Source organism: Homarus americanus, unplaced genomic scaffold (assembly GCF_018991925.1).
Source record: "Homarus americanus isolate GMGI-L3 unplaced genomic scaffold, GMGI_Hamer_2.0 scaffold4896, whole genome shotgun sequence".
In the NCBI taxonomy this organism is placed as follows: Eukaryota; Metazoa; Arthropoda; class Malacostraca; order Decapoda; family Nephropidae; genus Homarus; species Homarus americanus.
The window spans coordinates 5466819-5610997 of NW_024749657.1; the positions used below are offsets into that span (position 1 = coordinate 5466819).

Consider the following 144179-nt stretch of genomic DNA (forward strand, 5'->3'; position numbering starts at 1 on the left):
GTACAAACACAGGCTGAGCGTAATCGAACCAAGGTACAAACAGTTCTGGTACACTTTTTAGTACACAGGCCATACAATACGACACAACCCCGGTCTTAATGGTACAAAGCGCACGCCTTCACGGTACAACGCGCACGACACCTGGAGGAACACAGCTCATGGAACAATCTGGTTACGAACGGTGGCACTTGGTACAAAATTAATAAGGTACAGGAAAGGAGATAATGTATGGTGCAAAATTAAGAATGCGGGAACAAACCATGGTACACTTTAAAAGTCTTGGTACACATTATGGTACAAACCAGATTATGGAACAAGTCATGATGCAAATTATGGTACGAGCATGATAAAGGAACAAATCATGGTACAAAAATGAACAATAAACTTAAGCTACAAGTCATGGTACAATCAAGGTAATAAACTATGGAACACATTATGGTACAAAAGCAAGATACACTTAAGAAAACTCTGCTATAAGTGAGGGTGCAATTTAGGTACACTTTAAGAGAAACTATGGAACAAATTAGGGTACAAAACATGGTATACGTATGAAAAACTATGGTACAACTCAGGGTACAAAACATGGTACACGGAGATAAGGGTAAACTGAATTATTTCAAACTCATACATACAAGTTCATAACATGTTACGGAATACACACACACACACACACTACCAAGCTTTTCACAGTAAGTAATTTAACATTCTTAACATTAACATATAATAAATAAATTAAGATATTTAACCCGTTAATATAATTCAAATCTCTTATCTTATCTGTTAACAGCGTATCTAGTTAAGATAAGAGTCTCAGTGTTAAATTTGTTTCCTAACTAACACTGAGATCTTAACTAACCAAAACCACTTAACTCTTTCCACATTAACCTGACAATCCAATATGGAGTCTAGACAGATCTGAGACTTTACCAGCTCAAGAGGAAGACTACAAGACAGACCTGCCGAGAATGTGACCCATCGCCTTGTTATTCTGGTCAGGCTGAGGAAGTTTATCTCTTGAGCAAAACACTTACTGTAGAGGTCAACACTGGTACACTTGTGAGGTCAACACTGGTACACTTGTGAGGTCAACACTGGTACACTTGTGAGGTCAACACTGGTACACTTGTGAGGTCAACACTGGTACACTTGTGAGGTCAACACTGGTACACTTGTGAGGTCAACACTGGTACACTTGTGAGGTCAACACTGGTACACTTGTGAGGTCAACACTGGTACACTTGTGAGGTCAACACTGGTACACTTGTGAGGTCAACACTGGTACACTTGTGAGGTCAACACTGGTGCACTAGGAGGTCAACACTGGTGATACACTTGTGAGGTCAACACTGGTACACTTGTGAGGTCAACACTGGTACACTTGTGAGGTCAACACTGGTACACTTGTGAGGTCAACACTGGTACACTTGAGGTCAACACTGGTACACTTGTGAGGTTATTTTTCTTCATTATAAACTGTTTTGGGGTCTCAACTAATCTCTCGCTCTTTCCATATACCTTTTTCTATATATATATATATATATATATATATATATATATATATATATATATATATATATATATATCAGAGAGAGAGAGAGAGAGAGAGAGAGAGAGAGAGACTTAAAATTCAAGAGTGGTGGCGTGTTCTACCCCCGTTGGGAGGACCACGAGCCACTGTTTACATGGGAGAATATGACACTAAAACATTTCTCACGACCAAACAAATCTCAGCCAACAACAATAACAATACTATTCCATAACACCACACCAAGTACAATTCATCTTAAGTTAATTGATATATATATTTAGGCATATTTAAAATCAGAAGTTCGATTTTGTTAATTATTGAAGCTGATGTTTTGCGCAGAACCGTCAAATTTCACCCCAAAATGACAATATCGTCTGCTATACCGTCGTTGCGATTCTCAAAGGATTTAATTCTGTAAATATTAGTCGTAACTAGTGATTTAAGAATGCACATACCTGTCTGACTTAAGTTAAAACACAAAAATAACATAACAAATAACTACCATCACAATTATCTAATCTACGCTCACATAATTGAACACCACTTTTTCAAAACAACAAATTTGATGCCATTTTCATATGCTGTTTTCGAGGAATTAACTTAAGACAATCAGCTAATGCATTCTTTTATTATCAGTTGGGTGTAATAGTGATCGTAGGAATCTCCAGGAATGTGGACTGCGACTCGTGGGAAAAGTTTTAGGTGGGTAATCTCTCCTTGCTATGGGAGCACAACACGCTAGCTACGGACCAAATGGGAGGGTTTTTTGTTAACACCTGCATTGACTGGTGGCCTGAGTGTTCAAAGGTGGTTCTTCCTTATACTCTCTTTTATTCTATTTTTGCCTTCATATTATTATTATTATTACAAGGAACTTCATAATAAGAAAACTAAATCCACTATAGGAGCACAGTGGCTTAGTGGATATATCGCTCGTCTCCTTCCCTAAGAGTCGCTAGTTCGATCCCGTGGCAACCCCCAAACCACCCAGCTACAGATGATTACCTAACTTTACAGATGGGGTAGCGAAGGTGGTCGAGTACAGTGCCAATCATACCATGTGTTACCGAAAGCTTAGTATATGCAGTGTGCTGTATCCGCACTGCCCCGAACAATAATCAGTGGCTATGGGACTCACACACGTATAGAACACCTTCCCCCTTCATAACCCTCCTCCTCTATTTGTCCCTCCCTTGTTCCACCCCCTCTTCCTGCCCCTCCCCCCCTTCCCTTCCTGCCCCTCCCCTTCCTGCCCCGCCTCGCCTCCCTTCCCTCTCCGTCCTTGCCCAACCCCACCCTCTTTCCTATCCTTCCACTTTTCCTACTCCTCTCCTCACCCCTTCCTCCTCCCCATCCCTCCCATCCTCCATCCCTCTCCCTTCCAAGTCCCATCCTCCCCCTCCTCACCCCGGTACATAATATTATCCCCTCCTGTAACACAAGACACTGTAACTGTATCCTGTCTTGTAACCAAAGCTCTTCCACCTGCCAACCCCTGAATACAAAAAACAAAAAAAACTTGATAGTGTCTGAAATAATGCAACCACAACAACCACAACAATTAACAACCACAATTATCATCCGCCACAATTTATGACAACAATTAACCACAATTATCATCCACCACAATTTATGCCACAACAATTAACAACCACAACTATCATCCACCACAATTCCGCCACAACCCAACAACTACGTCTACCACATCCACCACAATTAACAACCATTTCCAGTAAAGTTCACAGGGCCATCTTGACAGTAAGGTTCACAGGGCCATCTTGACAGTAAGGTTCACAGGGCCATCTTGACAGTAAGGTTCACAGGGCCATCTTGACAGTAAGGTTCACAGGGCCATCTTGACAGTAAGGTTCACAGGGCCATCTTGACAGTAAGGTTCACAGGGCCATCTTGACAGTAAGGTTCACAGGGCCATCTTGACAGTAAGGTTCACAGGGCCATCTTGACAGTAAGGTTCACAGGGCCATCTTGACAGCTGAGTATTTGAATGGTGGTCAAGTGGTGCGAGTCCGGAGGACCGGTACAGTAGTATTAAAGCTGAGGTGTTGTTTGATGTTTCTCACTTGCTTAGTTGCCCTCCCTCCTTCCCCTCCCCTCCTTCTTCTTTCCCTCCCTCCTCTCCTTCTCCCTTCCCTCTCTCAGTCGGATCTTCCCCTCCTTCTCTTCTTTTATAATTATTTTTCTTCCCTACCTGTATACAGTTCCATCGCCTTCCTTACCTTCTCCTTCCTTCCTTCCCTTCTCCTTCCTTCCTTCCCTTGGATCTTCCCCTCTTTCTCTTACAACACCAACGACCCGCACACTCCACATCAATGACCTCAAACACAGCAGTTGATGACCTTTCTATGACCCTTGACCCCCAACACATGAAACTATAACTAAGGACCTATCAATCACAGGTCAAAAGCTGCGTTAGTGAGGATATCGGTCAATCATAGTTTGCATTCAAAGAGGAGCTAACGGATGCAGCTCATTATATGTAGACTAAACAAGCCGACCAGCCAACACATCAAGGCATGGCTGTGTCCCGGTAACGATGACGAACACCATGACAAAAAGAAGTGGCTCCTCGCCCCAGTAACCGGTGGTCTGTTACCATGTATATCCGTCCTACCAGTCATGTAAGCTCTTATTAGGTTGGGTTAGAGGAGGTTAGGTGATTAGGGTGGGTTTGCTTGGATTGGGTACGATTAGGTTAGGTTAGATTACGAAACAAATGGACCCCAACTTAATCATTAAAACTTGGGCCCAATCCTAAGAGGCAGTACCAAACACAACGGGCTCCATTTATAATTAATTTTGGGGCCTTGTAGACATATTAGGAAGGTGCCTCACGTGATCTGGACAACAGCATCTTTGTTTACATTCATAACTCTTTATCTCACCATTAACTCTCGTATATCATAGAGCACGGGAAGGGGGTACTAATGTATTTCATAATCCCCTGTATAACTGTCGCAGCTACACCTTCCCGCTGACTACACCTCCTCCTCTCGCCCGTGAAATAACTACAGCCAAAACCTATTCCTCCCCCCAAAATGCATTAATTAGGCCTACGTTTATCTCTCCCTAGGCCTAGTATTATTAATTAAATTTTTTGTTATGTTTATTTCAGGATTAGATGTTCCCCTTTGCCCACAAGAAGGTCTTTACTTCATGCAGATAAGAATATTAAAGTGGTTATCATTATTAAATACCTAACCTAACCTATCTATCTATCCACCCACCTACCTACCTACCTACCCACCACCTACCAACCCACCCACCTACCTATCTATCCACCCACCTACCTACCAACCCACCTACCTACCAACCCACCTACCACCTACCAACCCACCCACCACCTACCACCCACCCATACCTACCAACCCACCTACCTACCAACCCACCTACCACCTACCAACCCACCCACCACCTACCAACCCACCTACCCACCCACCCATTTCAAAAAATACACAGAGCCCAAATGTCAGTAAACGTCATTAAAAAAGAAACATTTATTTAACCCCGCCATCAAGGACCCGAGTGTTAATTGTAGCGAGTGAGTGTGTCCAGTGATTCTATGGGACCGATGGAATGTTGTTATTGTTTATTTATTTATTTGTAATGGTTTGAAATGTGGGGAGGGAGGGAGAGGTATTGTTATTTGTGGTGATTTAAATACGATGTTGGTGTTGTTATTATTATTTACTGATGTTGTTATTGTTATTATTATTATTATTATACGTTTTGTAATGATCAATCAGGGTACAGAATCAAGGTACAATATGACTGTGTGTGTTTGTGTGGGTGTGTGTGTACCGTCTCAGAAACGCACATACACAAAATATTCTTATAAATCACGTATAAAAACTCATCTTCTTTATCAATAACTGAGTATTCATTTAATTACAGTATAGTTTCAGTGTAATTCCGACGCCATATTGGTTATTTCATCTGTATTGTAATTTTAATGAGTACAGTAAAACCTCGATTTAAAGGAGTATATGGAGAGAAAAATCCGTTATATCGAGGGTCCGTTATATATGAAACCCCCATCTAACGGATTGTATAGAGGCGTCCGTTATATCGAGGGTCCGTTAGATATGAAACCCCCATCTAACGGATTGTATAGAGGCGTCCGTTATATCGAGGGTCCGTTAGATATGAAACCCCCATCTAACGGATTGTATAGAGGCGTCCGTTATATCGAGGGTCCGTTATATATGAAACCCCCATCTAACAGATTGTATAGAGGCGTCCGTTATATCGAGGGTCCGTTAGATATGAAACCCCCACCTAACGGATTGTATAGAGGCGTCCGTTATAGATAAGTTATTGTTTATTTACCTGATCTTTATAGTAATTAAGGGTCACAGGTAGCGTTTTCTTTAGTACACAGAGAGAGAGAGGATTAAAATATTCAGTTTAAATTTGAGGTCTCTTTTACAATACCACTAGTGAAAGGCTTAGAGTACACACACACACACACACACACACACACACACACACACACACACACACACACCCACACCCCACCCCACACACACACACACCCACACACACACACACACACCCACCCACACACACACACCCACCCACACACACCCCACCCACACACACACACACACACACACACACACAGTGCCAACAATTTTCTCACATCAATAGGCTCCAATTCTACTCTCTCTCTCTCTCTCTCTCTCTCTCTCTCTCTCAGTACCTCCAACCTCCCACACCCCTCTCCTTCCTCCACCTCCCACCTTCCTCCCTCTCCCTCCTCTGCCCATCCCCTACTTTTCTCCCCTTCCTCCACCTCCTACTTTCTCTCCCTCCTTCCTTATCCACCTCTATCTCTCCTATCTTTCCTCCACCCCTCCCTTCCCCTCCCTATCTTCCCCACCCCTGCAGCCCACCTCCCCCCTCACCACTCTCCCCCCTCATTCCTCATCCCACGGTAACACATTCCATTCATTCGGCTATCGTATCTTCTACCTATCTATTTACCTATCAATCTACTGTACTTACCTATATATCTATCTACCTATTATCTTGCTATACATGTACCTTTATATATAGGGGCTGAGAGGGGAGAGAGGGCTGCCACGGGAAATGGGGACTGACAGGGGGAAGGGGGACTGACAGGGGAAGGGGACTGATAGGTGGGGGGGAGGGGCTGGTAGGGAGAGGGGCTGTCGTGATGGGGTAGACAATTACTGCTCCACTTCTCCTCCTCCTCCCCCCCGCCCCCCCCTCTCTAGATGTAGGCCACCCCCCAGTCTCCTCCCCGCCTTCCTCACCCCTCCCCGTCTTCCACCCAGACCTCACTCACATCCACCATTCCGACCCCCTCCACCACCCCACCATCATCCACCTCCCCACCCTCTCTCCACCACACCTCTCCTCCACCACCCCACACCATCATCCACCTCCCCCTCTCCTCCACCCACCCCACACCATCATCCACCTCCCCTCTCTCCTCCACCACCCACCATCATGCCTCCCCACCCTCTCTCCCACTACCCCACACCCTCCTCCCACCACCCAACACCCTCTCTCCCACCTCCCCACACTCTCCTCCACCACCCCACACCCTCCCTCCCACCCACCCACCCCCTCCTCCCACCACCCCCACCCCTCCTCCACCACCCCACCATCATCCCTCCCCACTCTCCTCCACCACCCCACACCATGTCCCACACTCCCACCCTCTCTCCACCACCCCACCCTCTTTCCAATCACCCCCACACACGCCCCTCTTGTCTCCCCCATATCTCCGTTCCCCACTCCCCCCCCCACCCCGCCCCTCCCCACCCACCCCTCCCCCACCCCGCCTCCCCCACCCCCTTACTCCCCACCCCACCCCTCCCCACCCACCCTCCCCCACACTCCCCACCGCCCCACTCCCCACCCGCCTCCCCCACCCTCCCCCACCACCCCTCCCCCCACTCTGAGGCCACTCACCTCGACCAGGAAGTAACAGCTTTAGATGTACTTCTTAATAATATAATATAAATAAATAGAGAGACAGACAGACAGACAGACAGACATACAGACATATAGATAGATAGATAGATAGATAGATTGATAGAAACATAGATAGTTTATAAAGAGATAGTTAAATAATGTGAACCAAAGTAATTTTATATGACGATTTCATTGATTCTATCTATCAATCTATCTATTTATCTATCTATCTATCCATCCATCTATCTCTCTATCTAGGGTAAAGTTAAGTCATAAGCAACTACAATGAAACCTCTTTTTAACGGACTAAATGAAAAGAAAATCCGTTACATCGAGGGTTCCGTTAACTGTGACACCTCCATCTAACGGATAATATGGAAAGATAAGTCCGTTATATGGAGAGGTAAGTGCGTTATATAGAGGCTTCACTGCACAAGTCTTCCAAGATACACTGAAGGCTTCCACGTACTGGTCGAAGCTCGTGGCCAGATACAAAAGGGCCTCTTTCTGGACCTAAATGGCTTCATGTAGTTAATGAAGGGTTCCGGGGCCATAAGGGAGGCTTCCGGGAATCAAGACGAGGTGAAGGTTCTAGGAAGTAACTGACTTTGAGGAATAAGAGAGGTTTCCCGGAGACTGTGATGGTTTCCGGGAGCTTTACCAGACTTGGCCTAACCTAACCTAACCTAACCTAACCTAACCTAACCTAACCTAACCTAAACCCAACCAAACGTAACCTAAATTAACCTAATTTCCTCCTCTCCTGACCTAACCCAACCCACCCTATACCTAACCCAACTCAACCTATACCTAACCCAACCCACCCTTTACCTAACCCAACTTAACCTATCCCTCCCTAACCTAACCTACCCTCCTCTCCTAACCTAAACTAACCCAACCAGATCTCTCCTCCCAACATCCTCACAGCACCTACCTCAAGAACGCCGTCACCGATCCTGTGAGAGAAAGAAAGGATATGTTAGATGGATAGTCACACACACACACACACACACACACACACACACACACACACACGCACACACACGCACACACACACACACACACACACACACACACACACACACACACACACACACACACACACACACACACACACACACACACACACACACACACACACACACACACACACACACACACACACACACACAAGAATAGTTTTATAAAAATTAATCTGTGTGAAACTTCTCAGTTAAGTTCCAGGTAGATCTACATAATTTAGCTCCTTTTCAGGTGAGAGAGAGAGAGAGAGAGAGAGAGAGAGAGAGAGAGAGAGAGAGAGAGAGAGAGAGAGAGAGAGAGAGAGTCTAGTCTGATCTGCATAACTTGTCATATGAGAAATAGACAGACAGACAGATACAAAGAGAAAGACAGTAATAATAATAATAACAAATATACGACTAATAATAAAAACAATAATACCAGCAACAACAATAACAATAATAACAATAATAACAATAACAATAATACCAGCAATAACAATAATAACAATAACAATAATAACAATAACAATAATAACAATAACAATAATAACAATAACAATAATAACAATAACAATAATAACAATAACCTCGCCTCTAAAACGTATCTATACACTTTTTAAACAACCTCCACAAAGACTTAACAACAACAACAACAACACGCAAATAAACAAAACCAAAACACAACCATTTTTACCAACCAGCTGAAGTTACAACAACATAATTAATTTCTTTCACAACTACAGCCAAAATCCCGGTTTTTATAGTCACTCCTTAATTAATTTACTTATTAAAATCCCGTTTTCTTTACTGACATTTAATTAATTTAGTTATTAAAATCAACACACATTTATTTATTATTTTTTGTTGGTAAAACTGTGGAAATATTTACCTAAGTGACAGTTAACAGTCGCCACAGCTATAGACTGGAACTGCACTCGACTGCCTTCAATTCCCAAACTGTAACGTCAGTCAGTCAGGTAATGATAAACCAGAGAGAGAGAGAGTATGGTAGTACTGGGTGTAGTATTATATTGAGAATTCATCATCATCATCATCTTCATTATCATCATCAGATCCGGGTACAACAGTGACCTTGTACCTGTAATCTATCAGGTCCAGGTCTCTCTCTCTCTCTCTAATATCTATACCCTCACGCACACTGTACTATCTCTCTTTCTCTCTACTCTCTTTATACTCACACTCTCTCAGTACCCTCCTCCTCTCTCTACTTTCTCTTTATACTCTCCTCTCTCTCTCTCTCTCTTTATACCCTTTCTCTCTTTCATCCTAGTCTGTCTCTCTCTCTCTCTCTCTCTTTCTCTTTAATATTCCCGTTAATACAATATTTACAACAGTTTTAAATAATTCAAGGCTGGAAACTGCAAAAGAATTATCACTGTTCCACACAATTATTCATTCTTCTTCACTATTCACATTGTTTTATCAATTATTTCTTGGTTATCCATTTGGTATTGTCGCCGTCGGTGTGTTTGTTGTGGTGGACGGACACACAGACAGACAAGTAGACAGGTGACTAGATAAACAGACAGACAGACAAGTAGACAGGTGACTAGATAAACAGACAGAAAGATATATATAGAGATAGACATAGATACAAAAACAGATACTGATAGAGAAATAAAGACAGAAATACAGACAGACAGACAGACAGAGCTGGAGGTATTGACAGTATAAGTCCTAACTTCTCCCCCCCCTCACTCACCCCCAGTTCCTTCCAACCTCACCCCTCTCTCTCTCCCCTTCCCCCTTTCCTGTACAGCTATTCCTCCTCACCCTCCTCCTACTCCCTTCCCCTCCCTCCTACTCCTTTCCGTCCTCCCCCTTCCCTTCCTTCCCTTCCTTCCCCCTCCCCCCCTCCGTCTGCCATGGTCGATGACGAGTGGTGTGTAGTGGGAGCTGCTGCATAACCCCATTCCTCCTCCACCACGCCGTCATCACCACCAACACCACCACGCCGTCACCACCACTATACCACCACGCCGTCACCACCACCAACACCACCACGCCGTCATCACCACTATACCACCATCAACACACGTACAGTATATATACACTCACACACGCACACAAAGTATAAACATGCACACACACACACACACACAAAACGGTAGGGGAGTGATGGGGGGTAGATGGTGATGGGGGGTAGATGGGTAGTGGGGGAGGGGTGACTATGTAAACATTTCATCAGGTGATCAGTTCAGGTCATCTGTGACGAGTGTGTTTGCCGTGTGTTGTTATAAAGCATGATAGTGATCTCTCTCTCTCTCACCGTCTTCGTAAATCTCGTCATATTTCCAGCTCACCTCATTGTGTCGTGTCATGTTATCTATATTTGTCTATTGAAATGGATTATTGATTTTGTTGTGTGTGTGTGTGTGTGTGTGTGTGTGTGTGTGTAGCCAGAGATCGATTTATGACACACACACACACACACACACTTCGTCCCTATAACATAACCCTGGTTTAAGGTTTAGACAGGTAAATGATATATCACCTGACAGGAGTTATCTGAGAGCAACAAGGGCGGGTTTTACTTATGAATTTGATCAGTTTCTCTGGGGGGTCAGTCGCCACACGCTATGACAACCTGACTTGACCTGGCCTAACCTGACCTCAAACTAAACGGCAAGACGGCAATTTGACCTCCTGTTATATGGCAAGACGCCTATTTTGAGCCCCACTTAAACGGTACCATGTATATTTGACCTCCACTTATCCAACAGATGGAGTCACGAACGAACGAATGAACGAATGATTCTCTCTTCTAGACGGATGAATGAAAAAAATGAGTCACGGATGAATGTAATGAATGACTTCTCTTGACGCAGTGAATGAATGAGAGTCGTAGTGAATGAAGAACATTGAGTCATGAATGAATGAAAGAATGACTCATCTTGACGCAGTGAATGAATGAATGAATGAATGAGAGTCGTAGTGAATGAAGAACATTGAGTCATGAACGAATGAAAGAATGACTAATCTTGACGCAGTAAATGAATGAATGAATGAGAATCGTAGTGAATGAAGAAGTGAGTCGTGCATGAAAAAATTAATGAATGGTTGTCGGTGGTCGTACTCAACAGTATAAACTCACCCTTGTTTGTTTACGTCTGGCTACATTCAGTCCCCTGTGGTGGTGGTGGTAATGGTAGTAGTGGTGGTGGTGGATGATAGAACGAATACACACACACACACACAAGCGGGTATATGTGACGCTGTAAATAAGCGGGTTACGGAGCAACGACCTGTGTGACGTAGTGTGTGTGTGAGAGATGACCTTGGGAAGCAGCAAGGTGACGGGCGGGCTGTATCGAGCGTATTAAGTGACCCTGTAAAAAGTTTGGCCACACTGTAACGGGGTCATTAATGTAAAGAATAGCTGAATGACACTGTAACGGGGTCTGTAAAAAAATATATGTAACGCATGATACAGGTACGTGTGTGTGTGTGTGTGTGTGTGCGTGTGATGCATTACAAGTGTGTGTGACGTAATACAGGTGTGTGGTACAAGATAGAGGTACAGGTGTGTTAGTGCCTGGAATACAGTAAAACCTGCCTTCTTAGGGAGAGTCACACTGGCTAACATGTATTACCCTTCTCCAGTGTGTCTCGGGCCAGGACACAACAGTGAGAGATGTTTGTGTACCTTCACTGTCTCTAGGTTAATATTGTACCAATGTGAACTTGTATAACGATTTTACCGAGTACCAGCCGAGTAAAAGCTCAGTCCCCCCTGTGAAATATTAAGAACCTTGACGTTTTCTGTAACCCTCCGAGATGTGTTGAAGGATGGACTATTATCAAAGCCTCGGTGACTATTTCAATCATATATCAACATTCTTTACCACCACACGTCAATAAATCTTGACTACCTATTCATAAAAATATTAAAGATTTTTTTTTCTTCATAATCTCAAATTGTAATAACGAAACGTAAGCTGCCATAGGTTAATAGCATTGAACCTGATTACAACATTGATATTAGCAAACTGAATCTAATTACATAGTGCAGGTATACAAACAATGTACACAGACATAATCTCAAATTGTAATAACGAAACGTAAGCTGCCATAGGTTAATAGCATTGAACCTGATTACAACATTGATATTAGCAAACTGAATCTAATTACATAGTGCAGGTATACAAACAATGTACACAGACAGTGCAGGTAAGGGGAGGTGAGACTTACAACAGTGGGTATGGATGGATCATTAGCTACCCCACAACATGTCACTATTAGTGCACTGTCTATACGTATGTATTCACCGCTCAGGTGTGTGTGTGTGTGTGTGTGTGTGTGTGTGTGTGTGTGTGTGTGCGTGTGTGTGTTGTTTATACCACTGTTTTTTCTTCCCCTTGGTTTATGACTTAAGATAAACACACAGTAAGTGACAGTATCTCATAAGTCTGACGGGGACGGCACTGCACATGATTGTCCTCATTTCACCAACTGTAAATTTTGGTATCAATTCACTGTTTGGTATCCTATAGGTATATCTTGGGTACGAAATAAGCTGGGGTGCCTAATTTTAAAGTGAAATAAGCTGGAGTAGCTAATTTTTAGGTGAAAGAAGCTGAGGTAGCTAATCTTGTGGTGAAATACGCTAGGGTAGCTAATCTTCAGGTGAAATAAGCTGGGGTGGCTAATCTCGGGTGAAACAAGCTGGGGTGGCTAGACTCCCAATAGAACGAAGACACTGCATTAACAGAGACCAAATATGAAAAGGACCTGGGTGTGTATGTTGACAATTTAACTGAAGCTCTCGGGCCATTGTGAGAAGGTGACTCAAACAAGGGGTCACAGCTCAAGATTGAAGAATCCGCAAGTCCAGAAAACTGTGAGGGCAAACTTTTTCGGAGTGAGGGTTGTAAACTCTTGGAACAATCTATCAGAAAGTGTTATGACGGCACCGAGTGTGAGCTCTTTCAAGACCAGACTTGACCAATCCTGGAACAGGTTCAGGTACATTCAGGAGCCGGTGCATGCCCAGTACTTGCCAACAGTGAGTAACAGAGACGTGACCGACCGCCCAAGCGGCTAACGAGCCGATCAGTGGTGAAGAGGATAAAAGAAAAAAGAAAAAAAAAAGGTTTTAATAAGGTACTTCCCTGCCTGGAGTACTGTCACCCTGTCTGGCCCCCCGAGATATGCTCGATACTGTCAGTTGACTGAAAATGTCCAAAGTTTATTTCACCTGAAGATTAGGAACCCCAGTTTATTTCACATGAAAAATATACAACTTTCTACAAACGTTGCAATTAAGTTATGTGTTAGCTGGGTATATACTGTCTTTGTATTTTTATGTATACAAGCTGACTCTGTGTAAAGTTGTACGGTGATTTTATTGAATAATCTAGTATAATAAATAGCTATAAATATAATAAATAGCTATATATCTAATATAATAAACAGCTATATAATATAATGAATTGCTATATACAATAAATAGCTATACATATAATATAATAAATAGCTACACATCTAATATAATAAACAACCATATCTTATCTAATTACCAAAAATAAATATCCTTATATGAGCAACCCGCCCGCCTGTTGTACCTGGATAAAGAGCGTGTACACAATAGACCTACACTACACTACGTTATCACTACTCTTCTAGAAGTGTATCTCAGTGGCCGTGATCGTATAGTGGTTAGTACATTGCGTTGTGGCCGCAATAACCCAGGTTCGAATCCTGGTCACGGCAAAGAGATAAGATACTTTTACTGTCGCAGGTAAGATAATAGTTATTGATATAAACTTGTACTATAAAGGCAGTACCGTAACGTGCTGGGTTTATAAAATAATTCAGTAGTGGTTAAATCCGTGTGATGTTGTGTTTGTGTGAGCAACAAAATCCTAAAAAAAAATATTTATTTATTTACCAACAACCACATTCCAGTCTCACAATAACGGAACGTCAGCCTCCAGAATTCCCCTATAATGCTAAAAAATCGATTTACTGTTTACAAAAAAAACTAATTTCTATTTAATAGCCCCATTCCGTAATTCAGTATATAAGGCAATTATTCTTTTTTAAGATGACTCAACGTCTTCACCAGCCAATCAAATGTTGTGTTGTAATGTATGGTTAATGTTGACTGTTACAGCATAGTAAAAATACTAATATATCGAAATAACTACCTTTACAACACAGATAACAAGGTATTACGCATTATTCAGTTTATTATAAGTACTTAAATACGATACAACTTAAAAATCCTTACCTCTTGTTTACAAGGAATTAAGTTTTTGAACGGTAAACACAAAAATACTATTAAAAAGCAGAAAAAAACACACTTTCATGAAATAGTTTAGTTCATCCTTCGTTCTCTCACAGAAAACTTGCAGTTCCGGCTGAAGTACGTCCTGATGACGTCACGCGCGGGAAGATCGATCAGATACCGAGCGTCAGAATTCACACGGATTTATACCTTAATTTTCTTCCCCTCCAAATACGAACCAATAAATAAATAAATAATTAAATAATTAAAAAAATAAATAAACAACATTCTAAATACAATATAGCCTCAGTGCAATATCGACGTCATTAGAGAAGGTTATTTGATGCGTCCTAAAAATCTTCAAAACTGACGGGAGGAAAATTTTGTTGTGGGCCAATTGCAAGAACGGTTATGGGGTGTACGACGCCATTTACGATGACCTTCTTGCCCTGGTCTTTTTCAGCAATATCACCTTTAACACATGGAATCCTGCACTTTTCGAAGCATTGGAGGAGACTCGAAACAAGTTTCCTGGTGGGAATTATTAGCTAGTGCTGTACTCAAAATATCGAAACTTCGAGATCTCTCCAGAGCTTCAAAAGGGTGGTATTCCTGAAACAAGTTTAGGGCAAGAAGGTCATCGTAAACGGCGTCGTACACCCCACGACTGTTCTTGCAATGGGCCCGAATCCTGCGACCTTTGAACATCCGGGTTACCACGTACGAATAATGTTGACACGCGGCGCCCCCCTTCTTTAATAATTCATAATACTAAATAACATTAAACAAATAGTGGAATGTTTAATGTTACAATACAACACCGTCACCATCCATCCAACCAACTAACCAGCCAACCAACCAACTTATCAACCAACCAGTTAACCAATCCGGTGTGGATGGGGGTGAGGTGTAGTAGTGGTGTGCGTGTGGTAAATTGGTGGTAGTGGTAATGAATAGGTGTGGTGGATGGAGTACTGAGGTATGGTGGTGTGGCGGCGGTGGGTGTGGCGAGGTGAGGTGTGGCGGCGGTGGGTGTGGCGAGGTGAGGTGTGGCGGCGGTGAGTGTGGCGAGGTGTGGTGGCGCGGTGGGTGTGGCAGGTGTGGTGTGGCGGCGGTGGGTGTGGCGAGTGTGTGGTGGCTGGGGTAATGTTACCAGGCACACTTGAACCGTAAACACGAAAGGGGTGGGGTTGGGGGAATTGACAGCCTTGTATGACACCCCCCCCCTCTCTCCCCTACACACACACACTGAAGGGGGGTGAGTGACGGGTGGGAGGAGTGGGCGAGTGGGAGGGGAGGGGGAGGAAGAGGGACAGCCCGCCCACCACCACACCTGTACACTGATTCATCACGGAAGTTTGGATGAGTTCTACCTGGTGTGTGTGTGTGTGTGTGTGTGTGTGTGAATCTAAGAAGTCACAAACACCTTCATTATCCCACTACTATTACTACTATTACTACTTTTTTAATAACACTAATAAATAATAATAATGATAATAATGAAAGGAAAATGCAATGGTGAGAGAAAAGAGGGAAGGGGAAAGCGAAGAGGAGGGAAGGAAGAGAAGAGGGAAATAGAAGAATGAAAGAAAGAAGAAAAGGGGAAGAGAAGGAGAGGGGAGTGAAGAAGTGAGGGAGGAGGAGGAGGACCAGGTGTTGTGGAGGGGGAGGAAAGTCATGTGAGATCAACAGTTTACTGCGGGGGTGAGGGATGATGTGTGTGTGTGTGTGTGTGTGTGTGTGTGTGTGTGTGTGTGTGTGAGAATACCTGAGGCACACGTGTACATGGAGGAAGGAGGGGAGCGAAAAGGGTGAGGAGGGAGAGGTAAGGTGAGGGTGATGAGGGAGAGGTAAGGTGAGGGTGATGAGGGAGGGATATACAAAAAAATGTGGAAATCCCAGAAAAGTTTACTTAGCACCAGTTAGGCGAGGATAATTGAGGTTAGGTTAGGTTAGCATTCGGCTAGGTTAGGTTAGCGTTAAGGTGGTTAATCTTCAAGTGATTAAAAAAAGTTCCTCTACAAAATCTAAATCAAAATACTAACAAAATATTAAAAAAAAACTGACTTGTGAAGAATTTAACACAGCATCAATAAAACTCGGAAGTCAACATATGCTGTAAACACCATTAGCACGCGGGGAAAAAAATTAACATACACCTTGAAGAACCCAGACTTGACCAACTAAAAGCTCTTGTATCTATACCGTGGCGTCAGAGTGTCGTGAGTCACTATAAAAAAATAGTTACCCAGTGGTTGTCGGGGGGAAAACATGTCTTTGTTATGCACGTCACCTTCTGGTAAAATAATGAGATTACGTAAGTGTTCAGTCACAAGAATCACACGGGAATACTGTGTGCGTTTGTGTATACTAATAATAATAATAATAATAATTGTTTATTTCAGAAATGTTCGGTATACGCATCGTTCAGTCTCAGATTACAATGTTTAAAACTAATATCTAAAATTACGAACATCAAATAATGTGTGTGTGTGTGTGTATGTATGTGTATCAGATTTGTGAGTAATGTGTCAGATTTGTGAGTATACGTGTGTATGTACATGAGCGTTTACGTGATTGAGTGTACGTAAGATAGTGTGTACCTGAGTTAGTGTGTACGTGAGTTAGTGTGTGCGTGAGTCAGTATTTACATGAGTGATTGAGTGTCTACCGTGAGTGAGTGAGTGAGTGAGTGAGTGAGTGAGTGTACGTGAGGATGTATGGTGGCGAGTCAGACGAGTAACACAGCCAGCAGTGACGGTGTGGTGGAGTGAGGGGGACGGTCAGCCCTTGTTATCAACCTAAACTTCCTCTGACTTGAAACATTTCCTCTCTCTTTCGTCGTAGTAATAAGAACAAAATTACTACACTTAAACCACATTGGTGTGTTAAAAAATACTAAGAATTCTACTTGGTGTTTTGTCTGGTAGGGCTAAGACATAATTACTTAAACTAACTTTTCATCGTTAAGTAGAAAGAAGATGTACTTAACGCTTACTCGTGGGAAGGATTACACACTTTATTCCAACACCGCACTGTAGACGTTCCACATTCTGGGAAAAGTGCACAACACGTTCTTCTTCGTTGGAATGTCGCAAGAGAGATTTTTCACTGGTTGTTTATTTCACTGGCAGGTTTAAATGAAGTAGAAAAAGAATGACACTGATCACTATTTTCATGGATTCCTGTCGGTTTTAAGGAACAGCATTACTTTCGTCTATTAACGTACAAAGAATAAGCAAAAAAGTGTATGTTCGCGTCAGAGTTTGGAGTAGCTTACAGTAGCAGAGAGTGACCGATGGACTGATGATAATGATTTCTTCACATTAACTTAAAAAAACGAATATTCGTTGATTTAGTAAAAATTTGAAGTATAATTATACAAATAAAACATTATTAAGAGTCGGGTAGTTACAGCAAATTTCCCTACTCTCAAACATAAACTTCAACGAATCAATCACAGGAGAAGGGGGGAGGGGGGGTTGGTTTCCATGCGCCGACGAGGAAAGTAATTTTATTTTTCATGTGGGATACAGTGCGGCAGTGATCACCAGCTGAGGACAGGGCAGCAAGAGGACGGACATCACCTGGTACAAGTAAGCAAACATATCCAAGCGGGCGACAGACAAACACCACCAGATGAGAGGGTGTGCGTCCAGTCCAGTATAACACGTCGACCGGAGTTAAAACGCCAAGTTAAACGATCTCATTCACACAAAGAATGTAAACCGGACGTCAAGTGCTTCATAGCGGATGTGGCCGTTCACACCCTCAAGTGACCGACGCTCCTCCGTTACAACATGTCATCAACCAAGGTCTATCTGCTCTCACAATACCCTCACGCAGTTATCGAAGAAGGCGACGACGGAGATAAAACCCCTCCACAAGACACGATGAAATTATGAAAAAGAAGAAGGATAAACAGTATCGCAAAGGGCGTCACGGAAAGCCAATTGTCAGACTACTATGGCAACACGGAAGAAGGACAAAGAGATAAGATATACGGACAGATATGGTAACACAGGAGAAGGACAAAGAGATAAGATATACCAACAGATATGGTAACACGGGAGAAGGACAAAGAGATAAGATATACCGACAGATATGGCAACACAGGAGAAGGACAAAGAGATAAGATATACCAACAGATATGGTAACACGGGAGAAGGACAAAGAGATAAGATATACCGACAGATATGGTAACACGGGAGAAGGACAAAGAGATAAGATATACCGACAGATATGGCAACACAGGAGAAGGACAAAGAGATAAGATATACCGACAGATATGGCAACACGGGAGGAGGACAAAGAGATAAGATATACCAACAGCAAAAAACATACTGATATACTGTACTAAAATTGCCTGCAGCGACAAGAGAAACGGTGGAAATTAATTGAGATAGCGATATACTTTGAGCATGACAGAAACTTAGTGGAGATATGAGTGGGTAAAACTGAAGGTATAGACTATAGACGAAAGCCATAAGACTGTTTGCCTAGCTTATACTATAAACGGGAAAGATTTGACTTTGGGCTCACTCAAGACCAGACTTTACCAACACTGGCGTATATAAGCACGGATACATTCTTGAGTTAATACTCGTCAACAGGCTTTCAGGTGAAATCGCTCCGATACAAACTCGCCTAAGCTTAACAAATTACCACCAGACTGACGAACAAATATTGCCTTACTGAATCTTTGGATGAAGTGAGTGATATTAACATTACGGACATTATGTAAGTTTAGAGTTGAGAAACGGAAAATTCATGTCTACATCCACGTTCATCCGGGGGCCATGTATAAGGTCTTCTGGTGGATGAGACACGACAGGATTAAGATAAAGTAACCTTCAGCCAGACTCCATCCCACACACACCTCCAACTTATTCACCAACAGTAATCATGGTTATATAGATCTCAACTAATACACCAATACGTTAATTCTTAGTCTTTTCACACAGCTCAACATCAGCTCTGGAGAATTTATCGATACTTCAGTTCTAGGGCAATTCGTCACCGATTACGTTTAAACCTAACCATGGCCTCATCACCTCCAAAATAAAGACATTATCTAAATTTAGTCAACATAATGCGGAGACCAAATGTCCGCTAACCCCATAATTCGAGTCAATATTGTAAATTTCAGCCAATGGACCAATATTACCTGAGACAGACTTAATTATCTAATGACAAGTTCTTGAAGTCTCCACAACATTCTTATCTCGACCATTCACCTCACACGATATGATAGATAAGCGCTTGAGCGACAGGGTCGTTAAGCCACACAGCATGCACCAACACTGAATTCCCATGTAAATACCTGGACAAGAGGCTGGAGGTCATTTTGACGTGAAATTAACAAAAAGATTTCAAAAGCTTCCATGCGTCTTCAAAATGCAATATCAAATTACCCAGGAGCCCATAAACTTAGGTAAGAATAATGAAATCTTAACTGAAGAAGTCGCCGGAGAGAGACGGACTTTCCCTTTTTATTTGTTTACCACTTAAAACTATCCAAAATAAATGGCGCCTCTGTGTCATATGTTCCGAGGCAACACTCATGATGCAGCACACATACAACACAGCACTGTTGACTGTTAATTATGCGGCCACAAGCAAAAATATACAAACACGTACATGCCTGGGGTAGCCAACCATGTGTTGACTTTGACGTCATATTCATCAGCTAACAAGATGAGGCGTGTCCAAAAGTAATCAAAATTATGATTTATAAACACTATATGAGTTTGCTGAATTATTTATTATTTGTTTGGACATACGGAAAGGAAACTTAATACTACGAATTCCTTATTTAATACATGGATAATACGTTATATCATTGCAAAAGACTTAAACTGATTATCGTGTTTCACATTACTCTTTTGACCGAATGACTCGTATCCTATTCTTTCCTACCTCAACTCCCACCTCTTCTTATATAAAAGTTAACCATGGTTGTAATTTAGATAGTAATTATCAATACTGGATGGTTGGGTTTTTGCCCATTGAGTACATTCCCCTATGTGTGATTTTCCCCGTGCACCAGACCGGCCAGAAGACCATCGACTTAACACACCTCGTCAACATTGCGCTAAATCGAGTGACATAAACCACTATTTAAACCAAGTCTGTGATGCATGCGTGTGAGGGAAGGCTTTTCGCTCTCTGGAGACCTTCATGTTAGGTGTAGTTGTCAAGGACGTCTAAAGGATTTCTTGGAAAAGACGCTCTGAATTTTTATCCGCGAATATTACGTATATCTCCTCAGTTCCTGTCTTTAAAGAACCCATAAAAGAGGAAATGCTACATATTGTTATTCTTAGATAACAAAGAAGATAAAAATTATAAATAAAGGATAAATACGGATAAAAATAGATGATCCTGAAGTTTTGAAAGAAAATATATAATCTTATTGTACTCGAACACTCCCAAAATAAGGATAAATTTCAATATAACTAATTCCACAGTAAATTATTTCGTTAAGTGTTAGTACAGTGGTACTCTACTATACATGAAATGGTACAGATAACACGATAATTTGATAACTGATAACTAATTCCGTGTATTATATTATACAAACAACGATTATTTTAGTTTACAAGATTATCTTTTTGGTATGATTATTCCTGTGGAGTGTTGGGCGATATGGGATTGTCTTACTAGGAATTGCTTTGAAGTTGACGGCTAAAGGTGATTTCTGTCATATTGTTTCGTATAAGTTTATATTTGTCGTATCTTAAGATTATGCTATATAGTCTTGTGTTACTTGTACAGTATTATGTGATTGTGGCATACTGGAATTGTTTTTATTTAACGATATTGATATTATGTGACTGTCTCTTGTTTTTGTTTTTAAGGATTATGGTATAATGTATCGTTGTACTTGGTTGTGGTGAGGCGTTGTGGTTGTGGTGAGGCGTTGTGGTTGTGGTGAGGCGTTGTGGTTGTGGTGAGGCGTTGTGGTTGTAAGTTGAAGTTTGGCGTGGTGGTTGTAGTGAGGCGTTGTGGTTGTAGTGAGGCGTTGTGGTTGTAGTGAGGCGTTGTGGTTGTAGTGAGGCGTTGTGGTTGTAGTGAGGCGTTGTGGTTGTAATGAGGGTTGGTGATTTTAGTGATGCGTTGTGGTTGTGCCTCCTCCTCCACGTAACATCCTGACTGACCCCTTCGCTTCAGCTCCTCTCTGGTTCACGAAATATAACCGGGTACCTGGAAAGATGATGACTGAAAAAAAGTATTGCTCAATGACGTACTCCCACCTGGCACTTGCTTGAAACGGTCTAAGGAATAGGTGGTTTTCTGCATCCGGTGTGACGTAGTGGGGGCGGCGCACGTCACCTACACGTGGCGACCACCGTTTCTTGGGATAGGTCAAGGTCTTCCACTCTTCCAGCATACGGGAGTTGGGAGCAAGAGCAACATATACGTATCTCCCTTGCAAATGCCAATCAGTTGATAGAATCCTCTGCATCACGACATACTCGGTCTGTTCCACTCCATCTCTCAACACGACTTGGTCAGAATGCGTAGAAACGTCTTGGTACATTAAATAACGATCCCAGAGAATGTGTGACTCCTGCAAGTGAGCGTTGGGACCTCTTGACGATGCAGGTGTTCACAGGGAGGATGATGAGGCCGGCAGAGGGTTGTGCCTTCAGGAAACAGCGAAAACACATTATTCTACCTTCAAATTCTTAAGGGTTCGTGATGATGCTGCAAATACCGTCTCAAATGTGACTTCTCTCTCACCTCCAGTAAGGTGGGAAACTAAAATGGAGGGAAATATTAACTTTTTTTGAAGATGATAATTTACTTCTTTGAGGATTTAACCCTTAGGGGGCAATGTTTTAACTCCCTGAGGACGTGGATTAAAAACAGGGATCCTATTCATTCGATGTGTCAAGCGGATATAGAATAGCTTAGACGATACACATTACAACAGGGCGACGTCGAATGTTAATACGAATAATGACATAATTCTTTTATTACAATCTGAGAAGACCAATATTTTTATCCGCACTGATAAGTTTACCGTTCACTAGTGTGTTTTATCCTTTACTGTACCTAAATGCTGTTGATTATAAGTATCCAGAGATAACGATAGGGATAATAATTGCATTTTTTTTTCTCGGGAGAAGAGAGAGTATTATTATTATTATTAAAAAAAAGTTTAAGGAACTGGCCTGTCTGCTGGACCTAACAAGAGGAAGAAAAGATTGAAGTAATAAGATGACTGAAGGTTGGCGGCGACTGTGTAGAGCAGAGTGTACTGTAGAGTTCAGTACTGTATATAGGGACTGGACTCTAGGTACTGTATATAGGGACTGGACTCTAGGTACTGTATATAGGGACTGGACTCTAGGTGTGTGGTGCTCGTCACTTGTCTGGCTCTAGCAGTAATTACAGCGGCATGATAACAAGGATGGTAATACTGCTGCCCCATTTACTCCCAGTGTGGAGTTTTGTTTACTATTGTTGATCATTTGAGTCCTGGGGGTGAAGCCATCGTCCTTAAAGGGTTAAACCATCGTCCTCAAAGGGTTAAACCATCGTCCTTAAAGGGTTAAACCACCGTCCTCAAAGGGTTAAACCATCCTCCTCAAAGGGTTAAACCACCGTCCTCAAAGGATTAAACCATCCTCCTCAAAGGGTTAAACCATCGTCCTTAAAGGGTTAAACCACCGTCCTCAAAGGGTTAAACCATCCTCTTCAAAGGGTTAAACCATCGTCCTCAAAGGGTTAAACCATCCTCCTCAAAGGGTTAAACCATCGTCCTCAGAGGGTTAAACCATCCTCCTTAAAAGGTTAAATCATCGTCCTCAAAGATTTAAGCCATCGTCCTCAGAGGGTTAAACCATCGTCCTCAAAGGGTTAAACCATCGTCCTCAGAGGGTTAAACCATCGTCCTCAGAGGGTTAAACCATCGTCCTCAAAGGGTTAAACCATCCTCCTTCAAAGGTTAAACCATCGTCCTCAAAGGGTTAAACCATCGTCCTCAAAGGGTTAAACCATCGTCCTCAGAGGGTTAAACCATCCTCCTTAAAAGGTTAAATCATCGTCCTCAAAGATTTAAGCCATCGTCCTCAGAGGGTTAAACCATCGTCCTCAAAGGGTTAAACCATCGTCCTCAGAGGGTTAAACCATCGTCCTCAGAGGGTTAAACCATCGTCCTCAGAGGTTAAACCATCCTCCTTAAAAGGTTAATTCATCGTCCTCAAAGGGTTAAACCATCGTCCTCAGAGGGTTAAACCATCGTCCTCAGAGGGTTAAACCATCCTCCTTAAAAGGTTAAATCATCGTCCTCAAAGATTTAAGCCATCGTCCTCAGAGGGTTAAACCATCGTCCTCAAAGGGTTAAACCATCGTCCTCAGAGGGTTAAACCATCCTCCTTAAAAGGTTAATTCATCGTCCTCAAAGGGTTAAACCATCGTCCTCAGAGGGTTAAACCATCGTCCTCAGAGGGTTAAACCATCCTCCTTAAAAGGTTAAATCATCGTCCTCAAAGATTTAAGCCATCGTCCTCAGAGGGTTAAACCATCGTCCTCAAAGGGTTAAACCATCCTCCTCAAAGGGTTAAACCATCGTCCTTAAAGGGTTAAACCATCCTCCTCAAAGGGTTAAACCATCGTCCTCAAAGGGTTGAACCATCCTCCTCAAGGGTTAAGCCATCGTCCTCAGAGGGTTAAGTAAACACCATCACCTTCCACTGCCGACTCTACTAGGTTAATGATGCTGCACCTGAAGCCTTTAATCATTCCTATTTTGCTATCTGCTGTTGCTAGTGTCGCTAATTCTGATATCACTGCTATTTCTATTACTACTTGTGTTGCTATTACTATTGCAACTATAGCTATTAATGCTACTGTCGCTACTATTGTTGCTACTCCTGCTGTTGCTATTACTATTGCAACTATAGCTATTAATGCTACTGTCGCTACTATTGTTGCTACTCCTGCCACTCCACTGCTGCTGTTGCTATTACTAGGCTACTGCTGCTGCTATTACTACTATTGCTGCTGCTGCTGCTGTCCCTCTTCTACCGCCGAAACTAACACTGGACATGTGGCGCCTTACATTCACTGGTGATCAGTACCCAGCTTATGACATTATGCTTCGAGCTCGTGTGGGGAAAATCCTGAGAGGAGAATGTTGTAATCAGTACCGAGGTGTAGATAACAGGGAGGCGCAGGGGATATGACGGTTAATGTGACGCGAGTAAGGGGCCTCCGGTCTACTGTAGTTTGGGGATGACGCTGGCAACACATATCCTAAAAACCTTCATCACAGTATAAGATATTCCAAATCCCAGTTTACGTATTAGTTTTCCTTAAAATATATAAGTTATGTCAGAAGAACGCCCGAACGCTGTATAAAGACCACACAATATGTCGTGTCCAGATCTACACTAGGCCATGGGAACACAAAATGGCTACACAAACATTCAGTAGTGTGTGTGTGCGGGCTTAGCTTATATTATGTGAAATGATGATATATATATATATATATATATATATATATATATATATAAGGTTAAAATTGCAAGTCTCTGGAGTATGAAAAGGTTTCTAAATCATAACTACTCTTGAAAATCTCGTAGACCAGACAGTACCAGGATTGGACTGGGAGACAGTGTATTGACACAGAGAGACAGAAGAATACAATGACAGGGGCTTCTTTCTTTACCACTGTCCTCTACAACACCAACCGTCTCTGAGGACCTCTAACCACATCCCCGCGCCTGCTGACACTCACCCTGTGCTCACGCTGCCTGCCCTTAAGTAATCCTTGACAACTTCTACGACTCACGCATCACACCGTTCATCTTGTTTTATTGACGGATCTACCTACATGCCTCACCAACATACATGGCTGTCAAAACTATCCAATTAACGTGCTTGTTAACTCTTACGACCTGTAGAAAAATTTTCTGTCAAGTTTACGATTTTGTCAAACTTTTTAATGCCCATCAATTATATAATTAACGTCTGTAGCTAGGCCCTCCCGCTTGACTACATCTAAGGGCATATTCTTTACTGACGTCAACAATGTTAAGTTAAGAAAAAAATAACACTTATCACTACAAACGACAAACAGCTACTGTGAGAACCCAAGACGTGATACTTATCCTAGTCAACGGGACCAAACATTCTCCTGGGTAATTTGTGTGTACTTCTTTTGACTCGACGATAATACAAAATCCGGTGAGAAGATAAAATACCTTTGTTTGGTCTTATCTCTCCAGCTGCTAGGAGTGTCACTAGTTCCCAGGCACGTAATAATACTCAGTCTTAACGGATCATCTTACAGAACGACAATGGAATAAAAGTTACTACATCTATGAAATAACCAAACAAAACAACAATGACAAGTGTTGCCTTTCTGACAAATTGTGCTGGTCATCGCGATAGCCCTGTACCGTGAGTCACATTAATTATTAGTTTTCTGCCATATAATAATGTACAACACAGAGATAGCTTAGGTATATACACTCGCTCCAAAAAAGTATCTTTACGATTTTATGTGAGACAATTATGACACAATGGACGAAGGATTTTGACAACCACACTGAAATATTCACTGTAGACACCCGGAAAATCCCTTTTATAGAAAGCTATTTTCATTGCCTTTGTCGCGAGATCGTGTTGAAGCATCCGTTGTAGTTTAAAGCAGGAAAGTAAACTTAACGTTGAGAATAAATACACAGGGTGACGTATTGGGGTTGTGTGTCTCCCGGTCTACCATACTCACGTTGCTACCGTTAAACAGCCTGCCTCAACCAGAAAATTACACAGGGCCGACCTGATCATCATCAAGCTACTGGGGCCTCAACTAACGCCACTACTGTTGCTGGAGGATCGGCTTTTTTCACACTTCATTTTTCCAACATTCGCGGACTGAGATCCAATTTTTCTTCTGTGGAGCACCATCTATTAACCTCTTCCTCCGATCTCTTACTACTCTCCGAACTTCAACTGACCAAAGCAGCTTCACCCAAACCTTTTCAAGTCTCTAACTGCAACCTTTATACCTACTTCCGTTCTAAGGGAGGTGTATGCGCCTACTGCAACACACGTACACCTATAGCCCGACTCACGGATCTTGAATCTCCCCTTTATGATGTCATCTGGCTCAAAATATCTCTACCAACTGTGACTATTTTTCTTTGTTTCCTATACTGTTCTCCCAACTCTACCAACTATTTCGAACTCTTTGACTATCTCTCTTCTTGCCATGAGTCGTTGCCATCCACACACCCCAACACCGAGATCCTCTACCTAGGGGATTTCAATGTACATCACAGAGAGTGGCTTGGCTCTGCAAGGGATGACCCAGGTGGGGCTGAGGCACTCTCTTTTTCCTTACTTAATGATTTGGAACAAATAATCAAACACCCTACATGCGTTCCTGATCGACACGATCAACTTGCTAACATTCTTGATCTTTGTTTTACCTCTAACCCCTCACACTATTCATACTCAATTTCTGCCCCCTCAGGGTCTTCTGATCACAACCTTATTTCTATTAAATCAATCTGGGCACGACCACCTCCCCCACCCTCCTCTAAACGTCAACTATGGCACTATCGGAGGGCAAGCTGGCAATCCTTGCGAGAATTCTTCACCGACTTTCCTTGGGATGAATGTTGCTTTTCCACTCGGGATGCCTCAGTATGTGCTGACAGCATTGCTGGGGTTATACAGGGCGGTATGAGTGCATTTATCCCATCTTCTACCAAAACTTTCACATTACAATAATGGTTTGATCGCTCCTGCTCTCTTGCTTGCAGGGTGAGAGATAGGGCATATCGAGCTATGAAACTATCTCCTTCTCCTTTTACCCACACCTCTTTCATTACTTCTAGGAATCGTTGTAAGGCTATTCTTCGTAGGGCCAAGCGGAATTTTATTAAAAGAAAGACTGCTGTCCTGACTAATTCTTCCTCTAGTAAATCCTTCTGGTCCTTAGCTAAAAACATCTGTAACAACTTCTGCACGCCTTCTTTTCCTCCCCTCTTCCGTCCCAATAACTCTATAGCCAACTCTCCCCCTGAGAAAGCCAACCTCTTTGGCACCTTATTCTCCTCTAATTCCACCTTAGACGATTCCCATTCTACCCCTCCTACCCCTGCACCTCCTACTGAACCTATGCACTTTCCTATAATCTCCACTCGCAGGGTTGCCGGTGTGTTATCCAGGTTGGATGTGAGTAAGGCGCATGGACCGGACGGAATACCCCCTCGTGTTCTGAGGGAGTGTGCTGAAGCCCTGGCCCCTGTGCTTGCTCGCCTCTTTCGCCTTTGCTTCAAAACCCAAACTTTTCCTTCTTCTTGGAAGCATGCCTTGGTTCAGCCCATCCCGAAGAAGGGTGACCATTCTAATCCCTCTAACTATCGCCCCATTGCCCTAACTTCATCCCTCTCTAAGATTTTCGAAACTATCTTGAACTCCCATTTTCTCCGTCACCTTGAACGCCTTTCTCTTTTGTCGGATCACCAGTATGGCTTTCGCCAGGCGAGATCTACTGGTGATCTGTTCTCCTATTGCACCCATCTTTGGTCATCCTCTCTTAGGGATTATGGGGAAACTTTTGTCGTGGCCCTCAACATCTCCAAAGCATTTGACAGGGTATGGCACAAGTCTTTGCTATCTAAACTTCCCTCTTTTGGTTTCTCTCCCCCACTTTGTTCTCTCATCTCTAGCTTCCTTGAGAATCGATCCATGGCAGTTGTTGTCGAGGGGTCGATTTCTCGCTCTTTCTCCACCAATAGTGGCGTCCCACAGGGTTCTGTTCTTTCACCAACTCTCTTTCTTCTTTTTATCAATGATTTACTTCACACTACAACTAATTCTAGCCATTCTTACGCCGATGATTCTACTCTTCACTCTTCCTCACATTTTCCCCTTCCTCCTAACTCTCAAACTAGATCTGTTTCTAGAACTGATATCATTACTTCTATCAACGCGGATCTGTGCAGCATCTCTGAATGGGGAGATACAAACTTGGTTAAGTTTAATAGTAACAAAACTCAATATTTACCAATTACACTTTGTAAAGTAGACGATCTCCCACCAATTACATTTCAGGACGCTATCATCCTCCCAAATTCTGAAATAAATATGTTAGGCCTCACCATTTCCTCCAATATGTCCTGGAAATCACACATCCTTAGTATAACTAAAGCTGCCTCCCGAAAGTTGGGAATGCTGTACAGATGCCGCAGCTTCTTCACTCCTGAGCAGTTGCTCCAAGTATATAAGGGATTCATTCGTCCCAACTTGGAGTACTGCTCTCATATCTGGGGTGGCTCTTCTTGTCCAACTATTAGATAGGGTGGAATCAAAGGCATTTCGTCTTATTAACTCTCCTCCTTTAGTCGACAATCTCTCTCCCCTTTCTCTTCGCCGCAATGTTGCTTCACTCTCTCTCGTTTACAGGTACTTTAACGGGCAATGTTCAGTGGATCTGGCATCCTGTGTACCGCCGGCAAGGCCGTGGGTTCGTGATACACGTCTTGCCCGCGGTGCCCACCGTTTCTCCGTGGATGTCGGTCACACGAGAATAACCCGTTATAGTACCTCCTTCTTTCCTCACACAGCCAAACTGTGGCATGCTCTGCCTTCTTCTGTGTTTCCATCCTCTTACAATCTGTCTCACTTTAAAAAGCTGGTTTTCCGGCATCTTCCTGGTGTAGATTAATAAAGTATAACTTTTTTCTATATTTTCAATTTCTTTACGTTCTTTTTTTTTTCGCCCCCAGGCTCCGTTGTGGGTCGTTTGACCTGTGCCCGGGTGGGCTAATTCCCGTAAAAAAAAAAAAAGTACATAATACATACATACATGCATAGAGTAGTGCCAGCCGAGAGTAGTAGGTAGTAGGCAGCTACCAAACAGGGAGGTACTACCGCCTGGGAAGATATTGGAAGCATAATGTGTTGTCTAATGGTAGACCCTGCTGCCATATGGCACCAAGAAAATTGTGACCAAGTCCCAGGTTGCTGATCTGACTTTCTGCCTCATTTACACACAAATGCAAGGTCTCAATTGTTTCTCTTGCTTTGACAACACAACATACATATATTGTTTCGCGCGATTGATTTTTTTTCATTTTTGGATTTCTTTATGGTTCTGTATTATTATTATTATTACTACTATTACTATTATTATCAGTTATTATTATTATTATTATTACTATATTATTATTTTTTTTATCAATTTTATTTACTATAAACTAATTATTATTATTATTATTGCTATTAATATTACATTTTCGACCCCCAGGCCCCGATGGGCTAATCTCTGTAAAAAAAAAAAAAAAAATCACGACAGTTGCTAGAGTGCGTGAGGCCAGCGACAGGAACACGGGAAGTGACTCTTGATAGTGATGACAAGGTGACAATCTCTCTCCTACACACTCCTCTACACAAATAAAGCGATGGGAAACAGTAAACATAATTATATATACTTAGTGAGCACCCTGATATATTAAGAGAATAAGGGGCTTAAGTTATACCCCCAGGGCGAGTTATTCGAGTTATTTTCAGGAGACAATGACCATCGCTCGGGGGGAAAAGTGTTCCACCACGTAAATTCCTCAACTAATGGTGACTACCCTACTGAGTTGTCCGCGTTACAGCATGTATCAGGGGTCTCTCTCTCTCTCTCAATAACCCTCTTCTCTTTGTCTCAGTAACTCTCCTCTCTTTGTCTCAGTAACACTCTTCCCTTTGTCTCAGTAACCCTCTTCTCTTTGTCTCAGTAACCCTCTTCTCTTTGTCTCAGTAACTCTCCTTCTCTTTGTCTCAGTAACTCTCCCCCCTCTCAGCAACAATCCTGTTTCTCAGTAACTCCTCTTCGCTCTCTCAATAACTCTTCTCTTGCCTCAGTAACTCCTCTCTCTCCAATTTTTGCATTACTTGAAGAGCGTTACTATCACCACCATCTGATAAACCACTAATAATAATAACAACTTCCAGTCAATCAAGGTGTGAGGATTGAAGACCAGACTGGACCACCACATCAAAGTAACTCAAACACCAAACCTGTCTCACCTTTTTTTTGTTCATCTTTGTCTTGTTTTTAGTGATGGTGCACAGTGGAGGCCCTTCCCTAACCTTACCCTGGAGTGTTGGGAGTGGCAGGGTGAGACAACTTACCCAGAAGTCTAAACTGTATACTTTGATGTCGTTGTTGGTGTGATGACGTGTTTTTAATGTTAGCTGAGATTGACACTCACGTTCTATCCTGTCGCTGACAACTGTACTTCATATTGTTGTACGTGTACTTTGTTATTGTTTTATAAATAGATTCCAAGACAATTTTTTTTATTATAAGTAGTGTTACTGTTATTACGGTCACTTTTATTATTATTATTATTATTATTATTAGTAGTAGTAGTAGTAGTAGTAGTAGTAGTAGTAGTAGTGGTGGTATTGTTATTATTGTTTTGATATCATTGTTAATATTATCATCATCATCATCAGTAGTAGTCCTAACTCTTATATAAATATGTTACATTAGTATAAAAAAGACAATAGGAAGATTTAAGCAGCGTAAAACCCGACAGACGTAAACCTTACTTTTTTCCCTGAATTGTGGGAAAAACTGAAGCAGCTTTTAATTATTATATTACGTGTCTCGGTGTTGACATTTCCGTGAGGCGAAAAACCTAAGCATTTATTTCCGGCACCCATGATTAATAAATGTTATAAAAAATTGCCTCACTAACGAAGATATTAAGGAAATCTATTTAAAAAGTTGACATTCAAGTTTGACTGTGTGTGTGTGTACCGTTCATAGATTCTTAACGGTTCTTACGTGTTTATTTTTCTCTTAGTAACTGGAGATGTGAGAACTTATTTTAATGCAATATATAAGAGGAATTTCTCAAATGTTCGTGAGTAAATTTTTCTCCTGACGCAAAAATAAATTCTCAAAAGTTTTTTATACGCCACGATAGGGAGTCAAATTAGCGTTTATTTTATATAGGGATTCTACCCATAACTAAATTCACCTTCTAAAATCCCAATTCAAGGAACAAATTATCATACATTTTTCTCAGTAACCACACCCTTCTATACACACATGAACGAGATACCTTTTTTTATGTAGTTTAATAAATGTGAGAATGTTGCTGTCTTGGTCGCTTACAGTCCGGGGGTGAAGGGGTGGGGGGTTGGCTGTGTTATCTGTAACTTAGTATTTCCTGACAATTTACAGAATGAGTTTGATCCTTAATTTATGGAATTTATAACAGAGAAAATGCCAGTAATAGTTGTGTGACTGTTTCAAGGTCTGGGCCGGGGTGATGGGTGGGTGAGGTAGGGAGGGAGGGATGTGGGTGGGGGGAGGCAAATAGTGGAACGTGGCTAGAATTTGTGATAAAGGTCGCTAGTGCTTGTGTATATGTGTGTGTGTTAACCTGTGAGCCAACTGAAACACCCCCCCTCGCCCGTCATACCAACCTTATGTGTTACTGTACCGTACAATGTGCCATCTAGTGTACCGTGGGTGTAAGTGTAGCGCAGTGGTGGTGTTGCCTTACGCCCGCCCTTAAGTTCTTATTAAATGTGGTAACGTGTGTGTGTACAGTGTATGTGTGTGTGGAGGGGAGAGTGGAAGGGAGACATGACGGTAGACACAGACAGTGTGGGCGTGGAGACATGACGGGCGGGAGAGAGGGGGGTGACACGGTGTGTGGGTGTGGAGGGGGGGTGGGCGACATGGCGGTGTGTGGGCGTAGAGGCAGATGTAAGTATGTGTGGAGGAGGAATGAAGGATGGCGTGAGTGTGGGAGGGAACACGGCTGTGAGGAAGTGAGTGAAAGAGGAAGGAAGAATGACGTGGGTGTACGAGGAGGAAAGAGGCTGTAAGTGAAGGAGGAAGGAAGGAAGAATTACGTATGTGCGTGGAGACTGGGGGTGTCAGAGGGAGGAAAACCTACAGCCAGTACAAACACGCTATGGTACAGGGGCGGAGGAAACAAGACCCTACTGTCACTTACATTCACTCACCCATACCTGTATCCCACACCTACACCTACACCCGCAGCATCACTAAGCACCTGCCACCCTGTACTGAAGGGGGTCGTCCACCTCCCGTGACACACCACCTCTAACTTCTACTTTACTGCTGCGTGAGAATGAAATTGGTAAATGGTAATAAATGTAAATATCTTATTTTTTTTCTTACTCAATTCTTTCCCTGTTTTTCTTTGGGAGTTTATGGTTGTTTTGTGTCTTTTTAATACGTCTATGTGCTTCTTTCTTTTTACTCTCGCTTTCTCTCAAGTTATCTAATATATCTCTCGCATCGACAAGCCACCGCCTCCACCCGCCCTGGTAACTTTCATCTACTGAGAATACACTAACGCAAAAACTTCCCCCCGTACGCTTATAGTCCTCCTCGCCTCAGACGCTGTTGTCATTTTCCCCAACCCTCACGGACACGATTTAAAATTAGCCAGACTAGTAACACACGGATATACTAAATTAGGCTGGTGCAACCGACGCGGGTCCAGCTCTAATTTATTTTTCTTAGAGAGCAGAGTATGCGTAGCCTGTCGTGTACAAAAATAACTACGACAGGGGACACGGGTCATTTAAATCCAGCTTAATCTAGCCCAACAGTGTTAGATCTAGTTTATGTTGTCATACGCTGCGGCTCACCACACACGCGTATTACCAAATTAAACTGGCGTGTATGAAGGCCATTTGCTTTGAACACAGGTAATATATACCCAGCTCTAGCAAATATTAATTGAGCGCCGGGCCCGATCTGTGTATAACCCATAGATTCACCAAAACATAGGAGACAGATAGTGGCAAAGCCGCTAAACTTGCTGTGTTTGCAATGGACAAAAAACTGATACGTGGATGTAGACAAACACGCCAGCTTAGTGACAGCAACAACGCAAAGAATCCCCAGCTGTGTGTGTGTGTGTCGTTACTTTCACTAAGCGACAGTTTCACTCTGAGAATGTTTGGCTCTCGGGCGCGTCACTACCACACCCCAGGGTATTTTAAGTACCTCCATCCTGACAGAAGCAAAAATCTTTGTCTACACCTCTTCCCGTGCAATAATTATTTGATACTTTCTCAGTACCTGTACATTCTCAATCCGCCGCGGTAGAAGAAACATCCAAGGGAATGTTTTCGTTAGCAACATCATGTAACATTAAAAATATCCATGAAATTTGTAGTCTAGCGGATCCTCAAACTTTGATCTTCAGTGCATGATGTAACTTAGAGCATGCGGTTAAAGAGTTTACTTGTTGAAACAGACATGTTACATTACCACCACCAGTATCGCTTACAGCTGGTTTAAACAACGAGGATCTCCTCTTTAATATGTACAGTATGTTTATTGGTTCTGCTACATAGTGTAATGGAGTCAACTTCATAAATATTTCATCTATACTTCGTTGGAAGAGGCAACTTGCTGTGCCGTAAACTTACAAACATTGACTGATTTCATGATTTAATGAATATGTTCTAAAAGATTCTTACACACCTTGTACATTGCCTCTCCCTGCCCCTCTGATTCTGAGCAAGGGCGTCAGTGCTTAGGGGTCCTTCTGAAATATTTTCCCCGGTAATGAAGGAAGATTTAACAGTAAACCTTCCCTGGCAGTCATGGTATAGGTATTCTGCTGGCCCATATGAGACTCCACAAGCAACCTCGATGCATTACTTATGAAGTTACACTAATATCGAGCGAGTGTGAACGACATTACCTCTATCAAGGGTGTGCCAGTCCCGGTTAATAACTGAACTGAACAAGTCTTTTATTATGAGGGTGAATCTCAAGATCTTGAACACTTCCGGGGCGAGAGGAATACAACCATTGCTTGATACGCCTTTTTGATAACCGAGGTATAGTAGATCCTGTTCATATATTTTAGTATTTATCAAAGTCGTGATTTCACATAAAAATTACCGTTAGAGGAGATAGTTATTGTGAGAAAAGTTTTAAACAAAAATCTTATGTAGTTCGTGATCTGGACACACACCATAGCATTTCCACTGACGTAATGTGACTCACGCACGTCTCGGCTCGGGAAGAAAGCAGTGACTGATATCACATGTCACACATTTGCTCATTATTTTCATATTATTTCACCATCATCAAGATGGCCATAACGATGGTCTTATACAATAATAAGATGTTTGTAGTTGAGCAACAGGTATGATTACTCGAGGAATAATTTACTCTATCAATGAAGTCGTGTATGGTGTGTAGTTGTATGATGAATCACACATAGTGTTATTAACGCTCCATCAGCCACTTGGGTCAAAAGTTATCAAAGATTAGTGATCACAGACAAGGTCTGGACAGTTCAACCCTTCTGAGAATTCGTACTACAGAATGAGACTTTCGAAATACGCAAGTAGGATTGTAATTTATTAAATGTATAGGACAAACTAAAGTGAAACATGTATATTGTATATGTACGTAAGTTTCGACAAGAATAAAGCGTTAATGATTTAATGAAAAATATAGGCTACAATAAGCGTACCGGCAACTAAACAGTGACGTCATGAGGGTGCGTCAATCCTGTAGACTTTATTTCACATTAAATTACCTATTTTAGACAGTTTTTTAAAGGATTATACACATCATGAGATATATAATCGCTATAAATATATCGCACCCAAGTAATTCATGAATATAATAACGATATTTTGAATCAAATTAATAAAATAAAAATGTGAGGGCCAGTGTAGTCAACATCGCAGTAGTAGTGACCGAGAGCAAGGGAAGGGAAGTGGACTCCCGCAAAGTCTGAAAATATGCCAGTGTAGCTGTGTGAGTGCCTAGTGGAGACATCATGGGTGACAGAAACTCCCGCAGGATCTGTGAATTGGTGAAACAGTCAGGGAACAGCGATTGTGCGGATTGTGGATTCCAAAGTAAGATGGACAGACGGGTTTTTAGGTAACATTTGATGTGTACTTTCATAGAGGCACTGGGAGTGGCTCTCGCCCCTTACCTCATGCTGTCAAACGTTGATAATGTCTCCCTCCTCACGTATGATTATCTTAACACGACTTACTGTTGCTACAGCCTTAATAATAATACACACATTTTTACCGGTATTAAAACTTCACAGGTCCAGTCTGTATTAAATTACTGCAATAAAGGTCAATTAAATTTGGGTGACATTTAGAGATGGTGAGCTGTCACTAGTTATCTGTAGGGTAGAATAATGGCTACACACACACACACACACAGGACAGAAATAGCCGAGGAACAAAGCATAATACAGTGCAGATACATACATACCTTTGTTGGTTGTGTTATATCCCCTGCACAAGTGACTGGAGTCTTTACGAGTGCCACTTTATAACCATCACCCAAAACATTTATTTTCAGGGTAACGTAGTTGTCAGTATGTCCGTCTGTGCTGGATTTACTGTGTACTTCATATCATCTGAAACAGTCGTGGAATTTCAATGTTGTATAAATTCAGAGTGATGTATGTGAGGTCTCGCCCACACATCCACTTAGTTGCTCCTAACAACACAAATTAGGACTCTATGTAGTCTTGGATGCCTTACCAGTGTACATAATATAATTCATACTTAAACCAAACAACCAGAAAATAAGCTAACATCATGAGGTTTAGATGATTTGAGTTTTTTATATAAATTGCCAATATCATGTGTAACAAGGCCTTTGAGAGCATCAGCTGTTTCCACTAACCCGAAGTACATAGGGATGTTAAGATCACCTGAAGATTAGACACCCCAGCTTATTGCCAAAGGGGTTTAATCATATGAAATAAGCTGGGTTGTCTAATTGTAAGGTCATATGAGATTTTGGTTCAAAATTTCACTTATGGGCTTTAGAGTATTCAATGAGGGAGGTAAATATAACATTTTAGCTATAGATTTGTACATTTGATTTAAACACCGCAGTATAAACATTCTCAAAAATATTAAAATCTAGGATTGTCTGCCCACTATACCCAAGGCAGGCTCCCTGGACCCCCTAATCAAGTCTGTTGATTTCTATAACCTTGGGTAGATAGATAGAAAGACACTATGGACTGTACACTTGATGTGTGTTTCCACGTTAGTGGTTCAGGAAGGGCATAATTAACTTAGGGTTTTATGGATTTTGATTATAGAACATTTAATACTGAAATATTAATGTGCTAATAATGGATCTGGTGTTAGAATTTTAAAATATGGATATTGTATTCATCTTCAGTGAAAATCTTTTGAAATGGGCAAAACTGAACCAGGAAATCTTTACACAACCTTTCTAACAATTAGAGAGTCCTTTATGGTCATTTTCGATAAGCCTAGGTGGGTCTGGTTGGCTTGTTTTACCAGTTTGAGAATAAATGTGTTACTCTACTGTGACCTCCATAATGTACAGTACATATAGCCTTTGTTCAAGGCTGATAGATGAACCTTTTTATTTGACAGTTCCAACACAGAATACATTAACTATAAACACAGTTCTGTACATTCAACTGATTCAAGTAACGTGTTTTATGAAGATTTAAAACCATTTGTTTAGCTGTGCCCGTTAACAATTACGGATTCCATTTCTGGTAAAAATTTTAGTTTGTCATCCCTGTGTATTTAGATATCCAAACTAAACTAATGTAACCTAACTGATTTCCCCGTATGACTGAAACTAAAATAATACCCCATTTCTGTGGTGCTGCTTGGAGGTTTCACCATATATTATTGGGTGTAGGTTGTGTGTACTGCACAGAAGTGTTGTGGTGTCTCTCAGTGCACAATACAGATGACCATACATTTAGGATTTCTTTGTGGTACTCGTACAGGAATGAGTCTCTGAACTTACCTTGACTGTCGATTAGTGTGGTTGTGCTGTTTTATCTCACCTGGGGTCAATCCTGCTTCAGTTTAGGAGGGAACAAACCTTTGACCCCTGGTGTACATCATTAGGGGCCTTATTACTGAGCACTACCAGTCGTTGCTGTAATCACTCTGAAAAAAATTGTCCCAGTTTAGAGAGATGTAAGGCCTCTTCACTAATGTATTTACTGTACCAGGTAATGTACAGTATTTTTAATGGCTGTACAGTACAGTATATGATTTGTCACAGTTAGAATTAAATATGAATTAATGTTAAGTTCCTGTAATCAATAAAAAGGCAGTGGTGCATAGCTTGTAACATGAATGTAAAATTTAGCTGTAAGAAAGGTTAGCTTTTATTATAACATTAGACTTTAATCCTGTTGGTCTAACTAAGAAAATAATTTTGCTTCTTTAATTACCTTTCAAGCTGGAGCACTATATTATATTCTTACAATTTATTGTGTAATACATTTCTCAGTAAAGTACTTGTGTAGTATGTAGATGTGGATGGGATTGAATTCTAATCAGATGTAGTAACAAGCTAAATGCCACTATGATTACCTGTACAGTATTAGTTTCATTTCATGTATTTCTAAGTTGGTGTTTTTAGCTATTTCTTAAGAACCAGCAAATTATTGTGATTGTGACCAGCACTAATCTCTTGAGTATTATGTGAATATAATTATAGTATTCTCTACTATGTTGATAAGGGTTTAATATTCACTACATAATAAAATCATATCAAGTGCAACATGTCACTGTCACTTGAGGTCAGGTGGAAGATATAATGAGTGACAGACCAAGCGAAACATACAGTACGGTACCTTATGTTAATTTGGAACAGAATAACATACGCACCATACCATGATACAATGCTTTAGTTGGTTATTTTTGTGTGCTACGTCATGATCCATAATGACTTAGTATATTATAGACATTTAATTTAACATATTCACCACATGTCAGTGTACTAGCCATTCAGGCAGTAGGTCGGTTCTTTGTGACGACCTTCATTGTCTAATAATAGTACACGAGGAAACCAGAGTGCAGTACATACCCAGTAAGAGCCTGTGATGTATGGTAGGGTCACGCTGGATACTGGTAACACCCTTTTCACATCTGTCCCGGGATTGAACCTGGGACGTATTGATGAGAGGCAAACATGCTACTGATGGAACAATAGTGAGTCTTTACTGCATCTGTAAAAAAAATATAAATAAAAAACATTTACCATCAATGAGCCTCAAAATGAGTTAGGGTTTCGTATATAAAGGTTCAGTTCTGTGTAGAGAACTGGGAGCCAGGGGTAAATACAGTAGTACTACTATGGCAGACAAAGCATTTATGAAACCCCTAAAACCAAGGATTTACCAATGTTAGAGCTCTCTTTAATACCAGCACAAGTTTTCATGAACTTTGGGCAACATCAGTAGAGCTGTAATCAATACCAACGGAACACCTATAGCGGGAGTAATAATAAGAGTGTGGATGTGATTTATGAATTGCCCTGGAGTCATCTCCATTGTTTACAGATGGTGAACAGTTGTACAGTAATGTAGAACAATAACACATGTGTCCATAGATGTGGAGGAAGGATGAATAAAATAAAAATAAATAAAATTGCTCTGTGATAAGAATGACAAGAGGAGCGAAATTGGGTTCACTTGACACAATTTCTTGAAATATAGTATTATATTATCCTCTGTTGTCAGTTTGTGGTCTTTCATGGTCCTATAAAAGGTAAATTAGACACATGTGTATTTAACTACCATAGGAATACTTTAGGTTCCTGGGAGAATTTTAATTTTCACTAAAATATGTAGCTACAGGTATTGTATTTCTTATATTCACTACCGAGTCTGTTTTGCATAAGTGACATAGCTACAGTATATTTAGTGTGGGTTATTGGTATAAAAGAATATGTATAGTTAAATGTTTGGAGCTATTGACAATGTTGAGAAAACTGTGAGAGCAAGTAAGGTACGTATCTGTTTACCACTGGCTTAGGGTAATATTTCTTCTAATATTATTTGGGTATAAATAGAAAAGCTACACTAATTTGATAATGTTCCTCATACAGTATTTTTCTTACAGATCCAGAATGGTCATCATTCAACATAGGTGTATTTTTGTGCACAACATGTGCAACCTGGCACAGAAGACTAGGCACTCATGTATCCAAAGTGAAGTCTCTCAAATTAGATAAGTAAGTAGTGTCCAAGTTGTACTGTACTGTGTAAGTGAAAGAGAACTGTTGGCTCATATACTGTACTGTGAGTGAGTGTCAGTTTAGGGTTTTCATTTATACTGTCAGCATCTCGCCATCCATTTTATCATTACAGTACAGTATTACTTTTAGGAAATTACTGGACTTCTTTATATATGTGTGAACTCGGCTTTCTCGGTACACCTAAATTAGACATTTTAATTACTGTATAAAAGACTAGGAATAGTATAGTGATCTCCAACATGTTTATGTTTTTAAATCTTTTTAACAACTCATTAGCTACAGTATTCCCTGTTGTATCATCATAGTTAAGTTTAAAAATATTACATATCAGTGGATTTTCTTTATTACTCTGCATCATTAGTATTTCCCAGGAAGTCCATTTCATTAGTTACTGTGCTTGATATTTCATTAACTGATAGAATATTATCTTGTATATAAAAATTCTCCACTGTATACCGGGTAGCCAGCAAAGGCAACATGAACCTCAAAGATGTTTATGTATTTACAGTACAGTAGTTTAATTGTTGTCATTCTTGTGTGAAATTTTAGTTAGGAACAAAATACTCAACATATTATAACAAAGAAAACTACCTCAGTGTACAGCAGTACAGTACATGCAAAATTATGTAGTCACATTTGCATCAGGTTTTGCTATTTATTTTTTCAGAACAATTTTGCTCTTTTTAGTACAATTTCCAACCACTAGATAAATTTAATTTCTTATGTCAGTACATTAGTTTGGTGTATTGCATATTTTGGCCTCAGGTTATGAGACTACAAGTACACTACTGTACTGTACACATATCCCTTTTTAACATGATTATCGATATGAATTTTACATGCAGTAAAATCTGTGTACAGTACTGTACTATATTCTCAATTATTACTAAAGAGTATCAGAGTAATCGAATAGTTGTGTGTAATACTGTATCCTTTTACTGTACGTATTATCTACATACACAGTACGGTATTAGAAAAATAACATCACAAGTAGCTTTATTTGTATTATCATTTAAGCTAAAATAAGAATGGATTAATCATATTTAATGAACTTTACCATAACTGCACAATTATTTATATGTTATCGTTTAACTTTTATTTTATAACGAACACAAATTAAGTACCTAGCTCAAGAAGAGGTTTGAAGCGAGCCAAAAGTTCCAGTGTGTGAAGTTATATTGCATGTGAGGCCTGAGTTTACAGTATTAGTAACTAGAATGTTCACATGGTTTAGGGAAATCCATGAATATCAACAGACTTTTTTTAGATACTATACCCACTGACCACATATCATATATACTCTGTCAATATATTTGCATTGTTTAGCAAGCTTTCAAAGATGGACATACAAGGTTAATTGATGCGAGGTGAGTCTTTCTTGATTCCAACAATTATAAAGTACTGTTGTATACCATTTTGTTCCCAGTACTGTAGTAAAGGTGTATCATTGGGCTCGATTATCCAGTGTTATTATCCACCCACGTACAGTTTTGTGTCCCCCCCTCACCCATTTACAGAACCAATATTACTGTACCATCTGCAACATTTGTACCCTTAAAGACATCCCCAAGTCGTCAGTGTTGCTGTTTGCTGGTGTATGAATGTGTGTGTGTGTGTGTGTGTGTGTGTGTGTGTGTGTGTGTGTGTGTGAACCCCTGTCATTAGTAATAGTTTCCTTCAGTGATACAATGTCCCATGTAAGTGAGATTAGGATGTGTAATGAATATCCTACAGTATTTAAACTTGTCTCAAAAAAATTGGTATCACGAGTTTTAAAGTTATGATAAACAGGTTTAATTTAAAAGTACCTAATCTGGCTTATTTGATTTTCACATCCTCAAAATTTTATGCTAAACAAATTAGTTACAGAAAATTGAAACATTAATATATTTTACATTTCCTGATGTCCAATAGGAAATTATTCTTTGTGTTAATTGTCTTGGTGTCCAACAAGAAGTCCTACATAGTGTTAAATATTCTTGATGTCCAATGGAAAGTCAGGCACTATACTGTATGTAAATATTTTTTGGTGTCCGATGAGAAGCTCTGCACTGTAATTTAACTAAAAAATTATGTAAATGTTATATGTCAGTTACCCCTACACTCTTTTTCGTCTTTTTTAATGTCCAAGAAGCCACCCTATTCATTGTTCCATATTTCTTGGTGTCCAGCAGTAATTTTACTCCCAAGTTTATTGATGTCCAACAAGAAGTTATGCACCATATTTCATCTTAATGTTTCGGTGCACTTTCCTGGTGCTTTTTTTTTCCCTGAATGATTGGAAGTGGAAGTCTGTAAAACCTGAGTAGGTACAGCAGTGTGTGTGTGTGAGTTCAATTCCGAGTGACAGCAAAGTAGTAGTAGTAGTGGTGTGTGTGTGTGTGTGTGTGTGTGTGTGAAAAATTTACAGTAATTTTAGAGTACAGTACAGTATTTTAATCTCCCATAGGCTCCAAGGAGTATGGCATATACAAGGTATTTATATTACTGGTACTATATATCTGTATTTATTACCTTCACATGACTGGTGTTATTGTGTGGCATACAGTCTTTGTCCCTCTCTCCATCAGACAGAAGTGGCAGGCATATGTGTGTATGTATGTATGTGTGTGTTTGTCCTTTCAGAATATAGGTGCCGTATGATGATATGCTTGAAAGATTAAATGGTTCTCAATTTTTATGGAATATATAAATAGCTTTCATTTTGCAGTGTATTAGTATTTAATAAAGGAAACACCTTCAGCCTCGTGTTACAAGTGACGGTAACTTGTTTTGCCGCCCCTAAATAACTGTCAGCTGATCTGTGATGTTACGTGTGACCCTTTTATATTTTGTGACTTACAAAACCTGTATCATTGTGGGAATATCGGCTAAATGCATCAACAGTGACGTGAAAGTACTGAGTGAAGAGGGACACTTTGTTAAAAAGTTACTGTTCAATATGATATTGTTTTTATTTATCACAAAAACTAGGAATGTGAAGTAATTTTCTTTAAATAGTGTAATTTCAGGAAGATACTTTTTTATATCATGACAGATAACTTGCACATTACTGTACCGTACACTATTCAAGTTGTAATTTGAACCTAACTGAAATTTTTTTTAATCATTTTATAAAAAAAAATTTGTAGATGGGACGATGAGCAGGTGGAACAGATGGAAGCAGTAGGCAACTTACAAGCCAAACAACATTATGAACAACATATTCCAGCGTGTTACAGAATACCTCATGCCGGAGATCCCCCGTAAGTACCCGTTGTTGTTGTTATTATCCTGATGCTTTATTATATCATTCATTTCTCAGCCTGTGTTGGGTAGTATATATGTAATCTTCTGGAGAATGGTTGTCATTTAAGGGTTAAAGACAAGAGTGAAATAAGAGAAGAGAGATGTGCAGTCATGTCGTTAACAACTACGGTACAGGTATTATGAATCTCCATTACAGTGTGTTGCTGGAACAGTGGATACGAGCCAAGTACGAACGGCAGGAGTTTATACAGGTTGATAAGCAGACGTACATCAGGAATTCATTGGAGGGAACACTAATGAAGAAAGCTAAAGATGAAAACAAATATTTTCCTCGTAAATTTGTTATTTCTGACAATTCCTTAAAATATTATAGTAAAGAGGTTAGTTAGAATTATTTTGCTTTCACAGAGTGTACAGTAGCTACACTCTTATGCTTCCCTCGTGTCTTATTCAGTTTGTTTTGTTGTACTATACATCATTGGTGAAATTCATGAATAACGTGTTGGCAAATTAATTAAACTACAGCATGTATTTTATTAAGTTGTGAAGTTCAGTGCAGTTAATTAGTATTATTTGTGTAAGTAGTGTTTGATGTTACTGTAATTTTTTACTGGTCTGGGAAGTTTTACACAATGCTTCATTTGATAATTTCAGAACTCAAAGGAACCAAAAACAACAATACAATTATCTGAACTGAATGTGTGCTTAGCCCCGGCCAAAATGAATCAAGACAATGGAATGCAGTTGTCATATATGTGTGACGGCTCTACACGACACATTTACGTATACCACGAGTCGGGGGAAATAATTATTCAGTGGTATATGGCCATTAGGAGCATTAAATTAAACTGGCTTATGGTTGCATATCCTAGTGTTGCTGCAGAGGAAGTAAGTGCAATGTTACTTTGAGTTCTTTTACAATACATAAGTGATTACAAAAGGTACTAAGATCTTTTAGTGAGTGGTGTAGTAACGTTTTGTATACAGTACTGTAAATACCTTTTGTTTCACATACACATGAAGAAGCCTTAAATAAGAACCTTTAATAATTTAATAGCAAATGTTATCAGTAAGTGCATCACACATGACTAAGTTTAAACACTTTTAAGATTAATTGGTAATTGACACAATCTGTTTTATTATTTACTTCATGTTAATTATTGTATCTTTTTCTTTGTGTGCATTGTAATATACATTTATGTAAATATATATACTGTATATATTTTTTCTCTTTCTAACTGAAATTTTAACTTTACAGCTCGTGCCATACCTAACCAACGACTTTGTTATTGAGGGTTGGCTCTCCAAGACAGGTCCTAATGAGAGAGATGCTTACAGAAAACGATGGTTTATTCTGGATGACCGTAAGCTCATGTATCACGAAGGTCCACTGGTACGTCCTGTTTTTAATCTTTGACCAAAATATTCAAACATTTTGTGTCATTATGTTTGTTGATTTATTACAGTATTCGAGTCATTTCTCTGCGTAGTAGGTCTATAAACATCAACTGTGAGTAAGGGAGTAAATCCTTCTCACAGTGGATGTGGTTGTTGATGTCTTTAGTCTCTCTCTCTCTAGTGTTTAATTTTCCACCAGTAATTTCTGTCAGATAACTCATAAGGTTAAAAGAAATTATATAGATAATATTATTTTAGATTTATGAGCAGACATTTGAATCATTCTCGTTGAGTATTATTTGTATGATGTTAATTGTTCACAAATAGTTTTTAAATGAAAGTTTGTACTAGTTTATTCAGATGGTAATTTTGTGATAGTTGAAAATCAATGCTAAACTAAGAAAGGAAGAAAAGAGATAAGGTGGAGGTGGTGTAGGGGGCGAGGGGAAATAGGAGTCAAACAACAATAACAATCTAAATTATTTCAGGATTCCTACCCTAGAGGGGAAATATTTCTTGGGTATAAGGATGACAACTACAGCATCAAGGAAGGAGTTCCAAGAGGCTGTAAGGACCACGACTTCTCCTTTTCCCTTATCACCCCCGAGCGGACTTACGTAATGTCCGCTCCAACGTCAGACGAGAGATCACGGTGGATGAATGCCATTAGTACAGTGATGGAGCGAAGCCTGAGGCCCCAGGACAACCAGAGTAAGCTGGCTCTCTCGGTCAATAAGAAGTCTGCACGCAACTCACGGCACTCGTGGTTTAGCTTTCCTTCTTTGTAGTGTTCTTGGCCACATGCTGTTAACCACAACCTATACTGTGTTTCCCCTCTCTTGTCTCCTACCGTTGTCATTTGGGCAGATGTTCTCGCACAGTTAGCTCGCTCTCGATGACTCATTTATTCTATATTACTGTACATTCACCAAAGTCTTAAACCCCTTGTCATACCAAAGCAGTTTTGCAATATTTTTTCCCTCGATGCTTTAAAAAGTACAAGTTCAAAATAGTGTGTGAGCATGAAGCATGTTGACTTATATAAATGTATGTGTGTGTGTATGCGTGTCAACATTTTTTCACAAGGTAATTCCTATTTAATGCAGTTTAGCCAGAAGTAAAAGTAAATATATGCACTTATTCTATCATTATTTCGTTCTTATTTTTGTGTTAGATTATTTTGTGTTATGGTAGTAACCTCTTCATACAACATGGTCCTAATATGATTTACCGGTACCCATCACTTCACTCAAGGAGGTGTCACTTTTTTCCCTCTCGTACACTTAACTCAAGATGAGCAGATAACTACATGTGTTTAATTTGAAATAGTTGTATTTGTCCCGTCCTTGGTGACCAAATACTACAATGGGAGTTTTTTCTTTGTTAGTTTTGATCCAATCTGAACTTGGTTGAATGTCACATAACCATTTCCTATTCCTAAACTTAATGAGATAGATATGGAAGAAATCTACGATGTTTTCTTTTGGTTAGTGAGTACAAGTCATCCCTCACACAGTGATCTGCTGTACATCGGTAGGGGACATAAATTGCAAAGTAAATATTATTAGTGTTGTTGGGGAAAGTGAGTTAAAAGCTTATAGTCTTCATGCAAAGTAAACACTGTTACATATATTTTGCTCTTGCATTATAAAATGCACTATGAATAAATCTTATAATGCTTTAACCCAGTCCTGCTCTTTTCTTTTTCCACATTGCATACTAACAATATAACACCTAATAATGCATGCCATATTAATCTGACCTGGATGCTTGTACAGTATTTACTCTCTCTAGTTGATCCCACCTTTATCATACTGTACCTGGTGTGAGTGTAGCAGAGCTTCCAATACTTGTGATGCTGTAGAAGATCAGAAGGTAAATTATACTTTATATTAATGCATTATTTCTAAGTTGCAGTTTATGAAATCCAGTCAGATTAATATAGTAATAACATTAACAATGCCTGCCGTAATATAATTAGTGCATGCTTACTAAGTATATCAGAAAGAGAAATTCTAAACCTTGACTACACATGTTTTGTTGGATATTGTTAAGTTTTATAAATGGAACTTGGCATCATTGTGTCTCAGGAAACCAGGACATATGTTGTCAGTAGAAATCAAAACAGGATTTTAGAGATGTGGACAATTAATATATTGAGTCTGTTATAAAGTACAGGACGTTGTGAAACATGGGAAAGTGTTGCAAGTGTTTAGTATTATAACCTGAGGCATTAAGTTAACTCCATATACTGAGGACCGCATCAAATGTTACAGAAACAGAACTTATTTTTTCAGTTATTGGAAGATTTTGAGAATTCCACTGAAAGCTGATCAGGGCTACAAAATCTGTAAGGATTATTATAATTCTTTGTACATGTGATATACTTTAGTGCCTCTCTAGTGTGAACCTCCATCACCTCAGAATCCCTGTTTGCCAGTGCTGAGGAAATCTAACTACAAAATTTTAAAGGTGTAATCACCTTGCACACACACACTTACTAGTTGTAGTCGGTGATGTAGGACTGACCAACACCTCAGCTACACTTGAGTGGAGATCTATTTGGTAAAGCAGTTTCCCTGTCAGCTCTAGTCACACCGCAAGATGAGACCTGTCTTGTCAACGTGTGTAAGGGATATCTGAATCTGTTCACAATGATAAATAAACAGAAGTCATTATGGGGTTACTTTAATGTTTTCTATGGTAATGTGCAGTATTAAACAGACAAAATGTTGGAAATTCATTATTTTTATCATTGTTTGTATTGGCACACATTTACAGTACAATTTATAAAAATGCCTGAGTAGGTTAGATGGGATCCAACTTTTGCAGTCCCGCAAAGCAATTAGACATGAATTATCAACATACTACTCTACAGTTTATACAATATTCAGAAATATAACTACAAGTACAGATTTATGAGTATAAAACACAAACAAGTGTTATACTGTAGATTCTTAAAAACGGTTTATCAATTTTTTTTTATTAGGAGTAAGATATTGACCACCTGACAACTATGATGTAAAATGTTTAGGATAGGAAGGTATGGGTGATCACCAAACTGAGATTGTGTGTGTAAGGACTGATTTGATTAGTATAGCATAAGATTTGAAAGAAAAAGGGAAATAATTATTTAACTTGAAAATTATTTAGGCTTAGTAGTGTCCTCAACCATCCCAACCAATGACCGATCGGATTTCACTTTCAAACCCAAATTCAAATCAAAATCCATTTTCTAAGAAACTACTGTAGATTTACTGTGGCCTGACGAACAGGCAGGACAGCTGAATGGATCGACAAACAACATAATAAACTTTGCTATACAGTCAAGGGAATACAAAAATAGTAGAAAGAATTAATTAGACAATTGTTTTAGTTTTGTTAAGGATAATAATTGTTGATATAGTTGATATGTTCAGTAATGCCATTAAATTATTGAATGAAATGAAGATAAGTGAGAGTATTGACCAAGTATCACAGTGGCGAGTCTTTGATTTATTGTTAGGTACAGTACCTACTGTATATATATATTCAGGTGCTACAAGTACATTCATCATCTGTAACTGTTACTGTTTTAGTGAATGTTGAATAATTCTTATATATTTAAAACATTTGTACAGTATATATATATATATATATATATATATATATATATATATATATATATATATATATATATATATATATATATATATATATATATATATATATATATATATATATATATATATATATATACACAATATATATATACTTAATGAACAATAAATTCCCCCAGGTATATTTAAATATATTTCACATATATTTCTTATCACCTGAGAATGTTAGATATGAATTATGTTTGACAAAATACCTGTAATTGGAAAAAGATGAGGATATTTCCTTGGTATAATAAATTAAAAAAAATTTCTGTTTTAAAGAACATACAGTATTATTAATTACTTGGTTATTAGTATTAGATATAGAGATTAAATGTTTTAAACTGCTAAAAGTAGTCATTAGATTTATGTTTATATTAAACACTACTAAGGGGTAAGTCATATACTGTAGGAGATAAGGGTACTATTATAGGCACACTCATATACTGTTACTGCTGACTGCTTGACGCTCTTGCTTGTCTTTTGATATCGTGCAGGTCTTCCCTATATGTATTATAGTTTAATACTTAAATAAACATGACACTTTACCTAAATTTACTATACAGTGAAACCTCCATATAACAGACTCTTCTCTCTGTGTATCTATGTTAGATGAGGTGTTTCACATCTAACGTACCCTCGATATAACGGATTTTCGTATCTATATACAGTACAGTAGTTCATTAGATGGAGATTTCACATCTAAAAGCATCTTCAATATAATGGACTTTCACATCTGTATACAGTAGTTCATTAGATGGAGGTTTCACATCTAACGGAACCTTGATATAAAGTACATGCATCTCCATATAGTCCATTTAATAGAGATTTCACTGTAATAAAGCTACAAAATAATTCCAGTTTTAGTTGGGACATATTGTTCATGTAAATGTTTGTCATAATTTGATTTCTATACTCAGCTTGCCCTTTCACATCAAGCTATATGAAGAACTAAAACTACAAGATTCATTTCATATATAAGATTACATATGTAGGCATTTTAAATTAAGTTTATAGTTTTTTGTTTGCTTTTTTTTGGTCCTAACTGATTAAAATTTCAGTTATCCATTCGGGCGGTCACAGGAGAAATCCCTTAAGTGAATGGCTGAGGAACAGGAAGCATCACTAAATTTCTCTCCCCTCAGCACCACCGTCACATGACCTAATGTATTATGACGCCACATGTCTTATAAACAAACCAAACAGTCAGTCAGTCCCCTCACCACTAACTCCATCCCTCTACAAAGGCACTTGATATCATAGTCAGTTCAGGAGCTCAGTATTAGGACCTGATCACTGCTTGACTTTATGGCCAGTCAGTCATTTTGTACAAATACATTTACAGTGACATACCTTTAAGAGTGGAAAGGTTTCTGCTACACAGTTTTTAATACACATTTTGTTTTATTTAATGTGTCCAATTATTCAGATATATTCAGCTAAATTATGTTGATATGTATGTGTGTGTGTGTGTGTGTGTATATGTATAAAAAGAGCATTTTTTCCTGTGCTCTGAAATACAAAATTATTTACAATATAATGGGAATATCTGCTGAAGTATCTGCAGTAAGTCATAGAATAATAATTTTAAGTGTCATTTTACATTTATTCATGTGCAGTATTAGGTGTCTTAAGAGAATGTATACACACTACAACAGATCTTCACATAGATCATATGAATGCTTATATTACAACAACAATCTTACTGTATGTGAGAGTCCTTGCAGAGCAACTAGTGAGGACACTGCTGCTGTTGTAATACAGTGGGGTATGCTATAACGAATCTAATTGGTTCTAGAACCTCGTTCGTTATAGCATTCATTCGTTATAGGATTAATCCGCTCCAGGCCCCCAAATACAACCACTTAACACTGAAAAATTTCTGTGGAAATTGTAAAAAATACGGTACTTTATCTTACCTTAGTGTTGTTAGCATGCAGGACAGGAGGCAGAGGAGGAGGGGGGGAGGAGAGAATTATGGAGAAGAGGTGGAAGGAGAGGAGTCACCCTTCCTAGCCCTCTTTGGTGACTGTCTTACAGGCACTTTGTCTGTTTATTTATAATTTCTTTCTTAAGTTCAAGGGTTATTAGCTTTCTCACTCGCTTTTGACGATTCATTGTCACAATTGTACACTTGTATAACAAAATAGTTATAAAAATAACAAGAATTTCCACATCAAAAGACGAAATTTCAACAAGTTCAGTGGTGCACTGACTACACAATGAACCAATATGGCACCTGACGCTCTTGCTGTGAGCAGCGGTACAACAATATTCATGCGCCAGATGAAATAGTCCAGTATTCATCCGCGTTCGTTGTAGGAGTTGCGTTCGTTTTAGCATTCTCAATTTTATAGGTAAAACCGTTCGTTATAGGAATATTCGTAGTAGAATCCGTTCGTTATAGCATACCCCACTGTACTGTGCAATCATTAATAGGATCTACATAAAAATCTAAAGCAGTGTGTAAGCATTCTTCTAAGACACTTCACTTGCCATTATTATGTTCAGATATCACTTTGAACGTATTTTTTCTTTATTATGAGTGAGTGTGTGGTTGGATGAAGTACCCCGTGGCAGCAAACCCTCACCATGTCAGTCACTTTCTTACATCAAGTGTATGCCTCTGGATCAATAAACAGCCATGCATGACATGTAACAAGAGACTGAGCATTTGATAATTTTTCTAGTTGCTAATAGCATTGCCTAAGCTAGAGTCATGATTTCTATAATTTTTTGTATTAAATCAAAAGTAGATCACATAAATAATGAAAGCATAGCTTGAAGCTTTTTATAATTTACCCATCCATGCTAGCATGAGTACAGTACATGAGTTTGTGAGGTTCACTGATTCCTCCCTGCAGAATGCATTTGCTTATGAGGCATTGAGCCGTTATATGACTTCAATTAAGACCTTTACTGTTTGCTTCTAGGCCACATGGTCAGGAAATGTTACAAAATTTATTAGACTAAATTTATGATTTGTGTTTTCTGTCCACCAAGAAAAGCATTTAGATGTACAGTACAGTACGTGAAAAGTAAGTTATTAAGACTCCTGCACCTGTGAGGTTAAAAAATCACCAAAGATTAAAGTTGAGGTGCTTGAATATATTCTTACTGTCAATGATGTTATAGTAACTTTTCATATGTTCATGTGTTGTCTTTAATGTATGCTATTTTTATACAGTACATACAAACAACAGATACTGTTTTGATGTAAATACAGTATACAGTATTGATTTTTAGGTTTTTCCATAATTATCGTACTTATGTATACAACATACCGTTCACAATTTTTTTTCCAACTGTGGTATTCAAATTAAATTTATAATACGTAGTACAATACTATATCCTCCTCTTCCATGCTACAGTACATCTCGTCTGTGTACGCATCTCACACTTTCTGAATAGCCTCATAATAATCCACTGATACAGTACTTAATGCTAACCTCGCCCAGCCATTTATTATACCATGAAATACTTATCTGGGAACAATCTTCTATATATTTGTGATTGCACTTTACGTCTTCCTGTGTGTCTTTCCTCACAAAATAACCTTTTCAAGTCAAAGAAAAGTTATGTGATATTATTTTTCATTTTCCAAGTCAAATAAATCCCTTAAAGAACACTCAAGTAACACTGTACTATCTTAAGTAACACCATCTTCACTTTTCACAACAAAGAGCTCCCTTGAAGCATCCTAAAGTAGCACCTTACTACAGTTACTTATTGATACAGTATACACATTGCAGCCAGAGTTTGTAGCTTCACTTCCTGTATTAGGTACAGTGTTCATGTATGGATGAATTGTCATGACTATGTTCCAGCTTTACCACCAATACTTATTAGAAATTTAGACACATAGTTTAATCTCCCGTTATGGATTTTTTTTTTTAGGACATTAGGATCAACAAACTAAGTACATGTACTGTATACCGGTAATACAGTCTACACATAAAGTTCCTATACTACATATGTACTGTAGTTCTGTATTTATATATGCACTCATTGTATTTTGAATAGATTTCATGAAACCCTCTGTACCATTACTGCATTACATAAAACCCTTCATTTAAAGTACTGTAGCTAAATTTGCAACAAATACTGTAATAACAAAGCTTATTTATTTTCAAAGGAATATGTAACTCAAAAATTACTGAAATGTTAATGAAATATATCCATGTAATAACTGAAAGGAAATCATTGAATAATTTTTTCCTTCTATAGCTCATCCTCATGTTTATTATCTGTTCCATTTATACAGTAAAATTGAATCTGATTAATAAATGTTACTCATAGTTGATGTATTGAATAAATATTTAGTGTGTACATGTATCATATGGTTTTAAAGGGTGTGAACTGTGAAGATTTTATAGTGCAGGAGTAACGGTGCTCAACCTTTGTGGATTTTACAGTCATCATTGTATGAATTATGTCATTATTATATTATATCAGTAGGATGTAATGTGTTGGTGTACAAGAATGTATGGTTTTGTCTATTGTATAAGTTTTAGTCTTCTAAATAAAAGTCTTATATGCCCAATATAATCTTGATTTTTTAGCTCAGCATCAAGACCTTTACACATGCCCCATTCCCACCCCAGAACACACACAGTGTCAGACAGTTAACCAGAGTGATGTGAACCTTTTTGTTGATGTGCCGTGTGTTAGTCTGTGTAACCACTATACTGTATAGTGTTTAAAACATGAAACAAACACAGTGAGGGATAAGACCCCAAAACAGTCAGATTTTATACTTTAACACAAAATAATAGGTACCACAATATGGCATAACATTGTACAGTATGTAAATTTAATATGAAACTAAAATTTTACTGAAAATATTGATTAACCCATAAATGGCGACTAAGGATTCCCTACCCCACTCCCATATGTGCAAAAAATGGAATGGAAGGCACATGAAATATCCATGATCATGGCCGCCGTCCCTACTGCTTACATCTACAGGTGATGGCCACCGTCCGTACATATAACATCTACAGATGATGGCTGCCATCTCTACAACTAATATCCACATCCACAGATGATGGCTGCCATCTCTACAACTAACATCCACATCCACAGATGATAGCTGCCATTTGAGGGTTAAGCATACAGTGTAGAGCCTAGATCTTACTGACATTAGTTCAACACATTTTTAATCACACAAGACTGATTGTAATGAATCGTCTTTCCTGTATCCTGACAAAGACATCCTCCAATTATTTCACTTTGTTAGTGTTCTAACACAGACTAAATAAAGTGCAGGTGAAGGTGAAATTAGAAATATCCTTAACTTGTAACTTTTCAGGTGACACATATAAGTGCTATCTCAAATGTTTTATTACAAAGAACTTCTACCAGAATTCATGTATATAAAACTCTCTTAAAGTTATGGCTTTCATGATTGTCCTGTAACTGTGGATGGCTGCATCTCTAGTTTAAGGGTTTGTGTGTGTATGTCCAAATATACCTGGTAATACCAGACATTACTAATAACCTGGTTGCCTCTATTATTATTACCTGTATTATTGTTATTATTATTACATCAGACTGACTGACATCCATGCTCCCAGTTTCTCACTGAATGTTATTAACCATACACTTGTATTTATAAATCCTTTAGTGTGATAATATTAAAAGAATGTGATTATATTTTTTTTCTCTTCGTTACTAAAAGGTCACAATTTCACTGGTAAATTACTGTTATTATCTGAGAGAAGAAGGTTATAACCAGTTGTAATGAGTTAAAATATACAAAACAAATATTTAACCCATAATGGAAAATGTATACAGTATATACTGTATATATACTGTATCGTACTTGAAGGTGTCATGTTGAAATTAAAGGCAAAAATGAGTTAGGTAATGTTTATCGCGGCTGTTGAAACGTGAGGGCAGTACAATGCTCGATGTTTAACTTAGCATATGAGTAGTGTTTACTGATACGAATTTCTCTTAACACGGTTTAATATTATAAGACTGCTGCTTCCACTTATTGTTCCCATCTGTGTGTTATGGAGTTGTCAACTTAATATATCTCAAGTGTAATTCAAACACAACAGTGCATCATGTGGGCCTCTTGGATAAGAGCTATTTTCCCTCTTCTCTGGTCACTGGCTATGGTGGTGGGGAACCTTGATTTACTGAATAGAAGTATGTTTATATTTAGATATATTTTGACTGTTCATTAAGGCAGTTTTTTCTTAGCATCGTGCACTGAAACTTTTAAAATACAGAGTGTACGAGTGTATAGTACAGTTCTTCATATTGTCCTCGGAGTAAGTCTTAGAAATTAGATCACAACATTTATATTTTGTAACATTAACTGCAACACAATATTAACATTTTTCCCTAACACTGGAGTACCTTATATTTTAAGTAAATGGGGTTATGACAAGGCTAATGCTTTTTATGTAGAGATGTATTTGGTAATAAAACCTTTGTACTTTTGGTAGACAAGAAAACTTCACTGCATGACTTGTACAGTATATCTTAGCTACATGCATGCACTCACTCAAAGGTAAGCAACTTTACTTCTTTTGGAATGTAGAGTAATTCACCTGTCCCTCATTATGTTAAATTAACTTCATCAGTTCTTGTAATATCATTTTTAGAAAGAATACTAACAATCCAACTGCATCTAGTTTATATAAATACCTAAGGGTGCATCCACACGAGTGTACATTTTGTAGCCATGTGATTGACGAGGGTATGACCGCGTGCACTAGACTGGAGTTTCTTCTTGTTGATCGCGTGTTGGCAACGAAATGTACACATATGTGGACGCACCCAAATATTATTTTTCGTTTTGTTTGATTTATCCAGAAAAAAAAAAAAAAAAAAAGAGTTAATAACCTCCTACAGTACTAATGCTGTTATTGTTGTTTATGTTACAGTGGCAGTCAACTTGGTTCGCAAGAGACCCGGCAAGTTTAGCTTAGACATCTTTAGTCTTGGCTGAAGCAGAGACCCATCTAAGGCAGCTTAAATATACCAAAATTTACTGTTATCATACAGTGTATCTACAAGGTGAGAGAGAACTGTGAATAGTCAAACTGTGCAATCCCAGGCAATAACTGTAGGCAAGATATTTTTGGGTCACTAAAGTTCGGTGATTCCTTAATGTTAAGATCTTCTGAAATTGATGGAGAAAAACCTTGTTATCTTATAGCTAGGAGATATATTATACAGTATTATAAATGTGATGTTCTTGACTCTGTCCATCACTAAATATATACTGCCCTCACTAGTTACCTTGAATGATACTGTGAACACAATAGTCATTTTTGTTTACAGTATTCGAAAACCTTAAATGATTACTGTACTCTACTGTATTTTAGGAGTTATACAGTTAACAGGAACCTAAAATTCAGTGAGTCTGCTCAATGATATGATTGGAGTTTATTCCTATTGATTTTTAAGTTCCTGTTATTGCATGTTCTAAAATGTGGTAATAATTTATGGTTCTCGAGTAAAATGATCCTGTATAAGGTGGCTGTTGGTTACGCTGGTGTAGGGTCCAAGGCGTACCCTAACTCCTGCAGTCTTTATTATGATCACTTATCTTTCAAGGGCACATTATATCCTGTTAACATCCTTGAGAGAGAAACTATATGTTGCCTTATTAAATTTTTTTCATTAATTAGAGACAGATGAGTTTGGAAATGTATTTTATGAACAGCAGAGAGAACAAGACACTGAGTACATTTGGAGATTGATGACCAACTACAGTACAGTACTGTATTTTCTGGGAGTACCAACAATAGTCCCGATAGATATACCTTGCATACAGTACTGTACTCAAAATATGAAAGAGACTCCATTGTACTGTATTGAATGTTGCTATTCATAGACGGTGTGTGTGTGACATTTCCAAACACAAGTGATCATAGCAGTGTACTATCTTGTTGCATTTGCAAATATTTAATATTATACGTACTACTAGACTGCTCAAAGAAATGTTTAATGGTAGTTCTATCTGTTAATACTTGTGTGGAGGATTTTATTTCATTTTTTATTTGAGCCTTGATAGCAATACATTCTTCACAAATAGTTGAAAGGAAATGACATGATCTCTAAGGTTTCTGTATCCATTATGTCATTTGTCACATTACAGTTGATGCGTGTGAAACCTCATTCTGGGACGTGAAAATTGTGTGAGATTATTTCCTGTACAACATAACCCACTTACATTAACCATGCTAAATTGTGTTAAGTGACTACTGTACACAGACATTACTCAGATGGTTATAAAAATAAATATTTACACAAACATAACACAATATAATAAATAGTTTCAAGCACATGAACACAGGATACGAGTGAAATATATTTATTTGGTCTTAAAGGCAGCATCCCTCCATACTGCACATGTTCACTGAGCATGAAAAATATATATTAGAAATTAAGATGTTCAAGGAATTATTCTCTGATAAAGTATAGGTATTTTTTATTGACATTTTGAGTCTATAAATCAGGAGAATGTATATAAATGTTTGGAGCTGCTAATATAGTACCCGGTAGTTACTTTGATTCTTCCAAAATTCTGAAAATGTTGAGTTATTATGCAGATTTCTTCTGTGTTGTGTTCTATGGTCAGTGGTTGTCACAAGGTACAGTTGTGTCACAGAAAAGGTTATTATATATCAGGTACAGAGTCAATAATAGTTATTTTACATGAAATATTGATTGGCAGTACTGTACTTGTCCTTATTTTATATGAAAAATTAAATCTGCCATAGTTGTACCAATTGTTATTTTACATCTTATATGACAACAGTTGATATTTTACACTACATTAGTCAGTGATAGTTATATTACATTAGATATAGAACTAGCAATAAAGAAATGACATCAGATACAAAGTCAATAATAGTTATGGTACTTTTCATCAGATGTGAGTCATTGATACAGTACTGGTAGTTAATTTACTTTTGTTATGGAGTGAAATCAAATACTGTATGATTTTCACATCAGATACTCAAATGAGAAGCTGTGGATGAGTAGCAGGCTGAAGAAGGAAGTGGTACAAGTGTTGTCATGTAGTGTAAGTGTGTGTGTTTGTCTGTGTGTTTATGTCTGTAATGTATGTGTCAGGCGGGAGCACAATGATCAGAGGACCTAAACAGTAAAGTATAATTGGCTATTATTAATTTTAAACCCATAAGACTAAGAGTACTTTAGTGAGAGTCAACATTAAGGTTTGTAGTGCAGTGAGAAATAGAGTGATAATCTTTAAATTTAAAAAAAGGTGACAAGTGGTAAAGTGAAAGTAGAAAGTAGAAAGACAGTGGTGCATGGATCAGGCATATAAAGGTGAATGATTGTTCCGGTAGATGAAACTTGAGTTACCAGGCGAAGCAGTGCAAGGAGGAATGTGATTTTAAATGGATTACTTTTTACATGAGGAAAGTTTATAGGGAAGACTAGCATAAAGATAGTGATGGTGTAGGTAGATAGATGTCAGTAGTGTGGTGGATGGATAATACAAGGAGGTACATTATGTAAGTTGCCACTGCACTCAATAAGAAGTACCGGGGTAATCGTAGTAAGCTGTTATCTTACCTTAAGAAACGCAAACAGAATTAGAATTGAGGACATTAAGAAGATATAAGTAGAGATTCGAAGTGATTAAGAAGTTAAGTACTGAGTGTTGAGATGGTCTGAACATGTGGAGAAGATATACTGTGTTAAGTAAGAGTAACAAAGAGGTAAGGAGTAGGGGAAGCTATTTAGTGGGTCAGAGAGTGTGTTAGTATGGGGTTATAGAACAGAGTTGCTTGGGTGTGAATAGTGCGAGGAAACGACCTATCATACGTACAGTATATTCTTATGTAGATTATTATTAGTCAAAAGGAACTTAGGATAAAAGCTTTATAGGTAAAAAGAAAAAGAAAATATAGAAGCATTTATGTAAGGCATCACAGAATCTAGTCTCCTACACATTATGGATGAGTGAATAGACATTGACTTAAGGAACAATACAGATAATTGATAGGCTGTGTGACAACCTACAGACAGCTGTGTGTGTGTGTGTGTGTTAGAAAATTAACAAACATTACATTATAGTCACTTGAATGAATACTTATCATTGCTGTCTGTAGGATTGCGTGTTTGTATGGCCATCCGTCCTTGGCATCCATATTAGGTTCAGTGTTAGTTTCTGCAGATGGGCTCAAGTGTGCTGGCTGTTATCAGAATTTTCTATGGGTAAAATGTACTTAAATATACAGTGTGTAAAGCTGTAAACATAAGACTTAGATGTAAACAGTCTGACCATGAACCCTTGGTTAACCTGTATTGGTGTGGATACAATAAAATAATACTGTACTGTGTAGTCATGGAGTCATTCTTTGATTATATTATTGTATTATTAATAATATTATTATTTTTTTTAAGGGGTGAGTAATACGTAACACAATTGACCATGTGATTCAGAAAGTGTTTTTTTCCCCAAGTTGATCATCTGGAGTAATGATAACTTGGTTGGTGAAGAAAGTATTGTGTTCTCTATATATTGAAGGATTGTGGCTTTGGCACAAACAAAACAATCTCTAATTCACATAATTTTTTTTGAAGCTTATGTGTTGTACCCATTTTTGCCAGCTTTATACTGATTTACCATATGCTAATGGTTGAAAGTTTTGAACCAACATTATACAGTGATCCCTTGATTAATGAACGGCTCAATTAACGAAATTTCGGTTAACGAATTAGCTCCCATAAGGATTTTTAGTTCCATTAACGAACAAAACTTCGATTAACGACAGCCTTACGAGAAACACGCTTTGTTGTGCGCATCAGCTGATCAGCTAGTCCACCAATACAGTAATTGGTTCTATGTTTACGTTCGTTTCCAGGGGAGTACATATCAAGAAAGTTGTGCTCTTGAATATTTTTGCATTTTTACATCAAAATTATTGGTCATTCTGAAATTTAGTTAACGTATTGATAATATACAGTGCAGAAATTATTATGAAACAGGAAGAAGGCATTAGAACCAATGCACTCTGTTAAGAATATGGCATGTCATCACTGACAGCCTCTACAATCAGCTGTTTGATATGTAAACAAAGCTGCCGGGAATACGACATACATACCTCAAAGTAAGTTAAAATACAGTATTCTATTGTTTTTATTAATTATTGTACAATATTGTATTTAGTTTATATTTAATGTTTTGTTAATTCTATTACAGGTATACAGTACTTTGTATGTACTTTTTCTGTGAGTTGGAACCAATTACCCAATATCCCATTGAAATAATAGATTCAGTTAACGAAATTTTCGGTTAACAACCGACTCTGTGGAACCAATTGTGTTCGTTAATCGAGGGACCACTGTATACAGGTACAGTAGTGTATAAAATGTAATGGTAATAACTGGTCTTGAGGATGTGCTTTGTGGTGACCCTTTGAGCACGATGTTTTAGTACGTTAAACCATCGTCCTCGAAGGGCTATGGCTTAAACCATTATCCTCGAAGGGCTATAACTTTAAACCATCATTCCCTAAGAGTTAAGCAAACTTCCTCAAAGGGTTAAACACCAACACGTGAGTTTGGATATGTAAGGAACATGAATGTATGAGTTGGACCAATATGTAATGAAACAGGAGTTTGAATCAATGCTTTCTTCTGAATTTTATGCAAAACTTTACTTAAATCTGACATTTTCTGACGAATTGTAAATTACAAAGAAAAAATAAAACACCATTTAAAAGACATTACTGCATATGTGTATGTCTATCTATCTGAATATCTTTGTTGTTCTTTATATGTCTATCATTAAATAAATAAATATATCTTTGGGAAAGACATGGAAGAACAATGAGTTAAATATTACTGCAGGATACATTTAAACACAATATGGGAAGTGACTACTGTACATACTTTACTGGACATCCCTCTCTATACCTTCACTCGCCACATGTGGAAATAATTACAGTGAATTACAAGAATCATCAAATATATAAACAGGAAGTGATTTCGTCCAGTATGCAAAACACCTTGATTACTTAGACAGCAGGACACCATGCAGCTATAAACCTCCACCTCACTCATAATCTCACTGGGAGAATAATTACCCCCCACCCCACCCCATCCTCCTACCCCTATATCTGGGCTTACACCTACGGGACCACAGAGAGAAGCGGTGGAATGTAACTACGGTAAATTTATTGGGGAACAGTTTTCTTCGGAGTGATGACTTTGACGTAAATGGTAGACTATAGAGCTTGGGGGTTTGTTTACTGATTTGTGAACAAGTACGAGTTCCTTATTTTTTTCTGAGATATATTTTAGGGTGTTGATCTTGTACCCATAAATGAAGGGAAAAAATAGAAAATGGGACATATCTTGTGTGAATTATTTCTGCCTTATTGAATTGGATGGTTTTATGGAAGTAACCAAACTTTCATTAATAATGTGATATGTAACAGGTTTAGTAATATTTAAAAGCACGTTAAAATATTTATACAATACGTTATACAATATACATGTTGTCATTTACATTTGCTAATAAAAGCTAATTGCTGATATGTAAATGATCCTAACTCTGTTTTTGTGTTTGTTGTTTTGTTATATAAATACTGTATGGTGATATTAGTAGGACAGGTAGTTGCCAGCACTTATACCTGTTACAGTGACTGGCACATTTTGTGAGATGTGGCAACTGTGGAAGACTTATCTAGTATCCTTAGTCTGGCTACTATTGTGATGTCCCTTAGGGCCATTCAAGGAGTTTTAATATGATGTAAACAAACACAGATCTGCCACATCTCACAAAATGTGCCAGATACTGAATCAGGTACACGTGTAGGTGACTGCATGTGTATTTGTGTAAGTAACATCAAGGATCTGTATGTAAGATTCCTATAGAGGCAGGAAGGTCAGCTATTATTCTCACATATATACTTGATCTAATCATTAATGTGATATCTTATTTGCTGGTAAGTCTAGACTTTATAGCCCTTAATACAAAGGAATGTTTTCAGCCCAAAACATCAACATTCTTTATCTACATACTGGAGTTGTTGCTCTATGATCATTGATTTTTAGTGATAGCTGCCTGGTCTTAAAACGTGTATGACATTGTACAGTGTCAAGTAATGTACTGAGAGGAATATTAAGGAAGTAAACTTATGCATTTTAGTTTAAAGGAGGATGTTTAACTGTGACAGCTGCAGACGTCTGGCATCACTTTCCTTACCACAGTTATTCTTCCCATATATTTTGTCAGAGCAAAAACCTGAAAATTTCTCTACTAGTTGATGAATTTACTTACTGACAGTTTCCAATATGTTTTTCATGGTTTATGGAGTACTGCTGATTAATGCATATCACATGTATAATAGGTCAATGAATTTGTGGGAGAAACATACAGACTTTATCATCAAGAACAGGAATAAACAGCTTCCAACCCTGCAGGTAGCTACAACACTTTCAGGAGCTGAGTGTCACTGGTCAATAGACAAACACTCCTACCCAATTTGTTTTATATTTGGAGTGTAACTGTAAGATAATTGTGCATTCCAAGTGAGCGATGTTGTAACACTTGTTCTACTACTACAGTGTACTGCAGTGTACCACAAAAACAAATGAATTAATCTCTGATGCCATTTTCAGCTACATACTGATGTGTTATTTCATGTATAAATCCATAATTATAGCATTGAAACGTTATGTAATATATGAAGAACGCTTATCACACTTTCCTTACAACCAAGGTCATCTAAGTTCCCATTGCATGAACCAGATCACATAGGCAGCTTGCAGGTAGTATTATCAGGCTCTTCAGACGCTCAATGTGTGGCAGACGCTATACTGGTTTGTTCTAAAATTGTTAAACAAGTCTTCAAATATTTATACAAGTGTCAATAGTCTATTTTTGGCTCATTTCTGTCTTAGTACAGGAATGACAGACAGTGCTTTCAACAGAGCTCATTATCATAACCAATAATTGTTACGCTAACTAATATAGTAGTGTGTTACTGTTACAGCGTTATTATTTTAGGAATTACTGTACTACTGTGTGGAAAATATACTCTCCACATATCTTTCACTGCCACCATTAATTGTATCATTAAAAATATCCTAATCCTCAGAGAAGTTACTCAAATATACAGTGTCATTTTCTTTACATCATTTGATTGTTATAAGGATTGTTTTCCTTGCAATAATGAGACTATTAATGCTTTGAATATGGAAATGAATTAAATTGTACTGTCATACTTTGGATGATTATAATTTAGAACTACGTATTGCACTACCGGGTAGTCATAATTATGAAAGTAAAGTATTCATCATAGATTATTCCATTAGCAATTCTTTTAGTAGTGTCAAAAATTTTTATACATTTATTTAAGTTATTGTGTGAGACTAAATCCCTATGCCACATAAAAAAGAAGAATGGTAATGGGTGTTATTATTCACACCAACGCCATTAAAAATTGTAACTTACACTCTTTACATTACATATACTGTACTGTAACACAACCATATTTAACACGTATCCTGTCTTCCCTCTGTCCATCCTGTTACAACAACAACCCCCTCACTACATGTAACATCAAATATACAACTATCCACAGATTAAATACTGAAGTAGTGTAGAGAAATAACATCCCACTGAGTTAGTGTGTACAGAAATATTGATAATAATGTTGGAGTGAGAAATAAAAAGTTCCTTTTCCAATAATGTAGAGAGAGTGTGTCCAGCTATTTACAATGAATATAGCAAGTTAAAGGTGTGTGTGAGTGCCAGTGTTTTACGTACAGTGCAGTATGTTCTGCTTTATGCACAAGTAAATACAGTAATATTCTTCTAGTCTTACCAACACACAAACATAGATGCACTACATTCACGACCTGTACTGTATTTCTGTACCTATGTGAGGGACCTATTCTGTGTGAACAAATAACTGATAAGTTTATTATTAGCAGCTTTTGCAGCTTTACACAAGCAGTTGGCTGCAGGCAGCCACTGGCTCCAGTCTGTTGGGCGAGTGAGCTGTGGATGTTTTGTTAAGCACAAGCACAGACAATTCCTTTGAAAAAATATATACCGTAATGGCTTAGGGCTCCCTGGAGACCATAACTAATATTTGTACATTATGCTATAAACAGGAAAAACTGCTGAGGTTAACAAACATAAAAATAAACAAATGTTACACACCATGCAGTAGAGAATATTTCCTTCATAAGTGTGCTCTTTTGTTGTTACAATATACTGTACTGTACACATTATAATTTAGGAGCTAACTTCATTCTTTAGGAATCTTTCAGTATCCCGGTATCTGTTAGATCTTTTATGACACTAATTTTTGTTTTAAATCAATGATAACACAAGATAGCTGGTGATTAAATACAATGACCAAATTCTTGTACAGTACTGTATTGCTAAGAACTACTGTACTGCAACGCTGTAATATAAGGAAGTAAGTTGCTAGATTACTGCAGACATCTGCATCTAGACACCTCTCCATTGACCGCAGGAAATAAATAAGAAATTAAATGAGACGAGAACAAAACACACTAAAGCACTAAGACAATGAGAATTATCCATATAAACTTGCAAACACAACACAGCAAAATAGTACACAAAATGAATCCTGAACTGCCACAGTGACTCATAACATTTCACATCACTTCACTGATTTCTGAGCTGAATTCTCAAAACACTCCTATTGTCAGTTGACTGGAGGTCTCATATCAGCCATCATGAGCAGAAATAGAAGCCTTGTAACATCTGTCTGAGCCCAGTCATAAGATGTGTCATGATACTAGCTGGTGTGATAGTGAAGGAAGATTCTGTTGTGTGCAAAATGGTTTTGATGGTCAAGTGTTTGCAGAAATTTTGCACACTGGGAATCCCTCATTACAGGTTTTTACAAATGATATTAAGTCATCATAGAAGACTGTTCACCAAATCAGGTTATATTATATACTATACTAATAATTTTACAGTATTTTCACATACCTTAGTACTGTATTCAGCAACTTCATTACAATTAAAGGTTTACATGACCACCTGTACAATACCTGTACTGTACTTTACTGTATTTACCAACATATCAATATTTATATCTGTTGCCTTTTTTAAGAGAAACAGTGGAAGACAATGTTAGTACTGGTAAATGGGATTTTGTTTATTACTTTATTATATTATAGGTTACACTCATCCCCATTCTGTCAGTGTTCGAGTTACTGTTAATGCTATACCCTGTACTGTGCTATGAATGACAGTTGGAAGAGAAGTTATCTTTCTTCATATTGTTTAACACCAACCATGAGAATTTCTAAAGTGAATTAATATAAATGGATAAGTTGTTAAGCCATTTAAATTGTCTTTGGTGGTCACTGAATGAACATGAAGTCAAACAATCAATTTAGCTTATATCAGTCCACTTAATTGTCAAAACTACTATACATACAATACCTGTATATGCATTTACTGATATCAATCTATATTCTCACAAGCAAGTCACTCCTGCAGTTGTTACCTTAAAGCATAAATGTGATGGTTGATTAAGTATAAAACTTTGATATTTTTAATGTGTGTTCAGCTGTGAGGTTTTATTAGTTGTTTATGAAAGTGAAGTTTACCACAGCTGGTCAATAACTTAGTGACTGTCTTCAGGCACCTGTACCTACCTGCTGTACTGTAAGGTGGTGTTAATAAAAGATTCTCAGGATAAATTACATTTTTCTGAGGTTTTGTTTATAAAGGTAAGTTTTGTGTATCTAACTGTGGAAAATAATCTGATTATTCTTATGAAATTGGTTTGAATTTGTGTAAAGTATTTGTTCTGTGAACATAAATATAAATATTAATACTAGTCACATAAGAATGCCATACACTAAATATTGGTAGCACTGTACACTTTTTTCCCTAGATGAACCTTTACTCTTCCTGATGCTCAAGTTTGAATGCCAGAAATAAGTTCAGTACACCACAAACCTGTTGACATATGTACTACAATATGAATGTTTGATCACATTGTTGTTGTACCAATACCCGAAGCCTTTCTTCCTGATGAATATTAAAATACATCATAAAATTTATTCTGGACGTTTCATTGTGTTAATTGTATACTTTTTCCCATAGTAATGTCAACAAGCTGTGAATATGCTTATGTACTTTGAGCTCATCTTACTGCATGACTTTACCAGTACATTGTCTCCATCAGGTTTGTGACAGTGGACCCATATTTGTGCTTTCATTATACTCATTAATTATTATATAAAATGTATAGCTGAGTTAATAAATTATATTAGATCTATTGTGTGTCATTATAATTGTTTTCTTACCAAAACAGAATCCGTAACCATATTTAACCTATAACGCCAAACAAGATGTATTTATTTAACCTCAGTACAGGTTTACACACTTTAGCTATCATTAAAATTACATACATATCACCGTAAATATAATAATGTATCAATCAACAGTGAACATAATTTAATAGACATATTGAAACAGTTTATTTAGCCAGAGAAATACAGATACAGAGTGGACAATAATCAATAGCATGTGAGTGTTAAGACATTTGAGTTTAATAAATTTTACTCAAATGACTTACACAATCTCAGATCCGTATGTGACGTCAAACCATTCTTAGTAATTATAAAAGATAGCACAAGGGTAAAACACACACACAATCCTCACTTAAAGACTAAATGAAATCACGGTGACAATGTTTCATAGCCTTTACAGTTGAGTTCAAGTTTCTAATGAAAAAAAAAGAAAAATCGCGTGGAGGATGAGTCGGTGTGGATGGGACAAATTAATATTGATCAGCCATTGTTCCATTGCTAAACTTCACACAGCTCCAAATATAGGCAGTAGGCAGCTATCAAACACGGAGGTACTACCGCCTGGGAAGATATTGGAAGCATAATGTGTTGTCTAATGGTAGACCCTGCTGCCATATGTGACCAAGTCCCAGTTTGCAGACTGACTTTCTGCCTCATTTACACACAATTGCAGAGTCTCAATTGTCTCTTACTTTGACAACACATACATACAGTATATCATTTCTCACTCACAGGAAAGACATTGTGACTTTATTTCCAGTTTCGAAGCTAAAATTATAACTTTTCCCAGATATGTGTGGACTCATAGTGAATATCATGAACTACAGTAGTGTGTGTGCCGGCGGTAAAGTTACATCCTGTGCCAATGTTCGTTCTCAAAATGTAGTGCACTTCTTTTGAATTGGTCTGCCCCGGAAACTGCTAACGGATGTGTGTTTAGTTGAAGTGTGTGGTTGAAGTATTTCTCGAGTGTGTATTTAAGTGATATTTATTAAGTGTGTCAGAGGTCAGGGGATATTGTATATACTGTACGAGTTTGTATGTCTAATCTTCCGATCATGTTTTCGACTCGCATCTATTTTCCACCGAATCATTTTTTTAACATCAGTTGTAAAAATAAAAATTATCGGCTGAGAATTAACTAAAAATCACAATTATGTTACTTACCACTTGACGACTACAGTAGATATACACTCTTGATAGCAGCCGCGGTATTATAGTGGTCCCACAGGTCAGTAACAAAGATACCCTCAGGAAGTAAGGGTCAACGGCACTCATCTTCCCGCCATAAGACTGTACCCAACATTGGTTCCTTCAAATGACATCTTAAGTTATTGATTTTTCCTACTTATCACATAAAATTAAGTGTTAGCATAAAACTTTAAATGATGAATAGAAAATTTTTCAATAACTATAGAATTTCTAAACTGCATTAATTGTATATATAAATATATATATATATAAATCTACGTACAGGTCCCGCCTAAACTAATGTATTTGAATTGATAACTATACTTTCTCATATTTCTTAAAAAAAAAAGAAAAAAAGACCAAGGGCGTAAGCAAGTGCCATAAACAGTGCCAAAATGTCCAAACGGCTTGTAAGCTGATAAGTGGCGAATGATTAAAAAAAAAGTTGGCGCGCAACAGTTGTGAGTATTGATCTAAAGAAGGAATATTTGAGAATGTAAGCAACTGTCAATAACTCAAGCTGGACATTGTTTCAACCATCACTAGAGAGATAAAGGAAACAGGCATCAATCAGGGCATTAAGGTATAAATTGACCGAGTCGGAGGTACTCTTGAGGATTTGTTTACTTATAAATGAAAATATTTCCTAAACTTAATGGTTCATCTGCGCCTGATACGAGTAGCAACGACGTCAACCAATCACAGCCTGTAAAGAGTGGGGGCTTGTGTGCGTGACGTCACGGCAACAGCCACTCTTGGAAATGCCAGTTTATTTACTTCTACGTATTTATCGATAATATAAAATCATATTGTATTATAATAAAATAAGCTATGAAAAATATACTATCGTTTATTATTACCGAAACTAGTTTGTAAGAGATACTTATGGGATTTAAATGAACAATACTTGAGCGGGAGTTGTGGAGACATGCAGCATCAAGCGGGAGGTAAATAGTGTTGCTCGTCTGCTCCAGCCTTAGTACTATCTTGCCGCCAAATATCTCCATCGGAGCCACCTGCAAATAAACCGCGTGACACCTGTCTGCTTGAATCCTCTCAGAACTCATAGTAGTTCATCATGGAAGTTACATATCTGCCACAAATCGCCACCTTGAATGATCTGGTTGAGGAACTGCACAAGGTGTTTGAGAGTGACAGCGTAAACGTTGAATATGTTCATAGTGTTATGGCCAGCTACAAATCCAACCCAATTGAGTGGAAGAACTTTGCAAAATTTGATCGTTATCGGTAAGTACCTCGTTGATTATTGTATTATTCCGTGTCTGGTTAATCTGTGGTGATGTTTATGATGAAGAGAGCTTGATTTCTAGTCAAAATTATCTTTGAATACCTTTAAATCCTCATAAATATTACTTACTCTTGAACACACCATATATTAATGTTCTATCCAAAAATAAGGCAAGACTGGCTCCTTAACTGCCAACAATGTAAATATACTGTACCATGCACATCCTTCTAACCAATTCTAGCCAAATGTAACCCAATATAGTGAAATTAGGTAAGGCTAGACAACATAATCCTAACCTAATAACATTTTACCTTCGTATTTTCAACCGTGTCGTTAGCTAGGAACCACTGCCACGGTAATACTTTAAAATATCATCGAAATCCTGTACTGTAATCAAGACTCCGCCATGAGAGGAAATAATTGACGTGGCTGCATCTTCCCCCTTGACAATAGCCTTTTAGAGATAAGTACATACAGTGGATTAAGTAACCACATTAACCTTGGCATCAGAGTAGAGGAACAAGTTCATGAGTGGAAGGTGTTTTTTCCCATTCATTTACGAGATTAATTCTGATAGAAGCCATCCATTTTGTCAGTCAAGAAGGGCAAGGAAGAACTTAATGAGCTTTTTTTTTAATGTTGGTCTTATGGAGAAACATGATTATGTGAAATTTTGTTTAGTGTAACGCATTATTTTGATGGTAGGAATTAGTTTAAAGGTAAATAGACGTGATTTTGATCAATGGAATTTTGCCCCTATGGAGTGAGCTAAGTGTTGCCGCGGTGGTTGGGAGAGGAGGAAAGTTTGGGTGTCTTTCTATCCATGACGTAGTATTAACTTGTACCTGCCCGTACCACCAGACTTTGACCTGCCTCACACTGTACCGTTACTCACTGACTTACCTCACACTGTACCGTAGTAAGTATATCAGTATTGTTAAGGTGACGTGCAGTGAACGAGAGAAAGTTAAACTTGACAGGATTCAAAAGGTGATGTAAGCGTGTTGGAGGCGGCAGGCCCTCGACATAAATATACTGTATACATTACATAACCCTGACACGAGTACAGGGGTGGGGGGCGAGAAAAAGAATATAGTGACAAAGAGAGAGTAAAGGAAGAGGTGGAGGAAATGGACAAAACTGGAAAGACATTAATATCTGTGTTTCTATTTCGCACGTCCACATGATTAAAGGCTTTAGCGAGTTTACATATTATAAACTATTGATGTGCCTTACGTATTTACCTACAAAGCTGTGGCCATAATTCCCAGAACAGTTGGTGATAATAATCTCCTTTATCTACTTCTTGATCATAAATGTAACCGGTTTATACCTGATGAACTTTGCTGTTAAAAAACTCGATAAAACAAAGATAACTTGAGTAAATATTTTATACGGATGTTGATATTAACGAAAGCTCAGTCATGGTCGGTAATGGCAGATGACAGCTAGGTTTTGCAATGGTTTATAGCCTAGTTTAGTATGTAAAATAAATAAATAAATAAATATTGACTTCATTCTGTGTACAGTATGTAATGTATGTACGGTTGCTGGGTTCCTCTCAGTAACTAGAGAACGCTTATGCGATTTTGAAGGGATTTTACATTGAATTTAATAATTGTAAAAAAAACTAATTCAGGTTTGATTGTAGCAAACTTTGAGGGATTATCTGAAGATTAGACACCCCAGTTTATTTCACGTAAAGATCAGACTCACCAGCTTATTTCATAATTAAGCTCCCTAACCTCACCCCTCCAGGTAACAGATTCAGATTTGCCCCCGAGGGGGCTAGTTTATTGGGCACCCCCTTACATCCTGTGCAAGGTGAAGCCCAGAAGTGTTTACAGCGCCCATCTGGGAAGTATGCAAAGTTCATACTTGCCTTTATGACTCGTTCATTAAGGGCGTGAAAGCCTGAAGGGTCATAGGTTTTGTCAAGTTACATAAAGTGAGAGAATGATGAGTGTGTGGGGGTAAATTTCCCGGTACATTTCATCTGTTTATAGCAAAGCGTGGCAGGTCCTTAATAATGTCAAGTGCCAGGCCTGTGACTAGGAGGAGGGATAACTCCTCCAGGTAACGTTAGGATGTTTAATCATCAGGTAAAATAAGCGGGGGTGCCTAAATCAGGTGAAGTAAACTGGGATTCCTAACTTTTATAACCCGTTATTTTTTAAATGCGTCCTGGCTCCTTATCTACACAAATATCCAAGCGGATTTCCCAATTTGTCGTTTCCGCTCAGTGACTGCAATACGCTCTATCACAAATGCCACCTGAATATTTATCTTGAATAAATTCAGTATTGTGTAGGTGTTTATTCTATCTGTGTTATGTTGTTCAAGTAAACAAGGGACTATTGTAACCACTGTGGCGTCATCTTTATGTTGTTCATGAAGCTCTGCTTAGGATTTCTTTCTGTGTTTGTTGAAGTTATGGTTCGTTGTTAACTTGTAGAAGAAATTGTATACAAGATCAATTCATGGAGATTTAACCCCTTGAGTACGATATACTGAAGGGGTTAAGGCTTAGACTGAAGGGGTTAAGACCTATATTAAAGGGGTTAAGGCCGATACTGAAGAGGTTAAGGCCTATACTGAAGGGGTTAATGCCGTTACTGAAGGGGTTAATGCCGTTACTGAATGGGTTGAGACCTAAATTGAAGGGGTTAAGGCCTATACTGAAGAGGTTAAGGCCTATACTGAAGGGGTTAAGACCTATATTAAAGGGGTTAAGGCCGATACTGAAGAGGTTAAGGCCTATACTGAAGGGGTTAAGACCTATACTGAAGGGGTTAATGCCGTTACTGAATGGGTTGAGACCTAAATTGAAGGGGTTAAGGCCTATACTGAAGAGGTTAAGGCCTATACTGAAGAGGTTAAGGCCTATACTGAAGAGGTTAAGACCTATACTGAAGGGGTTAAGACCTATACTGAAGGGGTTAAGACCTATACTGAGGGGGCTAAGACCTACATCAGTCCTGTTTTAGTGTTTCGTTAATCTTCTGTTTTACAAGAGGCCATTATGTCGGGCACTACACTCGACCATCTTCACTTCTCATCGGAAACATTAAGCACGCGTAGACACACTGACAGACGAAGGTACAGTCCTATATACCTGTTCCTTCTATAATTTTGATGAAACGTAGCATATCTTGACACGCCCTTCCTGTGCTGCCCCCCCCACCCCCCCACCTCACCTCTCTGTGCGCGCGAGCTGTTGCCAAGGCGACATGGTAGGGGAGAGGAGAAGAGAGAGTTAGAGAGGAGGAGGAGGAGAGAGAGAAAGAGGGGGAGCAGCCTGCAGCATATATTGTACACGTCACTACTCGTCCTAACGTGATTCAACCCGCAAGACTGTCTATATACCTGTACTGTCGAGTTACCTGTTTACCTGTACATTCTAGTTATATGGTATACCTGCATTGTATACCTATACTCTCTTGGTACATTGTATACGTGTATTGTTTGTACAGTATATACATAGTGAATCGGTATGATAACAGTGGAGAGAGAGAGAGGTATAATGACAGTGGAAGACGATAGATGGAGAGATAGATAGGAAGGTCAGCTAGGGAGTGTCAAGACCTGTGACTGTGATAAGACCAGGTAGATGGAGGACCCAACCTTTACCTGAGGAGGGAGGGAGGGAAAGGTGAGGGAGTGAGGAGAGGAAGGAAGGGTGTGGGAAGGAGAGAAGCGTGGAAGAGTAAAGGAGGAAGTTAAAGGAGTGGAAGGAAGGAAAGAGGGAGTGAGGAAAGGAAGGGAGGAAGAAGGTAGGGGGTAAGAGAAGGACGGAGGGACGTAGAGAGGGGAGGAGAGCAAGGTCATGGTTCTATCTTCTGCAGTATTATGGTATTGGGGTCAAGATTGTTAATGGATGAATTCTCTTGCAACCTGAAGATGAGACACGGCATCTACCTGGCTGACGGACCCCCAAGCGTGACCTGACCTGACCTGCCTAACCTCACCTCATGAGAGAAGACAGACTGTGATGTTACCGCGTGAAAACTCTTGGCGGTGATAATACAGTGAAAGTGTTAGGGGGAGGTGGGTCGAGGGGGAGGTGGGTGAATATCTGGAGAGTTATCAGCTGGTGACAACATGTAAACAACGTGTAAGATGTTTTGATATTCTGATAAATCTGAAGTAATGATGATCGTCGGGATCTCCAGGATGTCGAGGGTGTTGCTGAGACACACACACACACACACACACACACACACACACACACACACACACACACAGATAGACAGACACACAAACAAACATACAGATAAAGAGATATAAACAGTCAGATGAGTGAACGGGCCGGGGGTGCAGTGAGGAGTCAGGGGAGTGATAAGGCCGGGGGTGCGTTAAAAAAGTACCGATCAATCTCTCCAGCAGAGCAGGTATAAATCACATCTTGCCTCGAGGGATGACTGTGGATTCAAAACACTTGTGGATTCAAAACACTTGGAGCCGACATAACACACATTACTCCTCCCCGCTTGAGTGTGACGAGCAACATTACACACGCGAGGCCTGATTGATGTATGTAAGAACAGTATACACACACACACACACACTCCACACACACACACACACTCCACACACTCAACATAAGAACATAAGAGTGGAGGAAACTGCAGCGGGCCTATTGGCCCACACTGGGCAGTCCCATTTACACCCAACCCCTATCGGTCATATATCCACCCAACCTATGTTTGAAGCTATCCAGCGTATTCGAGTTAATGATGATGTTTGGTAACTTGTTCCACTCATCCACTACTCTATTTCCAAACTAATGTTTACCTATATGAGCAATAGGAGTTGGGTGTAAATGGGACTGCCCAGTGTGGGCCAATAGGCCCGCTGCAGTTTCTTCCATTCTTATGTTCTTATGTTTTATGTTCTTGAGACGTGTTATTCACTAGGTTAGGCGAATCTTAAGGTAGACCAAGTGTTGTTTATAAATAATTCTTGTGTTAATCTACACCGTGAGGATACTAACGAGTTGTTTTGCCTTGAGTGGGCATAAAGTGAAGTACTGGAAGATAAGACACTGATAAGGTAGAATGTCGATAACAATAAAAGGTGTATTAGTGTATAATTGAGAGCGCCGACAAGGACGGTGCTAATATCTCTCTCTCTCTCTCTCTCTCTCTCTCTCTCTCTCTCTCTCTCTCTCTCTCTCTCTCTCTCTCTCTCTCTTTCCATGTTATGTGTATTAGGTCAAATAATACCCAGGGGCTGAGTCTATCAGAGGCTCCCATATTCGGTTCGGTCACCTTGTCTCCTGCATTTACGAAGTGTCAGTTGAGTGCCACGAGGGACACTTGGCACAGTGCCTCAGTTGTTACCTGCAGCTGTGGGTGTATGTGTGAGAGAGGAGGAAAAGGTGATAAGGGTGAGGGAGGGAGGGATGAGGACAGAAGCAGGAGGAGGAAGAACAACAGCAGGAGAAAAGAGGTGTGTCGGGGGTGTGTCAAGTACGTCACAGGGCAGGGAGTAGATAGACCCTCGTGATTGGCTATTCTTGGTGAGGGAGTGCGAGGCCGCCCTCCCCCCCAGCCAGTCCCCCCTCCCCCTCAGCCAGTCCCTCTCCTACCCCCAGCCAGTCCCCCTCCTCCTCCCCCCAGCCAGTCCCCTCCTCCTCCTCCCCAGCCAGTCCCCTCCTCCTACCCCCAGCCAGTCCCCCTCCTCCCCCAGCCCCCAATCAACCCCACCTCGCGCTGCATTCTCAACCCACGCTCTCACACACACACACACACACACACTACTTGCACCTCCCCTTATATCCCTACCCCGTGCTCCTCATTCATGCCTCTTATCTATGCCCTTCATCCATGCCCCTCACCTATCCCCTCATCCATCTGTCATATCATAGTGTTAATGATAATACCTGCAATGTTACTATCATCCACGTGTGTATGTGTGCGTCAGGGTCAAGTTGCAAGACACTGGTTAGGTCATTGTGTATGCTGGGACGTACTGTGTGTGTTTCCTATGTGCATGTACAGTATGGGTCCTAACGTAACCTAATCTTACCTATCCCCCACCTCCTTCTCCCCACCCCCACACAAGGTAGCTTTCGAGTAATTAATTCCCCAGGTAAAATAAACTTACAGCCAGAAACTAACTCATCACTTGGCCATCTAACGCCAGTGTGTCTAGTCATCGTTGAGAAAACATAGTGACAATACATAACACTCAAGGTTCATCCTGTACATGTAGACAAAATGACTCGTGTAAACAGAATGACACTGGAATCTTCTTAGTGTGGTTGGTGCGTAGTTACCTGTATTTACGTGGACAATTTACAGTGTCGTTATTCGTTCAATATTTACGGTGTCCTGCCATGGTTACTGATCAAGGGCAGAGTTTCCTTCCGCTTGGATAATATTTAAACACACACACACACACACACACACACACACACACACACACACACCTAGAGAGAGAGGCTGGTAGATAGATAGAGACTAAGATAGGTAGATAAATAGATAGATAGAAAATAGAGTGTGAGAGACTCGAAGGTAGATAGGTAGAGAGAGAGACCAGGTGTGAGGGATGGCCGCAGGTGTTGTGAGGTGGATGGCCTATATTATAGCTTCATGCCTGTTATCCCCGTCGGCGCCTCCTACAGCCTGGTGCTCTTGTGCCTGTCACCACCACGCCTCCCCCACCCTCTGTCTTTCTCTTACTATCTATGTACTGTATTTATCTGTGTCTGTCTGTCTTAAAAAGATAATTACACCTTGAACTTGTTGCTACTGGAGGCATTTTATGGTACTTGACCGGGAGACTACCCACCTCCGAGACCCTGAGAGAGGGGGACCAGGGAGACGAGGGATAGAGAGAGATTTGGAAGAAGAATAGACACACACACAGACAGAAAGATCGACTTATCTATCTCATTCTTACCTAGCATCATCCTCCTCCTCCTCCTCCTCACATTAATGGCCAACATATGTTCAGTATTGTGTCAGCTAAAACAAACCTTGGCTAATTGCCCACTAAACACGCCCAACACGCCACTGTCGCATCATTAAACTCCCAAAGCTGAAGTAATACGTAATTACAAAAACAAACATAAGAGGCCACTACCGCGATGTATAATGATAGATCTAATGCAAGTCAGATGATCTACCTGTGGTCATTAACCTTGTTTACCTGAAGATGTGTAAGTAACAGCAGGTGCGTCGAGGATACTGTCTTGGTACTCGTCAGTCAGTCAGTCAAAAGACGTTCATGTTTTACGTCTTGTGACTCGATATACACAAACTCGTTAAAAAAAATCTATTTTATTTGTTTCTTGTGTGTCGTCTATTTTTTTTTTAAACTATGAATATATTACAGAATTAAAGGGATTTTCTATTTACGTTCATATAATGGAGAGGGAAGAAATGTGGGAGGGGAGAGGAAGGAAGATGGGGAAGGTGGAATGGAGATAGGGAGGGAGGAAAGTATGGAATAACGAAGGAACATAGGGAAGATAGAAGGGAGGGAGGAAGATTGGGAAGATGGAATGAATGGAGGGAGGGGAGGTGGAAAGGTAGGAGAGAAAGAGGAGAAAATGGAATAAGGAAGAAGGGTCGATGAGCCCAGTGAGTATTAGTACGTGTAGATCCCCCCCCCCCCTATCACCTGCAGGACTTCCTCTCTTCTCTGACCTCGTGTGTGTAATATAGTGTAGTTTAGTATAGTGTAATGTAGTGTAGTGGTTCTCGTCGCAAATTTAACAACAATAAAAAAATACACCACCACACAACACACCACCACACAACACACCACCACACAACTCACCACCACACCACCACACAACACACCACCACACCACCACAGACCTAGTCCTGTATATTTTCTTCCTTCCCATATCACCTCACCAACACCGTACCATCTTATCTAAACTTAATAAAAATGGTGAATAAAGTCGAAGAATTTATGTGTTTTGTCTCGTGAAGGTAAACTGATCTTGATACGGTTGATTCTCAGAGTAAATTCGATTCATTAAGTTACATCGTGTTTTTTTTTTTTACACTGCAGTTGCCAGTCTAGAATGTGTTCCCACGGGCGCCATCAACAGCACTATTCGTTCCCATGGCCCCAGACGTTAACCTCACCACACGCACGCACGCTCCTGTATTATTTATATGCATGCTGAACTGTACACCTGTATTGATTGGCCTTTTTGTATTATGCTAGTAAATGCCAGGCGACGGTCAGGGTTTGGTTAGTTTAGTGGCCTGGGATTTGACATTTCGCAAAAAAGGCCCTAACATACGGTATATACATGCTGAACCTATTATAAACATCTATTTATTTATCTATCTACCTTATGGACAACAGAATATGCTGCTCACAGTAAAGTTACATCAGTTACTACAGTAAAGTTAATCAAGGAATAAAAATAAAATCATCTGGCTGGTTTTCAGAACTTTATAGAGCGCTGCCTTGTATCGATTCCCTCAGACGTCCTTGACCACTTCGTCTCATTCCCAGCGTGATCAACATGATGTCTTAAAGTTCAGTTCTGTACGGTTCTGGTGACAATAAACTAATAACATATAGATAGATAGTAGTTACTATATTAACCTCATATACAAGTATATTGATTACGAATGATGATATGAGATCTCTATAATATTTCCCTTAATGTTTCTTCAGAGTATTGTTAATAGATACAGGAGTTCACTGAAAGGAGAAGTGGTCAACAAATATGAAAACAAGAGGCTCCACCCAGACATGTTGTTAATTTACATGCTTCAAATACGTTCTAATACTCCACCATCGAGGGAAATTTGGACGTATATATGAACCTTAGAGACATTGTTAGGTGACGTGAGGGAGAGAAACTAAGGATAATAATGACGTTGAGTAAAGTGTTGGCGCAGCTCACTACACTCACGTCATCACTGAAGTGGGTTATACATAGACGGTGGGTTAGGTTAGGTATTTTCGACCACAAGCTGATACAAACACCATTACACAGACAGTGGGGTTATGTATAGTGTGTGTAGTATACTTGACACACACTCAGACGGATATCAGAGAGAGAGAGAGAATGATCCTACCACAAATGGCTTCACACACAAAAGAAAAATAAAGACTGACTGATTCAAAATACTTTCATTTCTCAGCCTAAAGGAAGTTCCTCATTAGGGTTTGGGGTGTGGAGGTGCAGCCTTGTTATTTAAGGCTTCCTTCCCTATACCACCTTCATTAAAGAGGAAGGGTGGGATTTGTTTTGGAATCCCACTGTGGGCCCCAAGTGTGTGACGCGGACCATTACCTCACTGTGGGCTCCAACTGAGTGTGTGTGACGGGGCCACGACGCCACTATAGAAGTAGCATGTGTGGGGGTAGGAGCCACATTTATTTACAAGTTATATAAGGTGGCGCGTTGGGCATCCGGGGAACTGGAGATGAGACTGGCTCCTTCCCTACTTCGGATAATGATAACAAAATGGAATAGACCTGCCTTTGTTGTGGTCCAGCGTTAGATAATAATGTTGAAGATAGATAGATAGATAGAGAGCTGAGACCTTACTAAGAGTCTTTAAAATATCGCCAATGCTCTTTGAGGTTTAAGATTCATAGGCTCAGTTTGTTAACGAGTTTGTTTACTGGAGAATTGTGGATAATGATTTTGTCATGTTTTCTGCCTCTTGTTACAGCTGAGAATAGGAAACTTATTAATTGTTTACTATTTGTTGTCTAGTGTATGTACCTATTTGAGTACATAAAGACCTCAGTATTTAAAGCACAGAATTACACATAAACAAATTCGTAATGTTAATTAAAACCAGATATTATAACGTTAGTTGTTGGCTCTACAATAATTGATATTTTCGAACGTGGGCGTTTTGTTAGGCAACTTCACGGCCGCTCTACACACTTGCGTTATTGAGGCACCCCACCTCACCCCATCCTTGGCAAGCAGAGGCGTCAGGCGGACCACGATCGTTGCTGGGCTCACGTCACAAACCTCATGTGAATTTGTTTTTATTGAGGAAAGAAGAAACTATCATATTATTACCACTTTATTCGGTCTATTCTCGTGTTTTTAATATTCTCACCCAAGAGGACCTTCGCTTACTATTACATTTCGTCTAGATTTTTACTTAATTTTTTGATCATCTGCGTTAACATCAAAACACTTGGGTATTATGATCAACTTTGGACTTTGATAACGTAGACAGTTTGATCAGTCCACTAGTAGGGGCTGTTTTAGACCCCAAGTCCCAAGAGGCACCACATACCGCCTCAGGCACTTGACATGAGGCGCCTGGAAAACTCTCGTCACATCTGGTACAGCACCACTGGCTGAACTAATATGGAGGATAACCTAAGATATTTGGGACCTCACGAGGATTAGACACTCCCAGCTTATTCCACCTAGTCATTAAACACCCTAACGTTAAATGGGAGAGTTAAGTTACCCTGTAGATTAGGTTAGGTTAGTATTAGGAGCGTTTAAATATCCGGTGAAATAAACTGGGGTGTGTAATCTTCATGGTATTTTATGGGGATTAGTCTAGCCCGGGCACACGTCACTCACCCACATTGGGGCAAAATAATGTATAAATTGCACCATAAATAAATTCAGAAAAAAACCCACCATGATTGAGCAACATCTGAGACCCTGAAATTGTATGTAAATGAAACAAAGACGGTCAGAGTCAGTCACAACAACAACATAGAACTTGATCTATTTTCGTGGTGACGCATAAAGCAGCAGGGTCTACCATTACACAACACATTATGCTTCCAATGTCTTCCCAGGCGGTAGTACCTCCCTGTTTGATAGCTGTCCAACCTAACCTAACCTAACCCATCATCGTGACTTCTGGCCCCTTTGATTATGCTATGGCGTGACGTGAGACATGTGTTATGTGGCGTGGGGGGAGGGAGGGAGGGAGGGAGGGAACTTGCTTACTTAATCTAGCAGTAAACTTATTCATTATTTATCATCGTGTAAAGTGTAGTAAGATAAGCGACTGAATCAATCCCTAACTTTCACGTACATTACTTCTTCTTCTTCTTCTTCTTCTTCTTCTTCTTCTTCTTCTTCTTCTTCCTCCTCACTTTCTTCTTTTTCTTCTTGTTCCATCTCAATTTTGTTCTATCAATCCCTCTATCTCGTCTTCAAGAATGGTAAGGGCAAAGTTTATACCACCAGGAGTTTTTGAGGGGGTAGGAGGGGGTGTAACTACGATAACAGGTCTTGTGGGGGGTGGTAGAGGGGAGGGAAAGTAGGGCATCTTGACCAATCTTGTTTGTTCTTCAGGTAAACACAAATTAGATTCATTACTACTGAGATGAATTTACAGTAAGGTGAATATATGTCTCAGGAGATTAACACCACATCTAAAAGAGTACATATTTAACCTCCATTGAGTACGATATTAACCTCTCGAGTAATGTTTATCCCTCGAGTGACTTCAGTGGTTGAGTACAATGTCTAAATACTTTAGATAAGATGATCAATTACTTCCCTCGAGTACGATGATATTGTACTCAGGGATTTTAAGTCATCGTACTCAGGGATTAAGTAACGTTTTGTTTGTTATGGAAGAAGCATTCGACCAAATTATCATTCAGTCTTACGAAATCGAGCTGTTTGACTACACACTACATATTTTACTCTGTTATCTTATATGGTACTTAATCTAGAGCCTTATGAAATCGGCTCTCCAAGGTCAATTCGTCTGGAAGCCTTACTACGAGACCTTGGTCTTACCCACGAGACTTTGGCCTTACCGACGCGATACATTTCCACGTGTCCGTTCCCAAAGAGCTTCAATTAAGATCATTAGAAAAGGTATTCGAGGGTGGAACTCCCGATTATTTCACCTGATGATTAAACACCCTAATGCTTGTGGGTTAGGTTAGATTAGGTTAGTTTATGTTATGTTAGTGTTTTATCACCATGTGTAATATTTGGGGGTTCCTAATCTTCATGTGATGCTATATCTGTTTGTTTGTTTTTATCTCAAGACCGAGGACAAACACAGCATCACAAATAATTTTTCTCCTTCGGGTGAACTCTTGAGACAGATTCTCCCTGAAAAAGGTGGTCTTTGATAAGTGTGGACCAATGAACGCTAGTTTTTTCCCCACGTTCATATTAGACAACGGCTTGACCAATGAACGTTCATATCTGACAACTGCTCGACCAGTGAGCTTGACCTCTTCAAAACGCCGACAAACCCTTTACTCCTGCCGTCACCTGATCACCCCACCCTCCTCCCTTGTTATCTCCCGTGTTATCTCGTGTTTTGAGCAGATAACAACCCGCTTTTGTGTATGCAGTAGATAGCTGTAAGTTGCCGGTACAAGTATTACCAAACACACCTTTAACCTCTATTTTTTCTTTTCTGTTGCTACGGTGCGTCGTGGAACAAATATACTCACAGCGAATAACAAAACCTTAATAACTTAAAAACGATAATCCAGCAAATCCCCCATTTGTTTTCAAATAATTTCAAAATTAGTTTATGGTTTGAAAATGAACTAGTGAACCTTGGTACAGCAATATAGTTGACGTACTCAGAACAACAAAGACAAACTCCAATCTTTCGTACAAATATTTAGGACAATTCTGTTCAAATAAACTGTTAATGAGAACGAGTAGAGGCACAATATCCTGGCAGTGCCGGATTTAGACCTGTGGAGGCCCATGGGCAGCCTCTTTGTGCAGGCCCCCCTCATTATAACTACCCAAGAGGGTGGGGTGGCGAGTGAAGGGAGCCTAAACATCTAGGAGTTCCGGGGGGCGCTGTAAACCCCCCGGGAAAATTTTGAAATTTGGACACTTTTTTGGAGAATTTTGAAGCCATATGCAGTTATATTGAGGAAATTAGAACATATGTGGAGGCCCCTGGGCAGCTGCCCACTTTGCCCACTCCTGAATCCGGCCCTGAATCCTGGTGAGGTGGTGGGAAGGAGACGAGAGAGAGAGAAGGCACGCACGTACACCCAATAAATTTGAATACATTGGTGGCAAGTGTGTAATGTGTATGTGTTAGCCCTGAATTTTACGTAGTCATATCTTGCTTAGTATATGATGTTGCCGTTGTTTTAAGCTTTTAACTACCAATTAATAACTACACATTATTCACTTCCCTTAATTCCTTCCCATAACGTACGAAATATTACCTTACAAAAAACAAAACACGTGGCAGGGTTTGTGATCTTGCAATAGTCTTATCTGATAAACACGTTTAGAAAGTTCTCTTAAACATGTAATAACCGACCGACCTTTTGACTACCCCATCAGTTTGCAGGGTTCTAACACATGGTTTCTTTACGGCACCAGTTGCAGTGAATAAAAATGGAAATTTATATAAGTTATCGAGAGAGAAGGTTAATATATCAAAGGTGTGAATTTGAGAATAAGAGGAGACGTTCGAGATGGTCTCTTATAACATTATGGCGTTTTGGTTTGCTTTAAGTTTTGGAAGTTGTTTATTGTTAAGACAATTATAGAAGAGCCTACAAGTGGTATCCTCTTCACACGTAAATTTACTTCATTCCACCAGGAAATGCGCTTGTTGTAGATAATGCTATGTCGTGTTGTTAAGCCTTACTTTAAATGTGTTGGCGCTGTTATCAGAGTGATGCAGCAGCTGGGGCCCTGGGGGGCTTGACGTGGAAAGAGTCGGTTATATCCAGTTTGCTTTGCTTGAGCTGTAAGTTCTGGCACGGTCTGCATATTTTCGTTCACTTTTTTTTTTAAGATTTTACCGGGGACATTGTTAAGAAGATCTATGTGTTCATAGTTTATTTTAATAAGAAAATATGTACTTTTATGTGCAATTGTAATTTACTCTTGACAAAAATGAGGTGTTGCCCCAGAGGGCTTCAGTGGTATGGTATTCTAGTCTCAGGGTAGGGAGGCCCAACCAGTGGCCCGCGGGCCTGAATGCCCCCCCCCCCCCTTCCATAAATCGTCGCTAAAATGCGTGCCACCGTTGCATAAGAGATACCATTTTTGTTTATATGTTTAACTTTTAACAATTATTTATTGTAATATCTTGTTTTGTTGGATCTAATGCCTAATTGAATACAGTACAGTATATAGTGTTATAAAGTATTCAATATTTGCTCCACCTCCCACCATTCAGACAGTTGTGTGGCCCTGTGTGCTGCATCAAGTTTGGAACTCTCGCAAAAAGGTTGAGTACCACTGTTAGGTCAAGAGGCCACAGCTAAGCTTCGTCACCGTATCCGACCTCCAAGACACTGTAACACACACTACAATATATGTAAATTATCTTACTTATTCTCTTCACCACTGCCGGCCCTCTAACCAGTCAGTCATATCTATTACACATTATAGAGGCTGCAGAAATTGGCGAGGTTCGTGTGTGTTTGCGCGCATTAAGACTTTGCTAACATGATAAATCGACAAATAACAATGGATTTTAACCAGACTTCACTTGATGGTCACTGACTTTCAGAACACACTGCAACAATAATATTATATTTGTTGGTGTATCAAGTCTGAAATATACACTTTGTTTATCAGAAATATATTCATTTATTTATTTTCTCTCCAGGTACACAAGAAACTTGATTAATGAGGGCAACGGAAAGTTTAACTTGATGTTACTGTGCTGGGGTCCTTCCCATACCTCCACCATCCACGACCACGCTGATGCTCACTGCTTCATGAAGGTAATGATAAAATGATTTCTTAATCCACTATGTTTATCCTCAGCCTGACACAACCTATTGGGGACTGTATACCCACACTGTCCAGGTACATATTTTGTGTATCTCCACTGTGTATATATATTGTAATACTTGCATTGTGTAAGTACAGTAAATTATGAATTATATACCACCATTGTCTATACAGTATACTGAATCAGTGTAAACTTATCTGACGATTTTACTAAATAAACTGAACTGAACTTTAAAGCTACAAAAATGTTTCAAAAATTATAATTATGTGAGAATTTAAACCTGATCTTATTGATTATCCACATCATACATAAATCTACCTATTAAGACTATCAGCTCTAAAATCCACCTATAATACCTCACTTAACCTCTAAACCTTCTTGCAGATGCTGTCCGGGTCACTACAAGAGGTGAGATTTGAATGGCCCAAGACAGAAGAGGGAGAAGAGGAACACGAGATGGTGGAGATGGATAGAAATGTCCTTAAGCTGAATGACGTGTGTTACATCAATGGTACGTTTACAACTTTCTGTCTTTTCTAAACTGAAAACTTTCTGTCTTATATAGACTAAAAACTTTCTGTCTTCTATAAACTAAAAACTTTGTCTTCTCTAAACTAAAAAATTTCTGTCTTCTGTAAACTAAAAACTTTCTGTCTTCTATAAACTAAAAACTTTGTCTTCTCTAAACTAAAAACTTTCTGTCTTCTCTAAACTAAAAACTTTCTGTCTTCTCTAAACTAAAAACTTTCTGTCTTCTATAAACTAAAAACTTTCTGTCTTCTATAAACTAAAAACTTTGTCTTCTATAAATTATGTGGACTTTAGTACAGTATTGCTTGATTGAACTTCAGTGAGGAAATATTTTAGAATCACTTTTGTTTCCGCTGGGTCATGTGTCTTTGTTTTAGGGCATCTAATTTACTTGCTTACTTATTTATTTATTTGCTTGAATATTTACTTGCTTACTATCTTTCCTACTTACTTGATTACTTACATACCTACCGTATTTACTAATCCTCTTTGGCTCAGTAACATAACCAGTATGTTCTTCCTCAGACTCCCTGGGCCTGCACCGTGTAGAGAACGCATCCCACAGCGAGGGCGCCGTCTCGCTCCACCTCTACTGCCCCCCCTTCAGCAGCTGTTCGGTGTTTGACGAGCGCTCTGGCAAGAAGATGAAGTGTCCAGTCACCTTCTGGAGCAAATTTGGAAAGAAAATGGAAGTGGTAAATATTGTAATTACCTGTGTAATTCAATTAATCAAGCTAGTGGTGCTAAAACTGTATTGCTGTATTGTACTGTATTCAAGGCCCTGTAATTAAACACGTGTAGGACGTTTGATCAGACATCCCCTAAAAGTCAAACCATTTAGGCTTGTAATAATTATTCATATTTATTTATCTAAGTTTCATTTTAGTATTTAATTAAAATTGCTTCATTGAGTGAGAATATGTGTATTTTAATAATTTATTTTGATTTTAGATGTACAGTAACTCACAGGCTTTATTTTTATTTCAGAAAAAGGCTAAATGTGACTGTTAAAATGGTAGAAGACGTCATCAACCCCTAAATTGCTGATTCTGTTCAGTTTTGAGGATATGTTGAAATTTTTTTGTCTTTATAGAAAAAAAAAACCTTGTTCCATTAATTCCTGTAATCCAAAAGTACAGGATTTACATGTTGTTAATCGATAGAGGTTTTGAGAGCTCTTGTATATATATATAATTTTAGTTTTTAATCAGCTAATGAGGAAATAATCTTTAGATAATAGTATGATTGAGGTTTTCACTTTCTTTAAAACGTATAGAATTTACCTGGATCAGCTACATGACAGGTAATAATTATTTCCCTTATTTTATCCTGTTATTAGGTTATACTCAAACTTATTAATAAACAAAAAAAGATCCAATTAATCCACTGTAACGATACCACACTGAAATACTGTAATCACCTAAAGGATCCTGTACTGTATATTCTGAAATTTAGCTCTATGGTGATGTACGTACTTTGTAATCCACTGTAGTGATGTTGCATTGTAAAACCTAGCTTATTATTATGCTGTAAATTTCAGCTTAACAATAATGGACTTTTAAATCCATCTTAATTATACTACACTGAAATTCAGCTTGATTCTGTAACCATAGATCCAGCTTGATAATACTGTACCAATAGATCCAGCTTGATAATACTGTACCAATAAATCCAGCTTGATGATACTATACCAATAGATCCAGCTTGATGATACTATACCAATAGATCCAGCTTGATGATACTCTGCCAATAGACAAAGCTTGCAAGTACTGAGAAAGGGTAAGGTTTCATCGGCACATGTTCATCCTTAAATGGTGAAAGAGTTAATGACTTACAATGTGACTCCCAACCTCCTTTGAGACATGGGTTCTGTTCCATGGCCAGGCAGGGTTAATGGGGCTGCTATTATGCTGGGGTATGTGCCTGAAGTGATGTAGTATGTCCTCTCTACCCCTGGTCAGCGCACGAGCTCGATTTTTTTTATCTAATACATTAACTATTGTTGTTGAATTATTTGTAGATTTTAAATAGTCTTAATTTGTTACACTTAAATACATTCTGTTGATGTACTTGTAATGGTAAAATTTAACTAAGAATTTTGATTATGGATTTTCATTTCAGTTAACAGCAGCATAAGTCTGTACTTTCATTGTTATTAAAATTCCTACTTTATGAAGACATTTTTTGGAGGTGTTAACTTGTATTGTGAGCCGTCGATGACTTGTATTGTGAGCCATCGATGGTGCTCACTATTTTTTAACCTTCATACATTTACCTAAGGTTAATGTAGCTTAGTATGAGGAAGATTTATTACTAGTGCATTATATTATACATTTATAATTTTAAGGAATAATAAATTTTTTTATTAAAAGATTATATTGTATACTCGTACGATACACTAAAGTAGTTCGTGAATTTTTATCATTGCAGAATAATAATATAACTTTGCTACTTTTATATTGAAATTAAAATACTAAAATTATTTAAAATTAATGCTCAATATATCATTACCACCTGTACATTTCTATCAATTAAGAATAATTATGTACGGTATACCTTAAGAACCATTAATTAGTGGTAGAATTAATTATCCCCAAAAAAAACAAGATTGGAGTTTTTCATCCTTATTCCTTTCTCTATTAGTGTAGATTTTGTAACTAGTAAAACCCAATGGCATATGAGATAGTATCCTCCGTGTAGATGTGTTTTTATGTAGTACTGTAGAATTCCCATCATTCCTGCAGGAGGGTTCTTGGGTCTTGTGAGGAGAGGCAAGTGGTCAAGGATATGTAGTGTCTTCAGGGTCACCTCTTTGCTTGGACGTTTGACTCATTGAGCGGTGATGAGCATATGGGAGTAAATCTTAGGTTTTATTTGCCATTAATCAAGCTAAAAAGGAACATTAGAACATCCTCTAAGAATATGAGGGTGTTACTGCTTGCATGTGTCTGTAAAGGTTGAATGGATATAGAATGTGTGAAGTTGTTTGAAGATCAGAACGTGCAATAATGTGTAAAGATTATCTTTTGTTATTAGCAAACCTTGATACTAGTGGTATGTTTCTGGCTCTTGGAAGTTTATGATGAAACCCTTTAAAAAAAAACACCTGGCAGTTGATGGGATGATTCTAAACTCAGAGGTCATCACTTAACACTGATCTTTTGCTCATAAGTACAATGTATGGTATACTGTAGTGTTCTCATCTCACTTATTTTTATTATTTGAGTTTTTGCTGTGTAAATGTATTTGTGTTTATATATTTGTCTTAAATAAGTTATAGCTTAAAAAATATAATAAAACCTTAATAATAATGATGACAAAAAATCATAAACTATAATTTGTAAGGATTGATGAGCAGAGTTTGTTTAATATTAATCATAAGTAAGTGCAGAGAGAAATGTTACAGGGTGGCAGGGGTGAGATTACCGGTACGGTACAGTACAGTACAGTACAGGACTGTATTCCATTGGATTTTGTAACCTCAGATTTTTCCTCTTGCCAATCAAATGTATAAAGTTTCATAGCATTATTGGCTATTGTGCATTATTAATATACAGTAACACCTCTTGAGCAGCCTTGGTTATGAGTTGATGAAGATAATTTATTTCCTGAAACAAACTTTAAAGTGAAAACTCTGTACCTGTACTTATAACTTATTGGTTGAGAATGATATTAGCATTAGCAGATATAAGTATGTTATTTATTCATTAGACATGATGAATGGTCTCTGTAAGTGTCTTTTGAATAATAGTTTGTAAATTATATTTTGCCACGTAGTAACATCAGCTTTATGTTGTTTTCCTCGGAGGTGGCGTATTGATGGACAAGAAAGGCTTAGTTACTATGAATATTTTAGAGTGGCTGAATGAGAGGCTTTGTACCCATCATGGTGAGTAACCCTGTCAACTCTACCTGTTTCTCAGAATGTAAACTCGGCCATTATACTGTACTATTGAGGTGATTTGAGAGGCCAAACTAACAGAAAGGAGAAGTGACCAGAAATTGCCAAACAATGAATGCTTTGATTTAAAAATTAACTGGAGCATAAAACAACTGGTTACTTTATATTGACAATATCTAACAACTTGTCTAATTACTGTAACTGTAATATAAACTTTGTAATGTATAAACTTATTAAATGCCTTTAATATTCAGTATGCAGATTTCTTTGACAAATTCTTGTGAATTTACCATTAGGCCTTTATATCTTGATGGTGGGAAGATAAGCACTTATTATATCTGTGTTATATAACTTCACTCCCACTTGTGTGTGTGTAGTAAGTCAAGGGAGAGAGAAACATGAAGAAAAGGTGTAGATGATGAAAGAGGCTTATAATGCAAGACAAGGATAGGAAATGGCTGACATAACACACAAGCTTCCTAATACCCTGAACTTTCACAAAGAGTGGAAAAGGGAATACTGTACTAAACTGTATTAACTATTAAATCATACAGTAAATACATAATGGATGCTGTAATATTAGATATCATTAATGTTTCCTTGTGATAATTTTGTGTCTTCAAACCACATAAAAAAAAAATATATATATATAGTAACTAAATATTCCTTACTGAATGCACTAATATATATTCTCAATGATAATCTTCCCCCAAAGGCTTTAAAGCTTCCTCCACCTCACTCGTTTGTGCTATACGTCAAAATGTTACTACTGTACTGCTTTGTGTGATAACCAATACCAACTCGTGTGATGAAGAGTTATGTATTCTCGTGTAAGGTGCCTCAGTACTGGCTAATATTAATGGTATATAAACTAGTTATGCCTTTCCCAGTGTATTAAAACCAAGAAGATATCCTTATAAGTTTGTGTGTGCCTTGTGTGGAAATATTAAACATTTCTATAAGGGAATACCTGAAAAATCTCCACCTTAGTTTATTTCACCTGAAGATTTAACACCCTAAATGCTGTTTGTGGGGATTAGGTTAGGTGAGTGTTAGGGTGAATAATCTTTAGGTGAAATAAGCTGGGCTGGAGATTCTTCAGGCAATCCTCAAGAAGTATTAATTTTTGTTAAATTTTTAGTTTTTGAAATTATTTTAATACTGTATCCTGTAATGCACCATCAGTAACATAAGACAATCTTTAATCCCATCCTATTTATAAATTGATCTTAATAAGAGATAAACTGAAGATTATCCCCCCTAGTTTATTTTACCTTAATAATAACCACCTTAGCACTAACCTAACCTAACCTAACCCCTTCCTAGGTAACATAAGGGAGTTTAGTCATCAAGTGAATTAAGCTGGGGTGTGGCTAATCTTCAGGTGATTCTTATTAATTTATGTGGATATTATAGTCAAACATTAGGTGTGAAATTGTTACCTAGACGTGGATTATGGAGATAGAAGGGCCATGTAAAAATTTGGGGAAGTTGGGGATAAAGGAGAAAGGGACGGTGTATTGTATATAACTTGGCTCCCCCCACAAAGCTTTGGGTACCATAATGGCCCAGTCCACCAAATTATGGATATGGAACCACGCCATTTTATAGTCTTGTATCCACTCAGCTTCATTATTACAATATGATGCCATTTTTTTTTATTCTCTTTGAAACAAGTAAGGAAACGCCATATATCAAGTTTCTGTATTAATATTAACTAATCTAATTTACTGATGTTTCTTTTTCAAATTATAACGGCAGATGTAGTCTTTGGTTTACAGGTAATATAAACCCCATCAATTTCCTATTTACAAATTGCTTGGTATTTGTGTATGTTAATTTATGTGCAGGATTTGTCGATAAATTGGTGCATGGGAAAGCTATTCTTATAATAAACTGTTAAAAAAAAAGATTGTAAATATCCTTAATTAAGTTGTGTTCACGTACTTATATAAGTCAGTCATCATAATTAGCCTGATAACACCAGAAAGGTTTAAATAAATTAATGTTTGTTTTATTTCTCAATGTTGACATAACGTCCCTTTAACTGTCTCATACACTTATAAATTATAAAACAGTACTTTAGCAAAAATATCTTGTAGCACACCTATATATATATATATAATTCTCTATCAATAAAACTAGTATATAAAGAAGTAAAAGTATAATACACTTACTAGTTATAATATAGATTTGTATAATGTAGAGACCGTCAGCTGTTTGGCGCCAAGTGTAGATACCGTGAGTGATAATTTATTCCTACTGTGTTCCCTGATGTCAAATTAAGCTGACTTTTGATCTATATGTACATAAGATACTGGTGTACAGGAGTGTTAACTGCTAGATGTTGTACGGGAGACTAGTGAGTGCATTACCAAGGATATCAGTGTCATGCTAATTTCATCCTGGAAGCTAAGAACTTTCCAGGAGAGATATAGCTTTAATGTCCATTACTGTGACGTTTTAGCATGGAGGAACTACCACAACCAGCTAATGTAAGTTAATTTAACAATTTTAACTAATATGATAGTAAAATTTTTCATAATCATTTAATCATAACTTTATTTTTACGTAGCTGTGAACATAGTAAATACACCAAGCTTCACCAATACTACTGTAGCTAACTTGAAATACACAAAGGACGCTTTATTTTATAGAACTTAATAACATACAAATGAATAAATAGAAAAAAAAAGCTAATATGGCATCCTAACAATGTCAATAAAAATGATTATGGATTTTGCTAAGATATTTCCACGCTTTTGCAACTCATTATAGCGTACTACTACCTAACGTTCCCACAAGCTAATAGGCGGTGCAATGTGTGGCGTGAAGGCTCCAGTCGCTGTCATTTTCCAGCATGTGGTTGTAATGAGTAACAAGGTCAAGTTATTAGTCCGGTAAGGCACAGGGGAAGACGTGGCAGGTTTCTTGTTGGGGTGTGTGAGGGTTGTGGTGCTCCCTTCGTTGGGCCTCCTGCAGAGCCTCCCTCACCCATGGTCCTCCCCTCCACTCCGGGAACAGCCTGTGATGGTATTTGTACATAAATATGTGTATGTTTTACACTGATGAATTATATTACCTTCTTGTATTTAGTGAATAATGAAACAGAATGTGTCATTAAATTTCACCGAGAAAGAATATTTTGAACATCATAAAAGTGACTTGAAGACTTTATTTTATTTTTTTTGACAAAGTTTTAATGAAGGAAAGTAAACGTAAACAAAGAACATACTTACTGGAGGTACTGGTTGAGGAACTCGTGATAGAGCGACGTGTCCTCCAGCTCCCGCATGAGCCTGCAGAAGGACCGACGGAGGCAACCATAATCCCGGAGGGTGGGCGGCGGTGGTAACCAGGATTTGAGGTCCTGTAAATTATCTTCCTCCAGCTCGGTCAGTTCCGTTATAGGGAGCGCTCTGATGATGTCCTCAAAGGATATATTAACGCTGCCGCTAGAGGGGTAAGGAGACATTTCAAGCGTCTTGTGAGTGAGAGCTTCAGGTAGAGCGGCAGGGATGGTCAACAGACTGTCAGTAAATGTATATTGCGAGGCGTCTCTCCTGCGTCGACCAGCAGCCATGGGCAGAAGTGACATGGCACCCAGCAACATGGCCCCTTTGTAGAACATTGTTTTATAGTCTGAGACCTTTTCTTTCTCGAGCCTCTTGAATAAATTCTTCTTGAGTTGTTCTCTTTGTAGTCCCTGAAGTCTGATGCGCAACTGAAGATCATTCAGGTCTTTCAGCCGTTCTTGCTCTTGTCGAAGCTGTTGTTCATTGCGAATTAATTCCAGTTGCAGTTCATCTCGCTGTTCATCAAGTGCATCACGCTGTTGCTGGGCAGGACTTCTCTGTGTGGAACTAACGGGCTGCGCAAACCCAACTTGTTGTCTAAATGGCACTGGGCCGACTGCCACAACGGGAGCCCGCCGGAAGTACTTAGGAGGCTTGGATTTCTTCGACAGTGAGAACGGATTTCTGGGTGGCGGAGGAGGTCGAACTGGGAACACGTACACATTGGGGGGGCGAGTTGTGGTGGGAGGAGGAGCAGGAGGCTGAGGGTTGGCCGGGCGTGAGGTAGTGGCTGGGGGTAACCGAGGAGTGTACAATGATGGAGATCGAGGGAATCGTGTCTGGGTTTGAGGAGCACCGTATGCTTGAGAAGGGGTCGCGGGAGGAGGAGATGGGGGACTTGGGGGAGTGGCTGGTGGATTTGCTGGTCTTACGGGTGGGGCGCCATATTGATTCACTGATGGATTAGCTGGTGGAGGTGTTGTAGGAGGGGGTCCATATCTATACATTGGTTGATTAGCTGGTGGAGGTGTAGGAGGGGGTCCATATTGATTCATTGGTTGATTAGCTGGTGGAGGTGTTGTAGGAGGGGGTCCATATTGATTCATTGGTTGATTAGCGGGTGGAGGTGTTGTAGGAGGGGGTCCATATTGATTCATTGGTTGATTAGCTGGTGGAGGTGTTGTAGGAGGGGGTCCATATCTATACATTGGTTGATTAGCTGGAGGAGGTGTAGGAGGGGGTCCATATTGATTCATTGGTTGATTAGCTGGTGGAGGTGTAGGAGGGGGTCCATATTGATTCATTGGTTGATTAGCTGGTGGAGGTGTTGTAGGAGGGGGTCCATATCTATACATTGGTTGATTAGCTGGTGGAGGTGTTGTAGGAGGGGGTCCATATCTATACATTGGTTGATTAGCTGGAGGAGGTGTTGTAGATGGTGACCTGTACCTTTTACTAGGTGGACTGAAGGGTGGAGACCGAATCTGAGGTACGTCTTCGGTAGGATCTTGAGACAGGGAAGAATAAGAAGAGACTGATTGATCACTCTGTTCCCGTGGGGCGGTGATGGCATTAGACGGAGGACTTGGAGCGAGTGAAGGTTCCCTCAACCCTCGCGCTGAGTAACGTGATGATGGTTCTCTCTGGGTTGGACTCCTCTGAACATCCTTTCCGTCTCTCTCACTGGAATGGGAATGATCTGCTTGTGTTTGATCGTCGCAAGCATTCCCGGCTGTGCACCCTGACGACTCGTAATTATGGTCCTTACTGTCAGAACTCTCCTTGATCCCTGGGTGTGACTGCCCGTCATTCTCCCCGGCGAAGTGATAATGATAATGGTAATAGTAAGCGTTGCCCTTAGACTTGTCGCTGGCATTATCTGGACGTGAGTCGGTCGGGTTGTTCAGAGAATCACTCGCGGGATGTGTTGAGTCTCTGGGTGCTGTGATGGGCTGCCATTTGTTGGGGTTATCCCGGCTACCGGTGCCCTCGAGAGGCAGGAACCCGTCGGGAGGTCTGTAGTAAGAATTTAGGGGCTGTACTTCCTCAGCTCTGGGAGGCAGGTACTCCCTTGAGGGTCTGTGTGTCGTGGTGGTTGTAGTGGTTGTAGGGGGTGGGATCGCTGGGGGGTTTGCCTGGAGGCGTGGGGCAGCAGGCACAGCAATATACAATACTGGAGGAGGCTGGGGAGTAGTAGCAGGGGCGGTGTTTCTGTTGGGGAGGCCGTACGTAGTTTGTAAGTTTGCTGCGGTGTTCGCTATCTGTGGAAGGTTACTCGGTGACTGTGGGGCCCGGAGACGGAACAGTTCTGCTTGAGAGATGGTGAACGCGAGCCCCTGCTGAAGTACAGGATCCCGGGCTAACAAGGAGGCCCCATTATCATCTGGGGGAAGGTAATTATTGGTTGGAGATGTTATAGAAGGAACTGGTGAGGGGGGAACAGGTGGGGCAGGTAGTGGTGGAATACCCGGTGGGCTCGGTGGTGGTGGGATACCCGGTAGGCCAGGTGGTGGTGGAATACCCGGTGGGCTAGGTGGTGGGGCTGGTGGAGGGTTAGCTAGTGCTAGACTCTGGGTTGGTGGGTTGTATCTAATCGTGAGAGGTGGAGTTTGGGGAGGCCGAGGGTCTTTAACGGGAGGAAAGATATAAGAATTTGGGTGACGTGATTTGGAGCCTTTTACCATTGTCATGAGGGAGTGTACTGTGTCTCTCTGCTTCCTGTTAAGTTCTGATAGTGATCTTATTTGCTCATTATAAATAGATTTAGCCAACTTCAATTCAAATTCGTCGTCATCTTTATCATCTCCCAATTCCGGATTTTCAAACGCTGTGATAATCTCCAAGGCTAGTCTTAAGTCTTCCAGTCTACGTCTTCTTATGTCAGCTATGGTCTTTTCATCTAAGTCTTTATCAGTAGAGAAGGGTCCCTCTTTACTCTTACCGTCAGTTGTATCTAAAAGTTTTGACAGTTCAGAGAGATTATTTTCATTATACAGAGAAAAGAAATCGATATTTCCTTCTTCAGAAAGGCTCAGACGTTTAGTATTCTGACTTGTTAAGGTTTCAAGGGCGAGCTGTAAGTCTCCCTGTTCTTCGCGAAAGGAGGAGGTGGTGGTGGGAGAGGCGGTGGTGGAAGAGGCGGTGGTGGAAGAGGAGGTGGTGGAAGAGGAGGTGGTGGAAGAGGAGGTGGTGGAAGAGGTGGAGGATGAGGGGCGCTGTGTGGTAGTGTTGAGGGCGGTGGCCAGTTGTTCAGCATAGAGGATCAACAGTTGAAGAGCTTTTGAGGTGGTGTCTTGGTCTGGGTCCTCCTGGATGGGACAGTGAGCCAAGTATTAGGTAACATTGTTATTCATTATTACTACTACGACTGTGAGGTAGACAAGAAAAGGAAGCCAGACTTGCACTGCAACTTTCATCGTTTCAGGGTGACGGTTGAAATTAACTTTAGCCTCATAGAGACTTATCGACGCTCTATTACGCCAATAAACTAAAATATAAACAATATAGCTTTCAGGATACACGTAAATTGTGGCTGTTACTGATTTATTAATATCAAATGGAAATAATACACTAACCTCTGAACTGTGGTTCCTGGTGGAGGGCAGCCGGAACCTGTGAGCGTTGGTAGGAGGAGACAGCTGAGGGGGGTCGTCTAAGTCAGAGTAATCGTCGTAAACTGGGTCATAGGTAGGGCGTCTGTCGGTGAACTGTGTCTGAGACGATGGCAGGACGAATTCGGAGTAGTCGAAGAGGCTGGAGTGGCGGTCGGGTGCAACTCTGGATGTTGGACGAGGATTCGACCGCCTGCCACCAGAATATCTCGCATTATGGCCGTGTATACTGGCCCCCGCATTTGGCACGCCATCGAAAAGTGATTCACCTTGTGTAATGTCGCTAAGGCGAGTGGAGACGGTGGCTGACGCTACTCTGGGCCTGTTTTTTGGGATCACGCTGTAGATGCCAGAGCTGGGAATATTTCCAGAGGACGGGAATTCTTTCCTCGCTGTCTCATCTCGATATCCCTTCTCCTGAAGCTCCTTCATACTGAGGGACATCTTAGGGCCGCCGAAGAGAGACTTTCCTGAAGTTGCGTGTTCGGCAGATGCAGGGATTGGGGCTCCTCGTATAGGCTGGGACCTGGCGGGGATGGCAGGGCCAGCACCTAGGGTCAGGTCCACCTCTTCGAAGAGTGACTGTCCTCTCGCCAGGTATAGCAGGCTGCACAGGACGAGGCACCCTGCAACATGAGGACTAGGATTAGTTTTTAGTCGTGCAATGTTGTACAGAAATCTCTGGTAATATAAGGAGGAACCGAGACCCTCAAGAAACACCTCAGATACTTGGAGCATTATTATGGGAGAGGAACACCGCATTATAACACCTGTTCCAGTCATGATTGACAATTGATAACAGCGAATAGAGGATTGGTCAATTTATTCTTGATTCCATCCACCCTGAGTAGAAATACCGGTATATTTAATCGGTAACAGGAGCAGCAAGAAGTTAATTAGAGTGTCCCGGGAGTAAAATTGGTGTTGTGTGAGATATTCCGGGTGTAGTTTCTTGTGGTGGCGCGGCTAACCTGTCCTGCTTCCCTGACAATGGGTCCATCTCACCTCCTGACCTTCAGTAGCAAGAGTGTCACCACCGGGATCATATGTATGCCACAGGGCTCGTGTGTGTGTGTGTGTGTGTGTGTGTGTGTGCATCAGGAAACAATAGATGTATAAATAGACAGATAAGGAACGAGGGTAGAAAGGACTTTGTCTATACTTACGCCACATCGACACCTGTTATAGTAATGTTCCCATTCTCAGTAATATTCGTTGAAAACAAAAATAAAATCATCCCTCATCTTTCTCAACAAGGCCTAGTGACCGTTGCTTGACGACACCAACAGTTAAAACACCTTAAACAAACACAACAATAACAACAACAAACTTTAAAGTACACTTGTCCAACCTCTTCATTCCTTAGTGTGAGTTTTCTCGTGTTTTGGTGAGGAAGTTGTGATAAAATTCTCCACCGTATCATTACCTCAATAATAACATAATCCCCCGTATCAAATCTTTATACAACACAAAATATTTTCCCTAAAAAACAACAGTCCAGGATTCATGCGACGTTCATTCACCTTCCAGCTGTTGAGGATCCACCGTATAATATTAAAGGAAAATATAATTATCTTAGCCATCTCTACACAGGATCCACCCATCCCCGAAATAAAATGTGAATCTCTATATTTAAGCTTTTATCTGATACCGCTGGCGTGGCTAACGATAATACCACGTCGGAAAGATGATCTCGCCCGCCCTCCCCCACCCAGCCGTAAATCACCCCATCCCCTTCCCCCCCCACTCCTTCCCGGCAGGTGTAGTCTTAAACACACTACCGAAACCTCTTGCTTAAGTAATGAAACTCACCCTGTGTTTATAATACTTTATTTACTTCAGTTAAAGCTTTTATTCTTCTTTAAAAATGTAAATAAATATATGTGGTTTTGGGGTGAGGTGCGTTTCCTCAGACCACCTCAGTTTTTATATCTGACTAAAATTAATTATAGATTATTTTGATACCTGACTTCATTATTTCCTAGATAGAGGGTACACGGGATCCGGGGTGTTGGGTCCGGAATAGTGGGATCCGTAGTGCTGGCTTCAGTAGTGGGTTCTTGACCTCACCTGACCTCACCTGCATCCCTCACACCACCATATTCCTGTTTTTAAATATTCCTTCTTATCTCATGTGAATCTTCCTCTAATATTTCCCATCAGTTTTGTCATTTCAACGAACCAGCACCAATATATTAACTGGGTATAATTTCTGAGCTAGAGTCAAAAAGAGAATTAACACGACACACCGTCTACGCCGCTGCAAAAACATATTGGTTCGGTGTAAATATTTCTCACTTTATGGAAACACCTTCTGATGGTGGGTGTGATATGGTGGTGTTTAATTTATGTGTTTATATTATACCAAGATATGTGTAGGTGGTAAGACTCTATTATTTCTTTTCCTCCAATAGATAATAATTGTGTTATTTCTATTTTTGTCTTTGATTTTATTGATATGTTTTGGTAGTGAAGTATTTATGTGTATATGTCTTAATTTTTTACTGTTTATTATTTATTTAATTTTGAGGAAATATAGTGTGTATGTATATGTATACCCAGTGGACAGTGCACACACACACACACACACACACACACACACACACACACACACACACACACACACACACGAGCGAGCAGATTTAAAACGTATTTACTCGTATTTTTTGTTAAATCTACAAGAATAAAAGATGTGTGGTGTGACGTACTTCTCCTCACTAATACACCAATGTGAACACGTATAACGATATACTGAACACATACACCTATCAACCTATCTTCTAACCTTTATGTATTACCGGATATATCGTATTTTTATCCGGCCAGCAGGGTATAAACTGGACACTGGCCGGGCAACACACACAAGCGCTGCCGGCCACTCACTTCACCTCCATATAGATAAACCAAACTCATGATTTTCTCCACTGGCTCGACGCTGCCAAGTGACCAATGTAAAGGTTAGGTTTTGGCCCTTACACGGTTCACAGGTCGGTATAAATGGCGTAATTATGACTGTGAATTGAGATGGATGGTGTGTGGGGGTGGGGGGGGTGGTGGGTGGGAGGATAAAACATTAGTCATTTGTAAATATTGGCGGTTCTGGTCAACGTCAAGTGCTGGGGAAGGTCTTGTATTTACACCTTTTATGATGAGTGTGAGTTAGTGTAGCTATAAATGTTATCATAAATTAGATAAGGAAATTTAGCCAAGATACTGTGGATTGCATGTAAGATTAGGAACCCCAGTTTATTTTACCTTATGGTTTAACACCCTAATGCTTTATGGAAGGGTTAGGTTAGGTTAGGTCAGGATAGGTTAGGCATGGTATCATCATCATCATCATCATCATCATCATCATCATCATCATCATTATTATTATTATTATTTAGTTACTACATACATCAACCAGAGTTAGTTAGTTAATAAGCACCGAACACAAGTCATCGTAGCAACAACTTTCAATAAGAGACATACGATACTCCCCCAGCCATTCCTTCTCCTTTTTCTTATGAGATATAACATGAATCATTGTGGTGGGTGGTGGAGTGGCCTGTCCATCATCACTGGTGGTTGAGATTCTTTCCAGGCCGTGTGGAGAGAGAGAGAGAGAGAGAGAGAGAGAGAGAGAGAGAGAGAGAGAGAGAGAGAGAGAGAGAGCTAGAAAAGATATTCACAGATTAAATAATGATGGGGGAAAAGAGACAGACAAAGAGAGAAACAGAGAGAGAGAGAGAGACATAAAGTGAGAGAGAGAACAGAGAGAAGAGAGAGAGAGAGAGAGAGAGAGAGAGAGAGAGAGAGAGAGAGAGAGAGAGAGACAGATAAAGTGAGAGAGAGAGAAACAGAGAGATAAGAGAGAGAGTTAAAGACAGACAGAGAGAGAGAGAGAGATAAAAGAGAAAGACAGAGAGAGCACACATTGTTTTGGACAGATAGTTATCACAGAGTGTGGGTCAACCTCACCATTGTGGAGTGATTCATGCCCCAGGATCCTTCCCTCTTGTGGACATTCCTGCCGCGAGAGCTGTACGGTAGATAGATGCTGCGTCCACTAAGCTGGGATGTCCTCACACAACTTAGTTTTCCTCACCAACACGGTTGTTTTCCTCACCAACGGCTTAATTTTCGTCACCAGCAGCTTACTTTTCCTCACACAGCTTTGTTTTCCTCACACAGCTTAATTTTCCTCACCAACGGCCTACTTATCCTCACCAACAGCCTAGTCACCCCCACCACACAGCCAAGTTACCCTCACCAACGGCTTAGTTTTCCTCCCCATGCAGCTTACTCACCTCCACATAGCCTAGTTCTCCCAACACAGCCTATAGTCACCCTCACAAAGCCTGTTTACCTCTCACCGACAGCCGGATATAACTAGTACACTCCCCGACCAGGATATCTAAAGCCGGGTTCTTGACGCTGTCGGAGAAAGTCCCTCAAATCACTCATTGATATTCCCGTAAAGAAATAACCACTGGGGTTTGTGGGGTGGAGAGAGAGCATTCCTGTGTGGTGTTTGTGGTAGGTAGGTAGGCCTGAGAGACGCGAGGAGGGAAGGGGTGTAGTTAGGTAGGTATAGGTAGGCCTGAGAGACGCGAGGAGGGAAGGGGTGTAGTTAGGTAGGTATAGGTAGGCCTAAGACACATGAGGAGGAGGAGAAGGGAAGGGAAGTGAGGGTGAGTGAGGCAAATACTGGATAAATCTCTCCCATTATCTCAGGGTTTTATTGTGGTGAGATGTTCCGTTTGTGGTTGTTGTGGTGATGGTGGTTGTTGTGGTGATGGTGGTTGTGGTGGTGATGGTGGTTGTGGTGGTGGTTGTTGTTATAGTTGTGATCTCGTCTAGAGTTTTAAGAATTTTTTTACTGTACCTCAAGGCTTGTGTGTGTGTGTGTGTGTGTGTGTGTGTGTGTGTGTGTGTGTGTGTGTGTGTGTGTAGTAGTGAACTGGATGGTCGGAACGATCCCACCCTTCCCCACCGGCATCCCCTTCCCTCCCCTCTCACCCACCCCATCCCACCCATAAACTCAAGGGGTAGAAGTAATACCTCCTGACAACCTAAGAACTAGCGGCAGCACTCCAGAGATTCCCGATACCTATCAGCTCATTGGCCCGTTGAGATCATACCTTAGAGAGAGAGTTTAGTGAAGCCTCATGGACGCGGGGATCAGACACTAATACACCTTTGTTAACTCTCTAATGCTGCTCTTAGATGGATTATATATTTTAAGAGCTTTATTTACCTTGTTTATAACTGTAGTGATAAACTTTAAATAGTATAGGTTAGTATTTAATGTGTGTGTGTGAGTTCCTAATCGTGGTGGACAGAAGAAGTAGTTGGTCATTATGTGGGTTTGTTTTGATAGTGAAATGGAGAGAAGTCAACTATGGTGTCGTGGGGTGGTGATGGTGGTGGTGGTAGGGGGTGATGATAGTGGTGGTAGGGGTGATGGTGGTGGTAGGGGTGATGATGGTGGTAGGGGGTGATGATGGTGGTGATGATACCATACTGGGAGGGTAGGGGGGTGGAGGAGGGCTGCGAGTGAACATAAGGGGGTAGGGGATGGAGGGGAGGTGGGCATGAGAGGAGGGGTGGGGAATGGAGGAAGAAGTGGAGTTGAAGTGAACATGAGGGGTGTAGGGGGGGGGGAAGGGGAGAGGGTGTGGAGCATGAGGAGGGGGAATGTTTCTTGGCGAGGAAGGGGGTAGGTTAAGTCAGTCGGGAAAAGGTAGGGAAGGACATTGTCAGTCGTTCAGTCATTCGGAAAAAAAGTCAACATTATCGGTCAGTCGGGGAAAGGTAGGAGATATTAGGGTGAGTATAAGGCAGTCGGGAAAGGTTAAGTGAAAGTCATGTAGTGCTGCTCTAAATGGTGGTGGTGGTGGTGGTCACTACAGCCAAGTCAACAGGTTTATGGTTTTATCCCACCATCAGGGAGGAGGATCTGTAGCTGCTGGTGGTGAGGGGGTGTTGGTGGGAGGGAGAAGGAGGGGGTGTTGATGGTGGAGGTGGTGGGAGGGGTGTTGGAAGTGGAGGAATGAGTGGGAAGGGGCGGTGGTGGAGATGAGGAAGGAGTGGTGGGGGTGTGGGAGAGCGTGGAATGGAGGAGGAAGGGCTTGGTAGGGGAAAGAAGATAGGAAAGAGGAAGCATGGTGGGAAAGGAGATACTGAAAGATAAAGAGGAGGGTAAAGAAAGAGGTGGTGAGGGGGAGAGGAGAGAATGGAAGTTTATGGGAAGGGTATAGGATGGTAGAGAAACAGGAGATAAGGGTGAGGGGAAAGGGGAGGGGGGTGTGAGAGGAGAAATACAAGAAGGCGTTAATGTGTTATGCCAAATGATAGTACCAGTGACCGAGAGGTGGAGCCACTTCCCTGTCCCGCCCACAACTATTGCTATTACACACACACACACACACACACACACACACACACACACACACACACACACACACACACACACACACACACACACACACACACACACACACACACACAGAAATTAAATACATCATTGTCCAGAGTTTAATTCATTTGTGACTAAGGATTTGCCATCATTACTCCAAAGAGAGGGATTGCTCACATCGTACTCAAGGGATTAAACCATCATACTCAAGGGGTTAAACTATCGTACTCAAGGGGTTAAACCATCGTACTCAAGGGGTTAAACCATCGTACTCAAGGGGTTAAACCATCGTACTCAAGGGGTTAAACCATCGTACTCAAGGGGTTAAACCATCGTACTCAAGGGATTAAACCATACATCGTACTCAAGGGTTAAACCATCGTACTCCCAGGGGTTGGCTCACCATCGTACTCAGAGGTTAAACCATCGTACTCAAGGGGTAAATACATCGTACTCAAGGGGTTCATCAGCAACTCAATAAATGGCACCAAAATTCTCAGAGACTCTACCACGTCCACGTACAATCTCAAGTTACAAGAAGGAAGAACAAAAAAATGACGTAGGAATCTTTAAGAATAGGGACAAGCTGAGAGGTCATGAGGGGGGGGGGGGGGGAGGGGGTCCATCAGAGACTTGACCTCCCGACCTCTCACCTGGGCGGAGGGAGGGACACTTGAGGTAAAAAATTGCACAGAAACACTCCCAGTAATGTTTTGAAGATATTTTGATACGGCTCGTGACAGTGAGTATTGGGAGAACACATTTAAACAAACTCCATTATTGACGACCAGGGATTCGGGGTGTTCTCAAAGGTATCGTCTCTCGTAGTGAAGATCTCGAGCCCCCGGGGGATTCTCAGAGCTCCTTGAGTTAAATGTTTCTCTCACAAGTTTAGGAACTACACAATGGTAATCTTAACTACTGGACATTCTCTTAACACTAATTTAGGTAGAGAATTTACACCTGGAGTAATTATTGTGAATCACGACACAGGTACACACTGAGGGGGGGGGGTGAGGTGGGGGGGTTAGGAGGGATGAGGTGGGGGTTAGGGGGGTGAGAGAGGAGGGGTAAGGACCTCCAAGTTGTTGTTTTTTTAGGTGAATTTCTACCCTAACTGAGGAGAGAAAGCATGTAGATACGCGAGAGAAAGTATTTAGCTATTTGAGATAAGCATTTTTTATTTAACTACATACACGAGACGTAAACAGATAGCTTGTGTATTGTAAAAGAATATAACTTTTAATTTGTACGTGTATTAACCAACATGTCGTGGAGTAAATTATCCGCTCCATTTATTATACAAGTTCATCATTGTTGTTTATTCAACGAACATAACTCACAATATGTTCACCTAAATCAGAAATACACTGTAGTTTATAAGTGGACAGACTCGTGAGACTGTTGAAATTCCTTTTATATTAAAAACTTTAACCTAACATTGGCTCATGTATGTGTGAGTTTTTGTGTTTGTGTATATGTGTGTGTTTGTGTATGTATGAGTGTGTATGTGTTTTTGTATATGTACGTGTTTCTGTATGTATGTATGTGTCTTTGTGTGCGTGACGGTGTATGTACGTATACTCAAGAGACTGTGTACGGTATACAAGCCGACAGGGAGAATGTGGGAGTCCAAGAAGTGAGTACCTGTCCACTCGGCTAATTAGCTGACAGGTGAACAGGATGAGGATAACTTAAAGTTGTGTAAGAACAAAAAAGAAAATGGGGAGACCTGTTTACCTGAGCCAATTATAGGAAGATTGTTTGTTTGTTTACCTGAGCAAATAATAGGAAGGTTGTTTGTTTGTTTACATGAGAAAATAGTATGTAAGTTGTCTGTTTTGTTTACCTGAGAATATAATAGGGAAGGATGTTTGTTTGTTTACCTGAGAAAATAATAGGTAGGTTGTTTGTTTACCCGAGCAAACAATGGGGAGGTTGTTTGTTTTGTTTACCTGAGGAAATAAAGGTGACGTCTTTTGTTTACTGTAGAAAATAAAAGTAAGACTAATTGTTTACTCACCGAAAACAACCATAATCTAACGAACAAGACAAATACAAAATGACTTACAACCCAACATAACAGTGAGCAGCTTAACCATGTCCTTAAGTAAACACAAAGACCACACGGTACTATAGCTGAAGAGAAAACAAAGGCAAACAACTAAACAATAGACATAAACAAGAACCAACAGACACGGGAAACAATTAGAAGTTCAGAATACCAATGGCCAGATATGGTCAAGGGGAGGAGGGGTATAATAATTACTAATACAATACTTATTTTCAATCACCTTTACCACCCATGGACTGTGGTTAAGGGATGTGTGAGAGAGAGGGGGAGGGAGAGAGAGAGAGGGGGAGGGAGGGGGGAGGGAGGGAGGGATGGACAGAGAGAGCCAGAGGGAGAGATAGAAAGAGAGAAATGGAGGGATGGAGAGCTAGGTAGAAAGAGAGAGGAAGGGAGACAGAGAGAGAGACGGGGAAAGATAGATAGAAAGCCAGAGGGGTAGAGAGAGGGAGAGACATAGAAAGAGAAGGAGAGAGAAGAGAAACAGAGAAAGGAGGGAGAGAGAGAGATCATCTGATTCTGTGTTTATGTTTCCGTGTGTATGTGTGTGTATGTTGTATATGTGTGTGTATGTTGTATGTGTGTGTATGTTGTATGTGTGTGTATGGCAGTAAGGAGGTAAGGAAGCCATACAAACAGATACCAATGACTGTCTTGTGTGTGTGTGTGTGTGTGTGTGTGTGTGTGTGTGTGTGTATGTTGTATGTGTGTGTATGTTGTATGTGTGTGTATGTTGTATGTGTGTGTATGTTGTATGTGTGTGTATGGCAGTAAGGAGGTAAGGAAGCCATACAAACAGATACCAATGACTGTCTTGTCTCACGTCGCGGAGTGCACCTTTATGGATGACGACTACTGAGGAATCTTCACTATTTGCCATAAAGGAGCCTCAGTGTGTGTGTGTGTGTGTGTGTGTGTGTGTGTGTGTGTGTGTGTGTGTGTGTGTGTGTGTGTGTGTGTGTGTGTGTGTGTGTGTGTTCTTTTAAATAGTCATTACTAATTCAAATACCACACTTAAACAGCATGAATAATTCCACCCCAAAAATGGCACCAAAACTTTCCCAAGACTGTACCTAACCTAACCTAACCTAACCCACCACCGCCACCGTCTTAGAAAATATTAACCCAGGTACAGACAGACACAAGCATGGCGTTCTTGACCAAAATAAGTCAACAGAGAGTATAAAAATGATCAAATGTTACGATACGTCAGTCATGATGGGGGAGGAGAAGGAGGAGAAGGATTTAATAGGATTTAATAGGATTTTAAAATGAATATACATGTTCATAGTTATAGTATTAGTTGTATAAGTTTCTTGAAGGGGTAGTGTGTGTGTGTGTGTGTGTGTGTGTGTGTGTGTGTGTGTGTGTGTGTGTGTGTGTGTGTGTGTGTGTGTGTGTGTGTGTGTGTGTGGAGTGGTGGTGGGATTTGTACATATTTTATTTTGGGATTCTAGCTATACTGGTGGTCAAGGGTGGGTTTTCACATCTTGTACATGGTGTAAAGAAAATTCCATTGGTGTTTGTGTTTATAAAATCCCTTGATGTTATTGTAAGCTCAAACATTAATGGACTCTATAAACATAAACTTTGCGGACTTTGTTTATAAATAAAAGTATAAATGGACTCTGTAAACACAAATATCAAGAGACTGAGTACGGTAACCTATTGAATTATTTATCTTACCTTATGAGTACTATTTCATGACCCCTTGAGTACTATTACTTAATGCCTTGAGTATAATGCTAATACGATGATCAGTTCTCCTGAGTAAATTTATTTTGTACTCTGGAGTTTGAATCACCTTAAGAACTTCCCCCTCCCCCCTGCGAGTGTCTACCTGGAGAATCTCCCCCTTCAGCGCTACCTGGCAGAGGGGGCGAGGGACATTCTTCAGGAGCTCCAGGTATTTAATTAATCCTACTCAAAGGGTTAAATGAGCCACAGAAATAACTTAATATCTACTGTGATAAACTAAAGACCCAGGGCACTCACCTATCGAGGGTGTGGTGAGGGTGAAGTTCATGGTGATGGCTCCTGCTGGGGTGGTGGCAGAAGGTGCAGGAAGATCTTCACGTTCGGTGGTTCCTCAATGCTATTAAATCTTCTTCTTCCTCCTGCTGGTGGTGTCGTCCATACCTTGTTTCCTGGTTGACTTGATTACCACACACTCCTACACCTGTCTCATTGTGCACCACCACACCACCACAACACCACAGTCGCTATACCTGGTGATTTAAATTACTTTGCTTACCCAGGTAACGAAGGACCCGAAATTTTGAAGAGGACTCAACGCTAATCCCGATATTTTAGTGTCTTTCAATGTCTCAAAATATGGCTAAATCAATCAAAAGCCACCAGGTAATTGACTAAGGTGTGTACTTCGTCAGGTGATGGTGTATGTGTGTGTGTGGAATGAGAGGGCTGGGAGGTGAGGCGTGTAGAGAGGGAGGGCGAGCAAGGCGTGTGGTCGCGTCGCTGGCGTGCGGGGATTTGCTGGCGGGTCTCGAAGTCTTCTCCGACCTGCCGCTGACCCCAGTACACCTTGCTAGAAATCTTGGTGGGGAGGAGGAAGGAAGGGAAGGCAGGAGAAGGAGGGGTTGGGGGAAGGAGGACCAGGAGGGAGAATAAGAAGGAGATGGAGGAGGAGGAGGGGGAAGGAGAACCAGAAGGAGAAGAAGGAGTAGGAGAGGAGGAAGAAACGCCTGCCATGCCTCGCCTTCATGTAGGTCGACCGGGGCCAAGCGGTGGGAAAGGAACTGTTTAGAAGGGAAAGGGAGTTGTGATTTAGGTCGTTTGTCTTAACACTGACAATTTGGGCAGGAAAAGTATATAGCCCCCCCTCAGCCCCCTCATCCCAGTCCCCCCTCCATGACCCTTCTCACTCACCCCACAGTCCATCACGAGGGGCTAAGGTCGTGTCACTGTGAGAGAGTTTGGGAGGTCGCGAGGTCATGCATGTGTCACCCTCCTGTATTTACCTGTTGCCTCTTTTAATTAGGATTTTTCTTTCTTCTTATCTTACCTGATGATGAGTCTCGCTGGATTGTCCGAGGTGAATGTAAGTCTTCACGTGGGGAGGGGGGAGGGGGTAGTAGGAGGAAAGGGAGGAAGAGGGGTAATCTAACACCCTTCTCTAATTATAAATTCAAATGAGAAAATCGTGTTTGCCGGTCAATTAAACCTAACCTAACCTAACCTCTCCCTCTCTTACTCTTCAAGAAATTCGAGGAGAGACACTTACCTGGTGGCCAAGAGCGACTTTCACTAGGTAGGAAGGAAGGTGAAATAATACCGGGATATAAATTAAATATTGTACCACGCTGGGGAAAAAATATTGGGTATTTATTTTATTTATATAGAAGAAGACCAAGAAGGAGGAGGAGGAGGAGGAGGAGGAGGAGGAGAAGGAGAAGAAAACCAAGAAGAAGAAGACCAAGAAGAAGAAGAAGAAGATGAAGAAGAAGAAGACCAAGATGAAGAAGGAGGAGGAGCAGAAGAAGAAGACCAAGAAGGAGAAGAAGAAGAAGAAGAAGAAGAAGAAGAAGAAGAAGAAGAAGAAGAAGACCAAGAAGAAGAACAAGAACAAGAAGATGAAGAAGGAGACGATTATTTGGAAGTGAAAACGAATTGTTGATAAATATAAAGCGAACTGTAAGGTGATCAGGTTTATAGGTGAAGGATGGCTTAATTGTATAGATAGACAGGTAAATAGGTAGATAGGTAGATGTATAGATAGATAGATAGATAGGTAAATAGATACAAATAGATAGACAGGTAAATAGATAGATAGATAGACAGGTAAGTTGAAAGTGTTAGACAGACAGACAGTTTTGATACAGGTGAGACAGGTGACGTTGTATTAAAGTTATCTATGTAAGGATGAACGGTGAGGAGCCAGCGGTAGTGAAGGAATATATGAGGAAAGTGTCCCAGTAAAGTGTGTGTGTGTGTGTGTGTGTGTGTGTGTGTGTGTGTGTGTGTGTGTGTGTGTGTGTGTGTGTGTGTGTGTGTGTGTGTGTGTGTGTGTGTGTAGTATTTATTGATGTAATACACATAATTTAACTAATTTCTCACCCATATATTAAAGAAACCAATTTAATCAACAACTAATCCTGGTCATAAACCAATAAACCATTTGAAAAACAGCCTGAGATGTTTTAACAAGTAGGTGTGGAAAAGATAGTTGTAGTTGTGGTTGTTATTGTGAAAGTTTGGGTGGTTCAGCTGCCCAGTAACCCCCCCCACTACACTCCACCATCATCTCCACCTGCCCACTACACTGTTTTCTCCACATTCACCCACCCACCCCTCTCCACCTACATCTTGATCTCAAAAGTAAACAAAGTGAACTCTCTCTAATCTGCTGAGAGGAAATATAGATTTAATTCATTATCGTAGCGTTAACTAAATGTTCCTATGATATTTGTTCATTTGAGGAAGTAACTAAAATTGGTGATCCTGTACATTGAAACACTCTATATGGTTGGTTGACTGGGTGGGGTGAGTGGGTAGGTTGGGTGAGTGAGTGGTAGATTGGTGGATGAGATAATAGTTGGACTCAGTGGTGGATAGATGACTGGATGAGGTGAGTGAGTGGTAGACTGGTGGATGAGATAATATTTGGACTAAGTGGTGGATAGATGACTGGATGAGGTGAGTGAGTGGTTAAGTGACTAACTGACGGAGAAATTGACAGTACTCACCAACAGCTAACGACAACAACTTAATGAGGCAGAGGAGACCAATGTAACACCCCCCCCCCCCTGTACTCTACACTTAAAAGTCCATATTTACACTGTACTCAGGTGCTGTCCAGGTAACACAGCTTGACTATCAACACTTAACAGTATCTAGCATCTACTTGTGAGGTCTATGATAGGGATATACTAATAGTACTACTTGTCATATTATGCCTGAAACACTAAATTAGATAAAACTCTTCGGGTACTTACATGCCAAATACTGTCAAGTGTTCAACATTTTTGACCCCGACTGTACAATAGTTTATCTTCCCAGGTCACAAGGTTGGGAATTCAGTGTCTTGTTGTCTCTGTCTTTCTTCTCTCTATCTCTCTTTCTCTTTATTTTTCCTCTTGGTTTCAACTGCCTTTCTCTCTTCTCTCTCTTATACTCACTCCCTTTATTACTTTCACTGCCTTTCTCTTTCTTTCTCTCTCCCTTTTTCTCCTTTCTCTCTGTCTTTATTTTTCTTCTTTTACTCTCTATGAAAGTGCCAACGGTATATCTATTTCAACAAACAAACTAAAGGTTCATTTGTAGACACGAGACAACTTTGATCAGGACTCATTAACCCTTTGAGTCCTAAAGGGATAAATCATAGTCATCAAAGGGTTAAATCATCATCATCAAAGGGTTAAATCATCGTCAAAGGATTAAACTCAAAACAAGTATGGCTGCGTCAGTTCATCCCAGCTTAGTGCGACCAATTGACTCGTTCACAGAATTTTATATAATTAAATACCCTGTCGAGGAGTGTTTACTTTTACTGTTGCTGCAGGTGTATAATTAATTTGGTTACGTGGAGGTATTGACTTTGTGTGTGTGTGTGTGTGTGTGTGTGTGTGTGTGTGTGTGTGTGTGTGTGTGTGTGTGTGTGTGTGTGTGTGTGTGTGTGTGTGTGTGTGTGTGGTGTGTGTGTGTGTGTGTGTGTGTGTGTGTGTGTGTGTTTAGTTTGAATATATTCTTTGGTTAATGTTAAGTTTAATTTAAAGTTGGTTTAAGACATAATCTCTTTAAGGACGATGGTTTAAGTTATAATCCACTAAAACCCGTAAAATTAAACCATAATCCTGGAGGTTTAAACCATCGTCCTCAAAAGGCTTATCTACAGATTTAAACAAGACTGATCTACACCGTGTGTGTGTGTCTCTCCACGACCTGGTCAGTGTTTCACCCCGGAAGGTTGTCTCAGGTGATGGGACATAAGTCTCTTCACCCACAACATGTATCTCGAGAAAATAACTTATACCTGTATATACTGTACCACTATGTATATACTCTACCACCCTGTATATACTCTACCACCCTGTATATACTCTACCACCCTGTATATACTCTACACCTGTATATACACCTGGCTCTCTCAGCGACCCTTGTGTTTGTATATTAAGAAGAACTCATTAATGTTTGTGTGCTGTAGCTTCCATTAGTGCCCTTATTTACCTAGTGGCTATACTCCAGCTTAGGGTAGGTTAAGTGTCCATGCTGAGGGAAGGAGGGCAGTGACATGGGAAGGAGGGCAGTGACATGGGAAGGAGGGCAGTGGCATGGGATTGAGGGCAGTGACATGGGATTGAGGGCAGAGATTGTTAGTCATTTCTAGGGCTATTTTCACTTCCATAACTAGTTAGGAATGGAATTTTGTAAGCTGATGGTGACTAATGGTGAGATAACGAAGATGCATTGATACCGCCATACACCAGTTCCTGATTCACTAGACCGGGTGTAGTGAAGATGTAAATGGCCACGAGAGAGACCATAACCACGTCTTCTGGTCATGTCGGCCTGGAGGACTTGTTGACTGGGCAGGTTTAGGTGAGGATAGTACAGTAACTGGCCGTCATCTCTGAGGTGGGGAGGCATCCGTGAAATTGGTCTCTCTTGGTTTGTCCATCCGTAAGAGGAGGAGGAGGTAGGAGGAGGAAGGGGAAGAGGAAAGGTGAGGTGGATGATAGGGGAGGAGGTAGGTCAGGGAGGTGAGGGTGTGTATGTGGAACGTAAGACAGATGATTAGTGGGAGGAGGATGTCAGTCAAGTGATAATGGTTCTCTAGGTTCAATTATATGCTGTCCTGATGTGTGGGGTAGTGAGAGAAAGGGGGGGAGGGGAGGTGATGTGTGGGGTAGTGAGAGAAAGGGGGAGGGGGAGGTGGTGGTGGGGGTAGTGAGAGAAAGGAGGGAAGGGAAGGGGTAAGGATGGTCTTGTCAATAAAAAATCCTTATACCATAAAGTGTCTCTTGTGGCTTCACCTTCATGGCCATCTGCTGCCCTTTACCTTAGTCTTCCCTACCTACACAACGAGACCTTTACCTCATCTCTCACTCACCGCCGACCACACAAGGGGGAGAGATAAACAGGTTTGCTCTTAACGTCGTCAGGGAGTAAGGTAAATATAACCCGGGACAGGGCGGGTAATTTTCTGGTTGCTGTGGCGGTCGTGCGGATACGCCATTGTGGAGAATTATGACTCGCGCTGACCACTAGAGGGCGGTCAGGTGCTGTCAGTGTGGGTGTATGTCAGGTGCTGTCAGTGTGGGTGTGTCAGGTACTGCGGTGGGTGTTTCGGTCAGTGTGGGTGTATGTTAGTTGGTGTCAGTGTGGGTGTGTCAGGTGCTGTTAGTGTGGGTGTATGTCAGGTGCTGTCAGTGTGGGTGTGTCAGGTACTGTCAGTGTGGGTGTATGTCAGTTGGTGTCAGTGTGGGTGTATGTAAGACTGTCAGACTATCAACCATACCGAGACAATAGGAGTCATTTTCCATATTTTATAAAGGTAAAATTTACTTTATAGACTTATAATTTTTCCTTTTAATATCTCTACAGAAAATTTATATTAGGTTAGGTTAGATTACAAAGTCTGTTGGTCTGAATTCACATAAGTTGAAGCCTCGATTCATGTTCTCCGAAGCTGTCTCACTACGAGCTGCGGAAATTCTTGTACTGTACTTTCACTGTCGGGGTCACCTGAAGATTAGGTACCTCAGCTAGTTTCACTTTATGATTAAATACCCTTACGCTACCTGGGGTTAGATTAGGTTAGGTTAGTATATGTTAGATTAGGTTAAGTTAGGTTAGGTTACCGTATATTAGGTTAGATTAGCGTTAGGGTGTCTAATCATCAGGTGAAATAAACTGGGAGGGTGGAGAGGACTGCTGGTACAAGTAATAAATCAGTTTAAATTACAATTCCTTTAAAAAATATCAAAACATAACATAACATAACAACCACCCGTTTAAAATAATATTATCAACACCTCTAACAATTAACCAGAAAAACACACAAGGCTTCATAATTAACTAAACAAACACCTGAGCTTCATAATTAACTAAACAAACACCTGAGCTTCATAATTAACTAAACAAACACCTGAGCTTCATCAATAATTTTTTCTCCCCGTCAGGATTTAAGATCAAGGGACCAGGAGACACAATGAATATGTCGCTTTATATTTTATCTATACATATATTATTGAGAGAGGAGAGAGGGGGTGAGGTGTAAAGGTGAAGGTGCGTGGTTAGGTGAGGTTGTACTCTGTCACGGCGAAGATACACGCAGCGGGAAACCTGTGAATATGTTCTGCCTGTCTGTTACGTCTGTGGGAGGGGAGGTGGGGTGTGTGGAGGGGTGTGTGGGTGTGTGGAGGTGTGGAGGGTGTGTGGGTGTGGAGGTGGGAGGGTGTGTGGAGGGGGTGTGTGGGAGGGGAGGTGGGGTGTGTGGAGGGGTGTGTGGGTGTGTGGAGGTGTGGAGGGGTGTCTGGGTGTGTGGAGGGGATGTGTGGGAGGTGTGTGGGGTGGGAGGTGGGAGGGGAGAGGGGAGGGGTGTCTGGGTGTGGGGAGGGGTGTGGAGGTGGGAGGTGGGGTGTGTGGGTGTGTGGAGAGGTGTGGAGGGGTGTGCGGAGGGGTGTCAGGGTGTGTGGAGGGGTGTGTTAGTAGTAGGAGGGTGGAGTTAGGGGTTTGTTTGTGGGGTGTGTTGGTGTGTGTGTTTTAGTGTATTACTGTATATATTAGTGTGTGTGTATAAGTAAAGGTAAGGCAGTCAGGAATTTTTATACACACATGTACTCTTATGGACGAAATTCCCTAGACACTTGTGGTAAAATTCTGGCATTATTTACTTAACGTCCCGTGTGTGTGTGTGTGTGATGTTACTGTAGTTTGGGAATTTGTTATTGGTTTACTTAAATTGTCCTTAAGATTAGAGTGATTGTCTTTGTTTATTTTACTAAGGAATTATAGTGATGGCTCTGTCTACTGTTTATATACATTAACGTCTAAACATTTTTCTATACATGGAAGGTTAGATGAAAGATATTAAACATTTCGTCACTGGATGGTTGGAAGGATTGGATGATTGGAAGGAATGGATGGTTTGATCACGTCCATTATTTTCAACAACATTCTACAACTTTCATGTTTTTATTTACAAATCATGATGATGAAGAAGATGATGGCGGCAGTGTTGATGTTATCTCAACCAGCTGGCCAGTACAGATAGTTGGTTATGTCTCTTAACAACAGTGTGTGTTGGGTTTGGTCTGGTTGTTTGTTTGACGCATGGCCATCTGACCTATTAGGCCTCGTTAATATGCCCCAGGGGTAATAGGTCCCGGTACTATTAGGCCCCAATGCTAATAGGCCCCAGTTCTATTAGGTCCCAGTCTTATTAATAGGACACAGTTCCCTTTCTGTTTCTAGTTCTCTCTTTATCTATTAGCCCTCTCTCTCTCTCTATTTGCTCCTCTCCTCCCCCTCTCTCACATCCTAACCTAATCCTACCAACCACTAATAACCTCTTATCTCGGCGTGGTGCTTAACATACATAACAGACGCGACTTACTCCCCCTCCCACCCATTATAAACAAAGGGATTAGATTCGTCAGTCTGATATAAACCCTCTCTTGGGCAATGGAACCAAAGTAGTGTAGTGTTCGATCTTCCTCCTCCTTCTTCCTCCTTCCTTCCTTCTGCTGCTCCTCCTTCTTCTTCTGCTCCCCCTCTTCCTCCTCTTGCTGGTTCTTCCTTTATCGTGCTTTTGTTCATTCTTCCCCTTCTTCTGTTTCTCCTTCTCGTCCTCCTCTTCTTTCTTATTCTTCCTCCTCCTTCTTCTCTTCCTTCTCCTCCTCCTCGAGTCTCTTTACAATTTTGGACGCCATCTTGAGTCCAGTGTTCCCAAACCAGTCCTCGAGCTTGGGGTCACTGCTAGCACGACTAACTGACTTCACCGTGAGGGTTATTGAGGTGAGGGAGTGTTACTTGTATTAACCTCTTGTCCATTGGCATTGTCTTAGTAGAGGGTGGAGTGGAGGAGGGGGGTGTGTTTGTGGGGTTTTGTGTGTGTGTGTGTGTGTGTGTGTGTGTGTGTGTGTGTGTGGTGACCACCCGCCCTCCCAGGAACCTCTGTCGGGTGAGTGAACGCTGAGTACTGCACACCTTCAGTCTTCATCCTAACCTAACCTGGTAAGTTATAAGCCGGCAGCCACAGGTGATAACTCCACCACTACCACCAATCACTAAAACTCTCACCTACCTGTTGGATTCCTCAGGTTTCTCCCCGAGGTCTTCTACACCACGCTAATGTGTAGACCAGGAGATAGGTGGCTGGTGGTCTGGATGGGCGGCTGAGGGTCTGGATGGGCGGCTGTTGGTCTGGATGGGCGAACCTTACCCTGCATCACTTATTCACTCCCACACTCACTCATTCAGGCACTCTCTTATTCACACACACACACACACACACACACACACACACACACACACACACACACACACACACACACACACACACACACACACACACACACACACACACACACTCACACACACTCACTATAATGGTTCATTGTATGTTAATATCGAGCGTTCCTGGGTCTACCTGGTGTATGTATGTGGTGTGGCAGCTCCTGTGTGACTGTGTATGTATGTATGTATGTATGTATGGTTGTGGTGGTTGTATGGTAGTTAATGATGATGGTGGTGATAGTGATGGTAGTGAGGATGGTGATGGTGCTACCTGTTTACTTGCCTACTGATTGTCTCCTTCCCAGATGCCCGGCACGTACACCACCTGTTGCTGCTCTCACTAGTAACACAATGACCATATGAGGAGAGAGAGAGAGAGAGAGAGAGAGAGAGAGAGAGAGAGAGAGAGAGAGAGAGAGAGAGAGAGAGAGGTCATCATATACGTGACCTTTGACCTCCCCCCCCCAAACGAGGAGAATAATTACTCATTATAGTTATGACCAAACACTAACGTCGCCTGTACACTGCTCTCCACTAAGCCACAGGTGTGTGTATGTGTCTGGTTAGTGGTTAATTAGTAAGGTATCAGGTATGTGTGTCTGGTTAGTGGTTAATTATGTAAGGTATCAGGTATGTGTGTCTGGTTAATTATGTAAGGTATCAGGTGTGTGTCTGGTTAATAATCAGTCAAGGAAGTAAGGTAACAGGTATCTGGTTAGTAAGTCGCTTTAACCTTATCGCGGAGGTCAAGCATTTTCTATATCACTCAAGCTTGCTATCATAAGTGGTCTTGTGTGTTTACGTAACCCTCCCCTCCCCCCCCTCCCCCTCCCCAAATAGTATCTGACCGCCAGGCGACCCTAATGACCAGGTGTCTCCAGGTGTAAGTCAAAGCTCAACATGCTCATTAACTGACTTACACCTGGATGGGGTAATGTCGTTGGAATTAACCTGTGTTTTGGTTTGGTCACAGGCCCCTACGATCACCAGTCAGTTGTGTTAAATAAACAAACCCCACGTGGTGTCACCCTCTGATAGATACATAGATAGATAGATAGATAGATAGATAAGAGAGAGAGAGAGAGAGAGAGAGTACAGGATGACCCCCAAGGCTTAGTACAACTCCTCCTTCTCGTGTCAGGGATTACAAGGTAGGGAGGGAGGATAGGGTGACGCCAATTAGCCACCCAGCCCCTCCCACTGCCCCTCCTCATTCCTTCCCCCCTCTCTCTCTCCTCCCATCTTCATCCCTTTTTTCCGTCCTTCCATCTTCCAGCTTCCTTCTCCCTCCTTCTCTTACTCGTGAAGGAGAGGACTTAGGGAGAGGACATCATTCTCCTTCTCTCCTTTCTCTCTCTCCCTTCCCCCTTCCCTCCCTCTCTAGTCGTGACGGAGAAGACGAAGAGAAGGGTCACCACGGTCCCTCCCCACTACACGGTCACACGCTTTGTTAATTTGTGAAGTAGAGAGTTGGTGAGGTGAGGTGAGGTGAGGCGAGGCGAGGCGAGGCGAGGCGAGGCGAGGTGAGGTGAGGTGAGGTGAGGCGAGGCGAGGTGAGGTGAGGACACAATGATAAAGGCAGTTAGTTTAGGTTAAGTTAGGTTAAAGTACATTATGTTACGTTAGATTAGGTTAAGCTTGGTTAGGTTAGGTAAGACCACATACTGAACCTGTAACGTAATCTCATCACCTGGGCGACCCTACACCTGTCCTCGGTGCTGACCCTCACACTACCTGGAGCACACAGTCATCTACCGGCCTGTTACCTGATGTAGGAGAGGTGTTCTGTCATGTTAGGGAGGGACACAACTATCTGGGGAGGGAGGGAGGTGTGGTGGTGGGGGTGGTAGGGTGGGGTAGTGGGGTGGGGTGGTAGGGTGGGGGTGAGGGTGGTAATGGGGTGGGGGTGTGGTAGTGTGGTAGCGTGGTGGTGGGGGGTCAGGGTGGTAGGGAGGTGATGGTAGTAGTGGTAAGGGGTAATGGGGGGTGACCTGTCCTACACTAGGCGTTGGTGATAAGATTAGACCAGGTATTTGGTGTGGTGGTGGGGGAGGGAGGAGATGGTTAACCCCGGCGAATAAAGGCGTCACTTGTTCTCTCTCTCTCTCTCTCTCTCTCTCTCTCTCTCTCTCTCTCTCTCTCTCTCTCTCTCTCTCTCTCTCTCCTCTTCTCTCTACCTACCACCTTTCCTCACTACCACCTACTCTTCCTCTCCTTTTCTCTATCTCCTACCCTTACCTAACACCCACCCTCCCTCCCCTTCTCCCTGTCTCTTCCTTTCTCTCTCCTCCTACCACTCACTCCTCCTCTATCTGAACCATTATACCACCCATTCTCTACCTCACCCTACCCCTCCCTGCTTCCTACCTCCCTCCCTACCTCCTACCCTCCCTCCTCTGTCCTACATCCCCTACTGCCTCCTCTCCCTCCCTCCCTCCTACCTCCCTCCCTACTTCCCTACCTACCTCCTACCCTCCCTCCCTCACTCCTCCTCTACATTCTGGTCACGTCACACAGCCAAACATGCCTTAACTGCACCGCTATCTGAGGTGACTCGTATAAAACTCATAAGGGGTCTGCTGTCACCACTTAGCCCACCCCACCCCACCCACCCCACCCCACACCCCACCCCATCCCACTTTTCCTTCTTCCGTATCCTTCCCCCTCCACCCTTTTCAGTGTCCTAGTTAAGCAAAATTCTATCATTAATTTTCAAGATTTTCCAAGATATATATGCAAGATTTTATACATTATATTGCAAGTCTTTTCTACAGCTATATGGCCTACACAAGACAACATTGCAAGCGTTGCCTCTATATTGCAAGACTATAGTGACATTACCTTCATATATAGATATCAAAAATAAATTGTGTTTTATCCACTGATGTAAGGCAGAGAATCATTGAGGGAAAGGGTGTGAGGTTGACCCAAGATGACTTATACCATAGTACTGACTTATAATCAAGGTACCGCCCCATAATTATCACCAGACTAGAGAGGGGTGAGGGTAGAGGGGTCGATCCAGTGGACATCATGAGTTTGTTTGAGTGTCTCTTGTATTCTCTTGGGCAGATGTTTCACTTGAGCTTCACCAAACGCTTCCTTCATCACTGTAAATAAAAAACTCCTTAATGCGAGAAAATCATCTTCAGCCACTCAGTAAAGGCAGACGAATCTTGATATTGACAAACACGGTAACTATATATATATAAAATTCAAGTTTATCTATATACCAGCTATGTGTTGCTTGATAAAAAATAAAGAAACATAAAATTAATCTACCACGTGTGTGTGTGTGTGTGTGTGTGTGTGTGTGTGTGTGTGTGTGTGTGTGTGTGTGTGTGTGTGTGTGTAAAAGCTCTACGTACATTACTCACCAAGTGTCTATATAATCTTGGCTACACCCCACATCCATTGGTTAGGGTTAGGTTAGTTTTTTTTTCTTGATTACTCTATCTTGTTATGAGGCGATAACTACCACCACTACCACCACTACCACCAATCACCATCAATCTCGTCCCTCTCACTATCACCATCACTACAAACTTCCTCTTTTCTTTATCCTCTCTCCCTCTTTCATTATCTTCTTTCTCTATGGTTTTTTCTCTTTCTCCCTTTCTCCTCTTCCTTTTCCCTTCTCTTACTTTCTCCTTCTCTCTTCCTTCTCTGTCCCCAAGTGGTACAACTACTGTAGTCCTGCCTAAAAACCACTCCCCCTTGTCAGTCCCTTCCCCTTGTCAGCTCCTCCCCCTTGTCAGTCCCTTCCCCTTGTTAGCTCCTCCTCCTTGTCAGCTCCTCCCCCATGTTAGCTCCTCCTCCTCCTTGTCAGCCCCTCCCCCTTGTCAGCCCCTCCCCCTTGTCAGCTCCTCCCCTTTCTCCCACACCACATCCCTCCTCCACCTACCAAACCCCTCCTTTCCCCAGCACCACACCCCTCCCCAGCACCCCCCACACCCCCCTACCACACCCTTCCCTCCTTATCTGGCGAAACTCCCCCAAAAAACAAGTCCCAATCCTGTTTTATTATTCAGGGGTCAGGATTCCCAGTGTGTGTGTGTGTGTGTGTGTGTGTGTGTGTGTGTGTGTGTACCTGCACTGTCTATGTACGTAAGAGCTGAAGATAATTAGTATTTCTGACGCAGGGAAGTACAGTAGAATACCCTTCCAGGTAGTGTCTAGGAGTCATGCTGATTGGCTGGCCGAAAGAATGATATGATGACGCAACAGTGTCGTCATACCCTTCCGTTTTCTGTGATTTACTATCCATTTACTAAATTACACCGGGAACTATTCCATGGCGGTTTCGGGGACTATTCTATCGTTTATAAGGAAATAGTATCCGGTTTGTGGTAGTATCTGGATAGTTTCATGGTAAATATGTGACAGAAACTAGATGACTTCATGGATACGTCATCGTACGTCACTCACCGAAGTAGCCAATCACGATGAACTTGGAGACACTATTTTACGTGATGTCGGAAGCTACTTGAGGCCCTGCTCACCCCCCGACACACACACACACACACACACACACACACACACACACACTAAAAATAACTCGAATATGTAACTAATTTGACTTGTGATATATTAATGACACTTAGTAATTATTCGACACGATAATCCGGTACAGTTTCATGTTATTTACAGCTTGAGTTACCTGTAGTTATGACTAATTAATTGCATTGACGATCTGTCTTAACAAGATACGTTCTGCCTATCTCTGTGTCTGTTTCTTCCTCTCTACCTGTGTCTGTCTCTCTGTCTACCTGTCTGTCTGTCTCTCTGTCTGGGCTGGTAATAGTCTGGCCTTCACATCAACAAAGACTGGATTAGCTGTACTACTTTTAATTTATTTATTTTATTTTTCTGGCGCACGATGTTTCAGCTAGATTTTTTACGGCTTCTGACGCAGTGTGTGTGTGTGTGTGTGTGTGTGTGTGTGTTTTATTCATAGCCAAGGTCATGGTATACTACACTAATTTGGTGGTTGTGGTGGTGGTGGAATTAGCAGAGGTGTGGAAAGGTGCTGACTGGAGTGAGCTAAATTAGGTGTGGTGAGAGAGAGAGAGAGAGAGAGAGAGAGAGGTGTGTTAATCAATTAGTCTGCTATGAATAAAAGGTTGATCATCACCACCTGCCTTGTGTTATAGGTAGCGATCTATCTACCTATCTGTCTGTCTGTCTTTCTGTCTATCTATCTATCTATTTATCTATCTATCTGTCTATCTATCTATCTGTCTACTGAGGTTGCTGTGGTGGTGAGAGGTAGTACTGGGTGACAAAGGGACGTACACTTGTAAGGCTGCTTGCTGGTGTGTGCATCACTACCATGTCATCACAGCCTCACTAATAAGACTAGAGAATAGTTTTAGTGGAGGGTGGATCGCTTGTTTCAGTACCGGCCCCCCCCCTTACCCCCCTTCCACTACTACCAGTATTACCAGACCCCCCCAATCACCACTACTACCAGCCCCTCTCAGTACTACTACTACTACTACTACTACTAATAATAATAATAATAATAATAATAATAGGTACTGGTCAATTTGGACAGGTCAGGTACCTTTAATTCCCGAGGTCGAAATAGTTAATCGTGTGTGTGTGTGTGTGTGTGTGTGTGTGTGTGTGTGTGTGTGTGTGTGTGTGTACAGTCAGTCAGTCGAAATAGTGCACGTGACCTGATGTGACCTGGCGTGACGTGACGGCGGCGTGGTTTTGACCTTGGCACTAGTAAGAGACGTACAGTATAGCCACCACCCCAGCGCCCCTCATCCCCACCCCCTCAGCCCCCTTCACGCCCAACGCACCTCGCCCATGTCATTCCGCTCGCGACTCTCCGACGATACACACACAAACAGTCCCCATCTCTCTCACACACTCTCTGCCGCTAACTACTTACATGTGTTCTTGGTATATACTCTCTACCGTTCACCCCCAGGGCACTGTTGGTCATCAGCGTACCCTCAACCCTATTCGCAGATTCCCTGATATATAGTTAGTGTATAAATACGACTTTTATACGTCCCTACCGAAAAAAATAATATCACGCTATATGCACTGCGATCCTGCCACTGCGACTGTACTATCCGACCCTAACCAGTACACACACCTCTACCTGATCCACACCAATCCACACACCAATCCACACACCACAAGTTGGATCCTAAACCCCCCCCCCCAAAACGCCTTCCATAAAACGTAACATATCGACCCAGTGCCTCAGTCTGTGCTGGTGTAGAAGAGGAAGACGTGATTATAAGAGGTGCCAGCCATCAACAGGTTAATTAGTCTACAGGTAAATTAAATAGATACCCCCGGCACCCGGAATCAGCCGCCAACAGGTACCCGGATTGCCAACAAATATCCGGACTCTGCCAACAGTACCCGGACTCAGCCAACAGTACCCAGGCTCAGCCAACAAGTACCCGGACTCTGCCAACAGTACCCGGACTCTGCCAACAGTACCCGGACTCAGCCAACAGTACCCGGACTCCGCCAACAGGTACCCGGACTCAGCTAACAAGTACCCGTACTCTGCCAACAGTACCCGGACTCACCCAACAGTACCTGGGACAACATCATTACCGTCATGTTTCATCACCTAGTGTCTCGCGTGAAGAGTGCCGCCAGGTTGGATTTCATGGTTGTGGAAGATGTAAGTATTGGCGGGAGAGACGTGTTCATTGTCTCCCTCCTTCCCTCCCTACTTGCCTCCCTCCCTCCCTCCCGACTCGCCCCCTTGCCTCCTCCCTCCCGACTCGCCCCTTGCCTCCCTCCGGCTCGCCCCCTTGCCTCCCCTCCCCGACTCGCCCCTTGCCTCCCTCCCGACCTCCCCTCCCCTCGCCCCTTGCCTCCCTCCCGACTCGCCCCTTGCCTCCCTCCCGACTCGCCTTTGCCTCCCTCGACTCGCCCCTTCCCTCCCTCCCGACTCGCCCCTTGCCTCCTCCCCCGACTCGCCCCCTGCCTCCCTTACTCTTGACGTAAACACCTTGCTGCCAAGAGATTTAATTAAAATTATTATTATTTAATCAGGTTTAGAAAATAGAATGGAATTTTTTACTGTTACATTCATAATAATAATAATCAAGTGTGGCAGGTGTGTTGGAGTGTAATATACAAGCGAGTGTTTTAAAGTGTATACATCATCCTGTTAGTGAGGCTTAGTAAACAACCTGGACAATTCTGAACTCTTACGAATGACCAGTTCAACCTTGTATCCCGGGTGTTGAAGGTTTTGTGTGTGTGTGTGTGGAGGGAAGGATTCAGACCGTGACACTAATCCACACCGCGTCCTTCAGAGGTGTCCTTCAGCACTTATTGGCACACACACACACACACACACACACACACACACACACACACTCACATATACACACACACAGGTAGGGAGGATAAGGTGTGTGTGTGTGTGACGTGGTGTTCGGAAGGGGTAAGCTGAAGCCGTATAGAAAGCCTCTGTTTTTTTTTTTTTTTCCTTGTCGTTAGTAAGACTGATAGGTATGTATGTATGTATGTATGTATGTATGGTAGTAGAAGTAGTAGTATATTTCAAGGTAAATAAGTATCACTATCAGTACACATAATTTAACAAGTGTCACTATTCACACATGCTATAAGCTAACAGGTGTATAATTAGCCCACAGGTGTAATAAGTCAACAGGTGTCATTAATCGCATGCTCTAAGTTAACAGGTGTAGTTAACAGGTGTCACTAATCACATGTAACGAGCCGACAGGTGTAATTAACCCCCAGTTTTCACTAACAATAACTATTTTTACTTCAGATTATCAACAGTAGCCCAACTCTCAAAGTGACCAGACATCGAGTTCTAAGGAGTTGGAAGTGAGTAATCCCACTCATCCCTCTCACATGGTAGTGTTATAATCCCACTCATCCCTCTCACCTAGTAGTGTTATAATCCCACTCATCCTTCTCACCTGGTAGTGTTATAATCCCACTCATCCCTCTCACATGGTAGTGTTATAATCCCACTCATCCCTCTCACATGGTAGTGTTATAATCCCACTCATCCCTCTCACATGGTAGTGTTATAATCCCACTCATCCCTCTCACCTGGTAGTGTTATAATCCCACTCATCCCTCTCACCTGGCAGTGTTATAATCCCACTCATCCCTCTCACCTGGTAGTGTTATAATCCCTTTCACCTGGTAGTGTTATATAATCCCACTCATCCCTCTCACATGGTAGTGTTATAACCCACTCATCCCTCTCACATGGTAGTGTTATAATCCCACTCATCCCTCTCACCTGGTAGTGTTATAATCCCACTCATCCCTCTCACCTGGCAGTGTTATAATCCCACTCATCCCTCTCACCTGGTAGTGTTATAATCCCTTTCACCTGGTAGTGTTATAATCCCACTCATCCCTCTCACCTGGTAGTGTTATAATCCCACTCATCCCTCTCACCTGGTAGTGTTATAATCCCACTCATCCTTCTCACCTGGTAGTGTTATAATCCCACTCATCCCTCTCACCTGGTAGTGTTATAATCCCACTCATCCCTCTCACCTGGCAGTGTTATAATCCCACTCATCCCTCTCACCTGGTAGTGTTGTTATAATGACTATAATACAACTACTACTACTTGTCTACTAATACTACTACTATTAAAACAGTAATGCCAATAACAATAATGATACTACTACTACTACTAGAAATAACAATAATAATAATAATAATAATGATAATAATAATAATAATAATAATAATAATAATAATAACAATAACAATGTGTTGACCATAGGTTGTGTTGTGTTAGGGACGGATGGTATTAGAATGTGGTGTAAACAGTGGTATGTGTGTCGCTCCCGTTCACAGAGATGTCGCCCCTCGCGTCAGATACCTAAGGAAGAAGATGGAGATGAAATCATTCCCAGAAGATGAGCAATACAAACGTTTTAAATGAGGACCTCCTGACGATTCTCCTCTCCTCGTTGCTTCCCTCATCGTTATCGCCATCATCATCATTATCGTGTCTCTGTGTGTCTTATCATCATCAAACATCATTCATTCATTTACACGATACCTGTCATTACTATAAATTACATTTTTCACTTCCTGCTTCTCGTTGCTCCATAACAGCTCACCTCATCCTCACAACTCATTCTCACTCCTCAACTTACTGTAAACAAACCCTCACTTCGTCTTAACACTCATCAGCCAGCTAGTGTAGTTAGTGTTCATGTTCACAACGTCGTAAGTGAACGTGAGGTGAAATATGCGACCCCGAACGACCTCGCTGACCAGAATAGATAGGTTCCCACCCAGTTGTCCTAATGCAAGGCTTTATACACACCAACAATGGCTTCTTATCGTCTATAGTTTTTTGAATCACTTATAGTTTTCACATTTCTTTTTACACGAGAAAGAATCATGTGATCTTGGTATATATATATATTTTGTGACTCATATTGTGGTTCCTTGATTCCTCTGTATCTTTTAGCTCAATATTAATATGTTTAGGGTTTATATTATGAAAGATAAAGAGTAATAATTGTAGTGTTTCAGATGAGGACTACACCTGGACTAATGAGCCAGATCTGGTGGTGTTTAGCAAGAGCCAGCGTTTTAACTGGTCCTGTTTTAGATGTTATTTTCGTCAGCGTTTTAGCTGTATAGAAAAATATGGAATCACACGAAGATTAGACATCCCCAGCTTATATCACATGAAGATTAACCACCCTAACGCTTCTTGGATTGGGGTTAATTAGCATTATTCATCCTCAGGTGAAATAAACTGAGGTGTCTAATCTTCATGTGAGACGGAAAATGATGGACAAACACTCCAACACTCCCCAGTACATATAGCCTGAGGTCTGTCTAGTCTCAGAGTACTGGTGGTACAGTGGGCAGTAAGTACACAGCAGTTGTCAATGAGTGTCTGTGATGGAATGGTCAGTTTTGTATCAAGCCTCAAGGCTCCCATTACACACTTCAAGGGTAATGGTACAATGTTTATTAGACCTACAGCGACTCTTTAAGGTTCATTTGACTGTATCTGATGTTAAAACTATACCCACCTGGTTGAGTTTAGCTAAATTAAAAAAAAAAGTTAAATAACTACAGTGAGACTACATTAACTGGTTAAGGTTTATTTGAGGAATTTGTTATGGTATTTAAAGTAATCCCAAGGAAACGTATCTAGTTCAGATAGAATCTTATTGTATTTTGACAACTACCGAGACACCAGAAGTCGCAGTGTTCATTTTGAAATTCATCGGACCCATTCGTGAAGATACTCGCTTAATTGTGTGTACATCCTCACCGACTATGCTGTTGTACTGTACTATGTTGTAAAATAAACGGTTTTCGGAATCATTAGTTAATTCCATTTGTGTATATGTATGTAACAATATGTATTTACCATCCTATTGTAAATGACTTGGAATTACTGTGAATTATTTTTTAATTTAAGAAACCATTTTTTACAATTAATGATAATGCTTTTCATTCTTCCTCCTTGGCCATGTTGGGTCCAGGTTGCGTCTATGTTCCCGTAATGAGACGATCACAAGTCACAACGACAGACCGTTACCTACCTCCGCTACTATCGTCACCCCCACACTTGTAATACAGGTGCACGTCAGTTACTAATTTATCATCATTGCCGCCAGAATACACATGTAATTTTTGCCATGTATACAGTGCAGGTATACAATTATTAAGTCGATTTTCATTAGCTCGTATATATCTCACCACCGGTAGAATGTCTTCATCTAAAGTTAGGTACAGTACTAACTTTAGGGAGGTGTTAGTTAACCTCTTTGACGCCACTGTGTTGAATTTCACTGCAAAGTCTTTAAGTTTTCAGTAACAGTTGCTTCAATGCACACTCGCATCGAATTCTTGGACAATTATGTGCTAGTATTATTTTGCCCTACACCTGAACAACACCTAAACAAAATCCTAAACCATTTATTTAAGTCACCGCTCTTGTGTTTGTTTTCTATGCTGATGGTGTTCAATGTAAAGTCACCTCGAAGGGGAAACTCCAGAAAAGAAAATACTAGGTTGCTATTTATTAGATAACCAGCGACTGGATACACAAAACTATTTAAGACGTTCTATCTCCCAGAGTTGGTTATAACTTGAGCTATGACTCGATACTCCAAACAAAATTGGTCACACAACATTTGTTTATGGAGTTAATAACAGCATATGTGTTCGACCGTGCATTACGCATGGAAAGAAGGTACAAAGACCTGTTGGATCCTTTGTATGTCATTGATAAACATTTGATTCGTTACTATCGATTTCCTCGCCAATAAATTATACGGTAATGCAAGGAGATAAGACTGCATATACAACGCAGAACAAAGTGTGGAAGTTTTCAAGGTATAATTGGAGATACTACAGGATTGACCCAAGCCGGTGTAAGGAGGATCATTAACCTAGTATAAATTTTCGCCTGACCATCAACATCACGATATATTTTTAAGGGACGAGCACTACCGGCGTATATTCAAATAAGTAGAGTAATGGTATCTGAAGTGTCTATATAAGTATTGGATGAATAATGATAGTTATAATACTGAAATAATAATAATAATTTTACCAGAACATTATACCACAGTTCACAAGTCCTATCTACAGCTCAACACCCGAAAAACGCGGCACCTCACTGTACTCTATATTACCCTGTTTGCTTTTTGTCAGATTACTGTAATAAGCGGCCAGTCTATTATCTATTACATATCTAAACCTGTGCCAGTGTTGGTCAAATCTGGTCTTAAAAGAGCTTACACTTGTTGCTGTCATAACATTCACAGGTAGAACATGACAAGATTTCACAAATTTTACTCTAAAGAAGTTAGCAGTTAGCTGTGACAGCTTTCTACACTGATAGCTTCTTTAATTTGAGGCTGGGAAACGCGGGGCCTGTTCGTAATTTGTTTAATGTCTTACATTGTGGGAAGGCGGTAGCCATTTAGCGACGACTCATTTTGGCTTGACCGACCAATCACAGCGATTTGAGAAGATTAGGTTAGGTCCTTTCCTCAGCTGTGTCATGGGTGAGGTGGGGGGGGGGCTTAACTCGAAAACGGGCGGTTAGCACCAGAAACGAAGGTCAGATTCGTTCGAACCGAAAGAACTAAGAAAAACGTATTTTTTATGGAAAAATCGAAACCTGGCTACTATCATAAATTTACCTCGATTTTTATGGATGTGTATGTAAGTGTGTTGCTTCAGAACCATTGGTATTTTACCGGGAAACGCGGCAATTTTTTGTAGCTTAAATACTGTAGATCACATGAAGATTAGTCCCACCTGCTATTGTGCCCCAAGATAACCATCCTTATGCTAACCTAACGTAATTGTAATATAACCAAGCCTATTATAATCTAATCTAACTTAACCTAACCAAACCAACCCCACTCCTAGGTAGCATTTGGGTGTTTAATCATCAGGTGAAATAAACTGGAGGGCAATTTTTTTAGGTAATCCCAACTTTTTGTTTTCCATAATTTATCTCCATAGCATCTCACAGTTTACACAGTTGATGGCCCTAAATATCAACATTTCTCATATATTTCTTAAGCACTCTAACACAATATGTGGATTTGATCATTGATGTGAATTTCTGCCCATAGAATGAGTTTCTGACAGTAGTAATTATCATAACATCACATCATTACAACTGCCATGAGCTTTACCTTTAGCAAGTTTTACAGCAGTAGCGATTACAATGTTGAGGAATGCTCGAGTAAAGATACATATAGATGCAGCAAATTATTGTATTAAAGATGTGTGTGTGTGGTGGGGGTATGGAATCATTAGTAGTCTGTTTTGCTGTGTATTTCACCGCCTAACGGGATAAAACTTAATTCCATTTTTGCCTGTTGTACACTTATGTGTTTTGCTGCATAACAAAATAGCCTTCCTGAATAAGACCCTCTACTTAATGAAGGTGATTTGCGTTCGTGGTAAAATAATTATCTTAGAACTGAGATGACTGCATAGGCTGGTGCTTCTTTCTTCTCGTTGGACACAGTAAAGGTCATCTTGGTGTGTTTCAACGAATTTATGGGTTGTGAGTCACCGGGTCATCTGTTGCTGGCATGTTAGAATTATTGTCACTTGTTTATTGCTGTTGCCGTGTTCGTAAAACCCATTAAGACTGTGGTCTATTAGAACTGGGGCCCATTAGTCTCTCTCTCTCTCTCTCTCTCTCTCTCTCTCTCTCTCTCTCTCTCTCTCTCCTGCCAGCCATTGTTCCCGTGTGGTTCTCCCCCTCTCCTCTCCCTCCACCTGAGTCAGCAGGAACCTCGCCGGCCGCGCTGACTAGATTAAGGGGAGCAACGTCAGCAGTCAGCGGAGTGGGCGTCAGCACTCCCCAGGCCAGGTTGCCCCCCCCTCCTCACCACACACACACACACACACTGGTATTTGAGGAAGTATTTTTTGTTAGAATTTGTGAGAAAGTGGATTTTTTGAGAATTTTCCAAGTATCCAGTTTCTGAGTATCAGTTTTTGTAAGGAAGGTTAGTTTTTGAGGAGGATATTATCAAGCCTTAAACTTCTTATAGGAAAATTGGATCTATCGTTTGAGTATACTGTTTATTGAGGGTGGTTCTTCTCACTTACTGTACCCCCCTCGCTTCTCACCACTACCTCCTTATTCCTCACCACCGCCTCATCACTTCTCACCACCACTTCCTCACCACCACTGCCTCACTCACCACCACCACTGCCTCACCACCTACCACTACCTCCTTATTCCTCACCACCGCCTCATCACTTCTCACCACCACTTCCTCACCACCACTGCCTCACTCACCACCACCACTGCCTCACTCACCACCACCACTGCCTCACCCCTCACCACCTTCATACCTCCACTATATCAGGAAAACATATCTTATTTTAAGTCGATTAAGTACATTTTTTCTAGTTGACATCACTGCACAGTCTCCGGGTAAGTCCACTGCGGTGACTCTCTTATCATCGCGTGAGGAGAATACTTGACGTTTCATAAAATTGTGTTTACCTTGCCATTGTTGGAAGGTTTTCATACATATTTATGCACAAGGTGACAATTTTAAGCATGCACGGTGTTGGGGGGGGGGGCTGCTGGTTGTTATGCTGAGTAAGACTGTGCTGAGTAAGGTTATGCTGAGATGTTGGTGTTGTTTAATGAGGCGTTGAGAGTGTGTGGGGACGTCCTTGCCGCCACGAGCCATTGTAATTGAAGGTAAGAGGGTCATGACACTCAAGGAAGATATTTATGCATCACAGGATCTGGAAATCTCGATGGTATACCAGTGTTGAATATTCCTCGTAACTAAGAGACGATTTAGCGCATTTATCTGGCTCGTTTAAACTAACACACTAGAATAACGTCCATAATAGCATCATTTCATCAGGACTCGACTAGATAATCTTCACTTGGGGTAATGGTTAAAACTAATTGGGAACCATTGTCATAAGGTGAAATAAGCTGAGGGTGCTAGAATTCATATGATTTTAAGTTTCTTCGGTTTGAGGGAGGGGAGGGAGGGGGGTGTTATCTATTGGGTGAAAGGGCCAGTTAAAAATCTAGCAATCGAAGGGTTTGGCGAGGGAATAGTGTGGCTGGCTGGCTGGAAGGTGTGGGACAGGAGTGAGGTTTGGGGGGATGAGCTCTGGACCTTATAGCATTCAGACATATTCTTTGGTGGGCTCTTAAATATGCACAGGGCGGGAATCGATGGAAAGACTGACCCCCTATTGGAGAGGATTATGGTGAGAGAGAGGTCGTGGTTCTCAATGATTGTTGGTGTGTCTGTAAGTTACCGATCCATTCCCTGAGGTCCAATAGTCTAGTCATCTCGAGAAAACAGAGACTCGGTGTAATGTTGCTTCTGTGTGGTTTTGGATGTTATCTCAAGGCTTCAGAATATGTCCGCTTGCTTGTTATGTGAAGAATATCAGTGTCAGGTACTTGATGAGTGTGTATATGTGGTAGTATACAGGTGGAGTTGACACGTGTAGCTGTCATAAACATTTGCTGTGTAAGATAATGTCGGGTAGGAAAGTTTTGCGCTGCTAACAGGGAGGACAGCGTCAGTGGGTCACAGCCTGCATGGTGTACTTGGCAGGTGTTTTAATGTTTATATGTCGGTCTGACGGTCGCTCACTCATTGCTCTGTCACCGTCGGCGGGTACTGGGTAAGCCAATGTATAGGTCTCTTAAATATACCTGAACCTGCACCAGCTTTTCACGTTCCCTCTCCCTCCCTTCAACCTCTCACCTGGCCTTCAGCCTCTCACCTGCCCTTCATTTTCTCTCTCCTCCCTCCCCCCCCCCTCCAGCCTCTCTTCTGCCCTCCACGTTCCCTCACCATATGTCCAGGGTGTCCTCAATACCGCCTCTCTCACCTCCTGCTTTATGATCCATGAGATCCTGGACCCTTTCAAGCAGTCTCTCTCTCTCTCTCCAGTATTGATAGATATCCATTTAAAAAGTTCACATTTCCTTCACTCTGCAGACAACATGTGCCTCGCTTCTGATCACTGTATTAACACTTCTGCTTTAGTCATCAAGAAAATGTTTTAAAAGTGATAGAAACTAAAGCGTATTTCCCAGTATCTACCCCGAGAACTGGTGACAGTTACTGGGGTGAGGCAGGCAGACAGAGAGACAGGTACTACTGAGGACTGGGGAGGGAGGGGTAGGTACAGTAGGAGGTGAGGGTAGGCTGGTACTGGGAGGTGAGGGCAGGGTACAGTACTGGGGAGGTGAGGGTAGGCAGTGCACTGGGAGGTGAGGGTGAGGTAGTACTGGGAGGTGAGGAGGTGCAGTACTGGGAGGTGAGGGTAGGTACAGTACTGGGAGGTGAGGGCAGGTACAGTACTGGGAGGTGAGGGTAGGTACAGTACTGGGAGGTGAGGGTAGGTACAGTACTGGGAGGTGAGGGCAGGTACAGTACTGGGAGGTGAGGGCAGGTACAGAACAGGGATCTCTCAGAATCAAGCCAGGAAGAAGTATATTATCTAGGATCATACGCCTGTACAGTACACAGCCTCATTTGATCTCACACTACCATTCATATGACCTGTGACGCTTACTATCATTATTTTTGCTTGAGTTTAATTACCCCAGTGCCCCGCCTTTCCTGACTTGACTGTTGGATGTTTATCGTGCGTGAAGGATGTATTTTGAAATTGAAGAGATAAATAGATAGATATTATGGAGAATTCGTCTACAAATTTAATGTGTTGGGTGTTGTCCTTCGTGATCGACCCCTACACCTGGTGCTTCTGCTTACCTCAGCGTGTTACTGTTTAGGGCATCCAGTAGAGAGGATCTGGGCACTAGTGAGACGTTTTTAATACAGCGAGAGAAGGGAACTCGTGAGAGGATTTATGAAGCGATGGAGAGCGAAGACGAACACAGAAAATCTCAGTGAAAAATGTTGGAGGAGGAGGAGTAAGCAGTTTTTTTTCCTATCTCCTTCCCTTCTTTTCAAACTCTCACTCTCTTTATCTCCTCTCTCCCATTTTTCACCTTGTTTGTTTTTATAGTTACGGTATATACCCTTTCAATATCTGAACCCCTCTCGCCACCCCTTATATTTTTTTTCGTGGCGTGAGAGGGGATGTCTGTCTGTAGGTTCCCCCGCCCTCCCTCCTCCTCGCCACCTACCTCACCCCTCCCCCCCCCACACACCTAGGGTCAACAGAACTAAGAATGGAGAACTGGCTCAAGAGTGAATCCCTTCCTTATCCTGCGTTACGTCTTCTCTCTCAAGTTTATCACTGGTGTCCTCATTCTTCGTTCGTATATCTTGCCTGATAAAATTGTGAATGCTAAAACTATTTTGTACCGTGAGGTCTTAAGTGAACGTGCATAATTCTTCAGCTTGGTAGATATTTGGTTTTGTCTATAAATTTCACCACCGTTGGCGCCTCCAGTTATCAATAATATTTTTGAGCGTCACTTCCTTGTGATGACGAGGCTGGGCCGAGTGCTGCCTCCCCTCACTAACACGGTCATCAACATCACCAACAACCTCACCCTCACTGCTGACGCTGCACCGCCTGCTCGCTCCAGCCAAGTCTTCATTATCGCAACTTTGCATTATTCACGTTTTCCTGCAGGTTTATAGATAGTGAAAATCAACACATGTAACACCTCTAGATATTTTGTTATTCAGAATATATCAGGAGATGTTGTGAACTGTTTTTCTTAATGTTTGTGGTGATTCATCAAGGTTCATCGATTTCTCCATTAACATTTTTATCTGGCACATGGGAAAGTGAAAATATATGGAAACGGTTCAGAAACGAAAGGAAGGAATCGGTCTATATAGTCTTGACTTTGGTCTCCGCGCCAATGCTGAGTAGTGCAACAATTTGGTCCAGTCAGCAGTTCTTCTCACACTGCCAGACGCAGGAGCCAGCCTTAATCAATAATATATGTGCTTTATTTGGTGTCTCCTGAAGATGGTAAACTATGCTATAAATTTTCAATATAAATCAATTAAAATTCTGTATGACACTCGAGCAGCAAAAGTAAGCGAGAGAGGAACAGGTTGAGTGTTGCAGGACGTTTCCTGGTAGCGGCGCGGCAACTCCATAGTGGTAGGGCAGGGGTCCCCTCGACCGCCCTGTTCAGATTCATTTTGTTCCCTCTGACGTGTGATATACCATCCCTCCAGTTATTGACGTTCACATCATCTGTCGTGATAATGTGAATGTTGAAACTAACCGCTGCACCTGTCTTTTCATACCGTCAGTACAGTATACAGTATATTATATCGGTGAACTAGAAATACGAATAAAAAGTTAAGAGCTGAACCAAGTTACATGTACACCTAAGATAAGAAAAACTAAAGGGAAAAACTGACTTGCTAAATAGCATTATAATGATCACGCGGAAGCTTAAACGAAACGAAAGAGGTAAGATTATATTGATATTTACTGAATAAACCAAACCTCATGTAAGTGTTAGAATGTCAGTGTATTATTATTAGTGATAGTAGTACTTTTTATCATAACTATTACTGTATAATTAATTTTATAGACTCATCCTTTACAGGTAGATGTACCTCGTTCACTAGATGTACCGGTAACCCAAGTATTTAACTGAAGCCAATCAAGTGTACTGGTGTTAATAATAAGTTAACTAATTTTACTTCCCTTTTTCAGTATAATCGTCATACTGTATATGGATTCAGCATGTGTATAGACATTGCAGGTACATATATATTCATACACCGTGCAGGTACACAAAAATATACCGAGACAGTGCAGGTATACAGTAATGGTAAACAGGTGTCTATACAATAATGGTTCTCAATTACACAAGTTCTGGCCGCTACACTGACACAGCCGTGACTACAATACCCACTACCCCTCCCCCCCACCCAATAAAGTACCCTTATTAATTGTATTTTCCAGAACATTTAGTCGAGACCGTTTCTGTATCCATGTATTTTATGTATACTCATGTATATGTGTTCACCTGCGTTACCTCCCGAAAAACATCAGTATACGATACCCCCTAATTGAGTACCTGTGTCCTGGAGGTTACAGCACAGTTAATAGTGGTGTATGTCAGGTGTGTCTGTAAGGTAATCATAATGCAAAGCTAATTAGTTGTTTGTGTGTTATGTCATTGGATTTATTTGTCGGGTAATGATACGTTGTCTTAATTTCTCCCCGGCCCCCCCACTTGACACCCTTACACTTGACACCCTAACACTTGACACCCCAACACTTGACACCCTAACAAAACTATCAAGGACAATGGAGAGATCCTACACATTCCACTGGTCTCCTTCCCTCGGCATGGCCATCTCTAGTGGGTGGCCATCTCTAGTGGGTGGCCATCTCTAGTGGGTGGCCATCTCTAGTGGGTGGCCATCTCTAGTGGGTGGTCAGCTCTAGTGGGTGGTCAGCTCTAGTGGGTGGTCAGCTCTAGTGGGTGGCCATTAGATAAATAAGGTTAGATTAATCTCATCATAAACTAATAGTGTTACATAATTTGAAATCTCAGTACAGTTCTCTCATCAAATTGGATTGCAAATTTTCCAGCAGACAATAATATAGGATGTCCCAGAATAATGTCCCTCCCTCCCTCCCTCCCTCCCTCCCTCCCTCCTTGCCTGCTCCCTGCCTCCCTTCCTCGCTGCTCCCTGAGACACTGTGGGTTGGAGGGATGGAGGGAGGAGGCAGGGAAACACTTGGGGTAAAAAAAAAAGGGTTTTGTTTGAATTTCATATAAAGGTGCTACTTTACATGCTGATAGAAGATTTGGGTCCCGTGTCTCAAGAATTAGGATGGCTTGTGGCCTCTCTCTCTCTCTCTCTCTCTCTCTCTCTCTCTCTCTCTCTCTCTCTCTCTCTCTCTCTCTCTCTCTCTCTCCTAACATTTCTGTAACCCTATCATGCTGAACAACTGTCTTGTTTAATTATAGTATTGTGGATTCCTTATTCATTCTTCTCTTTATCCAGTATTCTTTAATCCCTGCAATTATCTCGGTATTCACAGTTATTTCTTTTGGCGGCTTTGTAATGCCATGAGATGAGAGGACACCACAGGTTGGATAGGTTTCCTCCACACATGCATCAATGTCACTTCCTCTCAGACTGACCCTCACCATACCTCCCTACTCTGGATAACACATCGCTTGTACAGTATAAAGAACAAACTTCATACTGGGTTGTCTTTGTATCAGTGCGGGCATTAATACATGCTTTGATATTATTATTTATTATTTACATGTGCAGTACATACACATACTGTTTTTATGGGTGTACTGTATGTAGCAGCATGGCCTAAATTTTCTTAATGTTATTGTTACAGGTTGGCGGATGTCCTAGTTGAGTGCTGGAGAGAGTGTGTGCTATGCAAGCCTGCAGTGGAAGGAGTTGTAACTGCAGTGCCAGGTGTAAGATAACACCTGTTGGAGGGTTTAGGGGTGGTACTGGAGGTTGTAAAACTAGAATTCTTAACTTTAAAACACCAGGAAGATATAATAGTAAGAGGTGCTGTGATGAGAAGCACCCAAGCTGTTGTAACATCCAATCTTTATGTGGCTCTCCCTTCCAAAGTGACAAAGAGTTCCGTGGGAAATGGTTGTTTTGATGTTACTCTGAGTGATGGAACATCTGGTACTTATGTGAAGAAGGACACCCCTGACGGGATTACTGCCTCACCTCCACAACCCACTGAGTGTTCACACAGTGGAAGCACAGACAAACTTGCCCCTAATAGCTCTGTTACTGAGATCCAAGACACAGGTGTAGAGATGCCTAAAGCTGATGGTCCGAGTGAGGGAGCAGAAATGGCAGGGCATCCAGGCATGATGCGGGCAGGTGGACGGCACCAGCTCGTGGATATTCACGGATTAGCAGTGTTCCTTCGGCAGTCTACCCGTTGCTTGTCTTGCCGTGCTGCCTGCTGTCTCTATGTTACTGGTACTATCTCCGCCCAACTGGCTGCTGTCACACAGGTAATGACAGTCATTTTGGCTTTCTTCTTTATTTCAAATACACCAACACAAACAAGTGCTTCTTTAATTTTCTCTCTCACAGTATTTTGATATTCATAGTTTTAATTCATGAGATTTAGAGACCACTAACTTTTGTACAGTAGCTATTGCTGGTTAATAGGCAATAAATTTGCACCTTGTACCCAAATAGGTTTTGACTGTGGCTATTATCTTCGTAATATTTTGTTACCAGGTAAAGATCACCTGCCAGAAGTGTCATTACACTGCCTCTCAGACGCTCTCCCGGCCCTCAACTGCTCCGGACGATCAAGCCTCGCCACCCCTTCCTGCACCTCTACAGCTCACTCCACCTTCAGATAGCCATAGTCCTCTCCAGCTTACTGCAACTACTGACTTGCGCCCACCACTTCCGTATTCAACATCTTCACACCAAAACCCACTCAATCTACCCAAAGAGGAACAAACTTCTCCAGTTCTGCCAGTTAGACCCAGAGTAAAGGGAGCGACTGTGTGGCCGCCTCCATCATGTGCGATCCCTTCTAGCGGACCTTCCAACAAAATGTCAACATTGTTGCCTCTACAGTCCATACCTTCCCTGGATGGAGTTTGTGTGAAAGAGGAGATGCAGACATCACATCCAAGTACCAGCTCCCTCCACACCAACAATTCACCAGCTGCACTTGTAAATGCTCAGAAAATCCTTTCAACCCTAGACTGGCATGGGCTGAGACACAGTCAGAGCCCCCCTACTTCACCTCCAACCTTGCCTGATCACCCAGTCAGTGAGTATTACTCCTTGGTGGCTTAACTGAACATGTCAGGTTTCAGGAGGAAGTGGTTCCCTACAATTAATTCCCGTGAAATATTTTTAATTATGTAGCATTGTGCCTGACTTTTGGATTAAACAGTTCATACAGGGCATTATAACCTTTGATGCAGTAATTTAGTTGTATTTAAAGATTTTTACGTAATGTTGACTTCAGTTTGGTAATGTATGCTAATGTGTTGGTTGAGGTTTACGTGCTAACATGACAGAACTACTATTTTGTGAAGATTAGGCCAAAGTGACTAACTGCCCAAGCAGCTAACTAGCCAATCAGTGGCAAAGAGGATAAAGTTAAAAGTAAAATAGATGGTCTTTTACATAGGCTAAATTTATGCTCTTACCTGACTACCAAAATGTACCTTTGACATTCCTCTTCCAGGGACATGAATTGAAAGCACAGCTGCGACAAAATTCCCTGGATATTTTAACATATTTTATCAGATTTTTCTTTGTACTGTACTAAGGAATGTTTCTCTCCATATTGTGGCTCCAACATAATATGCCAGATATTGTCAAATGTTCAAGGAATTTTGTCTGCAACTGTACCTGTGGTAAATGGGTAAATTGCCTCTGGATTGTTTTATCATTGAACTCTGTCAATGTTTCTTTACTTCCGTAGAGATAAGTCCGAGCCTACAGAGGAGCATGGCCCCTACAAACTACAGGAGCTTCTTTCCATGCAGCATGAGTCACTGTGGGATGAGCAGCAACACAGACACCAATGTGGCCACAGGTCTGAACCTCACCAATGAATTGGGAGATCCAAAGGAAAGTCTACAGATGGGAAGCTCACTGCCAGGACTCTCCACCGACCTTCACCTCGGTCACCTCCACAAGACACAGACAGGGAGCTTTTTGTCCCAGGTACCTTCTCCTTTATCTTCTTCCTCTTCTTCATCCACAAGTTCCACCATCAACCCATCTTCCACGTCAACATCCTCATTTCTCTCTCCTCCAGCATCACTGTTTCCTAATACTGCTGCCTCTTTACTCAAACTACTCTCAACTTCAGTGTCGTCTTCACCCCCTATGCCATTTACGTTGCCGCTGTACTCGGCTCTCTTTCAGCAAAGTCTCATTCCTGAACCTCTGCTGGAAACACAAGAGATCAAGAGGAAAGTAGAGAAAGGTTTGGAGGAATCTTTACGCTTAGTAAGACACATGATTCAGCAAGGCTCTACGTCGCAGTCCTCTCCAACAGCAAGCGAAGAGAAGCAGGTAACAGATGATAAAAATGCACAGGATTGTTTGCCAAATCTACCAGTACCTCTACCGACAGATAGCACAGTTTTGAAAAATGTTGGGAAAGCTTCCGGTAACACCAGTTTGCAGAAGAGTGAACGGGGAGATTTTTATGATGACAAATTTTCAAAACGTGGTCTAAGAAATTTCCATGAAGAGACAAGTGATTCAACAAATGACAAATGTTTATTAAAACTGATTCCTAACAGTAACAGGAATAAATATATAAAGAAGAATCGTTCAAAAAAGCGATCAAAGTTGAAAGGAAGAGGTAAAAAGCGGTCACGTAAGGAAGAAAAGGAACACACTGATAGGAAAAGACTTAAATTCTTAACAAAACACAATAACCATGGAGAATCCTCGACCTCAGCAAATGAAGAGAACAAGGATGTGACGGTCGCTTCACAAAAATCTTTACCTGTAATTCACGTTCGTCTCGTTGGATCTAATTACACTGTGCAAAACGATAAAGAAATGGGACATAATTCAACCATACCAGGAGAACACACATCACTTGGCCCCAGACAAGAGTGCAGACAGTCTTCAAATGACAAAAATAACCACCAAAAACATAATTTGGAAGAGAAACAAAGGTCTCACGGTAATATCTTGCCAAACAAAAAGTCCGAGAGTTCTCGTCAGGGAACGGCTCCCAGATGCAAATTACGAATGGACCATCTCCAAGGTGTGAGCACATGTCACTGTTCTAGTGCTGGCTCAGAGCTTGCCAGGCACTTAGGTTATGAGTGTTCCTTGAATTTGAATTGCAAATGCTGCCCCTCTGCATTAGGAAGTCTCAGGAAATCACACAATCCAAAAAGGGCATTGGACGGACGTCAAGTTAGACAACACCGTCAGAGGAGTGAGTTGGGTCCTTCTGTGATCCAGACACATGCCGTTGAGGCCGAGGCTGGAGAAACAGCAAATACTGATAACAGTAAAGCAGATGAACACAGAAAAATAGACATATCTGACGATATTATTGAAAAATTAGAAAAAAATATTAAAATAGTTATGCGTAAAAACAAGGTAAAAATGGCGATAAAATCCTTAATGGAGAAAAATGCACAAAAGAGTACCAGAGTTCAGTCACACGCAGGAAATAATGCAGTAGATGAGGGTGAGATGGGCAGCTGTAGAGACATTCAGGGTGACGTGAGAGAGAGAAACTACTGCCTTCAGGGAGACGGCACCAATACATCTTGGAGATTCCACGATCTCATCTCAAGTGAATCTGACTCCAGTTCAGACACAGACTCAACGGACGGAAAACTCTTCATCGACACGGATAACTAATGTGTGTGTGGAGATATGCTGAGAGAGGATCCTGTATGGTGTGCGATGGTATATGAAATGTTTTGCAAATACAGTACAGTAACCGATAAATAAAGTACTCGGCTAAAACATGCAGGGAGAATTTACGGTGTACAGTATGTCATATGGAAGCTGTATTATCAATTCGTTTAACCTGATGACTTACATGTTCTTTAGTTTCTGGTGTAGAATGCAAAGACAAAAACATATTTTTCTAGCTACCATATTTTTCCTCTTGTTATTATGGTGGATAGGTGACCTTATATGTAGGTGTGGTGTCATGTATCACCCCCTATGATAGCTTGGGGCCGAGATGTGATAAACTATACTTCTAAATAAGACTGGTGTCCTAAGTCATGCAGTTAAAACATAGGTACTGTATCCTATCTATATTCAGTCTTTATTTCCATTATGTGATAGAGCAGTGAGTGTTGCTGGGTGGATTGGGGTATTAATCACAGCTCCTTAGTACTGTACTGCCGTGTTTGACCATGGTTGTGTTGCTTTCAATGCCATAATTTGGTGTGATGGTTGATTTAATATTACAGTACTACTAGATGGATGAAATGTTAGCCACACAGTCGAGCCATTTGTCTGAGTGCTGATGTTTATTATCCAAATACTGGTTTATAGTACAGTACTGCTGCTGCTATAGTTCAGTAAGTTGTGCTGTTCATGGTTCAGTATTAACAGGTACAGTACAGTGTTAAATGTAAAGAGTCCTCTTTGGAGCATAAAGTCTTACATTTTCACTGTACGTATACAGTATTTTAGTTGTCAACTTACTCGTAGGTCAGGCGGCTACTCATCTGGGCTCTCACTGTCAGGAGATGCTTGGCACGTTTAGGTTTCTGAATGTTCCTGGTCATATAACAGTGCTGGTGTAGCTCAGCCTTAAAACAGTTCACACCTGGTATTGTCTGGTTTTTAAGTTTGTGGTTTAGTTTTGATGATAGGTTAGATGTGGGTCAGAGAAAATGCTATTATAATCTTGGTTGGTGCTGGTAGTACAACTCGATAGTATTTAACCCCTTCACTATGGGGACGCCACATTTAGCATCTTATTTGGCTAATGCCAGATGATTTTATTCAGTACAGAGGGGACTCCATACACAAGGGATTAACATATTGATTTCCATATAATGACTGATGCTACTCATACAGATTTAGAGAGAGAGAGAGAGAGAGATGCATTGTTTCTAGTACTGTACACAACTAATATTATATCCAGTTTTTGCTGTCTGGGGATACAGTACAGTATAGGCAATAATGATAAAATGCCACTACAGTATTATGGCAGTGTATAGAGAGGCTGTCACACTAGACAATGCAGTAGTATTAGCATTATTTTAGTACAGTACATTAATAGATATTCTCTTACCACAAAGGTAGAGTATTATGAAGACAGCTGATATTATAACCCTTTGTGTTTTTATACTAGTGATAGTAACAATATAAATTTAGTACATTATGTATTTAGTCGACTCACAAACCCTGGTATTATTGTCTTGGGTACGAATTTAACTATTAGGTATTGATTTTAGAACCTGTACATAAGTAATTTCTGATTTTTTTCCCATCGAATAAGGGAACCATCTTGCAAGAATTTAATTAACAGAAGCATATTGAAGAAAATAATAATGAAATGACCAGAAATAAATGTTTGGATTAGAATTAGGAGTTGTACGCTTGGCATCCATGTCTCTGATGGAGATACTGTACTCTTGTGTGTTGGTCGGACCACTTGTACATTTGCCTAAGGAGACAGTTGATAAAATGATTACTATATTGGAGTTAACAGTTGTAGGCTTCACATGTAACTAGATACTCAGCACCTGTAGCATGTAGAATTTGTCACACTAATCTAACTTACTAATGTTACTATAAACAATATAAAGGGTCAGCAGTACATGTAGTTATATTGGTATCCTGCTTTGATGACTAAGGTAGCAACAGATCACTAACTCATGGCTAACATTAACTTGTCTATTACTGATAATTCACAGTTCTGTTAGCCCATTCTTAGGGAGAAAGAAGATTTGTAAGTAATTCCTACTACAGGTACAGTGAAATTATTTATTTGAATAGGCTGGCTGTTAGCATCAGCTGCACTTAGGCTAAGGGCAGTATGTACTGTAGTTGGTTGGATGGTTATTCATAGGTATCTGTCAGTGATGCTCCTGTAATCTATGTATCCTGTTCTGTGATTGGCTGGAAGTACACATGTTAATGAATTACTTGTTACTACAGTATTTGCACATACAGTATTTTAATATTGGATAGGTAGCATTAAGTGGAGTAATAAAGAGAGGTGGGGTGTGGTTTTCCTAGCTCTAGTTTTGTAAATAATTTGAAGATGGTCATTCACTGAAACTTTGGGGGAAGATGGTGCTGATGGGCGTGCTGTGGAAGGAACTGTGCTTTAAAGATACAGACAGGATGGACATGTTATTGTGGTGATACTTGTGACTATGGGAGAAAGTATATATACAGTAGTGTGAGGATTATTAGAATGAGGATGTGGGTAAACAATATATCCACAGCTATACTTGAGGGATATTGATACAGTATTGTTATTGAGGGAGGAAGAGGGTAGCTTGAATACATGAGAGAGATTGGGTATAAAATGTTTTTGAGAGAGACGCAGGGAAAGAAACGTACATCATAATTCCGTCAGTGAACATAGTGAGGAGTTGAAGCACTACACAGATGCTTTGGGACAACATAAAGGATAAGTGTTATATCAAGGATTAGATAATGCGGTGCTGCTCAGTAAAAAATCACTTGGGTTTGATGAGCTCATGAAAGATGTCAAGAGATGCCAGAATGAGTAAGGTATCAGACTGGTTGATTAGTTGTTGCTTACCTGTTAGAGTAGAAGGGTGTTAAGCATGCATTAACTATTAAAACTGAAGAGGCTAGTAGAAGAGAATTGGTGATGAATGTGAAGACCAGGTACCCGAGGTGAAATTGGTGTGTTTGGTGGATGGAATTTCGGATGACTGTGGGGGATGAAGTAACTAGATTTCATGTTGTGATGAAAGCAGGTGTAAAATGATCAAACTTTTTGTTTTGTTTAGTTTATTATTGGATAGTTAGAGTGTGTGTGTGTGTGTGTGTGTGTGTGTGTGTGTGTGTTACAATAATAAGTTAGCATGATGAAGATGTAAACAAAAGGAGAAAGAGAGTTATTAAGTCACCTTGCTGTACTGTAGAAAATGGTGACAAAGGAAGTGAACCATAAACAATAGTGTTACATAATCTGTTCACTAGAGTTGCTTTTGGGTCATGAAGGTCACATATGGTTGTGTTTGGAGGCTGCTAAGGCTGATAAATGTGGGCAGAAATAATAGCATCTTGGTGTTTATCCTTTTATATGCTGTACTGCAGTGTGGAAAAAAGGGATGACTTACATTACATACTCCACTATAGTTGAGTAAATTAATGAATACACGTTGTTTTCCATATACTAACAGTAGTGAAGGGTGTAGTGTATTACCTCTGTATGTACTATACTGTACTGTACTGTATGTTGTAGTGTTGTGGGGTATGTGTTAGTATCTTGTTTAACTTTGTAGTTCTGTACTGTATTATTATGTAGCAGGTATAGGTTAAGGTTTTTCTAAATTGGTTAACTTGATACAGAATATATAAATTGTGCCGGGTTTTCCTACCTGCACTCACACACAAATAATATTAATACAGTATAATGATAATACAGTAATATTAAATAGTAATCTGACAATAATGGTAAATAAAATACAGTACAGTGCTTTCAAAATAAATATGACAGTACTGTACAATGTATTTGAAAAACTTAAAATCTATTATACTGTATTTAGTCAAATGAAGATAATTTTTAAAATGTGTTGTCAATGGGAAAGACTTTTTTGCATATATATTTATGGAATGCAGTCCAGGAGGTTGCTGATCAAAGTGACCGTAGTCCCCACAAGCTCCAACCTCATTAATTTTAACACTAGCACTGGGTTTCACTCTTCATCGGGCCCTCTTCATAATGTACGGTACTTATCCTAATGGTGCGGTGAGGACTGTGGCCCCTTTGACCTACTATGACTTGGGAATATGAGCCAGCTGCAGAGAATGATGTGCAAAAACTAATATTGTACTTAATTCTGTCTGCCGGCTACTAGAGTAAGCCAACAGTACTGATGTAATGTTTCACTAACTGTATTATATTAATTTAGGTATTTTATTTTTTTACCGTGGTCTCCAGATAGATAGGAAACACTAATTTACTTAGTGTAATAACCTGTACTACTACTACTGCTAAATGCTCAAATCACCTGACGTCTTGTTCCTTAGAATATTCACTAGATGTATGTTCAAATGTCCTTATTTAGTAAATTATTCCCATCATTTCTGCTCGTGATTATTCTCCCTGAGATCTTTTTTATATCTCGGCAACTGTTACTACTGTACTATACTGTAGTTGGATTTCATAACAATTTACAGTTAATGGTGAAGAAGTTTGCTCTTTATCTCGTCCTTGTTGAGTACTAAGGCATCCAGGAAGTTTGATATGTATGTCTGACTTGGAGTGTAACTGTAGGGTATAGTGAGTCAGGTTTGAAGTGGTGATCATGTGGTAATGGTGCCAACTCTTTGTGTGGGTGGGTTTGCTTTCATGTTTGGTAGATTAGCATCACATCTTTGGAAGGATTCGCACTGCACAAATTCCTTGAAGGTTCTAAAAGCTTCTCGACTTGCTCACAAAGGCTTTCAAGTCCCAACGTACTTTTTTCAGTGCTAATTACTCGCCGGTGTGCCCCATTGTGCTGTGACCACGTGGTTGGCTGGTTGGCTCAGGGTATGGCGAGGAATTTCTTCACCCACCGGAAGTTGGGTGTCCTTGTTCCAAACTCATAGGCACAGCCGCTTCAGTTGCCAGATATATAATTGTTATTATTTATTTGTACTCATTGTTATAACATGTATAACTCATATTTAATTACCTTATTGTATTTACATATTTATTCTGACCATCTACCACTTAAATCCTTGCCTTGCAGTATATGTAAGCTTGTAAATTAAATAATGTTCATCTGGCATGTGCTGATGGGCAGGGCTTACTAGGACGCCATCTTGGTTCAGTACCCGGCAGGCTGCCTACTCTGTTCTACTCCAGCTTCACTTGAGGGCACACTCTCTGTCCTTCTCCAAACTCTGGCCGGTAGACATGTCTGTCTTGAGACAGAGAGGCTCAGGAGACAGAGAGGCTCTCTGTTTCCTGAGCCACTGTGTGGCTAAGGTTGGTAACCTCACTGTTCTAGGGAATTTAAGGTGGTGACTCAGTGGTGCATATACTGAGCTCCCAATTAGGTAGGAAGTGCATTTATATTATGTCTTGTACCTTTTATTTGTAAATATATGTAAATAGGGTAAATTTACCTTGGTGTTTCTCTTGGTCATTTTGGCAAGGGTATATATACAGTGACGAGGCGGCATTGAGGGGGCATCAGTACGCCATACCCTCACCGCTGTAATGTGTGTGATCAACTGCGAATTGTTGTTTTTGTTTATTAACTATTTTTTGGCCCTTATCATGGCTTCCAAATGCAAACCTAATGCAAGTGATAGAAGTGCACCCAAGAAAAGGAAAACAGTCACATTGGAAGTGAAAGTTGGTATAATTAAACATTCTGAAAGGGCAAAACGCCCTCAGTCATTGATAAAGCATTGGGCTTCAGTCGGTCATCGATCGGAACATTTTTGAAAGACAAACAGAAAATTTGTGAACATGCAAAAGGATTTCCACCAATGCACTCAACTGTGATAACAAAACAAAGAAGTGGATTGTTAATTGAAATGGAAAGATTGTTAGTGATATGGGTGGAACATACTCAGGGGCAGAGCTTGTTTGTAACCCAGGGACCCCCCCCCCCCTGTACATTATTTCAATACCAATTACTCGCCAACTATTGGCTTCCCAGGTGAGATTTTGGTGTTTTTGTGTTCTTCTGGAAGTAATTAATTGGTTAAAACCCTCAAATTCCAACTTTCCCGGAAATTTTACCTAATTTTCAGAAGTAGATTAACATAGAAAACGGGAAATTTGTATCATAGAAAATGGGAAATAATCTACTTTCCGGGAAAGTTGGTTATCTACTTTCCCAAAAAGTAGATTATCTACTTTTCGGGAAAGTAGATTATCGACTTTTTGGGGAAGTAGATTATCGACTTTTTGAGAAATTTTACCTAATTTTCAGAAGTAGATTAACATAGAAAACGGGAAATTTGTATCATAGAAAATGGGAACACCCACTTTCCGAAAGTTGCTTTTCCTAAAAGTAGATTATTCACTTTTCGGGAAAGTAGATTATCGACTTTTTGGGAAGTAGATTATCGACTTTTTGAGAAATTTTACCAAATTTCTTCAGAAGTGGAGATTAACATAGAAAACGGAAATTTGTGAATACAGTAGGGCTGGGAAATAATCTACTTCCGGGAAAGTTGTTATTCATTCCCCAAAAGTAGATTATCTACTTTTTCGGGAAAGTAGATTATCGACTTTGGGAAGTAGATTATCGACTTTTTGAGAAATTTTACCTAATTTTCAGAAGTAGATTAACATAGAAAACGGAAATTTGTATCATAGAAAATGGGAAATAATCTACTTTCCGGGAAAGTTGGTTATCTACTTTCCCAAAAAGTAAATTATCTACTTTTCGGGAAAGTAGATTATCGACTTTTTGGGGAAGTAGATTATCGACTTTTTGAGAAATTTTACCTAATTTTCAGAAGTAGATTAACATAGAAAACGGGAAATTTGTATCATAGAAAATGGGAAATAATCTACTTTCCGGGAAAGTTGGTTATCTACTTTCCCAAAAAGTAGATTATCTACTTTTTGGGAAAGTAGATTATCGACTTTTTGGGGGAGTAGATTATCGACTTTTTGAGAAATTTTACCTAATTTTCAGAAGTAGATTAACATAGAAAACGGGAAATTTGTATCATAGAAAATGGGAAATAATCTACTTTCCGGGAAAGTTGGTTATCTACTTTCCCAAAAAGTAAATTATCTACTTTTCGGGAAAGTAGATTATCGACTTTTTGGGGAAGTAGATTATCGACTTTTTGAGAAATTTTACCTAATTTTCAGAAGTAGATTAACATAGAAAACGGGAAATTTGTATCATAGAAAATGGGAAATAATCTACTTTCCGGGAAAGTTGGTTATCTACTTTCCCAAAAAGTAGATTATCTACTTTTTGGGAAAGTAGATTATCGACTTTTTGGGGGAGTAGATTATCGACTTTTTGAGAAATTTTACCTAATTTTCAGAAGTAGATTAACATAGAAAACGGGAAATTTGTATCATAGAAAATGGGAAATAATCTACTTTCCGGGAAAGTTGGTTATCTACTTTCCCAAAAAGTAGATTATCTACTTTTCGGGAAAGTAGATTATCGACTTTTTGGGAAGTAGATTATCGACTTTTTGAGAAATTTTACCTAATTTTCAGAAGTAGATTAACATAGAAAACGGG

At 40.5% G+C, this 144179-nt stretch overlaps 4 protein-coding genes, 1 long non-coding RNA gene and 1 other non-coding gene across 12 annotated transcripts; 5 read left to right on the forward strand and 1 right to left on the reverse strand.

The window, feature by feature from the left end:
- Positions 1-14157: 14157 nt before the first annotated feature.
- On the forward strand, positions 14158-14229 carry Trnah-gug. Its single transcript has one exon. It is a non-coding gene; the product is annotated as a tRNA-His (tRNA).
- A 21238-nt stretch (positions 14230-35467) lies between these two features.
- LOC121853541 (arf-GAP with dual PH domain-containing protein 1-like) lies at positions 35468-58436 on the forward strand. Of its 5 annotated transcripts, none has more exons than XM_042347743.1 (8): positions 35468-35653; positions 39677-39788; positions 42944-43057; positions 43258-43441; positions 43716-43949; positions 44320-44454; positions 44948-45170; positions 54997-58436. In XM_042347743.1, exons 1-8 carry the CDS (start codon positions 35572-35574, stop codon positions 55059-55061), a joined length of 1149 nt encoding a protein of 382 aa, XP_042203677.1. In that variant the 5' UTR covers positions 35468-35571; the 3' UTR covers positions 55062-58436. The 5 variants fall into 5 exon arrangements, with proteins under 5 accessions (XP_042203677.1, XP_042203676.1, XP_042203675.1 ...); XM_042347742.1 differs by lacking the exon at positions 54997-58436 and adding an exon at positions 49159-49973; XM_042347741.1 differs by lacking the exon at positions 54997-58436 and having other exon boundaries at positions 44948-46147.
- Positions 58437-67564: 9128 nt separating this feature from the next.
- LOC121853542 (cysteine dioxygenase type 1-like) lies at positions 67565-88216 on the forward strand. Its single transcript, XM_042347746.1, has 5 exons — positions 67565-67852; positions 82400-82517; positions 82913-83039; positions 83585-83754; positions 84047-88216. Exons 1-5 carry the CDS (start codon positions 67683-67685, stop codon positions 84068-84070), a joined length of 609 nt encoding a protein of 202 aa, XP_042203680.1. The 5' UTR covers positions 67565-67682; the 3' UTR covers positions 84071-88216.
- A 1288-nt stretch (positions 88217-89504) lies between these two features.
- On the reverse strand, positions 89505-104829 carry LOC121853540 (serine/arginine repetitive matrix protein 1-like). Of its 3 annotated transcripts, none has more exons than XM_042347739.1 (5): positions 104337-104829; positions 93832-94493; positions 91655-93564; positions 90200-91603; positions 89505-89985 (listed from the first exon to the last, which is right to left on the reverse strand). In XM_042347739.1, exons 1-5 carry the CDS (start codon positions 104365-104367, stop codon positions 89853-89855), a joined length of 4140 nt encoding a protein of 1379 aa, XP_042203673.1. In that variant the 5' UTR covers positions 104368-104829; the 3' UTR covers positions 89505-89852. The 3 variants fall into 3 exon arrangements, with proteins under 3 accessions (XP_042203673.1, XP_042203674.1, XP_042203672.1); XM_042347740.1 differs by having other exon boundaries at positions 90200-91360; positions 91610-93564; XM_042347738.1 differs by having other exon boundaries at positions 90200-93564.
- A 13798-nt stretch (positions 104830-118627) lies between these two features.
- Positions 118628-123260, forward strand: LOC121853543. The gene is made up of 3 exons (XR_006086332.1): positions 118628-119478; positions 120607-120665; positions 121665-123260. It is a non-coding gene; the product is annotated as an uncharacterized LOC121853543 (long non-coding RNA).
- A 9565-nt stretch (positions 123261-132825) lies between these two features.
- Positions 132826-140425, forward strand: LOC121853486 (serine-rich adhesin for platelets-like). Its single transcript, XM_042347628.1, has 3 exons — positions 132826-133284; positions 133517-134066; positions 134730-140425. The coding sequence occupies exons 1-3, from the start codon at positions 132826-132828 to the stop codon at positions 136646-136648; spliced, it is 2928 nt and encodes a 975-aa protein (XP_042203562.1). The 3' UTR covers positions 136649-140425.
- The last annotated feature ends 3754 nt before the right edge of the window (positions 140426-144179 follow it).

Excerpts from the sequence above, each read along its gene's own strand:
- LOC121853541 (XM_042347741.1), top strand. The coding sequence starts at position 35,572 with ATGGGTGACAGAAACTCCCGCAGGATCTGTGAATTGGTGAAACAGTCA. Across the intron at positions 35,654-39,676 it reads TGCGGATTGTGGATTCCAAA|ATCCAGAATGGTCATCATTC; the intron begins GTAAGATGGACA and ends TTTTTCTTACAG. Across the intron at positions 44,455-44,947 it reads TGTATCACGAAGGTCCACTG|GATTCCTACCCTAGAGGGGA; the intron begins GTACGTCCTGTT and ends AAATTATTTCAG.
- LOC121853542 (XM_042347746.1), top strand. The coding sequence starts at position 67,683 with ATGGAAGTTACATATCTGCCACAAATCGCCACCTTGAATGATCTGGTT. Across the intron at positions 67,853-82,399 it reads GCAAAATTTGATCGTTATCG|GTACACAAGAAACTTGATTA; the intron begins GTAAGTACCTCG and ends TTTTCTCTCCAG. Across the intron at positions 82,518-82,912 it reads ATGCTCACTGCTTCATGAAG|ATGCTGTCCGGGTCACTACA; the intron begins GTAATGATAAAA and ends ACCTTCTTGCAG.
- LOC121853540 (XM_042347738.1), bottom strand. The coding sequence starts at position 104,367 with ATGAACTTCACCCTCACCACACCCTCGATAG. Across the intron at positions 94,494-104,336 it reads CCTCACCACACCCTCGATAG|GGTGCCTCGTCCTGTGCAGC; the intron begins GTGAGTGCCCTG and ends CTCATGTTGCAG. Across the intron at positions 89,986-90,199 it reads TTCCTCAACCAGTACCTCCA|GCTGTTCCCGGAGTGGAGGG; the intron begins GTAAGTATGTTC and ends ATACCATCACAG.
- LOC121853486 (XM_042347628.1), top strand. The coding sequence starts at position 132,826 with ATGAGAAGCACCCAAGCTGTTGTAACATCCAATCTTTATGTGGCTCTC. Across the intron at positions 133,285-133,516 it reads AACTGGCTGCTGTCACACAG|GTAAAGATCACCTGCCAGAA; the intron begins GTAATGACAGTC and ends TTTTGTTACCAG. Across the intron at positions 134,067-134,729 it reads CTTGCCTGATCACCCAGTCA|AGATAAGTCCGAGCCTACAG; the intron begins GTGAGTATTACT and ends TTACTTCCGTAG.